At 38.7% G+C, this 144,179-nt stretch overlaps 1 protein-coding gene and 1 pseudogene across 1 annotated transcript; one reads left to right on the top strand and one right to left on the bottom strand.

Annotated features, from left to right (window-relative positions):
* The first annotated feature begins 14,107 nt into the window (after window positions 1-14,107).
* On the top strand, window positions 14,108-71,338 carry LOC130027607 (hyaluronidase-4-like; annotated as a pseudogene).
* A 21,658-nt stretch (window positions 71,339-92,996) lies between these two features.
* On the bottom strand, window positions 92,997-109,730 carry LOC130027608 (hyaluronidase PH-20-like). Its single transcript, XM_056118452.1, has 3 exons — window positions 108,774-109,730; window positions 107,810-107,899; window positions 92,997-93,416 (listed from the first exon to the last, which is right to left on the bottom strand). Exons 1-3 carry the CDS (start codon window positions 109,728-109,730, stop codon window positions 92,997-92,999), a joined length of 1,467 nt encoding a protein of 488 aa, XP_055974427.1.
* Between the last annotated feature and the right edge of the window lie 34,449 nt (window positions 109,731-144,179).

Below are 144,179 nucleotides of genomic sequence, written 5' to 3' on the forward strand. Positions count from 1 at the left end.
TTTAAGGAGGACATCACTACCAACACAATAGTACTTGGAGACTTCAACATCGCCTTATCACCTCTGGATGGATCAACAAGAACAAAACCCAGCAAGAAATTATTGGCTTTGAAAAAAGAAATAGAAGAGAAAGGGCTTATGGACCTATACAGGGCTTTACACCCCCAAAAAGAAAGAATACACATTCTTCTCCAGTGTGCACGGAACATTTTCCAAAATAGACCATGTGCTTTGACACAAAACATACCTCAAAAGAATCAGGAAGATAGAAATAGGATCAGTCATCTTTTCAGAACATGATGCACTTAGGATAGAAGTGAATCACACAAAGACACGGAGAACCAAATCAAACACCTGGAAATTAAACAACTCGATGCTGAACATCGAGTGCGTCAGGAACGAAGTCAAGGACGAAATCAAAAGTTACCTGGAAACAAATGAGAATGAAGACACAAAGTACCAGAACTTATGGGATGCAGCAAAAGCTGTATTAAGGGAAAAATATATAGCTCTGCAAGCATATCTTAGGTCGGTAGAAACGATGCACATAAACAACTTGACCTCACAGCTCATGACCTTAGAAAAGGATCAATAGAAAGAGCCTAAATCAGGCAGAAGGAAAGAGATCATAAAACTTAGAGCAGAAATCAACGACATGGAAACCAAAGAAACAATCCGAAAGATCAATGAAACCAAGAGCTGGTTCTTCGAGAAAATAAATAAGATAGATAAACCACTAGCAACACTCACAAAGAAAGAGAGAGAGAGAGAGCCCTAATAAATTGAATCAGAAATAAGAATGGGGATATCACAACAAAAACTAAAGAAATTCAAGAGATCATCAGAGACTACTTTGAAAGTCTATATGCCATGAAACATGAGAACCTAGAAGAAAAGGATAAATTCCTGGATTCCTATCATCTCCCAAAGCTGAATCAAGAAGATATAGAGTACCTGAATAGACCTATTCACATCAAGGAAATTGAAACTGTAATCAAAAATCTTCCCCAAAACAAAAGCCCAGGCCCAGATGGATTTACTAGCAAATTTTTCCAAACATTTAAATAGTTTGCCAGTTCTTCTCAAGGAAATTGAAAAATCAGAAACTCTCCCAAACAGTTTCGATGAAGCCCATATCTCTCTAATACCAAAAGGAAAGAAAGACACCACAAGAAAAGAAAACTACAGGCCGATATCCCTGATGAACACGGATGAGAAGATTCTCAACCAAATACTAGCCAATAGAATTCAACAACTCATCAAAAAGATCATACATCATGACCAAGTGGGATTCATCTCAGGGATGCAACGATGGTTCAACATTCAGAAATCAATCAACATAATTCATCATATCAACAAGAGAAAAGATAAAAATCATATGATCATATCAATAGATGCAGAGAAAGCATTTGACAAGATCCAGCATCCATTCATGATGAAAACACTTGCGAAAATGGGGATAGAGGGGACTTTCCTCAATATAATTAAAGCCATCTACCACAAACCTACAGCAAACATCATCCTCAATGGGGAAAAACTGAGACCCTTACCCCCAAGGTCAGGGATGAGACAAAGATGCCCACTCTCTCCACTACTGTTCAATATAGTATTGGAAGTACTTGCAATAGCAATTAGGCAAGAAAAAGATATTAAGGGCATCCAGCTAGGGAAAGAAGAAATTAAGCTCTCACTATTCACAGATGATATGATACTATATTTAGAGCACCCTAAAACCTCTACCAAGAAACTCCTAGAAACAATAGGCTTGTATAGTAAAGTGGCAGGCTATAAAATCAATACCCGAAAATCCATGGCTTTCTAGACGCAATTAGTGAAAGAGAAGAAAGTGACATGAAGAAAACAATCCCATTCACAATTATGCCCCAGAAAATCAAGTACCTAGGAATCAGCTTAATTAAGGAAGTAAAGGACATGTACAAAGAAAACTACAAAACGCTACTTCAGGAAATAAAAGAGGACACGAGGAAATGGAAAAATATCCCCTGTTCATGGATAGGGAGAATCAACATTATCAAAATGGCAATACTTCTCAAAACGTTGTACAAATTCAATGCAATCCCTATAAGGATACCCATGACATTCTTCAAAGAAATGGAGCAAACACTCCTGAAATTTATAAGGAACAATAAGCCCCCACAAATAGCTAAAGCAATTCTTGGGGAAAAAAATGGGAGGAATCAAACTCCTTAACTTCAAACTCTACTACAAGGCAGTAATTATCAAAACAGCATGGTGCTGTAACAAAGGCAGAGCTGCAGACCAATGGAACGGAGTTGAATATACTGACATTTCCTCCCAAACATATAATCATCTAATCTTTGATAAGGGGGCAAGAAAAGTGATATGGAGCAGGGAAAGCCTCTTTAATAAACTGTGCTGGCAAAACTGGATGGCTACATGCAAAAAAGTGGTCTGAGATCTCTGCCTAACACCATGCAGAAAAGTAAGATCGAAATGAATTTATGACCTCAATATCCGACCGGAATCCATAATGTTTATTGAAGACAAAGTCGGCAAAACTCTCCATGACATTGAATCTAATGGTATCATCAAAGATGTCACGCCATTGGCCGAGCAAGTGAAAACAGAGATAGACAAATGGGACTTTCTTAAACTAAGAAGCTTCTGCACCTCAAAAGAAACAGTGACCAAAATACAAAGACAGCCTACAGAATGGGAAAGGATATTCACCAAGTACACATCAGACAAGGGGTTGATATCAAGGATATACAAGGTACTGGTTAAACTCCACAAGAAGAAATCACCCAACCCCATCAAAAATGGGGTGAAGAAATGAACAGAAACTTTCGCAATGAAGAAATCTGAATGACAAAAAGGCACATGAGAAAAAGCTCTACATCTCTAATCATCAAAGAGATGCAGATTAAAACAACAATGAGATATCATTTCACACTACAGAGACTGACCCACATCCACGAGAACAAAAGCAACCAATACTGGTGCGGATGTGGCAAGAAAGGGACCCTCCTTCACTGTTGATGGGAATGCCGGCTGCTCCAACCCTTTTGGAAAACAGTATCGACGATTCTCAAAAAATTAGAAATTGATCTCCCATTTTACCTAGCTATAGCACTCCTGGTAACATATCCCAGAGAGGCAAAAATGTATAGTCGAAGTGAGATCTACAATTGTTTGTTCATTGCAGCACTCTTCATAATAGACAGAATCTGGAAAAAACCTGAGTGCCCAAGAACAGATGACTGGTTAAAGAAACTTTGGTACATTTACAAAATGGAGTACTATGTAGCTGTTAGAAAATATGAAGTTATGAAATTTACATACAAGTGGTACTACCTGGAAAGTATCATATTAAGCAAAATGACTCAGAAAGAGCGGGATAGACACAGAAAGATTGCATTCATCTGGGGAACATAAAGCAACAAAAAGGGAGACTAACACCCAGGAATGACTGAGATTAGTGCCAGGAATTTTGCTCCATGACTTGAAGGCCAGCCACACGTGCTAGGTGAAAAGGAAGCTCAAATAGATAAGAGAGTAACAAATAAATGGTGTTGTGAGGACCCTCCCAGGGTGGGAGAAGCACGCTAAAAGTAGTCTCTAGACCAAACATGATTGCCACTCAATGCCTCTCTTGCAAAATACAGTACCTAAAAGAAGAGAGAAAGAACAAGGGGGAATGCTATGCCACAGAGGCAGGGTGGGACGGGGGGGATGGGGGTTGGGGGGGCATGTTGGGACCCGTGGTGGTGGAGGATGGGCACTGGTGGAGGGATGGGTACTTGATCATTGTATAACTGAAACCCAAGCACAAAAGTTTATAAGTCTATAAATGTACCTCATGGTGTTTCACTAATAAAAAAATAAAAAATAAAAAAGGAAGTTAACATTTTAAAAGTTCCCATATTTCAATAGTAAATAAAGGAGGATCAGAATAGTAGAGTATTGCAAGAAATGAAATTAGTTAATGATTCTAATCACTCTCAGAAAGCATACTCTAAAAATGGTTCTTAAAATTTTTTTTCAAAGAAATCAAAGTGTGTTTTTTGCCTTTGCTCTTGTTTTCTGCTTGTCCCTTACTCATCTGGTTTGCAAAGCCGAGGTTGAGTAGCAAAGATATCCAGCTGTGGTTCAGAGAAACTTGTCATTTCAGGAGTGACTCAGGCCATAGCGTTAAACCAAAGGCTTGCAGTAACCTTCTTTATAAGCAAAAATTACACTTTTTTAAAGCACCTTGATATAAGTGACCATTACTGTATTAAAATGCACATTTAAAAATTGCTGGATTATGAATAAGAAAAGAAAGCATTGCCTGAGATTGAAGTTAAAAAGAGGGAGGAAAAGAAAATGTTGCCTTTAAATTTTCAAATGAACAAAATAGGAGACTAACACCCAAGAATGGCCGAGATTAGTACCAGGAATTTTACTCCATGGCTTGGAGGCCAGAATCACATGCTAGGGGAAAAGGGAGCCTAGATAGAGAAGGGAGCACCAAATAAAGGGTGTTGGGAGGATCCTCCCTGGATGGGAGAAGCATGCTGAAAGTAGACTGTAGACCAAACATGATTTTCACTCATTGCCTCTTTTTCAAATCACAACACTCAAAATGAGAGAGAGAACAAAAGGGAATGCCCTTTCACAGAGGCAGGGTGGGATGGGGGCGATGGAGGGTGGAAGGAATACTGGGATCCATGGTGGTGGGAAATGGGCACTGGTGGAGGGATGGGTATTTGATCATTATATAATTGAAACCCAAGCACAGAAATTTGTAAGTCTACAACTGTAAAAACCTGAGATAAAATAGATAAAATCTGCATCCTAAATTATTCAACGTTGGGTTGGATAAATCAACAAAACAAATATAGAGCATAAAGAAACTAGAAAGAAGAAAGGGATCTTTATTCATATCTAATTCTTCAACACACTGGTATCTTTAGGACTAGAGTTCATCATTGTTTAGTTAGTTAGGCCCTCCCGTTGATCGTCGATTTGCTCGAGCGGGCCCAGTAACGTCTCCATTGGAGACTTTGTTGTTACTGTGTCTGGCATATCGAATACTCTCGGTAGCTTGCCGGGCTCTCCGAGAGGGGCGGAGGAATCGAACTCGGGTCGGCCATGTTGGCCACTTGTAAGGCGAACGCCCTACCCGCTGTGCTATCGCTCCAGTCAGATGCAGAGCATTTGACTGCATCATTGTTTATCATCAGATAATATATTATTCTTCAAAATATTTTCTATTTTTTAAGTATCAGTGCTCCAGTATTGTATAGTGAATTTTATTTTGCATAATAATACGAATCAGTTTCTTTAAACCCTTCTCCTGTGTTCCTATTAAATATCCACCAAGTCTTTAATCCCTGTTAATCTTCCATTACTCCTCCCCCCCACACACACAATAAGTGAACCCAAATTAGAACTGGGGTCAACTGCCAACAAACACGTGCTTAAACTGCTGCAATAACTCACTGGTCCTGACATTTCATTTCATAAACTGCAAAATATCCTTGCTTTATGAACAATGTCATCTTTACACTGAAGAGTGAATTTTCCATTAGCAGAAGTGACATAGAAATGGTAATTTTTAGCTTTAAACAAAACTTTAGCATTTGTTTAAGGAAACTAGAAAGGAATTATGTATTTTAAATGTATCATTATTGTAGTATAAAATTTGCTGAGAGGTATTAGAGAGATAGTAAAGGGGTTAAGACATTTATCTTGCATATTGGTGGCACCAATTCAAGATTCAGCACTTCATATGATTCTATGAACACCCCTAATAGTGCCCCCTAGCACAAATCCAGGAGCCTAAGCAACACTGGGTTTGCACCACACCTCAAGATAACACCCCAGATGCTGGAGTGATACCTCAGCGGGTAGGACATTTGCCTTGCACATGGCTGACCCAGGTTCTATTTACAGTATCTCATATGGTCCCCTGAGCACCGCCAGGAGTAATTCCTTGAGTGCATGGACCAGGAGTAACCCCTGTGCATCTCCAGGTGTGCCCCCCCCAAAAAAGGATAACACCACAAATGAAAAGAAAACATGATATCTACTGAGAAACCAATCTAAAATCGGTCTATTTTCTGTGTTTGAAAAGTAAAGGAAATAGAATTAGAGTAAAATTCAGTATCTGATGATGAGTTGCATGCTTTAAACAGATACTCTCATAGAGGAGACTGACACACTCACTAAAGGGCCCTGAATTTTCATTTTCCTTCAAAGCGCACTCAGGTGACTCAGGGAATCCACCAGTGAATACAATTGATCAGGTCAGTGGTTTACAATCTAGGGCAAGGTCCAAGAATGTGAGGCTGCTGGACATAACCTGGGATATGCTGGAAGTATCAGGGGCTTCCAGGGATGCACCCAGAGATATCAGGGGAACCATATCATGCTGAGAAGTCAACCAGGGATGGGCGTGCATTCTAACTGTGTGTGCTAACTACTGTACCATCTCCTGGATCTGGCACTAAGTTCTTAATAATACTGTAAGAGGAAAGTTAATAGCCAGGTCTCTGTCCACTCAACTCTACTTTTTCTTCAGCCTTAGGATTTACAGATGATGTGAGAAAATTGTAAGCTTCACAAGGATAGGACTTGATTAAATCAGACTAAAACATATATGGTTCAGGGGGAAAAATAACTGAAATAAAACCAGTGGATCTTTAATTAACTTTCACTCTAATAGCTTGTATTAGAAAGCCAGTAAATAATTTTGCAGAACGGACCAAACAGTTTTGTACCTAGTGGATCTATTTTGATAAATGTTTTGCACATATGTTTACTACCAGCAATGAACTATCTCTTTAGTTAGAACTTCCCTTAGTTACTTAGAAATAAACCATTGCACTTAAAATTCTAACAAGAATGTAGATTTGGGGGTATGGTGGGCATCCAATATAGGGTTTATGGCCTGTACAATATCTTTCCAAACACTTTTGGTTTTTGGACAAGGATTGGGTGAAGTCTTATACAATGGAATACTATGCAGTTGTTAGAAAAAATGTAGTCATGAAATTCATTTATAAATGGATGAACATGAAATTTATCCTATTAAGTGAAATGAATTAGAGGGAGAGGGACAGACAGAATGATTTTAATCATTTGTGGGATATAATAAAATATAGCATGAGACCCACGGACAGTAGAAACAACAGTCAAGAGTATTGTTTTTTGGTTGGAATCCTGCCTCAAGCGCTATGGAGAAGGCTGTTGGGATACAGAAGGGACCACTATGAAAATGATGGCTATACTTGATCACTCTTGAATTGGAGCTGGGTACTGAAGGGGGGTAAAGGAGTAAACAGTATGTCCTCTCAATATCTGTGTTGCAAAGGAGAGAGAGAGAAAGAGAAAGAGAGAGAGAGTGAGTGAGTGAGAATAATGCCTGTGAGAGACACATGCTGGGATATTGGGGAGTGACAGAGTGATGTCGTAGGAGGGATACTGGGTACATTGGTGGTAGAAAATGTACACTGATGGAGGGATGGGTGTTGGGATATTGAATCACTGAAACCTGATCATGAATATCTTTATAACTGTGTATTTCATGGTGATTCAATTTAAAAACAAAAATTCTTTGATAATCGCGGTTTCACCCCTGATCTGCGCGGAACGGGCACCGAGGCCCAGCTCTGGGCAACCAAGCTGAACGGCTCCTATTCCAACCAGGTACAGCCCGCCCCCAAGGGCCTGGGACCCTCTGTGCGCATGCACAGCTAGCCCCACCTCCTAGAAAGCCGGTTTCACCCCTGATCTGCGCGGGACGGGCACAGAGGCCCAGCTCTGGGCAACTAAGCTGAACGGCTCCTATTCTAAGCAGGTCCTGGGACCATCTCTGCGCATGCACAGCTAGATCCATCAACGTTCCCAACTCCTCGCTCAGTGCCAGGGACTCTTTCCGGAGTGCTAAGCAAAATGAGTCAGAAAGAGAGGGATAGACATAAAAAGATTGCATTCATCTGGGGGATATAAAGTAACAAAATATGAGATTAATACCTAAGAATAGCTGAGATCAGCACCAGGAGGATTACTCCATAGCTTAGTGGCCAGTCGGGCATTCTAGAGGAAAGGGCAGCTCAGATAGAGAAGGGAACACCAAATAAAGGGTGTTTGGAGGATCCTCCCAGGAGGAGAGATGCATGTCGAAAGTGGACTATGGACTGAACATGTTTGCCACTCAATGCCTCTTTTGCAGACCACAACACCCAAAAGGAGCGAGAGAACACAGGGGATTGCCCTGCCACAGAGGCAGGGGGGATGGGGGGATGGGGGTGGGGGGGATATTATCCATGGTGGTGGAAAATGGGCACTGGTGGAGGGATGGGTATCTGATCATTGTATAATCAAACCCAAGCACAAAAAATTGTAAATCTACAACTGTACCTCATGGTGTTTCACTAATAAAAAAAAAATTAAAAAAAATTCCTTAATAATCAATAAATGTTTTTGTTGAAGTGTAAAATATACTATGAATAAAATTTCTATTATTTTTCCAATATTGAAATATAATGTCTATAGATTTGGGAAAGTACTTCTTCCCACTACTATATTAGTATTAAGATACATATATATATATTTATATATATATACACATTGGCTTTTTGGGTACTACCTGGCAATGCACAGGGGTTACTCCTGGCTCTGTACTCAGTAATTCCTCCTTGCAGTGCTCAGGGGACCATATGGGATGCTGGGAATTTAATCCAGGTCAGCCAGTTGCAAGGCAAACGCCCTACCCATTGTACTATCACTCCAGCCCCAGAGTCATATATTTTTTAAGGTGTTCCCAGAAGTTTTTCTCTCTAATATCAAAGACCAATATGAATTATATTGATTTATGAAAGAAAAGGGCTGGAGCGATAGCACAGCGGTAGGGCGTTTGCCTTACAAGCGGCCAACATGGCCGACCCGAGTTCGATTCCTCCGCCACTCTCAGAGAGCCCGGCAAGCTACCAAGTGTATCTCGCCCGCACGGCAGAGCCTGGCAAGCTAACCGTGACGCATTCGATATGCCAAAACACAGTAACAGCAAGTCTCATGATGGAGACGTTACTGGGCCCGCTCGAGCAAATTGATGAACAATAGGAGGACCATGACCATGAAAGAAAAAGAATGCTGAGTGTAGAAATAAGGCTAGAGTTTTCATCAATATTGGAACAAAATGATGTGTAGGTTTCACGGAGACCATTTTCCTCTATACTGAGTGAAAAATGATAAAAATGGCCTTTTAAGCATCACCAGTGGAAAGGGAGAAAGGACTACGTAAATTGGGAAAAACAGAACTTATGTCTGGTGGAGGATAGATGTGGATTTTTATACAAAATTTCATGTACAATTTCAATACAGCCATGTTCATTTTCAATGGTGAACACCTGAAACTTATGTAACATTATAAGAATTTTTCAATCAATTTTTAAATACAAAAGTTAGGATTGAGAAATAAATTTTTTTGTGTGTGTATTGTTAATAAAAGCACAATTCCCAGGGAGAGTTGGAGAAAGCATTCTATATTACATTACTTTATCTTGGAATTGAAGTGTTAATTAATTTTTTAGGGGCCACTAGGGCCACCAGGATGCTTTGGGTGGAGGGTACAATAGGTGGTGCTGGGGATCAAACTCAGGGCTTCGCAACATGCTTGGCAAGTGCTCTTATAATTTGAGCTACTTCCTTGCCCTGGAAGCAATATTTGAATTAAAAATTGAGGATTTTGCATAAAACCAAGTGTTCTAATTTGCTTTATTTTATTGTGAATTTGGAGTGAGATTATTTGAATTTATTCATCTCTGATATAGCTTATGTGTAAAGGGAGACAAAAGGAGCTTAACTCTGAGTCTGCTAACTTATGAAATCTGGAAATTGTGTTTTCAATATTCCATCCCTTAACTTTCTCCTTTTCTCCCCCTCTTCCTTCCCTCTCCTCCCAACTCCCCTCTCCTTGATAATCTTGGTTTGGGCGTCATACCCACTGTGTTCAGCTGCTCAGGGATCACTCTGGCAGCCTCCAGAGGTCTATATGGGATTCCAGGGATGGAACCTGGGTAAATGCCTGCAAGGCAAGTGCCAAACCTTCTGTAGTATCACTCTAGCTGCTGCTGCTCTTCTCCTCCTCCTCCTCCTCCTCCTCCTCCTCCTCCTCCTCCTCCTCCTCCTCCTCTTTCTCCTCCTTCTCCTTTCTCCTCCTCCTCCTCCTCTTTCTCCTCCTCCTCCTCCTTCTCCTCCTCCTCTCTCTCCTCCTCCTGTTTCTCCTCCTCCTGCTCCTTCTCCTCCTCCTCTTTCTCCTCCTCCTCCTCCTTCTCCTCCTCCTCTTTCTCCTCCTCCTCTTTCTCCTCCTCTTGCTCCTTCTCCTCCTCCTCTTTCTCCTCCTCCTCTTTCTCCTCCTCCTCCTCCTTCTCCTCCTCCTCTTTCTCCTCCTCCTATTTCTCCTCCTCCTCCTCCTCCTCCTCCTTCTTTTTCTCCTCCTCCTCCTCCTCCTCCTCCTCCTTCTCCTTCTCCTATATTACAGGCAACTCAATTTTCTGGGGGAAAAATGGGGGGAATGAAAATTGACAGAGTCACAGTTTTCCTACAGACTCTCATACCTGTATGTGAAAGGCATGAATTTCCCAGAGGGACCCTCCTTGTACTTCAACCTGCTCTCTCGAGTGAGCTCAGGTCCTGGAGTCTGCTTGATATAAGACAATCTCCAAATTTCCATGTTTTGTTTGTCACATTCCCCTCTCTGAGAGTCAGAACTGCAAAGCTAAACTTCTGCTGTGCCTTCATGTTCCATGCAGTGTGGAGAAGAATGAGTGTGGGGTGGGTGGGATTGACAGGCCTCTAAGCAGAAAACTATTTCTCTTTACTCACTGATTTTCAAAGATGCAACACTTTGCTGAAAATTATTTGCTTGAGGCCTTTTAAACCTCTTCAGTGAAAAAAGTTACTTGTTGAGGAAAAGGGTTTAGCCTTTTTCATATGTTCCCAGAACAAGTCTTATTCTTAAGAAGAGAACACTGCTTGATATGTTTAGAGGAGAAATCTGAAATGAACTCCTCACTTATCTCTCACCTCTAGAACCCACCATATGTTCCCACCTATCAGCCTATCCCTTAGAGATTTGGTAAAAGGACTAAACAGTCCTGGGGAGAGTCTGAGGAGAGATGGGGAAGGAGAAAGAGAAGGAAGGCTGCCATAATAATTCATAACCCAGTATGGGTGAGTGTACTGATTCTATACCAAAACAGTACAGGTAGAGCACATCAGTGGGCACGGGAAGGCCTGAATTGGGTGAGGAAAGGACCTGGAGGAATTCTGAAGTCAAGGGCAATGTTGCAAGGCAGGCCTGGGAGGTGCCGGGTGAAGTCAGGAGGGTCTAGAGGCAGACAACTATACATCCTTGGTGAGGTAGGGATTGAAGAAAGAGTCTGGGCAGTGCCCAGAAGTCTTCTCCTCATAACAAGCCATGTTTAATTAGGAGATTGAAGGGGGGTTGTCCCCATACTGTGACCTGTCTGAATGGGAGGTAGAAGCCCAAAAGCAGGCCAGGCAATAGCACAGCATCAGAGTCTACTCATTTTCTGTATATACTTTCATTATTGTAGGACATTTTATCACCAGTCCGGCCTGCTACCATGGCAGGAATGTGCACCTTCCCTCAACCCAAACTAAAAGAATTTGTATGGCCCTGCATAGAAGAAAAGAATCACTTGGTAACATGGTAGTGAATGGAGGCAATCTTTAACAGGGTGAGGGACACTGACCTAAGAGGACACATTAAGTGTTGAAAACTGTTTTGAAAAAAGTCAAAAGAGAATATGTTCTAATAGATTTAGTTTTGAATACATATACATCGTTCTCTATCATGAGCTAACGTTTATGTTAATGAAAATGTCTACAAATCCATTTTTTCTTATCCTGAAGCAAAATAATAAAAGTCAGGATAAAAAGAAATTTTTATAACAAATTATGATTTCACTCATAAAATGAGACTCCTTGTAAATCATGTCTTCTTTAAATCATAATTTATGTTCTAGCAAACTCCATATGATGATGATGAGTGTTTTATCATTGTTGTTCTTATTGTTGTTATTATTTTGTTTATCTTGGGGGAGGGCTACAACCAGCGGTGCTCAGGACTTATCCCTCCTGGTAGGGCTCAGGTTATCATGCTGGGAGGCTGGGAATTGAGTCCTGGTCGGTGGCTCATGCCCAATGCAGGGACCCTCCTGCTGTCCCTTAGATCCCCAGTATACTTCATATTAACAAGTGAGTTTTAATATGAAACTCACTCCCCACCCCAATGTACCCAAACCCAGCAGCAGAAATCCTCCAGAATGCAACCACTGCCAAGCTCATGGAGACTCAGAAGAGCCAAGCCTCTTTCATGAGTCAACCTATTCCTGGACTGCACGGAATTTCATACCACACACCCTACCCATATTGCAAGAGTACCACGCCATATGTGATGGGGTTCAAAGTAGGAGACAACTAATATTAGAGGGAAATATTTTTTTACAGATGTATGTACATATTTGTGAGTATATTGATATATAAATATGTGCACACAAGACTCAACCTTCAACAACATGTTAGTGGTCTCTTATAGAAGGGCTTAAAGGCCCCTCAGTGAAATACAATAATCTTCACACTATCCTCTAAGGAACTTTTTTGGAGCATTTTCAGCAGTTTTTCATAACAAACGATACAAAATACATAATTCCAGTTCTGCTTTGGGGCAAAGGTTCGGGTTCAGGATGGAAACATCTGAAATATGGTGGGGGGAAGTTGTAATGGTAATGGGATTGGTGTTCGAATATTAAATGTAATCAAATATTATAAACTACTTTATAAAATAAAAATAATATAAAAAGTGATTATCTGAGTCTAATAATCTGATTCTGTGTGCTGTGGAGAGCAGATCCTTATTTAATGAATGAATAAAGATTTATCTCATGTTCATAAATTGGTATTCTGTATATATCCACTTATTACATTTGTCTTTCAATAAAATTATATACATTATTTAACTGTATACATCATAGAATGTTAGACCTCAGAATTGTTTTCATTTGTCTGGTGACACTTGATGGTGCAAAATGATAATTTCATGGAATATTTAGCGCCAACTTGAAGGGGGAATTCACATCAAATAGTAAGAGATTTCATAGGAAGAACCTCTGGGTTCTTTGTTAGAAGTAACTCCAACAAAGCTTGGCTAACTTGAGAAAAAAACTTTCTTGTTCTTGAGAAAAATGTCGCAACTTGCCACAAGCACCAGCAATTCAAAGTTCTGGATGCCACACCAGTTAATACTAACCCCTCGGCACTGAAATTTCTGTCTCTATTGGAATTACTCTCTCTCAAACTCATTACTCTAAGAGCTCAACTCAGAATTAGATGAGTGAAGTACATCTAATTATCAGGGGGATGAGGGACTTTTTTTAGGTCAAATTGGGGATGCTCAGAGATTACTCCTGACTCTGCATTCAGATTAAAACTGGTGGTGTTCAGGGGACTTTATGTGATGGTGGGGATACAACCTTGGATGGCATGCTCAAGTAAAATGCCCTACCACCTGTACTATTGCTATGGCTCTTAAAAACATCCAGTTGAATCATACCAGGATCCTAGCAAAAGAAAGCTGTGAGACTTCACACATTTTGCTTGAGTTGATAGAATAATTTGAAAAGATGAAATCTATTACAAGGTTAAATGACAATAATTTAATAAAATATTTTAGCATGGTGCACAGAGCTTGATGACTTTTTCTAAAATGATATCAAATATTATTTTTATATCTCAGCTTAATTATAAGTTTCATTGAGGACCTAGGTCCATGTCTTCATTTTTTATTCAAAATTGGGGTCAACTGATCTGTGAAGGTTGGTTGAACTGAATAAGAGTTACGTGACTATTTTTGCTTCTAGATCGTAATTATCTCTTTAAAACCACTAAAGAAGTTATATTTATATATATATTTTTTAAAAAAATCAAAGCACTGAGAATCTTAAAGCAGTATCAAGGCTATTTTTCTCAAAACAATCACTAACAGAAAATTAATCTTTCCACAGGTCTTCTGGAGCGCAATATAGCAAAAGAAACATAACCTCCCTATCTTACCATGAGACGATTATCTGAAGGACAATTGAGATTTTGTGTTATTCAGCATATCATGGTTGATCATATTTTTCATTCTAAAATCTATCTTTCCTCTAAAACCTTCCCATCTTCCAATTTACCAAAGGAAACCCTTTATAGCAGTTTGGAATGCTCCAACGGACCAGTGTTTAAAAAAATATAAGACTAAATTTGAAAACGTTCCAGGTAATTGGAAGCCCATTGGCTAAGGCAAGGGGACAAAATGTCATTATATTTTATGTCAACAGATTAGGATACTAATCCATGGTATACCTCAAAGGGTGTTCCTGTTAATGGGGGTCTTCCCCAGAACATAAGTTTACAAGTACATCTGGGAAAAGTTGACCAGGATATTAATTATTACAGCCCTGCTAAAGATTTCAGTGGACTTGCTGTTATAGACTGGGAATACTGGCGGCCTCAGTGGGCCCGGAACTGGAACACCAAAAATGTCTACAGAGAGAAATCAAGATAGCTTATTTTCAACATGCAAGAAAATGTAACCGGAATTGATATTGAATACTTGGCCAAAGCAACATTTGAAAAAAGCGCAAAAGCTTTCATGAAGGAAATCATTGAACTGGGAATTAAAAGTCAAAAGGAGAGAGAGAACAAAAGGTATTGCCCTGCCACAGAGGCAGGGTGGGATGCGGGGGGATGGGGGTGGGAGGGATATTATTCATGCTGGTGGAAAATGGGCACTGGTGGAGGGATGGGTGTTTGATCATTGTATAATCGAAACCCAAGCACAAAAAATTCTACAACTGTACCTCATGGTGTTTCACTAATAAAAAAAATGAAAAAAAAAAGCCGACCCAAGGGCCTTTGGGGCTGTTATTTATATCTTGATTGCCACAATTAGAATTTGGATGGCTACAATTATACTGTGTCATTCCCTGAAAAGGAAGTTTTGAGGAACAATGAGCTTTCTTGGCTGTGGAATAGCAGTGCATCTTTATATCCTTCCATTGGGGTGAGGAAATCCCTTGGAGACAGCAAAAACATCTTGTTCTTCTCACAGTTTCGGTTACATGAATCCATGAAGATCTCTACCATGGCATCTCACAATTATGCATTGCCTGTTTTTGTCTATACAAGGCTAGGTTATAGAGATGAACCTTTGTTTTTCCTATCTGAGGTAAGATACTCCTTGACAAAGATAAAAGGTAAAGGGTTTTTTCCCTGTATCCATAAGAGATTTCTTTGTAATCGTACTCTTAAGGAATTCCAATTAATTGATGGTCTGTTTAATTAGAAACATATTTCTTCCTTCCACCATAATCCGAATTTATGAAAAGTACGCTTTTTTGTATCTTTTTATTCTTTTTAGAAAAAAAAGTATGAATATTTTAGGTGTTATATTAAGAAATACTACCCCTTTCTACTTCCCAGCTTAGATTTGTTCTACTTTTCAATTGATCTTTTGGAAAAATTTTAGAAATGATTGATGGTGAAGTTTGAAAAATCAAAGAATTGCTTATGTATACATATTGGAATATAAATTGAAAATATTTCTCCCTCTGGCATAACCATTTTAAATGTCAAGTTAAAGAAAACATGTTTTTCAGTTTTCGGAAAGGTATCAAGTATTAGGAACTCACAACAGTTTGAAAACACTTAATTTTATTGAATTATGTACTTAGAAAAAGACAGGACCTTATGATTTTAATGACAATTAATTTTTTTATTAAAAGCATAATAAAGGAACTGGAAAACATTTTAAAGGTATGTGAGTCTACAGATTAATGATCTATGTTACTCTTGAATCCACTACTAATGAAAGGTTGGCAAATGTGGCACACATTTCTAAATTCAATATTTAAGTGACTAGTAGATGTTTTATAATCCTTGGTTATAACTTGCAAGCCAAAGTTGAATTTTTGTTTTTTTATATTAAGTCACATTTGCAGATACATATCTGCACATATATGCATATATATATGTACTCATGCACTTCACACAATGAGGGGGATTTTAGTAAACTTTCAGTCTTGTTTTCTCTCTCTTCTCCATGTTACTATAGTCATAAAGGAAATTTCTAGAGGAAATAAAAAAACTCAATCTTAATACTATACTCTTTAGACTTGTATACTATGTGCAAACTTGTTGTTAACGTTACAAGAAGACTAAGGCCTTTGCAATACGTCTCATTTATGATATAGAAATCTTGTTGTCATAGAAATATGCTGCTGGATATTTATCATTTATCAATTTTTTCTCATAAAGGCATATCCTGTGGTTCCACCATTGCAAACTTTAATTTACCAGATTGTTTGAAATATAAAGATGTTTTGAGCATTAGGTTTCCAAAGAAGGGTTTAGAAGTAATTGAGGTGAAGTTTCCATGCAGACTCATAAGTCTATGTGGAACATAGAGAGAGCAGAACTTACTTATTCTCCCCAAGGTCACATAGATGTTACTTTTTATACCTATCACAGAATTATTGAGATGAGCAGAGAAAATGTCTCCACTGGGAAATGATATTTTAGCCAGAAAAGTTTTAGCTGAGAACTGAAAACACTTAAGAAATCAGGGCTAGATAATACTGAGGAAAAGGTAATACCAACATTGGTGCAAATTTCACTTGTTTAAACTACTTTCTCTATCTTCCCAGGAACTTACTCTTATCAGAGACTTCAGCACCTTTCTAGAAAACAAATTTTAGAGTAAGAGTTCAAAACTAGAAACTAGTTTTGAAAAAAACAGGTTCTTATCCTGATATGTAGAGGAAATTTAATGAACCTCACCAATGCTGCAGACAGTAGTCGTAATACTGACACCTGTTGAATAAATGCAATGGACTCGGATTATGCTGCTTTTGATCTTGGGTTTGCTCACTTACTCATAAGCAGGAAAGACTATTGTCATTTCTTGCAAGAGGTCAGAATAAAAACCCTAACTGGGTTGGTGTGCTGATGGTGGTAGTGTTTACATAAAACACAGAAGTCCCAGAAGCTCAAGGACTTAGCGCAGAAAACCAGCCGCTTGGAGAAGAAAAGCGAATGGACTATGTGTTAAACCGTGCCATCATGCCTGCCCGGAGGGGAAAGAGTGTTGCCCCATTCGCCATCTCCTCTCTGGAAAGAAAGATGGCGGCCGCAAGGGAGCCTTGTGGACAGCAGGTTTGAGACGGGGGTCGGGGGCAGCAGGGACCTCATGGGAAGGGGGGCGTTCCGGTCCGTCCTTCACGCCCGACAGAGGTCACCAGTTGCCCCCCACGAGCGGCTCTCCGGCACAGCCACGATTCCAGAGCACAGAAACCAATCTCTTAACTATCTAACTTTTAATAGAAATACTTCCAGGGTTAATAAGTAAAATAGCAGAAATCCAAAAACATCATTTAACATCATTTAACTCTTAAACCCAACTGTAGAAAGCAAATCATTTCACAACGCTTTTTCAGCATGTCTGATTTGGGGGTGGGGGGTTGTAAACTCTAAATAATAATGCTTCATCCTTTATCGAAACAATGAATCTAGTCAAAGTAGATAGAGTGTTAACTAGAACTCATCTGCCTCACAGGAATTGGGAGGGGTGGGAGGTGGGGTTCTATTGGGGTCACGGTTAAAAATAAGTATTGATAAAGGGAAATGTGTTTGATATTTACATGACTGAGACCTAAACCTGAAAGCTCTGTAACTTTTCCCACAGTGATTCAATAAATAAATAAATTAAAAAAAAAACACAGAAGTCTTGCCCGTAACTACTACATTGTGGTGTATCCTATTTTGAGAAATAGAAGCAGATGATACAGTTTGACTCTCTACATTAAACTTATTTTTCCATAATGGGTAAATTATCTGAGAATTTATTAATTTAAGATTTAGATGCATATTCAAATTTCTCACAGTTTAGATATTAATTGTCCCACAAATTCTTCTCTTTCTAATTTCCTCACTTATATACTAAAAATGGGGACTGGAGTGATAGCAAAGCGGTAGGGCGTTTGCCTTGCACGCAGCCAACATGGCCGACCTGAGTTCGATTCCTCTGCCCCTCTCGGAGAGCCCGGCAAGCTACCGAGAGTATCTTGCCCGCAGGGCAGAGCCTGGCAAGCTCCCTGTGACGTATTTGATATGCCAAACACAGTAACAACAAAGTCTCCAATGGAGACATTACTGGGCCCGCTCGAGCAAATCGATGATCAATGGGAGGGCCTTTACTTTATACTAAAAATATGGGGGGAGGTTGATTGTTTTGTTTTTGATTTTTGGCCCACACTTGGAGTTGTTCAGGGTTTACTCCTAACTCTGCACTAAGCAGTAACTCCCAGCATTGTTTGGAGGACCATACATAATGTCTGGGATTGAATCTGGTCAGTTACATGCAAGGTAAATGTCCTGCCAACTGTGCTCTCATTTGGCACCAGTAATAACATGTTTGTTAATAACATAGTAACTGATAATATTTTGATTTACTATGGTGTATCTTCAGTAAATATGTTCAATCAATTTTTTTGTTGCTATTTGAAGGACACATCCAATGGTTCTGAGGTCTTATGCCTGGCTGTGTGTTCAGGAATAACTCCTAGTGGTGCTTGGAGAGTCATATGCATACTCATTGCCAGGGTTCTAACTGGCTTCAACGGCATGCTCATGATATTATATTATTAGAACTTCACCGGTGAAGATATTATTCTGGAACAATGAAATAGAAAATTTAAAGTCTCTTTGCCCCTATATGAGAATTGAGAACTGACAGGACTAATTGCTCTCCAACTGGGATATTTATTTCCTCTCTAGTTCATGTCATTCATGTGTTAATTTTTATCAAGAAGCAAACCAGTTGACTCTTGTTAAAAGTACATGATAGAGAAAATACAAAACTGACCTTACTAGCTCTTCAGGACTTCCAGTGTGTATATTATATTCAGAAGGCGAGAACACAGGCAACCTATATCTGTATGTTATTTAAAGAAAAATCAAAAAGGTCACAGGTTGACAGCCAAAAATAAATTCATAGAATAGAATAATTGAAATTTGTTCTGACAGTCATTAAAGATGACATTTGCCTGAAAACTGACCATTAGACAGTAGTTCTTGTATGAATCTAACTTAGATTTGTTCCCCTTTTTTACACCTGTTAACTTGTAGAGTAGAAAAACAGAACAAGTTATACTGTAAGCCCATATATGATTTCAGTTCTTTCATCCACCTCTAATATATTTTCCATATCCTATTTGTTCCCTTACCCTTTTTGATCTGGCACCACTTATACAATGTTTTATTAACAAAAATCAAAAATTTTGTTATTTTTTGTTGTTATTTTGAGGGACTTACCGAGTGGTTCTCAGATCTTATTATTGGTTGTGTGTCCAAGAAACACTCCTTCTGGTGGTGGTCTCCTAATAACCTCTGATCCCAAGAAATTATCAACTGAAATCAAGCCATTAGATTTTAAGAACATCTACAGAGCTACATTCCATCACTAATATTAAAAAAATAGCAGTAAAACTAAACTCTTTTTTTCCTTCTACATGCGCCCACACACGCATGTACACATGCACACACACAAAATCAAGTATCTGACATTTGTGCCATATATGTTTTGATTAGTAACTTTAGGAACAGTTTGAATCCAATTTGAATCATAGTTTCATTACTCATTCATTGCAATCAATTTAGTGAATTATTCTGAGGAAAAAAATTGAGGTAAAATATCCCATGTGTACTTTAGTTCTTAGGACAGGCTGATCATTTTGCATTCTTTTTTTTAAAGCAGGGTATATTTTATTTTATTTATTTATTAAATCGCCAAAACTTGTTCATGATTACAAAGTTATTCATGATGGATTTTCAGGCATACAATATTCCAATACCCATCCCTTCACCATTTAACACCAGCAATGGCCTCAGCTTTTCTCCTTCTTCTGTCCTTTAGAGTAATGGAAATATTTTTATAAGTTTCAGTCAATTTTTTTTCTAATATTATGTTCTTTTGATAACATTTATACTTTGTGTTTTCTTGAGACTCATGTCCACTTAATACTGGAAACAATTACTGAAATTATCTAGGTTAAGTCAATATAAGATATGCTACCATAACGAGTAGTTGATGCAATCACCTTGTTTACCTCTTGTCTTTCTAAGAAAGATTTCAAGTCCAGGTGTACTCCTTTGAATTATGGTACCCTACTTATGAGAAATAACTATTGAAAAGAAAATACAATGGAAGAAACTAACAATTGTTATAAAATTTACTGTTGGTGTCTTTCTGTTTTTCATTTAACCGACATCGCATTATATAATGTTGCATGACACACAATAACATAACAGAGTAATTCAATATATATTTTCTCATACATATAAATGTGTTTCAGGTTGCATAGTTAAAAATTTGTATGGATTTGTATGCATAATTTCATCATTAGAATTCCAATCTACTCAATATTCTCAAATGACTGGGATCAGTGATTGCTCTATCTGACTTATTTTCTAAGCATAATACCACCTAAGGGCTGGAGCGATAGCACAGCGGGTAGGGCATTCGCCTTACAAGCGGCCAACATGGTCGACCCGAGTTTGATTCCTCTGCCCCTCTCGGAGTGCCCAGCAAGCTACCGAGAGTATTCAATATGCCAGACACAGTAACAACAAAGTCTCCAATGGAGACGTTACTGGGCCCGCTCGAGCAAATCGACGATCAACGGGAGGGCCTTTACCTTTTACCTCGAGCAATACCACCTAACTACATAATCTACTCATGTTATTGCAAATTCCAGGACTTAGTCTTTTTTATAGGTGAATATATTATATATATATACATATTCTTTCTTTCATTTTTTAGTATTTTTTCCCAATTTATTGACCATAATTATATACATGGAGGTTCTAAATGGGAAGATGCCATTGTTGACAACATTGACGAGGAATACGATCAACTGGTTCAGCACCTCCATGAATGTGCGAGGAACGCCAAGAGAGAGATAGCCACAAAAAATCGCCTATCTTTGAAAATTCTTGAGCTAATTCACCAGCGTGGTTTGGTCCATGCCTCAGGCAACTGCAAGCTAACGTCAGAGCTCGCAAAGCAGTGCAGAGATGTGATCAAGGAAGACCTCAAAGAGAGAAGAGCAGAAGTACTGGTAGATGCGGCAGAAGCTGGGAAAAGTATTTGTAACGCCCGCCTATCCTTCGCTAACTACAAGACCAAGATGACTGCCCTCCAACGTCCTGATGGATCCATCACATCCTCCAGAATGGCAATGGAGAAGATTATCCATGACTTCTACTCAAATCTCTTTGATAGCCATGTCCACTTGCCGACATACCAAACTCCACAGGATGGATATGTCGTTCCCAACGTTCTCCCTTCCAAAATCTGACATGACATTTCGTCGGTAAAGAAACAGCACCCGGCCCAGACAAGGTTAGACCTGAACACCTGAAGAACCTGCCATCAGTACTCATCAATACACTGGCTCGGCTCTTCACTCGCTACCTGTCTGAATGCAAGGTTCTGTCCCAATGGAAAACCAGCAGGACCGTACTACTGTTCAAGAAGGGAGACATCCATGACATTGGCAACTATCGCCTGATCTGCCTATTGTCTGTCATCTACAAGTTGTTCACTCGAGTCATCCTCGATAGGATTGTCAGAACACTAGATGAAGGACAACCATGTGAGCAAGCAGGGTTCTACAAAGGATTCAGCACCATCGACCATATCCACACGACAACCAATCTCATTGAGATTTCTCGGGAGCTCAAGATGCCGCTCTGTTTAACGTTCATTGATTTAAAGAAGGCCTTTGATTCTGTTGAGATGGAAGCGGTCATTGAAGCCCAAGCCAATCAGGGCATTCAAGCCCAATACATCAGGATCCTCCGTGAGCTGTATTGCTGATTCACTACCAGGATCTCACCATTCTACAAAGAAGTGATCGTTGATGTCAAGAGAGGGGTGCGGCAGGGTGATACCATTTCTCCGAAACTCTTCAGTGCCACCCTCGAGAACATCATGCGACAACTGTAATGGGAAGGAATGGGAGTGAAGATAGATGGTCGGCAACTACACCACCTCCGCTTTGCTGATGACATTGTTTTAATAACACCAAACATCAGCCAAGGGGAACAAATGCTGGCCGACTTTGACCGTGAATGTGGAAAGGTCGGACTACAGCTGAATTTTATGAAGACAATGTTTATGAGAAATAGCCTCTTTCCTGATGCCCCATTCGCTCTCAATGGAATGACCATCTCCGAATGCAAAAGCTATGTGTACCTAGGTCGAGAGGTCAACATGACAAATGACCTGGCACCCGAGCTGCGCAGGAGGAAGAGAGCAGCTTGGAATGCCTTCAAGAATGTCGAAGAAATAGCTAAGAGGACGAAGAACCTCCGGCTCTGGGCACATCTCTTTGATTCCACTGTTCTTCCTACATTAACATATGCCTCAGAGACCTGGGCCCTACGCAAAGTAGATGAGAACGCTTTTTAGGTCTCCCAAAGAAGAATAGATAGAGCTATGCTTGGAATATCACGTTTCACTCAAATGAGAGAAAGAATCCAGAGTTCTGACATCCGTCGATGATCAAGAATCAGGGACGCTGTCTCATTTGCCAAGGTGTCGAAAATCAGATGGGCTGGTCACCTAATGAGATTTAAAGACGACCACTGGACTAGAGCTGTTATGGCCTGGATTCCACGGGATGTCAAAAGACCGAGTGGCCGCCCACCTACCAGATGGTCAGACTTCTTCATCAAGATCATGAACGATCGGTTTGAGGCTCTTCATGTTTCTGGAGCGAACAGATGCCATTGGGCTACAGTAGCATGCGACAGGGACAAATGGAGACATTACTGGCGTCCGCTCGAGCAAATCGACGACTAATGGGAAGTTAAGTGATTAAGTGATTAATTATATACATTACAATTATGAGTAAAATATTTTGTTAATTGTCTTTCAATTCCTTACTTATTTCCTTTTAATTACTTAACATAATCACATATTTTTAAAAAAATTTTATTAGTGAAACACCATGGGGTACAGTTGTAGACTTACAAATTTTTGTTCTTTGGTTTCAGTGATACAATGATTGAGTACTCATCCCTCCACCAGTGCCCATTCCCCACCTCCAATGCTCCCAGCATCCCTCCCACGCCCTCACGTACCCCCCATCCCAACCCAACCCTGTGGCAGGGCATTCCCTTTTGTTATATCTCTTCTTTTGGGTGCTGTAATTTGCAAAAGAGGCATTGAGCGGCTATCATGGTTGGTCTATAGTCTATTTTCCACATGCATCTCTCATCCTGGGAGGGTCCTTCCAACACCCTTTACTTGGCACTCCCCTCTCTATCTGAGCTGACTTTTCCCTTAGCATGTGTGGCTGACCTCCAAGCCATGGAATGAACCTCCTGGTACTTATCTCGGCTAATCTTGGTTGATAAGTCTCCCAATTTGTTACTTTGTATACCCCAGATTAATGTAATCTTTCTATGTCTGTCCCTCTCTTTCTGACTCATTTGCCTTAGCATGATACTTTCCATGTAGTAATACTTGTATGTAAGTTTCATGACTTCATCTTTTCTAACAGCTGCATAGCACTGCATTGTGTAGATGTACCAAAGTTTCTTTAACCAGTCATCTGTTCTCGGGCACTAGCTTTTTTTTCCCAGATTTTGGCTATTGTGAATAGTGCAGCAATGAACATAGAAGTGCAGATGTCTTTTCGACTGTACTTTTTTTGCCTCGCCAGGATATATTCCCAGAAGTGGTATTGCTGGGTCAAATGGGAGCTCAATTTCTAATTTTTTGAGAATCATCCATACTCTTTTTCAAAAGGGCTGAACCAGTTGGCATTCTGACCAGCAGTGAAGGAGAGTCCCTTTCTCGCCACATCCACACCAACGCCAGTTGCTTTTGTTCTTTTGGATGTGGGCCAGTTTCTGTGGTGTGAGATGATATCTCATTGTTGTTTTGATCTGCATCTTCATGATAATTAATGATGTAGAAGCATTTTTTTCAAGTGCCTTTTAGCCATTTGGATTTCTTCTTTGGGAAAGTTTCTGTTCATTTCATCACTCCACTTTTTGATGGGGTTAGATGTTTTCTTCTTGTAGAGTTCAATCAGTGTGTTGTATGTCCTTGATATCAACCCTTTAACACATGGGTATTGGGTACATATCCTTTCCCATTCTGTATATTGGCTTTGTATTCTGGTTATTGTATCTTTTGAGGTACAGAAACTTCTTAATTTAAGATAGTCCCATTTGTTTATCTCTGTTTCCACTTGGTTGGTCAGTGGAGTGTCATTTTTGAAGATACCGTTAGCCTCAATATCTTGGAGGGGTTTGCCGACCTTGTCTTCAATGTATCTTATGGATTTTGGCCTGATGTCGAGATCTTCAATCCAGTTTGATCTGACTTTTGTGCATGGTGTTAGGTCGAGGTCTAAGCCCACATTTTTGCATTTGGTTGTCCAGTTATGCCAGCACCATTTGCTAAAGAGGCTTTCTTTGTTCCACTTCACATTTCTTACTTCCTTATCAAAGATTAGATGTTCATACATTTGGGGTTGTGTGTACAGATAGTCCAACCAGTTCCACTGGTCTGTGGCCATGACTTTGTTCCACTACCATGCTTTTTTAATTATTGCCGCTTTGTAGTAGAGTTTGAGGTTGGGGAGGGTAATGCCGCCCCATGTCTTTTTCCCAAGAATTGCTTTGGCTATTCATGGGCGTTTGTTGTTCCATATGAATTTCAGGAGTGCTTGATCTATTTCTTTGAAGAATTTAATGGGTATCCTTATAGGGATCGCATTGAGTCTGTATAATGTTTTCGGGAGTATTGCCATTTTGATGATGTTGATTCTTCCTACCCATGAGCAGGGGATGTGTTTCCATTTCCTCGTGTCCTCTTTTATTTCATGGAGTAGCATTTTGTAGTTTTCATTGTAGAGATCCTTTGCTTCTTTAATTAGGCTGATTCCGAAGTATTTGATTTTCTGGGGCACAATTGTGAAAGGGATATCTTTTCATGTCACTTTCTTCTCTCTCATCATTTGCATATAGGAAGGCCATGGACTTTTGGGCATTGATTTTATACCCTGCAACTTTACTGTACAGGGCTATTGTTTCCAGGAGTCTCTTGGTAAAGGATTTAGGATTCTCGAGACATAGTATCATATCATCTGTGAATAGTGAGAGCTTGATTTCTTCCTTTCCTATCTGGATACCTTTAATGTCTTTTTCTTGCCTAATCGCTGTGTGGTTATCTATGTAGGCCCTTTCTTCTTTCCTAAGGAATGCTTGCAACGCTATAAATTTTCTTCTTAGCAGGCTTTAGCTGTGTCCCATAGGTTCTGGTAGCTCGTTCTTCATTCTCGTTTGTTTCAAGGTATCTTTTGATTTCGTCTTTGACTTCCTTTCTGATTCCCTCGTTGTTCAACATTGAGGTGTTTAATTTCCAGGTGGTTGATTTTTTTTCGATGTCTTCATGTGACTCGCTTCTATCTTGAGCACATCCTTGTATGAAAAGATTGTTGATACTACTTCTATCTTCCTGATTCTATTGAGGTATGTTTTGTGGCCTAGCACATGGTCTATTATTATTATTTTTTTTGCTTTTTGTGTCACACCTGGAAATTCTCAGGGGTTAATCCTGGCTTTGCACTCAGGAATAACTACTGGCAGTGCTCAGGGGACCATATGAAATGCTGGGAATCAAACCCGGGTTGGCACATGCAAGGCAAACGCCCTACCTGCTGTGCTATCACTCCAGCCTCGTACAAGATCTATTTTGGAGAATGTTCCTTGTGCATGGAGAAGAATGTGTATTCTTTCTTTTTGGGGTGTAAAGCCCTGTATAGGTCTATTAGCCCTCTCTTTTATTGTTCTTCCATCAAAGCCAATGTTACCTTGTTGAGTTTTGTTCTTGTTGATCTATCCAAAGGTGATAAGGCGATGTTGAAGTCTCCAACTACTATTGTGTTGCTAGCAATGTCCTCTTTAAAGTCTGTTAGCAGTTCTTTTAAGTACTTATCAGGTCCCTCATTAGGCGTGTATACATTTAAGAGTGTCATTTCTTCCTTTTGTACATATCCCTTGATAAATAGAAAATGGCCTTGGCTTGGAGGGTTTCCTCTGATAGTTCTGCTGTGAATCTAAGGGATGCTCCTCTGTATGTGATTTCCTTCTTTGACCTTGCTGCTTTTCATATGTGTCTCTGTCCACAGCATCCATCATTCTGACTATGATATGCCTTGGCATGTTTTTATTAGGGTCTCTTTTAGCTGGCACCCTTCTGGCTCCTTGGATCTGGATGTCTGCATTCTTTAACTCTGGGAACTTTTCAACAATGATTTCTTTTACTGTGGCTTTTTCATTAGGGTTGCCTCCCTGTCCTTCTGTCACTCCAATGATTCTAATGTTTTTTCTTTTGGCATCATCCCCTAGGTCTCTGATTCTCCTTAGAGCCATTTTGACGTCGTTTCCCATTTCTTATTGGTCTCTATGGGATTTCTGTTGCTCATCTTCAAGCTCACTGATCCTATCTGCAGCTGTATTCATCCTACTTCTAAGGACACTTATTGAGTTTTTAACTTCGTCTACTGAATCCTTTATTTGTTACACTTATTTTTGTAGCTTTTTTTTATTTCTGCTGTCATTTCTTCCTGTATTTTCTGTGTTTTCTTGACTATCTTTTGTGTTGTTTCTTTCATTTCTTCCTTTAGTTTTCTGGATATCTCCTCCATTGATTCTTTGAGTAGATCCTTGAACATCCTCTGCATTTTGTCTCAGAATTTTTTATTGGAGAGATCATATTTGTGGATAACACCCATTGAGGATTCAGGACTCTTTTCTTCATATTCTCCTTTTAGTGGAGATTTTTGCTGTTTCTTCTTGTTTTGGTTGTCTAGTGGTAAAACCCTAAAATTCAGTAATACTGTTCCCTCTTATTGTGGGAAAGGATTCTGGATAAGGCCGGTCAGTGGTGGCCACCCTTCTCCCTTTCTAGAGTCTGACCATCCTCTCAGGCATTTTTCTTTGGCTTATGACGGGCATCTAGTGAAGCTTTGGAGGAGGTGCTCTTTTAATATTGGGCTTGTACAGCTTCTTTGCATACTGGTCTTTTGTTACAATTGGAGTAGACTAGTGGATTATTGTTGTATTGTAGTTGAGGTTGCCAGAATTTTTGCCACAGATTTAGGTGATAAAGGCTGAGATGCAAGTCCAGAGTCCTTGGAGTGGGGAACATAACTGCGGCCGCAGGGGTGTTTGCCTGCCTGAAAAAGGCCACATCCACTTTTGAGGAAGCTACACCCACATTCGAGGAGGCCACACCCCTACAGTCATCGCCATGCCCCCAGTCAGTCCAGATGCTAGTCCACAGACCTGTTGGGGAAGCTCGGGGACTAGTTGGGCTGGCACTTGCTGCAGAAGCGGAGATATATGCCCCAGGCCGGGGTCCTGGATGTGGCTGACTTTCAGGGTTTTGAGTTGGGGTGGGGAGTGGGTACTAGGTGGGTACCTGTTGGGGAGGGGTGGCCTTTAAGTTCATCTTTTTAAAATGACGGAATAGCATTCCACTGAAGATGAATCCTACTTGATTGTGGTATATGATCTTTTCAATTTATTGGTGAATTTGGTTCACTATGGTTGTTTTGAGCATATTTTATTCAATATTGATCAGGATAAAAGTCTTTAATTTTATTTTTGGTGAAATGTTAGTATTCTTTTAGTATTAGAGTAATGTTGACTTCTGAAAAGCTGTAAGAAAGGATTTCTGTGTATTCAATTTTTGGAATAAATTGAGTATGAATACTAAGGTTTTCAAGGATTTTACTTACAAGTGAACCAACTTGAACCAGTTTTTTTTTGTTTGTTTGTTTTGGGGGGAGATTTTAAATCAAAGCACCAATTTCCTTGCTCATAACTTTTCTTTTCTTTTCAGGATTTCTGTTTCATCCTTATTCAGCATTGGGAGATTTTATAATTCTTAGTTTCTCCACCTTAGTGGCATAGCATTGACCAGTTACCTCTCACAATTTGCATTTCCTAGGTATCTGTGTTTTCTATCATTTTCTTTCATTTTTTACAGTTTTTCTTTAAAAAACATTTTATTTCTTTATTTATTTTCAAATGTGATATTCCAAGGATAAAAATCTAAATAATAAAGTACAGGTTTGATTTTTTAAAAATTAATTTATTTATTTACTGAATCACTGTGGGAAAACACTGCATTTTTTTTTTACAAAGCTTTCAGGTTTAAGTCTCGGTCATGCAATCATCAAACACATTTCCCTTCACCAGTACTTATTTTTCACCACCAAGAAATCCAATATACACCACCTCCCAACCCTCCCAATGCCTGTGAGGTAGATGAATTCTAGTTATCACTATATCTACTTTGGTTAGATTTATTGTTTCAAAAAGAGATGCATCATTATTATTTAGAGTTTACAACCCCAAATCAGACCTGCTGAAAAGGCATTGTGAAATAATTTGTTTTCTACAACTGGTTACAAGAACCAAATGATGTTGCGTGGCCACAATAGTGGCTGCACAATTTTGGATTTCTGATGTTTTACTTATTAAGCCTGGAAGTATTTCTGCAGAGAGTCAGATTATTATGATTGGTTTCTGTGGCTCTGGAGCCATGGCAGTGCCAGAGAGCTGCTGGTGGGGGGCAACCCGTGACCTCAGTAGGGCGTGAAGGACAAGCCGGAAATGCCCCCCTTCCCATGAGGTTTCAGTCGCCTCAACACGACCAGCTCATGCCTGGCTTTCCAAAAAGCTCTGAAGGAGCCACCATCTTGCTTTCCAGAGAAAAAAGGTGCAAGGGAGCAACACCCTTTCCCTTCCAGGCAGCCATGTTGGCATGGATTAACGCACAGTCCATTCACTTTTCTACCACAAGCTGCCGGGCTCAGCTTAAAGTCCTTGTGCTTCTGGAGCCATGGCTGTGCCAGAGAGCCACTCCTTTGGGGCAACTCGTGACCTCGGTAGGCGTGAAGGAAGAGCTGGGAACGCAGGTTTGATTTTTTTTAATTTTTTTTTTAATTAGTGAAACGCCATGAGGTGCAATTGTAGACTTACTAGTTTTTGTGCTTGGGTTTCAGTTTACAATGATCAAGTACCCATCCCACCACCAGTGCCCATTCTCCACCCCCACAAATCCCAGTATCTCTCCCACAACCCATATCCCATTCCGCCCTTGATTTTTTTTATTTTTTTCAGAAGTAACATAAATGACACTTTTTATTTTCTTTGAAAAATTCCTCCTGATTTATTACAATAGACGACTGGTTAAAGAAACTTTGGTACATCTATATAATGAAATACTATTGTTTTATTTTCCATTCTCTTTTCCTTTCTATTCTTTTCTTCTCTTTTCTTGTTTTTTCTTTGGGGGTGGAGAGCTGGAATGATAGCACAACGGGTAGGGCATTTGCCTTGGACTTGGCCGACCTGGCCAACCAGGGTTCGATTCCTCTGCCCTATTCGGAGAGCCCAGCAAGCTACTGAGAGTATATTGCTTGCACGGCAAAGCCTGGCAAGCTAACCGTGACATATTAGATATGGCAAACACAGTAACAACAACTCTCACAATGGAGACATTACTGGGCCCACTCAAGCAAATCGATGAACAATGGGAGGACAGTGCTACAGCGCTTGTTTTTTAGACCACACCCAGCAGTGTCCAGGGTTTACTCCTGTACCTGTGCTCAGAGTTCACTCCTGAAGTCCTCAAGGGACATAGTGGGATGTTGGGCATGGAAACTGGGTCAACCATGTTTAAGGCAACTGCCTTACCTTCTGTAAGGCCCACTGTCTGGCCCCAAGGCATCTATTACAATTTCTTCTCCTTCTATCTACTATATTATTTATTTGAATTTTCTCACCCTTGAAATGTGAGTCTATTAGGTGTCAATATTGTTCGCTCCATTAAAAAAAAGAAAAAACTCCTCATCACACTGAGCCTTTGTATAGTTTCCTTGATTTCTATGTCAGTTAGTCTCAGTTCCTCCAATTCCTTACACAGGTCTATTGTTCATTGTTTTTTTTTTTTTTCTGGTTTACTTGTCTGATGATAAGAATGGGCTCTATGTCTCCCAGTACTATTTTGCTACCACCGTCATGTCTCCTCAGCTTTATTAGTAGTTGCTTTATAATCTTTGCAGCCCTTTTGTTCATGTGCATAGAGATGAGACTTACATATACGTTATCTATGGATTCATTAAGCAGTGAGTAATCTCCATTCCTCTAATTATTTTTACCTTAAATACCGTTTTGTCTGATGCAAGTATGGTGGTTAGTTTTTTGTTGTCTACCATTAGCCTGTTTGATAATTTTGCACCATATCACTTTGAGCCTGTGCTAATGTGAGTAGGATTATTTTCCAATATATCACCCCATCATTCTGAGTCTGCTAATGTGAGCCTGTGTTACAAATGTGTCTCTTCTATGCAACAGGAGATTGTATTTTGTTTCTTGATCCATCCAACCACCTTTTGCCATTTTGGTGAGAGTTCAGTTCATTGATATTTTGAGAAATTATTGATTTGGATCTTTTTGGATCCATTCATCATGATCACGATCACGATCATCCTGTTGTTCGCAAATGCGCCCACGCGCTTCCGGGAGCTGGGTTTTATAGTCTCTGGGTCTTGGCCGTTGATGGGATTACACAGAGCCAGGGGGGCAGTTGGTGGGTGTGAACCCTGCCTACTGGAAGATAGAGGATCTGGGTGGAGGATGCTCAGCCCTGATCTGAGCAGGCTTGGAGATCTCAGCCCTGGGAACCGCATGCCTTTGTTCTTCTGCCGGTACCTTCAGGCCTTTGGAGAGTGGTCTCAGCATGGTTGTGGCTGCCGGAGCTCTGCTCGTGGTGGGGAGGGAAACTCAACCTGCCCCCTGCAAGGGGCCCCGGTGAGGACAGCCAGGCGCAGGGGTCCATTCACATGGATTTTTTTGCCATGTGTGCATGAGGAATTTGCTTCCTTATTATGCAATCTATCCTTTGCCTTTTACACTTTATGTAAGTAAAGTAAAGGTTTTATGTATAAATATAAATATATGCATAAACACAAATATATATGAATATAGATATATACATAAGATATGCATCTATATTTATATCCACACACATTCAAATAGTTATTGTGCATAATACATATGTTGCGCACAGGGCTTATTCCTAGGTCAGTGCTAAGAGATCACTCCTGGTGGTATTTGGCCGTTCATGTTATGGTGCCAGGGATCAAACCAGGTTGACCACATGCAAAGCAAGTTCCCTAGTTGCTTTGAGATTCCCTTTTTTTATAGAAGGGCATTAAGTATCTGTCAGAATTTGCTTAAGTGTTATAAATGTTCTCGGTGATTATTTTTCTAAGAGTCCTTTGAGCCTCTCTCCAACTTGAGTGATAACCTTGCTGGATAAAGAATTTTTCTTGGTTTGTGATTCTTTTCATCTAATACTATATATATATATATATATATATATATATATATATAATTCTTCCATGTAGAAATTATAGAAATCTGATTTGAATCTTATGTTATTTTCCCCATGTATATGAGGTTCTACTTCTTTAAGGAGTCTGTCTTGGGGCTGGAGTGATAGCACAGCAGGTAGGGCATTTGCCTTGCATGAAGCCAACTCAGGTTCAATTCCCAGCATTCCATATAGTCTCCCGAGCACCACCAGGAGTAATTCCTGAATGCAGAGCCAGGAGTAACCCCTGTGCATCGCCAGGTGTTACCCAAAGAGCAAATAAATAAATTAATAAATAAAAGACTTTCTTTTTTAAAAAAACAGGAGTCTCTCTTTCTCTGGGTCTTGCTATTTTGATCACAATCTGTCTGGATTTATGTTTTTTGCGTTTAATTTTGATTATTTTTTAATTCTTTCACCATGAACACAATTACCATGCTATTCATGATTGGATTTCATTCATACAATATTCCATCACCAGTCCTTTTACCAGTTACATTTCCCACCATGAATGTCCCCGGGTTTCCTCCCGCCTTCCTCCCCATCTGACTCTGGCCGACAATTTTCTACTTTTCTTACTTTTCTGCTCTCTCTCTGTCTCTCTATCTCTGTCTCTGTCTGTCTCTCTGTCTGTCTCTCTCTGACTGCCCCCTTCCCCTTCTGGCCACTATGGTCTTCAGCACAGGTACTGAGAGGTTGTCTGTTCCTTTATCTACTTTCAGTATGCAGTTCTTATCCACAGTGATCTTTTTCGTAATGGTCCCTTCTTTATATTATATATATATATATATATATGTATGTTTATCTGTATTATATTCTGCATCTATGTCACTGTCACTGTCCCATTGTTCATCGATTTGCTTGAGCAGGCACCAGTAACATCTCCATTGTGAGACTTGTTGTTACTGCTTTTGGAATATCGAATACATCACAAGTAGCTTGCCAGGTTTTGCCCTGTGGGCGAGATACTCTAGGTAGCTTGCCTGGCTCTCTGAATGGGGTGGAGGAATCGAACCCGGGTCGACTGCGTGCAAGGCAAACGCCCTACCCGCTGTGCTATTGCTCCAGTCATCTGCATATATGTATACTTTTTGTATGTTTAAGCTTTATAGCATTCCTCAAATATGTTCCTCCTGATCATGAAGTTTCCTTGAATATATTAAAGGAAATATTGAATTTTGCTTGATAGTATTTTTGTAGGTTATGTACATGTGTGTTTAAGAAATTTATTGTCCAACAATTTTTGTTTTTTTAGATGACCTTGCTTCGTTTGTGAATCTGTATGATGGTGAATTTATAGAACTTTCCAAACTTTTGTTTGGAACTTCCTCCCTTAATTTCAATTTGAAAGAGCAGGATGAGAATCGCATGGCTAAGATTTTTTATTAAAACTTTTGTAGACATCATGGGTAAACCTATATGGCATCAGTTTTTTTTTTGTTTCTGGAAAGAATTTTTTTTAATTTGAATTATTTTCATTACTCACTCTGGACTGTTCAGGTTTTCTATTTCTTCCATTTAGTCACAGAATGCATATTTCTAAGACTTGTTTAATTTTAATAGGTTGTCCAATTAATTGTTATATAATTTTTATAACAGTTACTTATTATATTTGTTATATTATATCTTTTATAGCTTCTCTTTAAATTATTTTAATCAGGATTATTTTAATATAATATCTTTAAATTTACTTACTATTTTCTTTTTATTCTTTACAAGTCTTCCATAAAACCTTTCAAACTGACAATCTTTGCAAAGAACCAATTCTTCGTTAGCTGATTTAAATAAAAATGTCTTTTTGATATCTACTTAATAATTTTTGCTGTAATTTAAATTTTCTTCTATTCATGAATACTTCAAAACTTCTCTATTTAGTTGTGACTTTAACTTTTCTGTGTGATTATTATGATTTCCTAAGGAAAAAATGTCTTGCTCAAAATGTCTTCTTAATACTGCTTTTGCTGTTACATAGATGCTGTTAAGTAGCATCTTTAATTTTATTTCACCTACCATGATTGTCTTTTTATTTTTTGACCTTTACTTCCTTAGTGGCCCAAGGGCTGTTCCATAGTGTGCTTTTCTTTCTTCAGAAATTTGTGATTCTTCTATTACCTCTTTTGGTTGATTCTGTTACTGTCATCCCGTTGTCCATTGATTTACTTGAGCGGGCGCCAGTAATGTCCCTATTCCTTCTAGTATGAGATTTTAGCAGCCTCTCTTTACTCATCTTTCCTAACAATTGGAGGCTCTTCCAAGGTCAGGGAAATGAGACCTGTTATCCTTATCGTTTTTGGCATAACGAATACACCAGAGAGTTTGCCAGGCTCAGCCTGTGCTGGCAGGATACTCTCGGTAGCTTGCCGAGCTCTCCTAGAAGCATAAGTTGATTCTGTCATACTATATTAATCTAGAAAATTCTTAATTGGATTTTCGGTTTATTAAATTTTTGAAATTTGTACTATGTCCCCATACTGGTCTATTTCACAGATGTTCTGTGAGTACTAGAAAGGATTTTATATTAAGATGACTTGCATGGAATATTTCATAAACTTCTTTTAAGTCTATATCACCTACTTGGTTACTTAAGTTCAGTATTTCATTTAAGTTTTTGTGCTTATTGCTGTTAGCGGGGTATTAAAATACTTTATTTCTATTTGTGGTTAATACCTCCATTTTTATCAACTTATATTTGCTCTATTATTTTGCTGATGTTGCATTCATACACAAATGTTAATAATTGCTGAGATTTCTTGTATTGATTCATTATGTATTTATGATTTTCAGTCTTGTCTCTCGCTGTCTTACATTTTGGAGGGAATTTTATATCATCTGATATAAGTATGTTGGCTTCAGCTTTTAAAAATTTTCCATTGTAATGGGTATCAGATTTCTTGTTTGTTTTAAGTTTGGCTTTATGTGAATTTTCTTTTATATAGTTTATAGTTGTTTAAAATAAATATAAATTTTTTATCAATAATTTTACACTATTTTATTCATTTCATGTATTCATTATTATAAAGCAACATCTGTATAAAGAAAGAAAAATACCCTCTTTTAGGATATAAACTCTAACCGTAGAAATGTCCTTTTTTCTATTTGTATTGAGATTAAAGTGTCTATAATACTTCATATATTGTTATATACTTGCATTGCTACTTCTCTGCACCATCTCTAGAGTCAATGATTTCCCAGCACCATCCCATTATTTCTCTCCACCTCCTGAGTTTTCTTTTAGTAGTTAAACATTTTGAGTTTAATATGTTTGGATAACTAATTTAAAATGTTTTAAAAGTATGAGAAGTGCTTTCTATAGCTTTTATATTTTACTTCACATGTGGAATAAGCCATTTCCTCATTAAAGCTTTCATTGTCTCTAGAAATAGTCTGAGTTGTTATTGGAATTAACCTCCAAAACATTTTTTTTCTTTTTGGGTCACACCAGCATGCAGAGGTTACTCCTTGCTCTGCACTCAGGAATTACTCCTGGCAGTGCTTGGGGGACCATATGGGATGCTGGGAATTGAACCTGGGTAGGCCGTGTGCAAGGCAAATGCCCTACCAGCTGTGCTATTTCTCCAGCCCAGCCGCCAAAACTATTTTTAAGATGATACAGAAATATAGCACTATGATCTCTATTAATGATGGTGAAAGACTGAATTTTATGCTCCTGTGCCAAAACAAAATGTCCCCTTTTCAGGCCATTACCTCTTTTGATAGTCTTCCAGGGTGTTCATTTGAATCACTAGTTTTTTAAAACTTGTTGAAATAAGTTGAAAGATTATTAAAAACTGATTTTTCCAGTATCTTTGATACTCATCTGGCTTCAATACAAATCTCAAGAAAAAGATAAAAGTAGAAACTAAATTTCTCACCAGTAATTTATAGTGATTCAACCACAGTAGACTCAAGTTTAAATACTAGGTGGACTCCTGTTACCTAGTTTAATAATTAATAACAGGGAAAAATATAAAAGACTTCAATGCAAACAAATGTTGGTTGTGACCTTCTATATTGTTTCCTCTCATTAACCCTTGACACATAAAAATTTAGAGTATAAGTGAACACACATTTCCCCAATATCTCTGTATTGGCTGCTATATAGTTCTTTCCTTAATATATACATATACATGTATATGTATATATTAAGAAATACATACATATACATATATAGGTATATACATGTATATACCTATATAGGTATATATGTATATGTGTATATATATACTGATCTGTATATATATACACATATATATTGGTGAAAAATACCCAAATAAGGGAAGAATTGTGTAGAAGTTGTCAAACCAAATAAAACAAAAAATAGGCAAATGGATCAGGGGATAAAGCACTCTGCTGGGTCTAATTAAACACGTTTTCAAAAATATTTAAACTTAAACTAATGCTTCCTTGGTTGGAGCGATAGCACAGCAGTAGGGCATTTGCCTTGAGTGCAGCCAGCCAGCCAAGCCGGGTTCAATTCCTCTGACCCTCTAGGAAAGTCTGGCAAGCTACTGAGAGTATATCGCATGCAAGAGAAAGCCTGGCAAGCTACCCACGACGTATTCAATATACCAAACACTGTAACAACAAGTCTCACGATGGAGACGTTACTGGGCCCGCTTGAGCAAATCAATGAACAACAAGAGGACAGTGCTGCATTGCCACTTTGATATTATTATTTACAATGCTGTTAACTTTAATGTTTTAGGAATAAAGTGTCAAAATAAGATTATTCCTGACACTGTATTGCTAAAACATTAAAATTCTCCACCACCAGAGTGGAGTCTTTACTGGCACCCACTCAAGCAAATCGATGATCAACAAAATGACAAGTGACAAATGACCACCAGAGAATCATTTTTCCTCTACCATTATTTCTAGATCCCTCTCATATTGAACCCTACTCATAACAAATGCATATCTACATGCAAACGCTTAGACTCTGTTCACACTTGCTATTGTTATTCACTGCATCTGTGCCCTTGTACTTCATATGTGATCTACATCATTTGGTATTTGACATTGTCACTTTACCCTGTTTTGCAGCATTAGGCCTTCAAGTACAACACAAATTAAGCTAACTACAAAATCTCATCTTTTCTTATAGCTGAGTAGTATTTCATTGTGTATAAATACACCACAATTATTTTTTCTGCTTCCCTGTTCTTGGCCAACTGTATTGTTGTATGATCTTGGCTACTGTGGATATGAACTGCAATGAACATAAGAGTGCAAACATGTTTTTGAATTGGCTTTCTGACTTGTGTTTTTTGTTTGTTTGCTTGTTTGTCTTTTGTCATTCCAAGGAGTGTTTTTTCAGAGTCATAAGAATGTCAACACTTGATTTTTTGAGAAGTCTCTCACTGTTCTCACAGAGACCAAATCAAGCAACAGTAATATAAAGAAGTGGATTAGGGTTTTTTTTTATGCCACACTCTCCTATCATGAGATGTTTCTGGACTTCTGGAAGTGTGACATTGGAATTTTTGTGAAGTGATGTCTTCTTGACATTTTGACTTCAAATTTTCTGATAACCAGTGTTGCTGAACACTTTTTCTGCCAACTTTGTCAACTATCTGTATGTCTTCTTTGTAGTGCATCTTTTCACCTACTCTCAAGATTTTTAATTGATTTCTTTTTATCCTTGAGTATTTTGAGTGCTTAATGTGCCTTGGATTTTGGTCACTTCTGAGAAATATGGTGAGAAAATAATTTTTTCCACACAATGAAAGCTTTTTAATTAATTGTTTATTTACAGTGCAGAAACTTGAGTTGAATTGTAAAAATTTGTTTATATTTTACTTCGGTTTCCGTGACAAGAGCTTTAAATCTATGAAGATGCTGTATCTCAAACCAGAATTTCCAAAATGAGAGAGAGAGGAGACTGAGAAGAGAAAAATCAGAGAGAAAAGAGGTACCTGCCATAGATGGTGACTCAGGTGGGGGTTGGCTTGAAGGGGTGGGAGGGAAACTGGGGACACTGGTGCTGGAAAATTACACTGGTGGAGAAATGGGTCTTGGAACATTGTATAACTGAAAGTTTATCATGAACAATTTTTTAATGTTGTATATCACAGTGTTTCCATTAAAATGACATTTAAAACATTGCAATGAAAAATGAATGAATTATAAAAAAATATATCTATGATGATGCCTCTTTTGCCATATGAAGGAGAGTTCTTCCTATGTTTTCCAGTAGTACTTTATGGATTTGTGTTGAGTATTGCTGTTTTCGACTGCTTTTTAGTTCTTTTTTTGTGTTAGAAATGAACTAGGTATACAGTTCCATCTTATTTTTTATGTGGCTAATGAACTTTACCAGGAACAACTGTTGAAGAGTTTTTATTTTGTTAATATATGCACTTAAATCAATTAACTGTTCATGTATTGTACCTTGTATTTTTAATTCTATCTGCATGTCTTTCTATACCTTTGTCCCCAAACCACAGAGATTTGATTACTATAGACTTATAGCTTAAAGTTTAGGTGAGAAATGCCACCTTCATTTTACCTCCAAAATTTTCAATTGCTATTATTTTTTTTACTTTATATAAAATTTAGCAATATTTGTTCCATTTCCCTTTAAAAACCATGGATATTTTATGGAGGTTGATTTAAACGGTATATTGTTTCTGGTAGTATGGTCAGTTTAATGATGTTAATGAATCTAATGAATTAACAACAATATGTAAACAATTCTGTGTGCTTCTATTTAAGAGTGATTTATAGTTTTCTTTGTATAACAGTTTCCACTTCTTTGCTAGGATGATTTACAGACATTTGGCTTATGAAGGCACAATTGAGGAAGGAATTCGATTTTTGAAAAAATTCTCTCTCTTCTACCACATTATGTGCCTATGGAACTTCAGTATATAGATGGTATGGCTATTGGACATTTTTATTTTTTCTAGATTTTTATTATTGTAGTATGTCTCCCGTGAATAGTGATAACTTGACCTCTTTTCCAATTATAATCCCTATAATATCTTTTTAATTTTCTAATTGTACTGGCAAAATATTCCAATATTATGCTGATATTATTATAGAGGTGAGGCTGTACATTCTTATATTGTATATTTGTCCACGAGCTGTATTTTGGATTCACTATCAGGATCTCATCATTCTACAAAGAAGTAATCATTGATGTCAAGAGAGGGGTTCGACAGGGTGATACCATTTCACTGAAACTCTTCAGTGCCACCCTCGAGAACATCATGCAACGACTGGAATGGGAAGGAATGGGAGTGAAGATAGATGGTCGGCAACTACACCGTCTCCGCTTTGCTGATGACATTCTTTTAATAAAACCAAACATTAGCCAAGAGCCACAAATGCTGGCCGACTTAGACAGTGAGTGTGGAAAGGTTGAACTACAGCTGAATCTTATGAAGACAATGGTTATGAGAAACAACCTCATTTCTGATGCCCCATTCGCTCTAAACGGAATGACCATCTCCGAATGCAACAGCTATGTGTATCTAGGTCGAGAAGTCAACATGACAAATGACCTTGCACCCAAGCTGCGCAGGACGAAGAGAACGGCTTGGAATGCCTTCAAGAGCGTCGAAGAAATAGCTAAGAGGCCGAAGAACCTCCAGCTCCAGGCACATCTCTTTGATTCCACTGGTCGTCCTGCATTAACATATGCCTCAGAGGCCTGGGCCCTACGCAAACAGGATGCGAATGCTATCCAGGTCTTCCAAAGAGGAATTGAAAGAGCTATGCTTTGAATATCACTTTTCACTCAAATGAGAGAAAGAATCCTGAGTTCTGACCTCCGTCGATAATCAAGACTAAGGGACGCTGTCTCGTTTGCCAAGGTGTCAAAAATCAGATGGGCTGGTCACGTAATGAGATTTAGAGACAACCACTGGACTAGAGCTGTTACCCACTGAATTCCACAGGCTGTCAAAAGACCGCATGGCCGCCCACCTACCGGATGGTCAGACTTCTTCATCAAGATCATGAATGATCGGTTTGAGGCTCTTCATGTTCCTAGAGTGAACAGATGCCATTGGGCTACACTAGCAAGTGACAGGAATAAATGGAGATGTTACTGGCGCCCCCTCGAGCAAATCGACGATTAACGGGAAGTCAAGTGATCAAGTGATATTTGTCTTAGAACAAAGCCTTTCAGTTTTTCACCATTGACTATGATGTCAACTGTGGGTTTGTGATTATATATATATATGCACTTTGCAATATTGAGAAACACCCCACTATTTCCAGTTTTCAGTGTATTTTAATCATAAAATGATGTTGATATTGTCAAATGATTTCTATACATTTATTAGCTTGTTCACATGATTTTTATCCTTTCTTATATTCATGGAATATGCCATATTATTTGGGCTGTAGCGATAGCACAGGGGGTAGGGCGTTTGCCTTATAAGAAGCCAACATGGCTGATCCAAGTTCGATTCCTCCGCAACTCTCGGAGAGCCCGACAAGCTAGCGAGAGTATCTTGCCCGCATGACAAAGCCTGTCAAGCTACCCGTGACGTATACAATATGCCAAACACAGTAACAAGTCTCTCAATGTTACTGGGCCCGCTCGAGCCATATTATTTGACTTGCCTATCTTGAACTATCCTTGCATCCCTGGTATGAATCTCGTCAAATCATGGTCTATGATTCTCTTAATGTTATGCTGAACTCAGTTCATTAAGATTTTGTGTTGGACCTTTGTGTTTTTGTGTTTTTGTGTGTTTATCAGGGCCAAACAATTTTTTTTCAGTCATGTATTTGTCTACTTTTACTATCAGGATAATGTGAGAATCTGAGAACTCTGAGGACTGCTATTCTTTATCTTTCTGGGAAGGAGGAGGATGGGAAGAACATTTTTTTGACAGTTGGGGAATATTCACCAGAGAACCCTTCTGGGCCTAGGCTTATGTACTTGGGAAGAATCACGATCACGATCAAGACCATCCTGTTGTTCGTCGATTGCCTTGAACACGCCCCAGTAATGTCTCCTTCGTCCTAACACTGAGATTTTTTTTTTAAAGTGCCATATTCAAGGCTCTTTCAGGGTTAGGAGAATGAGACTCATCATTGTTACTGGTATTTGGCATATTGGGTATACCAGGGGGAGTTTGCCAGAATCTGCCGTGTGGGCAGGTTACATTTGGTAGCCTGCAAGTTTGTCCAAAGTAGGAATGAGATGATAAGATGTCATAATAAGATGTTGCGGCCGCGCGCTTCCGGGAGCTGAGTGTGATAATCTCTGGATCCTGGCCGTTGTTGGGGTTACACGGCAGTTGGTGGGTTTAACTGTCTAGCTATTGGCAGGTCCAGTCCCAAACCGTTCAGGCTTGGAGATCTCAGCCCCAGGTCCCATACACCTGGGTTCCTCTGGCAGTTCTTTTATGCATGAGGCTCATCCAAGTGTGTGGAGAGTGGTCCCAGCGTGACCTTGGCTGGGGCCCGGAGGTCTTCAGCTGTTGGGCCCTGGTGGAGACAGTCAGGCACAGGGTAGAAGACTCTGCCTTGGGAAGAATACAGATTATTATTTTAATTTATGTGTTAAAATGGTACTGTTCTGCAGTTCCGCTACCTCTTCATTCAGTCTTAGAATTCCAAAATATAGCCATTTCTAACTTTGTGGTATAAAATTGTTCTAATGATCTTTCGAATATTTTTGTTTTCTGTTGCAATTTCTACTTTCATTGCTAATATTATTTATTTGTGTTTTCTCTCTTCTTTTGTTCATGAACCTAGTTAATGATTGACTATTTTATTCATAAAAATTAACTACTCTTTGTTTCCTTGATTTTGTGGGGTACATTTTTTGGCTTTTATATCTATGTTTAAACTGTATCTCATATTTCCTTTCTTTTACTTAATTTGGTCTGGCTTTGACTGAATCTTACTACCATCATAATTTTTGTATTTAGGTATTTTGAAGGGCATTTTCTTCTTTTAATTAATATGTGCATTGCTATGAGCTTTCTTCACAGAATAACTTTTGGCTGTCTCCCATATGGTCCAGTAACTCATGTCTTCATTCTCATTTGTATCCAGGAATCTTCTGGTTTCTTCCTAAATTTTCTCTTTGACAACTCATTGTTCAGGAGTTAGTTGTTTGGTTTATAAGTATCTGAGATTTTCACCAGTTAAATATAACAGGTAATTATTTAATTTTTTGTCACAGTTAATTTTTACTTCCAAAACAACATGGACTGTAATGAGACCCCAAGTCAACGGCCTTTCTGGTTCTTGATCAAGCTGCTAAAGGGTCATGATCCCAGAGACTCAGGAGCAAATCTCCGAACCCAGCAGGTTTGGGCAGAAATTCCTCCAGATTTAAGTGTTAAAATTTCAAAATTTCAAAATTGCGCGGCCACTACTGCAGCCACAGGACATCATATGTTATTCATAACCAGCAATAGATAGCAAATTGTCTACTGTTGCCTTTTCAGCAGATCTGAGTGTTGGGGTAAAATCTCAAATAATAATGGTGGGTCTGGTGTCAAAATATTGAATGTGATCAAAGTAGAGGGAGAGAGTAATGTGGAAATCATCTGCCCCACAGTTAGGGGGAGGGTGCAGGATGGGGGTATACTGGGTTGTTGGGGGTGGAAATGGGCACTGGTGAAGGTATGGGTGTTTTTTTGTATGACCGGGACTTAAACCCAAAAACTTTGTAACTGCTCTCACAGTGATTCAATAAATAAAATTTAAAAAATGGAAAAAAAAGTAAGGTGGAGTTCATGCATAATACAATCAGCTAATCAGTGGTTGAATAAATAGCAGTACTTCTACATTAAAAGAAAACAACATGGACTGTAAAGATATTTGACATGATTTCTATTCTTTTGATTTTGTGCAAAATCCTGTTTTGAGTACACAAATGAAGGTTATTCTGTTGAACATTTCATGTGTATTAGAAAAGCATATGCACTTGAATTTATGGATAAATCTGTCCATTTGTATTAAATTCATGTCTTCTATTTATTTCCTTATAGTCAATATTTCGCTGTTGTTCATTTTTTGTTCTCCAAATTATTCTATCCATTGGTAAAATGGTAGGCGTTAAAATCACTTTAATACAATTGATGACCAATGACTGTCAAATTTTGACATGTTCTCATCTGTCACTCACATATTCTCCAAGTTACGAACACTACTTTCCTCTTCATTTATTCTTAAATTCTCTATAGTGTGATAGTAATGATCATTCTGAAACAAATTTGATGATGTTCCTATACTACCAAAAGTCTCCTTGAGCTCAATGATCCTTGACTCAAAATCCCAAACTCCTGTCACAAATATTTCTTGTAATTTTCACTTTCTTCAAAATGTTTCAATGTTGCTGATATTTCAATGTGTAGAAATACTGCCATATTTGTATTTTGATATTTTCACCTTTATAAATTGATATAAAAATTTTGACATGTATGTGTGAGTTCCTGGATTTGAACCTTTGCACCACACACACAAAAGAAAGGTGGGGGGTGCAGCTTAACTGCACTTTATATATAAGCCCTTCTGGTGAGTGTGCAGGGTCAACTTTGACTAACGACTAAAACAAGTAAGTTTAAACTTGATCACATGATCACTTTACTTCCCGTTAATCATCGATTTGCTTGAGCGGGTGCCAGTAATGTCTCCATTTGTCCCTGTCGTGTGCTAGTGTAGCCCAATGGTGTCTGTTTGCTCTAGGAACATGAAGAGCCTCAAACCGATCGCTCAAGATATTGATGAAGAAGTCTGACCATCTGGTAGGTGGGCAGCCACACGGTCTTTTCACATCCCGTGGAATCTAGTACGTAACAGCTCTAGTCCAGCGATTGTCTTTAAATCTCATTACGTGACCAGCCCATCTGATTTTTGACAACTTGGCAAACGAGACAGCGTCCTTGATTCTTGATCATTGAAGGATGTCAGAACTCAGGATTCTTTCTCTCGTTTGAGTGAAACATGATATTCCAAGCATAATTCTTTCAGTTCCTCTTTGGGAGACCCGAATAGCGTTCTCATCCTGTTTGCATAGGGCCCAGGTCTCTGAGGCATATGTTAATGCAGGAAGAACAGTGGAATCAAAGAGATGTGCCCGGAGCCAGAGGTTCTTCGTCCTCTTAGCTATTTCTTCGACACTCTTGAAGGCGTTCCAAGCTGCTCTCTTCCTCCTGCGCAGCCTGGGTGCCAGGTCATTTGTCCTGTTGACTTCTCGACCTAGGTACACATAGCTGTTGCATTCGGAGATGGTCGTTCCGTTGAGAGCAAATGGGGTGTCAGGAACGAGGCTGTTTGTCATTAACATTGTCTTTGTAAGATTCAGCTGTAGTCCGACCTTTCCACACTCACGGTCTAATTCGGCCAGCATTTGTGCTGCTTGGCTGATGTTTGGTGTTACTAAAACAATGTCATCAGCAAAGCGGAGGTAGTGTAGTTGACGACCATCTATCTTCACTCCCATTCCTTCCCATTCCAGTCGTTGCATGATGCTCTCAAGGGTGGCACTGAAGAGTTTCGGTGAAATGGTATCACCGTGCTGAACCCCTCTCTTGACATCGATGATTACCTCTTTGTAGAATGGTAAGATCCTGGTAGTGAATGCGCAATTCAGCTCACAGTGGATCTTGATGTATTGAGCTTGAATGCCCTGATTGGCTAGGGTTTCAATGACCGCTTCCATCTCAACAGAATCAAAGACCTTCTTTAAATCAATGAACGTTAAACAGAGCGGCATCTTGAACTCCAGAGAAACCTCAATGAGTTCAGTTATCGTGTGGATATGGTCGATGGTGCTGAATCCTTTGTGGAACCCGGTTTTCTCGCATGGTTGTCCTTCATCTAGTGTTTTGCCAATTCTATTTAGTATGACTCGAGTGAACAACTTGCAGATGACAGACAATAGGCAGATCTGGCGATAGTTGCCAATGTCATGGATGTCTCCCTTCTTGAACAGTAGTACAGTCCTGCTGGTTTTCCATTGGGACGGAACCATGCATTCAGACAGGTAGTGTGTGAAGAGCCGAGCCATTGTATTGATGAGTACTGATGGTAGGTTCTTCAGGTGTTCCGGTCTGACCTTGTCTGGGCCGGGTGCTGTTCGTTTCTTTACTGACGAAATGGCATGTCACATTTCAGAAGGGAGAACATTGGGAATGACATATTCATCCTGTGGAATTTGGTATGTCGGTAAGTGGACATGGCTATCGAAGAGATTTGAGTACAAGTCATGGATAACCTTCTCCATTGACATTCTGGAGGATGTGATAGATCCATCAGGATGTCGGAGGGCAGTCATCTCGGTCTTGTAGTTGGCGAACGACAGGCAGGCGTTACGAATACTTTTCCCGGCTTCTGCCGCATCTACCAGTACTTCTGCTCTTCTCTCTTTGAGGTCTTCCTTGATCTCATCTCTGCACTGCTTTGCAAGCTCGGACGTTAGTTTGTGGTTGCCTGAGGCATGCGCCAAACCACGTTGGTCTATAAGGTCAAGGGTTTTCGAAGACAGGCGTCTTTTTGTGGCTATCTCTCTCTTGGCATTACTCGCACAATCATGGAGGTGCTGAACCAGTTGATCGTATTCCTCGTCAATGTTGTCAACAATGGCATCTTCCGATTTTGCCACAATGGTGCCAAAAAGCTCCCAGTTGGTGTTCATTCTGGGAGTTTTCTTTTTTAAACCTTGCAGCCCTTTCTCCCCGCTATGTGAAGTAGAATTTTGCACTAAGGAGATGGTGGTCTGATCCCGCTTGAAATTTTGGAATAACAGCAACATCGGTCAGGCAAAACCCTCGATTGAATATGATGTGGTCTATTTCATTGTGGAATCATCCACCGGGAGACTCCCATGTCCAACGGTTAGATTCGGCCTTCTGGAACTCTGAGTTACCATAGATGGTCTTGGTCGACATGATGAAGTCAGAGAGTCTCTCACCCTGTTTGTTCCATTCTAGGCCATGGGTCCCAATGTGAAGTTCTTCAGCTGATCTTCCTGGTCATATCATGGCATTAAAATCACCTACAATGATCTTGTAGAAGGTGTGTTCTTCTTTGTAGAACTTCTTCAGCTCCATGTAGAACTTCTCAATTTCTCCTTCATCATAATTAGATGTTGATGTGTAGACAACGAAGATAGAAACTGCCGGCAGTGAGCCACATCTATTCATATATAAACGTCAAATTCAGGTTGTTAGGCATTCGAATGAATCAATGTTCATGGTCAAGTTTGTATTGACAAGGACATCGATGCCTCCGACACTTCTTTTACCGCAGGTTCTGAGGATTAATTCTTCAGTGTCGAAAAAATGGCATGATGAGAATGGTGCCTTCTTGTCTGGGTCAGACCAATGATAAATAAGTTTAAAAGCACTCTGAAATTTTCAAAAACTTTTTTTATTATAAATTTTTTATTGACTCGCCATGAGATATAGTGACAAGCTTTCATGTTTGAGTTACAATCACACAATGATCAAACACACATCCCTCCACCAGTGCACATTCCCCACCACCAATATTCCCAGTATACCCCCACTTTCCCACCCTCCCACTGCCTCTATGGCAGACAATATTCTCCATAGTCTCTCTCTACTTTGGGGTATTATGGTTTACAATGCAGATACTGAAGGTTGTCATGCTTGCTCCTTTATCTACTTTCAGCACACACTTCCCATCCCGACTGATTCCTCCAACCCTCATTTTCTTAGTGATCCTGCCTCTATTCCGCCTGCCTTCTCACAACTGCTCCCACCTGCTTATGAGGCAGGCTTCCTACTATGGAGCCATCTTCCTGGTTCTTGTATCTACTGTTCTTGTGTGTCGGTCTCATGTTATGTTATGGTATACTCCACAAATGACTGCAGTCCTTCACTATCTGTCCCTCTTTATGACTCACTTAGCATGATACTCGCCATGTCTATCCACTTATAAGCAAATTACTTCATCTTTCCTAATAGCTGCATAATATTTCATTGTGTAGATGTACCAAAGTTTCTTTAACCAGTCATTTGTTCTTGCGAAGTTGGGCTGTTTCCAGGTTTTGTCTATTGTGAACAGTGAACAGTGAAAGTGCTGCAATGAACATATAGGTACAGGTGTCATTTCTACTGTGCTTCAAAAATACTTTGTTTCATAAAATCAGCCTGCAAGTGAATTATCTAAACCTCTTTTAAAACATAAATTTTATTGCAATCAAGATCTTAATTTTTTATTTAAAATTTTATTTTTATTTTTGCATCACACCTGGATAACTGTGGACTGCTCACTCTGGACTCTGGCTAAGGGAGTTATCCAAGTATGGTCTCCAATGTGTAAGGCAAGTGCCTTTACCCCTGTGGTATCTCTCTTATTGCTCAAGGTCTTATTTTTCGAAGGAGAGACTCAAAGGTGGTACTCTGGATCCTTGATCCTAGAGATCCCTTTTAGTGATTCAAGGTGAGGGTTCGAAGATGCAGGGCTGCTCTGGCCCTGAGTTAATTATGGCCCTCATAATGCCTGGGATGCCTACAGTGCTTGGGGACCTACATGTCACATCTGACAGTTCTCAAGGTCCTCTTGGGTTCCACAGAGCAATGATCAGGGAAACATGTGGTGTCTGGAATTGGACAGGGTCTATAAAACATATAAGACATGCATGTTAACCCATTAACTATCTCTACATACTCTCTATTTCTTATGCTATCTCTAGTTTTATGTTTTCAGGTCACTTTGAGAAAAAGAATGACCTTATGATATATATATATATATATATATATATACACACAATACATATAGATATATAAAGGTCACAGTCCTCCCGTTGTTTATTGATTTTCTTGAGAGGGCCCAGTAATGTCTCCATCATGAGACTAGTTACTGTGTTTGGCATATTGAATACATCACGGGTAGCTTGCCATGCTTGCCGTGAGGGCGAAATACTCTCGGTAGCTTGTCGGGCTCTCTGAGAGGGGCGGAGGAATCTAACTACTACTGCATCTCTGGATGTTAAAACTGAGTCAAGGTATCATAAAAATACTTTCCTAGAATAGAATAGCAGATTGGGAAATATAAAGTAACAAATTGGGAGACTAACACACAAGAGATAAGTACCAGGAGGTTCACTCCACGGCTTGGAGGCCAGCCTCACACGCTGAGGGAGAAGGCTGCTCAGATAATGTGTGGAGCACCAAGTAAAGGGTATTTGGAGGACCCTCCCAGGATGAGAGATCCATGCTGAAAATAGAATATAGACCGAACATGATAGCCACTGTATGCCTCTTTTGCAATCTACAGCACCCAAAAGGAGAGAGAGAACAAAAGGGAATGCCCTGCCACAGGGGTGGGGTGGGGTAGGGGGATGGGGTGTGGGAGGGACGCTGGGAGCATTGGAGGTGGGGAATGGGCACTGGTGGAGGGATGGGTACTCAATCATTGTATCACTGAAACCCAAGTTCAAAAATTTGTAAGTTGACAACTGTACCTCATGGTGTTTCACTAATAAAAATTTTTAAAAAATCAGTATTGAAGAAATAGTAAAGCATAATACAATGCCTTGCATGTTGTGACATTGGTTGTATTCCTCTAGGTATCCAGTAACTATGGGATCCCCAGGAATTTGGAGATCCTCCATTGGTCTAGGGCAAGGGTTCTGAAAGACTTGAGTGACAAGCATGGCTAAGATAAAGGCTCCCAAATGGACCTAGACTCATAGTTATTTGCCAACATTTACTAAGAAAGGCAAAGGTTAGAGACTGGAGGAATGTGCCTATGTGCACTAAAGAATAGGAGGCAGAGGGTTGTTATGGTTAGGAAGAAAACTTAGGGCCATTGTCCTTGATGCTGTAAAGTAGAGCATTGTAAAGCTTGTAAAGCATGTAAAGATTGAAGTATTGCTGACACCCAAAGATGTCTGTTTCCCACATCTCAAGCTATCAGTCACTGGCAATCAAGATCAATTAATCTATTATTTATAAAAATGTCATTTCCCTGGCAAAAGCCTAGTTCCCAGAAAAGTCAGATCCCAGTCATTCCCTAGAGACCAAGTATTCTCTAGTGGTTAGGAGTTTTGCAGAGAGATTTCCAACAGTTTCCCTACTTTTTTTTTATTATTATTTTTTAATCAAGGTGGCCATAATGGGTTAGAGACTGGACTTCCTCTGCTAGTCTATTCTTCATTGCAAGATGCAGAATCCTAAAAACAATGTCACAAATACAATTATAAATATCACTCCAGCACTTTCCACAGCATGAATCATGCTTTGCCACCAATATTGGGAATCCATTCTGCAAGGCATCAACTGCTCCCTGGATCAGTCCCTAATAGTGCACATTAGGCAGTTTCTTGTTGAAAAATTATCAATTTATTTCTAGGAGGATTGAACACCAAGATAAAGGTTCTCTTTTAGGTCTAACAAATAGCATATGATTTTTTTCCATTCATGACAGGATTTGTCATAAAAATCAGGGGTAGTACAAATGGGATAATTGTTCCAATCACGTAAAACTCCAAATTGTTCCAAAATATCAAGTCTCCTCAGAATTCAAATCAACACTTGTTGCAAGGTGTCAAGTCATTGCTCCATGGTCCTTAATAATGTAGCTTAAAACACCCCACCCAGAAACCAGAATATCAAGCAGCTCTGCAACACCTACCTGAATTTTCCTTATAAGAAAATTTGTAATATGTAAGGAATGAGTACAAACAGCAGATTCTGGTTTTTGTAACAGGACATATAATATTTCTCATTTATATCAACATTGGATATAATGTAATGAACATGATATATTGATGAATTACAAAATTGAATTATCATATTATATTATTATTAGATATGATATGATGTGATAGTATATGATACATAATAGGATATCATACAACATCTCAAAACCTTAGTCAAATCTTTTTCATGAGTAGAGTATTGTCTCCTTTGTTGGCAAACTGCAAACTGCAGTAACAGTTACTGTTCACTCTGGACTCAGGGTTAACACTTGGAGGAGTTCACAGATGCACATATGCTGCTGAGAATCAAACCAGGGTCAGATACATGCAAGCCAAGAACCTAAACCCCTGTACTAGTGTCAGATTTCTGTAATTCATATTGACTTGACTTGTGCATGGAGTAATATAGAAAGACCAAATTCTTTCTTTCTTTCTTTCTTTCTTTCTTTCTTTCTTTCTTTCTTTCTTTTTTTCTCTCTCTCTCTCTCTTTCTTTCTTTCTTTCTTTTCTCCCCTTCCTTCCTTCCTTCCTTCCTTCCTTCCTTCCTTCCTTCCTCCCTTCCTTTTTTCCTTTCTTTCCTTCCTTTCTTCCCTTCTTTCCTCAGAAATATCTGATTTTGAATTTTAAAGTGAAATATTGCTTTTATCCTTCCCTTATGACCTTTTGCATAGTTCACTTCAGAGCAACGTCATTTTTGTATAGACACAGGAAGACAGTTAATGCCATTTGTAACTTGGCAGTTAATTGACTCTGACTAATATTCACCTCTGGGTATTTGTTTTCTTGACTTAAGCCTCAGTTGCCCTTAGTTCCTATCACTCCAGACTCAGGGTCCCAAAGAGGGACTGGATGGACGCAGGGCAAGCTGTAAGCTACCCTGGCATCAAAACAGGCCAAGACAAGAGCCATAATACTTAACTATAAGTTAAGAGTACAGTAATGAGGAAAAAAATAGTACAGTAATGGATAAATTTTGTCATGAGAAACAACTGGATTAGTACCCTGCTAGGGTTAGGAAAGACTAACCTGGCCTGAGCACTTTAGTCTGAAATCTATAGTGAGATGTCCCCAGGAGAGCCACCCTACAAGCTTAATGTATATATTACTATGTCCATTCACTTATCACTTTTCACTTAACTTCCCATTAGTCGTCGATTTGCTCGAGCGGGCGCCAGTAACGTCTCCATTTGTCCCTGTCGCGTGCTAGTGTAGCCCAATGGCATCTGTTTGCTCCGGGAACATGAAGGGCCTCAAACCGATCGTTCATGATCTTGACGAAGAAGTCTGACCATCTGGTAGGTGGGCGGCCATGCGGTCTTTTGACATCCCGTGGGATCCAGTCGGTAACAGGTCTAGTCCAGCGGTCATCTTTAAATCTCATTACGTGACCAGCCCATCTGATTTTCGACACCTTGGCAAATGAGACAGCGTCCCTGATCCTTGATCATCGACGGATGTCAGAACTCCGGATTCTTTCTCTCATTTGAGTGAAATGTGATATTCCAAGCATAGCTCTTTCTATTCTTCTTTGGGAGACCTGAATAGCATTCTCATCTTGTTTGCATAGGGCCCAGGTCTCTGAGGCATATGTTAATGCAGGAAGAACAGTGGAATCAAAGAGATGTGCCCAGAGCCGGAGGTTCTTCGTCCTCTTAGCTATTTCTTCGACGTTCTTGAAGGCATTCCAAGCCGCTCTCTTCCTCCTGCACAGCTCGGGTGCCAGGTCATTTGTCATGTTGACCTCTCGACCTAGGTACACATAGCTGTTGCATTCGGAGATGGTTGTTCCATTGAGAGCGAATGGGGCATCAGGAACAAGGCTGTTTCTCATAAATATTGTCTTCGTAAGATTCAGCTGTAGTCCTACCTTTCCACACTCACGGTCAAAGTTGGCTAGCATTTGTGCCGCTTGGCTGATGTTTGGTGTTATTAAAACAATGTCATCAGCAAAGCGGAGGTGGTGTAGTTGCCGACCATCTATCTGCACTCCCATTCCTTCCCATTCCAGTCGTCGCATGATGTTCTCGAGGGTGGCACTGAAGAGTTTTGGTGAAATGGTATCACCCTGCCGCACCCCTCTCTTGACATCAACGATCACTTCTTTGTAGAATGGTGAGATCCTGGTAGTGAATCCACAATACAGCTCACGGAGGATCCTGATGTATTGGGCTTGAATGCCCTGATTGGCTAGGGCTTCAATGACTGCTTCCGTCTCAACAGAATCAAAGGCCTTCTTTAAATCAATGAACGTTAAACAGAGTGGCATCTTGAACTCCCGAGAAACCTCAATGAAGTACGACATCATTGGTCTGACCGAGACAAGAAGGCACGAATCTTACCATGCCGTTTTCGACACTGGAGAAGAATTGTTCCTCGGAACATGCGATAAAAGAGGTGTTGGAGGCGTAGGTGTAATTGTCAACACAAACTTGGCCAAGAGCATTGATTCATTCGAAAGCCTAACAACCCGAATCGGACGTTTACATTTCAATAGATGTGGCTCACTGCCTGCAGTTTCTATCTTCGTTGTCTACGCACCAACATCTCATTATGATGAAAGAGAAATCGAGAAGTTCTACATGAAGCTAGAGAAGTTCTATAAAGATGACCACACCTTCTACAAGATCATTGTGGGTGATTTTAATGCCAAGATAGGACCGAGAAGATCAGCTGAAGAACTTCACATCGGGACCCATGGCCTAGAATGGAACGAACGGGGTGAGAGACTGTCTGAGTTCATCATGTCGACCAAGACCATTCATGGTAACTCACAGTTCCAGAAGGCAGAATCTAAACGATGGACATGGGAGTCTCCCGGTGGACGATTCCACAACGAAATAGACCACATCATATTCAATCGACGGTTTTGCCTGACTGATGTCGCTGTTGTCCCAAAATTTCGAACGGAATCGGACCACCGTCTACTTCGTGCAAAATTCTACTTCACAGAGCAGGGAGAAAGGGCTGCAAAGTTAAAAAGAGAACTCACAGAATGACCACCAACTGGGAACTCTTTGGTACTATTGCGTCAACATGGGAAGATGCCATTGTTGACAACATTGACAAGGAATATGATTGACTGATTCAGCACCTCCATGAATGTGCAAGGAATGCCAAGAGAGAGATAGCCACAAAAAATCGCCTATCTTCGAAAACTCTTGAGCTAATTCACCAGTGTGGTTTGGCGCATGCCTCAGGCAACCGCAAGCTAACGTCCGAGCTCGCAAAGCAGTGCAGAGATGCGATCAAGGAAGACCTCAAAGAGAGAAGAGCAGAAGTACTGGTAGATGCGGCAGAAGCCGGGAAAAGTATTCGTAACGCCTGCCTGTCCTTCGCCAACTATAAGACCAAGATGACTGCCCTCCGACATCCTGATGGATCCATCACATCCTCCAGAACAGCAATGGAGAAGATTATCCATGACTTCTACTCAAATCTCTTCGATAGCCATGTCCACTTGCCGACATACCAAATTCCACAGGATGGATATGTCTTTCCCAAAGTTCTCCCTTCCAAAATCCGACACGCCATTTCATCGGTAAAAAACAAATAGCACCCGGCCCAGACAAGGTCAGACCTGAACACCTGAAGAACCTGCCGTCAGTACTCATCAATACACTGGCTCGGCTCTTCACTCGCTACCTGTCTGAATGCAAGGTTCCGTCCCAGTGTAAAACCAGCAGGACCGTACTACTGTTCAAGAAGGGAGACATCCATGACATTGGCAACTATCGCCCGATCTGCCTATTGTCTCTCATCTACAAGTTGTTCACTCGAGTCATCCTAAATAGGATTGGCAGAACACTAGATGAAGGACAACCATGCGAGCAAGCAGTGTTCCGCAAAGGATTCAGCACCATCGACCATATCCACACGATAACCATGTCCATTCAAAATGACTAATATTATGAAGAAGTAGAATTAAGGTAAATGTTTAAATGGTTGTTGGTTTAAGGAAAGGAGAAACACACCCCAGATGTTATTTCGCCCTTTAACAGATCTCCTGGCTGCAGGAGATTTTGTCTTATTTTAGAGGAGCTTCCCTCTTGGAAAGAAGGGTTCTCGTATGTTGATTGTGCTATCTGACCTAGGTGTAGCTGTTCCCCCCGTGCTTGGAAGATGGCCAGTCGAGCAAAGCTGCCAGATGGAGTGGTGGACACTAGCATGGGGGACAGGAGGAGAATCAAGACTAGATTGGAATAAACTGCAACTGATCACCAACTAGTCTGGCCCTCATTTCTTAATTTGTTCACCAATTGCTATTGGGGTGGGGGAAGTGGCCTGAGACCACCGAATGCAGGCAGCAAGAGAGCCATGTGGCTTTATATTCATTTTTGAATACACAAAAGGTGTCAATTTTATTGCAGTGAAATAAAACCTATATAAACTAGCATTGAGACAAGTTCTGTATTTTGACCAAATGCAAATAGGTACAACCATGGAGGAAAAGAAGCAGTAGTTCAAGCACTGTACATTGGGATTAAATGTCACTGGAAATAAGAAAAATGATGAATTGACTGGGATAGGATAGAATGAGTTGCCTAGACCAGAATAGATTGAGATTATTGCTTTTGGCATTCTGATTTATAAATTCTTGCAAAACCTTTGAAAAGAGTCACTGTCACTGTCCTCTCGTTGTTCATCGATTTGCTAAAGCTGGCCCAGTAACGTCTCCATTATGACAATTGTTACTGTGTTTGGCATATCAAATACATCACGGGTAGCTTGCTAGGCTTTGCTGTTCAGGTGAGATACTTTTTGTAGCTTGCCAGGCTCTCTGAGAGGGGTGGAGGAATCAAACTCGGGACGGCCATGTTGGCTGTGTGCAAGGCAAACGCCCTAAATGCTGTGTTATATTTTAAATAATGTTTATATTATGGTACATATATAAAGATCTTTGAATTAGGTATTGATCACTCTCACTGGCACTGTCCTCCCATTGTTCATCGATTTGCTCAAGCAGGCCCCACAACGTCTCCATTGTGATAATTGTTAATGTGTTTGGCATTTCAAATACGTTATGGGTAGCTTGCCAGGCTTTGCCGTCCTGGCGAGATACTCTTGCTAGCTTGCCTGGATGTTTAAAATAATTTTTGAAAGATATTTCAATTTACTACTAATGAACATTACAGGATAACTTGAGAAAAAGTTTTTGATTAGGATTCAGGGAGAATTTCACTGCATTGTTGTTTTGCTAAACTAAAATAATGTTTCAAATATGAATAAGGACAAAGTCAGATTTAAGGTTGTGAGAAAATGGTAGCTACATCAATGGGGCATGGATATTTGATATTTGAAAAACAAAAATTATCTTTATTGTTTTAGATTTGTTGACATGAGATTGTTTACAACAGTGTTAATGTTCATGCTTTGTGGTGATTACCAGTTAACTTTGCAAGAAGTTCAAAGTAAGCATCTGAGGATGGTACAGTGATACACTCCTGTAGTGCATGGGGGGTGGGGGGGCTTATCTACGATACTAGAGCAGTGCTGCAGACCCCAGAACCACAGCTGGTAGTGCTCAGTGGCCTCCAAGGCTATATTCACTGATTTTCAGGGACAATGTGGTGCCAGGAATTTAACCCGGTTTGGCTATACTGTATGAGCGTACCAACCCTTATACTATTGCTCAGTCCCATACTCAACAGTTTTGACAATAGTCTTGTTTTGAGAATATTCTTGTCAATATAACTAAAAATTACTTCTTTTGGTTCTCATGTACACTTTCATCAATGAAGTCATAACTCTAAATTTATTCTCTTTTCTCAGATTTTATTCTCGTTTCAATTTCAGAGCTCTCAATTTTTTTATATTTTGAAACTTGATTATATTTATGGTGGCTATGGTATTTTATCCACATGCCTATTTATTTATCCACATGCCCCATGCCACAATTCTCACAGTGCTCCAAATTGTCCTTCCATTCTTTCCCACCAGATGGTGGTAATTCCATACCTTTTCTAAAGACCTCAAGTTCAGAAGTAACATAGAGTAGTTTTTTTTTTTCCCCCAGTGGGTTGAAATTCAAAAAACCAAACATCAACCCCTTGTCACTGAAGAATATACTGAAACAGGGAGTTTTCTGGATGGAAATACTTGAGTTGTAATAAAAATATCATTCACAATGCTTTAAAAGGTTTAACTTTAAACCTCTGTTGTATATATGACAGAAAAACAGTGCTTTAGGTCATGTGGAGTTAAAAATTATGTAGCGCTAGGGGTAAAGTCAGCTCAGATAGAGAAGGGAGCACTAATTAAAGGGTGTTGGGAAGATCCCCCCAGGATGGGAGATGAATGCTGAAAGTAGACAATAGACCAAACATGATTGCCACTCAATTCCTCTTTTGCAAACCACAGCTTCCAAAAGGAGAGAGAGAACAGAAAGGAATACCCTGCCACAGAGGCAGGGTGGGATAAGGGGATGTGAGGTGGGAGGGATACTGAGATTAGTGGTGGTGGAAAAGGGGCATTCGTGGAGGGATAGGTACTCGATCATTGTATCCCTGAAACCCAAGCACAAAAAAAACTGTAAGTCTACGACTGTACCTCATGGTGTTTCACGAATAAAAATTTAAAACAAAATTATGTAGCATTATCAACATAATGCTTGTTTGATGCCTTATTCCTGAATGGCGTAATATTTGGTGTGTTAACCCATAACCAATGCTTGACTAAATGAGAGAGAGAGAGAGAGAGAGAGAGAGAGAGAGAGATTGAGAGAGAGAAAGAGAGAAGAGGAGCTACTATAATATCAGAACTTTAATCTTTAACAAAGATTTTTTAACCTTCCAATATTGTTATGAATACCTAAAGTATCTCTAAAGTAAAAATAATATCCATCAAGATTCCAACAAAAAGTCCTTGCTAAAATTGAAAAAGCTTAAATCTGTGTTGGTTGACTGTGTGAATCATACTCAAGGAGACACATCAAAAATTGTCATTGCTGTTCTGGAACATTTGTGACTTCATCGGTCTAAAGAACTAGCTTTGATTAGTGAAATGGATATAATTTTCAGACTGAGGTGATCAAAAACTCATGCAAGTTTCTCATGTATCTCTTTCTTTCCTGATAGAGTACATGAGTAATCTCATGCTTAGTATCAGGCAGTATAAGATGGTGGCAACAACACCAGCCTGACTATGGAACAACTTGCCAACTCATACAGGAGTATAACTGTTTGTAATTTAGATATTTATAGGCACTTAAACATTATTTTATAGTTTTATGTATATATTAAATATTAATATATTAATGTATTAATATATATTCCTTTTTCTAGACATTATTTCAATATGTCTTATAAATCCAGGTATATCAAGTATTCATAATTCATTTGTTTATGCAGTGACTACCAATGCAACTAGTACATACTAATGCTTTTGGAGCATAACAAAAAACAAAATAAGCAATAACATCTACCACTAAGGATTATGCATTCCAGAGTTGTAGAGATAGATGATAAATACATGTTTAAGCAAATCATTTGGTTAATCAGAAGCCACTAAGTTCCTAGAAAAGTTAAGTGTAGAGCAGGTAAAGGTAAATCAAATCTTTGGTTCGGAAGAGGTGGTCACTGGGAGAGTGAAATACAGGTAAATGTGCCTAGAAGGTATCTGAGGGATGATCACTGCAAACTGAAGTGGATTCTCAAGAGGAATGATATTTAAACATTTGAGTTTTATGAGTATTCTATACACTTAAGTTTTATTTATGTTTCTAAAAGGAAGTTGTTTATTTTTTTTGATTTGTTGCTTACTGGAAAAGGTACTGGTGTGTTTTAGGACTTTGGGGCAATCAAGGTGAGAAACTGAACTAGAATACAGAAGGACTCTGAAGACGCACATGCCTCTGTTTGGATGATGGATCAACTGAAAATGGCCTAGGGGAGAGAGAAAGAGGAAAGGAAGTCAAAGAAGTAAATGTGACCAAACCACTGAAGAATGCTGTCATTACGCTTTCCAGGGAGATCTAAGGAATAATTTCAGAGCTTTGAACTGAGGACAGAACAATCTAATCTAGTTTATAAGAGCATACTGTGGTTGCCTTATTGCAACTAGCCTGGAGTTAGAAAAAGCATAAGCCAAGACAAAGATAATACACTGCTTGCCTTGCATGCAACCATGGGGATCTGGCACTAAATATAGTCCCTCTCAAGCCCAAACAGAAGTGCTCCCCATGCAGAGCCAAAAGCAAGCCTGAGCACTGCCAGATCTGGCCCCAAAAACAAAAAAAAGAAAGAGAGAGAGACTTGATAGAGACTATTGCAAATGGGACGTTAATATTTACCAGTTTCATCAGTAGACTCATTACAAACTCCTTTTTTAATAGTAAACTTATGTAATTTCCCTTGAACTGCTTCACATTGTTTCTTTTCCTCAAAGTCTAATTCAAAGACATTGTTATTTCTTAATTGTATTTTTCTTTTAATTTTGTTAAAAGGCAAAGCTACCAAAAGTATTTAGTCTGCATGGCAAAGCCTTGCAAGCTCCCCGTGATGTATTTCATTTGCCAAACACAGTAAAAACAAGTCTCACAATGGAGACATTACTAGGCCCACTCGAGCAAAAGATGAACAACAAGGAGGACAGTGTTAACAATGTTAAAAGGCAATGCAGGAGAAGTATTCATTTCTGTCAATTATTTTAGCCAATATTTAAAATTCCAGAATTTTTTTTTAGTAAACTCATTTTTCTGGAGTTTTACATACTTTGATATGCCACTGTGAATCTGTCTTGTTAACATCTTTTAATCATCTTTCAATTACTCAATAAACTTCTTTGTTTTTCATTTTTTCCATTAGCCATATTTTTCTATAAATTGATACATTTCTTTAGACTAGGTCTTTCTTTGACTTCAATCTCAGGAAACACTATTTCAAAATTCATTTATTGGTCTATGAATTCTTTTTTCCCATAAATTTTATTTTATTACAGAATTGTGAACTACAAAGTTATACTCAGTTGGGTTTTAGACGCACAATGCTCCATCCCATCCCATCCCACCAACAGTGTTAACTGTCTGCCATCGGTGTTTCCAAGTTTCCTCTCCACATTCCACCCTCAGCCTACTATCTAGACAGACACCTTTAAAAATTTTGATTACTGAAATTTTAAGTCATTATAAAGCAGAAACAGAATTTTCCATTAATTTGGTTTAAAAATGATCTTATTATATGTTATAAGTTAAATTAGCAATGCCCTTAAACTGTATTTTAAAATATTTCATTTGAAGTACATATCAATTTAAAATACCAATGCTGCTTTAAAAATAAAATTTATTATGCAACACTGATCTGTATTTCTATTTTATATGTTAAATTAGTAGCATATTGTAAATAATTTATGTCAGTTTTCTATTGTTTTGATTGGAATTACAGCTTTATGCATGATTGCCTTTGGGAGCGATAGCACAGCCGGGGGTAGGGGGACGTTAGCTTTGCACGTAGCCGACCCGAGTAGACTTCGATTTGATTTCTCAGCCGCTCTTGGAGAGCCCGGCAAGCTACCGAGAGTATTGCACCAGCACAGCTGAGCCTGGCAAGCTACCTGTGACGTATTCCATATGCCAAAAACAATAACAAGAAGTCTCCCAAATAGAGATGTTACTCGTGTCTGCTCGAGCAAATCGATGAAAAATGGGAGGACAGTGCTATAGTGCAACATATTAACTTTAAAATGTTATGTCCAATACCTCTTAAGAATGTGACTACAAAAGGATGCCCACTCTCACCACTCCTGTTCAATATAGTGCTGGAAGAACTTGCAATAGCAGTTAGGCAAGAAAAAGATATTAAGGGCATCCAGATATGAAAGGAAAAAATCAAGCTCTCACTATTTGCAGATGATATGATACTATATTTAGAGAACCCTAAAGACTACCAAGAAATTCCTAGAAACTATAGAAACTATAGACTCGTATAGTAAAGTCGCAGTCTATAAAATCAATACCCAAAAGGCCATGGCTTTCCAATATGCAAATAATGAAAGAGAGGAAAGCTACACGAAAAAAAAAACAAACCCATTCACAGTCATGCCTCAGAAAATCAAGTACCTCGGAATCAGCTTAACTAAGGAGTTAAAGGAAGAACATGTACAAAGAAAACTACAAAATGCTACCTCACAAAATAAAAGAGTACATTAGGAAATGAAAACATGCCCCCTGCTCATGGATTGGGAAAATTAACATTGTCAAAATGGCAATACTTCCCAAACCATTATACAGATTCAATGCAATCCCTATAAGGATACCCATGACATTCTTCAAATGGATCAAACACTCCTGAAATTCATATGAAACAACAAACCCACACGAATAGCTAAAGCAATTCTTGGTGAAAAGAAGGTGGGGAACATCACGTTATCCAAACTCATACCCTACTACAAAGAGGTGATAATTAAAACATCATGATGCTGGAATAAGGCTGAGTTGCAGATCAATGGAGCAGTGTGGAATATCCTTACACACACCCTGAAATATATGATCATCTAATCTTTCAAGTGGAGTAAGGAAAACCTCTTTAAGAAATGGTGCTGGCAAAACTGGACAGTTACATAAAAAAAAAAAAGGGCTCACAGCCCGCCCCCAAGGGCCGGGGTCCCTCTCTGGGCACGCGCAGCTAGAAACAGCCCCTAGACAGCCGGTTTTCAACCCCTGATCTGCGTGGGACGGGCACAGAGGCCCAGCTCTGGGCAACAAAGCTGAACGGCTCCAATTCCGAACAGGAGACGTTCCCAACTCCTCGCCAGTGCCAGGGACTCTTTCTGGAGCCGCGGCCGCGGGCGCGGCCGCGAAATATTTTCCCACTACATATGCCATAGGAACCGTAAGCTAACTTCTTAGATGGAAACTTCTCTATTTTAGCTAAGCCACTAGAAACACAGTTGCCAATAACTCATAAGCCTATCTTAACTCACACTGCATATCAATCAGAATAGTAACAGTGAACGTGAAGGACTAAACCACACCTCTCACAATGGTAAAGCAACGCAAAAGCCCACCAAACTTTCATATTGAAGAGTCTAGCCCAGATGACACCAACAGTACTGTAGTGTTAGACAACCTCTCTGACAAGGAATTCAGAAGGGAGCTACTTAGGATACTTAGGGATTTAAAAGAAACAATGGAAACCAATGCCAATAGAAGACAAGAGGATCTGAAGGCAGAAATGAGGAAAATGCAGTCAGAAATGTCAGACCTGAAAAATCTCGTAGGCGAATTGAAAAGCTCAGTGGAAGGCCTCAGCAGCAGAGTAAGAGCGGCTGAGAACAGAATCAGTGAGCTCGAAGATGAAGTTCAGAGACTCTCCAGAAAAGAGCAGAAAATGGAAAAGAGACTCACAATTCGGGAACAGATGGCAAGAGAAGATCATGATGAAGCCAAGAGGGGTAACATAAGAATTATTGGAGTCCCAGAGGGACAGGAAGAAAACCTCGATGAAGACGAAACTGTCAAAGAAATCATTGCTACAACATTTCCAGAGCTGAAGAAAACTTGTGACCACATTCAGGAGGCCCGAAGGGTACCAGCTAGAAGAAATCCGAATAAAAATACCCCAAGACACATTCTGATCAAAATGACCAAAACCTTAGACAGAGACAAAATTCTGAAAGCAGCAAGATCGAAGAAAGAAATCTCTTACAAAGGAGCATCCTTAAAATTCACAGCTGATTTTTCTGATGAAACCCTCATGGCCCGAAAACAGTGGTGGGACATAGTAAAAAAACTCAATGAAATAAATGCCTCCCCCAAAATACTTTTCCCAGCAAGACTCTCATTCATAATAGAAGGAACAACACACAGTTTCACAGACAAACAACAGCTCAGGAACTTCATAGACTGAAAACCATGGTTACAAGAACAACTAAATGGGCTACTTTAAGGCAAGAAAGGCCCCTCAAATACACCAAATTTTAACAGAACAATGGGACAAAATCCCATAACAATAATCTCGCTCAATGTCAATGGGCTGAACGCACCAATTAAAAGACATAGAGTGGCAGGATGGATTAGAAAATTGAACCCAACATTCTGTTGCCTGCAAGAAACGCATCTCAATAGTCAAAGCAAACACAGACTCAGAGTCAAAGGCTGGAAAACAATCCTACAGGCAAACAGCTCCCATAAAAAAGCTGGGGTAGCCATCCTTATATCAGACCACATCGATTTCAGAGTGAGGAAGGTCATAAGAGACAGTGAAGGCCATTTCTTATTGATCAAAGGATCTGTACAACAGGAAGAACTTACAATAATAAATGTATATGCACCTAATGAGAGACCAGCAAAGTACTTAAAACAACTACTCATAGATTTGGAAAAAGACATCAATAGCAGCACAATACTAGTGGGAGACTTCAACACTGCTTTGTCACCTCTTGATAGATCAACCAGACTCAAGCTTAGCAAGGACATACTTCATTTGAGGGAAACAATGGAAGAAAGGGACTTAGTATATATATACAGGACACTTCATCCACAAAAAGCTGAATACACATTCTTCTCAAGCGTACATGGAACATTCTCCAAGATAGACCACATGCTGAGCCACAAAACATGCCTCCATGAAATTAAGAAGGTAGAGATTGTATCAACAATCTTCTCAGACCATAATGCGCTGAAATTAGAAGTAAATCACACACAAAAACAGAAAACTAAATCAAACACCTGGAAATTAAACAGTGCACTATTGAACAACGAGTGGATTAGACAGGAAATCAAAGAGGAAATCAAAAGATTCCTAGAAACGAATGAAAATGAGAACACGAGTTACCAAAACTTATGGGACAGAGCAAAGGCTGTGTTAAGAGGAAAGTTTATAGCTCTACAAGCATTCCTCAGGAAGGAGGAGCGAGCACACATAAGTAACCTAACCTCACAGCTTAAGAGCTTGGAGAAGGACTAAAAAAAGGAGCACAACCCGAACAGGAGAAAGGAAATAATAAAACTCAGAGCAGAGATTAACGAGATGGAAACCCAAAAAACAATCCGAAAGATCAATGAAACCAAAAGCTGGTTCTTCGAGAAAATTAACAAGATCGATAAGCCTCTAGCAAAACTCACAAAGAAAGGGAGAGAGAAAACCCTAATAAACCGAATCAGAAACGAAAAGGGGGTCATTACAACAGAAACCACAGAAATTCAGAGGATCCTCAGGGAGTACTTTGAAAAGCTTTATGCCAAGGAACATCAAAACCTCGAGGAAATGGATAAATTCCTAGACTCCTACAGACTCCCAAGGCTGAACCAAGAAGACCTGCAATACCTGAACAGACCTATCACCATCAAGGAAATTGAAATGCTAATAAAAAGTCTCCCCAAGCACAAAAGTCCTGGCCCGGATGGATTCACTAGTGAATTCTTCCAAATCTTTAAAGAGGACTTACTCCCGATACTCTTTAAGCTTTTCCACGAAATTGAAATATCAAAAACACTTCCGAACAGTTTCTACGAAGCAAATATCACACTGATACCAAAAGCAGACAGAGATACCACAAAGAAAGAGAATTACAGACCGATATCCCTGATGAACACAGATGCAAAGATCCTCAACAAACTACTAGCAAATAGAATCCAACTAATCATCAAAAAGATCATACACCATGACCAAGTAGGATTCATCCCAGGGATGCAAGGATGGTTTAACATTCGGAAATCAATCAACATAATCCACCATATCAACAAAAGAAAAGATAAAAAGCATATGATCATATCAATAGATGCAGAGAAAGCATTTGATAAGATCCAGCACCCCTTTATGATGAAAACCCTTGCCAAAATGGGTATAGAGGGGACCTTCCTCAACATAATTAAAGCCATCTACCACAAGCCTACAGCAAGCATCATCCTCAATGGGGAAAAACTGAGAGCCTTCCCTCTAAGATCAGGGACGAGACAGGGATGCCCACACTCTCCACTTCTGTTCAATATAGTACTGGAAGTACTTGCAATAGCGATTAGGCAGGAAAAAGATATTAAGGGCATTCAGGTAGGAAAGTAAGAAATCAAGCTCTCACTATTCGCAGATGATATGATACTCTACTTAGAGAACCCAATAACTTCCACCAAAAAACTCCTAGAAACAATAGACTCGTATAGTAAAGTTGCAGGTTATAAAATCAATACCCAAAAGTCCATGGCTTTCCTATACGCAAACAGTGAGAGAGAAGAAAGCAACATGAAAAAAACAATCCCGTTCACAATTGTGCCCCAGAAAATCAAGTACCTAGGAATCAGCTTAACTAAGGAAGTAAAGGACCTGTACAAAGAAAACTACAAAACGCTACTTCAGGAAATAAAAGAGGACATGAGGAAATGGAAAGATATTCCCTGCTCATGGGTCAGGAGACTTAACATTGTCAAAATGGCAATACTACCAAAAGCATTGTATAAATTCAATGCAATCCCTATAATGATACCCATGACATTCTTCAAAGAAATGGAGCAAACACTCCTGAAATTTATATGGAACAATAAGCCCCCACGAATAGCTAAAGCAATTCTTGGGAAAAAGAAAATGGGAGGAATCAACCTCCCGAACTTCAAACTGCACTACAAAGCAGTAATAATTAAAACAGCATGGTACTGGAACAAAGGCAGAACTGCAGACCAATGGAACAGGGTTGAATACACTGACATCTCTCCTCAATCATATGCTCATCTAATCTTTGATAAAGGTGCAAGTAACGTGAAGTGGAGTAAGGAAAGCCTCTTTAATAAATTGTGTTGGCATCACTGGACGGCTACATGCAAAAAAATAGGCTCAGAACTCTGCCTAACACCATGTACAAAAGTAAGATCAAAATGGATTAAAGACCTCAACATCAGACCAGAAACCATAAGGTACATTGAAGATAAAGTTGGCAAAACCCTCCATGACATTGAAGCTAATGGTATCTTCAAAGATGCCACGCCACTGGCCGAGCAAGTGAAAACAGAGATAGATAAATGGGACTATCTTAAACTAAGAAGCTTCTGCACCTCCAAAGAAACAGTGACCAAAATACAAAGACAGTCTACAGAATGGGAAAGGATATTCACCGAATACACATCTGACAAGGGGTTGATATCCAGGATATACAAAATACTGGTTAAACTCCACAAGAAGAAAACATCCAACCCCATCCAAAAATGGGGCAATGAAATGAACAGAAACTTTCTCAAAGAAGAAATCCGAATGGCAAAAAAGCACATGAGAAAATGCTCTACATCATTAATCATCAGGGAGATGCAGATCAAAACCACAATGAGATACCATCTCACACCTCAGAGACTGGCCCACATTCAAAAGAACAAAAGCAACCGATGCTGGCGTGGATGTGGCGAGAAAGGGACACTCCTTCACTGTTGGTGGGAATGTCCACTGGTTCAGCCCTTCTGGAAAACAGTATGGACGATTCTCAAAAAATTAGAAATTGAGCTCCCATTTGACCCAGCAATACCACTCCTGGGAATATATCCCAGAGAGGCAAAAATGTATAGTCAAAGTGACATCTGCACTTGTTTGTTCATTGCAGCACTCTTTACAATAGCCAGAAACTGGAAGAAACCTGAATGCCCAAGAACAGATGACTGGTTAAAGAAACTTTGGTACATCTACACAATGGAGTACTATGTAGCTCTTAGAAAAGATGAAGTCATGAAATTTACAAACAAGTGGTACAATATGGAAAGTATCATGCTAAGCGAAATGAGTCAGAAAGAGAGGGATAGACATAGAAAGATTGCATTCATCTGGGGGATATAAAGTAACAAAGTATGAGATTAATACCCAAGAATAGCTGAGATCAGCACCAGGAGGATTACTCCATAACTTAGAGGCCAGCCGGGTATCCTAGAGGAAAGGGCTATTCAGATAGAGAAGGGAGCACCAAATAAAGGATGTTTGGAAGATCCTCCCAGGAGGGGAGATGCATGTCGAAAGTAGACTATGGACTGAACATGTTTGCCACTCAATGCCTCTTTTGCAGACCACAACACCCAAAAGGAGAGAGAGAACACAGGGGATTGCCCTGCCACAGAGACAGGGGGGATGGGGGGATGGGGGTGGTAGGGATATTATCCATGGTGGTGGAAAATGGGCACTGGTGGAGGGATGGGTATCTGATCATTGTATAATTGAAACCAAAGCACAAAAAATTGTAAATCTACAACTTTTAAAAAAAATAAAATACAATAAAGGGAAAAAAAAACAAAAAAAAAAGGGCTCAGACCTCTACCTAACTCCATGCACAAAACTCAGGTCAAAATATATTAAAGACCTCAACATCAGACAATAACCCAAAAGGTACATTGAAGACAAGGTCAGCAAAACCATTCATGGCATTAAAGCCAAGGGTATCTTCGAAGATGACATGCCACTTACCAAACAAGTGGACACATAGACAAACAACTGGGACTACCTTAAACTAAGAATCTTCTGCACCTGAAAAGATGGACAGAATACAAAAACAATCTACAGAATGGGAAAGGATATTCACCCAATACCCATCTGTCATGGGGCTGATTTCAAGGATATACAGGATATACAAGGCACTGGTTTAACTCTACAAGAAGAAAACATCCAACCCCATCAGACAATGTGGTGATGAAATCAACAGAAACTTTGTCAAAGAAGAAATCTGAATGGCCAAAAGACACAAGAGAAAATGCTCTTTATCACTAATCATCAGGGAGATGAAGATCAAAACAACAATGTGCTATTATCTCACACCATAGAGACTGGTCCACATCCAAAGGAACAAAAGCAACCCGTGTTAGAGAGGACGTGGGGAGAAAGAGTCTTCTTCACTGCTGGTTGGAATGACAACTGGTTCAACCCTTTTGGAAAACCATATTGAAGCTTCTCAAAAAATTAGAAATTGAGTTCTCATTTGACCCAGCAATAACACTTCTGGGAATATATCCCGGAGATGCAAAAAAGTATATTCGGAATGACATCTGCACTTATATGTTCATTACAATAGCCAGAATCTGGGAAAAACCTAGTACCCGAGAATAGATGACTGGTTAAAGAAACTTTAGTACATCTACGCAATGGAATTCTATGGAGCTGTTAGGAAAAAATGAAGTAATGAAATTTGCATAGAAGTCGATCAACATGGAGAGTATCATTTTACGTGAAATGAATCAGAAAGAGAGAACAGACATAGAAAGATTGCACTCATCTGTGGAATATAAAGTAACAATGCAAGACTTACACCCATGAGTAGTAGAGATATGTACCAGGAGGATTGTTCCATGGATTAGAAATTGGCTTCACATGCGGGGGAAAATGGTAGCTCAGATAAAGCAAGGACCACCAAGTAAAGAGTTCTCAGAGGGTCAGTTCAGGATGGGCGATGTGAGCTGAAAGTAAACTATAGACCGAACATGATGGCCACTCAATTCCTATATTGCAAACCATAACACCCAAAAGGAGAAAGAGTGCAAAAGGGAATGCCCTGCTATAGAGGTGGTTTGGGCTGGGGGGATGGGGACGGGGTGGTGGGAAGGCTACTGTGATCATTGGTAGTGGAGAATGGGCGCTAGTAGTGGGATGGGTGCCCGATCATTGTATGACTGAAACATAAGCCAAAGTTTTTAAGTCTGTAACTATACCTCACAGTGATTTATTTAAAAATAAAAATAGCACTTGATCATTTTGATCACTTGACACTCTGTTACTCATCGATTTGCTTGAGCGGGCAGCAGAGATATACGTCCACATTCGTCCCTGTTGAATGCTAGTATAGCCCAAAAATATATTTAAAAAAATAAAAATAAGTATGTGTCTACAAAATAACTTGCCAATCGTAAGTTGAGCACTGGCAGTCTTAAAAGAATGGTGCAGGACATGGTGTTGAAATGTTGTAGGCATAAAACCATGTCATCAATCGTCTTGTAAACCATAGTGTTTCAAGTAAAAAAATTAAAGATTAAGAAGTAAAATAATATGTTATTTCTGAATTAGTGGCTCTAGTTTTCATTCAATATTAGTAGGCATACTTTTTGTCTTATCCTACTTATTTTTTTAAATTAATGAATTTCTTTTTTTATTAGTGAAACACCATGAGGTACAGTTGTAGACTTACACACTTTCATGCTTGGGTTTCACCTATACAATGATTGAGAACCTATCCCTCCATCAGTGCCCATTCTCAACCACCAATGATCGAGTAGTCCTCCAACCCCCACACCCCATCCCCTTCACCCCACCCTGCCTCTGTGAAAGGGCATTCCCTTTTGCTCACTCTTTCCTTCAGGGTCTTGTAGTTTGCAATAGAGGTATTGAATGGCCATAGTGTTCAGCACGCATCTCGCATTCTGAGCAAGTCCTCCAAACATCCTTCACTTGATGTTCCCTTTATCTGAGCTGCATTTCCCTCCAGCATATGTTGCCTGCTTCCAAATCCTGGAGCAGACCTCTTGTTACTTATCTCAACTATTCTTGGGTGTTCGACTCCCATTTTATTACTTATATTCTCAAGATGAGTGCAGTCTTTCTATGTCTGTCCCTCTCTTTCTGGATCATTTCACTTAGCACGAAACTTTCCAGGTAGAACCACTTGTATGTAAATTTCATGACTTCATCTTTTCTAACATCCGCATAGTATTCCATTGCATAGATATACCAAAGTTTCTTGAACCATTCATCTGTTCTTGTTACCCTACTTATTTTTGACTGTTTTTTTACTTACAGATCTTCAATATTTGAGGCCAGGGGCTGGAGCGATAGCACAGGAGGTAGGGTGTTTGCCTTGCATGCAGCTGACCCGGGTTCATCCCATATGATCCCCTGAGCACCGACAGGGGTAATTCCTGAGTGGAGAGCCAGGAATAACCCCTGTGCATCACTGGGTATTACCCCAAAAGCAAAATAAATAAATAAATAAATCAAAATTTGGGGCCAGAAAGATAGTACAATGGATAGGGCATTTTCCTTGCATATGGTTGACCTGGGTTCAATCCCTGGCATTACATATGGTTCCTGAAGTAACGGCAGGAGTAATTTCTGAGTGCAAAACTATGAGTAACCCCTGAGCATCACTCTTTTAATAGATATTACTATTTGAAGACATTTAGTCTGCAAAGAACCAACAAATTATGTCCAATTTAAGATAACTAGGTATAACATTTACTATGCACAACAAAATATCAATTATGTATCTTTATCTCAGAGAGAGAAAGCAAGAGTTTTCCACCTACAAATATCAGCAATTCTTCATCTAACATTCTTAGATAAATTCCCCTTTTTTAGTGTTTAATACTATCTCAAACGAGAACTTTGCCTTTGTCATAATGTCACAGATTTTCTGTTATTTGTTTCTGAATTCCAGCAATGAAACACTGCATAAAGTATCTGCAGTTTCTTATTTTGTACGCTCTTATATTTGGATCTTGCAACTATTTGTGTTTAATTTCTAATGTACCAAACATATTAGACCTCATTTTTAACTCACCTTTACATGGAAGGCTGTGGAAATATCTCTCCTAAATACAGTTAAGAAGCCACATTATTTAAGAAAGCCATGGCCAACAATGATTCTGAAATCAGTGTTTCAGAGTGGTAATTTTTAATTGTAATCCTAAAGGAATATTGTTTATTTATTTATTTATTTATTTATTTATTTTTGGCTTTTTGGGTCACACCCGGCAATGCTCAAATGCTCAGGGGATGTTCCTGGTTCTTTACCTAGTACTTTCTCCTGACAGTGTTTTTGAACCATATGGGATGCTGGGGCTTGAACTCTGGAAAGCTGCACGCAAGGCAAACAGACAACCCACTGTACTATTGTTAAGACTTCTTGTCATCATTTTTAAGAGTCATATAGATGTAGGTGATTTTAGACTAAAATTAAGAGTTGGGTGATGTTATAATTGTTATCCTAGATAATTTTGTTGATTATAGACATACCCTGTTTTTTTGTGAACACTAACCATTCACCATTTACTTTTTTTTCCCTTTATTTTATTTTATTTTTTTTTAATGTTGTAGATTTACAATTTTTTGTGCTTTGGTTTCAATTATACAATGATCAGATACCCATCCCTCCACCAGTGTCCATTTTCCACCACCATGGATAATATCCCTACCACCCCCATCCCCCCATCCCCCCTGTCTCTGTGGCAGGGCAATCCCCTGTGTTCTCTCTCTTCTTCTGGGTGTTGTGGTCTGCAAAAGAGGCATTGAGTGGCAAACATGTTCAGTCCATAGTCTACTTTCGACATGCATCTCCCCTCCTGGGAGGATCCTCCAAACATCCTTTATTTGGTGCTCCCTTCTCTATCTGAACTGCCCTTTCCTCTAGGATACCCGGCTGGCCTCTAAGTTATGGAGTAATCCTCCTGGTGCTGATCTCAGCTATTCTTGGGTATTAATCTCATACTTTGTTACTTTATATCCCCCAGATGAATGCAATATTTCTATGTCTATCCCTCTCTTTCTGACTCATTTCGCTTAGCATGATACTTTCCATATTGTACCACTTGTATGTAAATTTCATGACTTCATCTTTTCTAAGAGCTACATAGTACTCCATTGTGTAGATGTACCAAAGTTTCTTTAACCAGTCATCTGTTCTTGGGCATTCTGGTTTCTTCCAGTTTCTGGCTATTGTAAAGAGTGCTGCAAAAGAGTCCCTCGCACTGGGCGAGGAGTTGGGAAGGTCTACTGTTTGGAATTGGAGCCGTTCAGCTTTGTTGCCCAGAGCTGGGCCTCTGTGCCCGTCCCACGGAGATCAGGGGTTGAAAACCGGCTGTCTAGGGGGCTGTTTCTAGCTGCGCGTGCCCAGAGAGGGACCCAGGCCCTTGGGGGCGGGCTGTACCTGTTGGAATTGGAGCCGTTCAGCTTTGTTGCCCAGAGCTGGGCCTCTGTGCCCGTCCCACGCAGATCAGGGGTTCACACCATTTACTTTAAGGATTGCTTTCCACCATTCATATGCTGGAGAAAGGTAATTAATGGGAAATAAAAAAGTTTTTGAATGTATTTTATTTTGCTGTTTTGTATTAACATAAATTATTGAGTAATAATTCTTGTTATTTGACACTTTCTTTGGGGAGAAAGCAGAGTGTAAAGGGGATTGGTTTTAGGGCTACACTAAACAGTGTTCAGGGCTTATTCCTGCCTCTGTGCTTAGGGATCACACCTGGTGGTGGTCAAGCCACCATATGTGGTACGAGGGATCAAATGAGAGTTTATATGATCCTTTTAGTGTACTTCTTTCTTTTTTTTTTTTGCTTTCTGGGTCACACCCGGCGATGCACAGAGGTTATTCCAGGTTCTGTACTCTGGAACCTTATGGGATGCTGTGATCGAACCTGGGTCGGCCAGGTGGAATGCAAACACCATACCTGCTGTGCTATCGCTCCACCAGCCCCCCTAGTGTATTTCAATTAAAGGTTATATTATTGGTTATATAACATAATTTATTCTCTCTGAAAAAATTATGGTATTTTTCAAAAAGAGAAGAGGTTTAATTTACACTAATTTTACTTTTCGGATGGCACCACTTTCATTTTCTATGGCCATGGACTCTACTGAACAGATCAGCGATGACATAACTAGAACAAGAGAGGTTTTTAGAGGCTCAAATGAAATAGTGAAAGTGAAAATGTATTGAAAATTATCCATTATATCCACAAGTAAAAATCCAAGAAGATCTGGTTGGTCAGTGTCCAGATGGAATCTGATATGCCCGGTCCCATTGCCTCTTGTTTTGGCAAAGATATTAGGAACAGAGTTCCTGTCTGTGGTCATTTTGAAACTTCCCTTCTGGTGTGTAGAGATGATGCCATAATCAGAGAGCCTGAAACTCTTTAAAGCCCTTCCCTGAATTCCTATTACATGCACGCTGTACCATTTTTAGGTGCCTTGCAGGTCTTGAATAATTTTTTCGGCTTTTTTTTCTGTTAGTTTATGTGTTTTTTTTATATGATCTTTTTTCAATTTTAGAGGTTTGGGCGTGGTTTGTTTCCAAATAGTACACTGGAGGCCCCAGGGACCCCTCCTGGAGATTCTCAGAAAACTGATCTGCAGCTCAATGAAGGCAAAGTAAGCTGTGCTGCAAGGGCCCTTGTAGTACCAAAGACTCCGCTGGTCACTTGGGACTTGCAGGACTTCACCCTGCCATATGTGGGATGGAAGAGGACTATGTAGTGCTGGAATCTAACTGATGTTGACCATGTGTCAGGCTTGTCATTCAATGCCAGTATTACCTCTCCAAGGTGGATTTTAGAGGTTTCTACTGAGATAACCTCAAATTTAGTTCTTAATCTTTAGTTACATCCAGTCCTTAAAAATCATTAAAGATCCTCTTGAATTCTCTTACAGTACAATTTTGAGCTGTCCCACATCTTTGGAGTTCTTAGAATTTCTATATCTCTACTTATACTATCCACATATTCTTTTTTAAAAAATTATTTATTTATTTATTTTGAATACCCATCCCTCCACCAGTGACCATTTCCCACCACCACGGATCCCAGTATCCCTCCCACCCCCCATCCCCCCCATCCCACCCTTCCTCACAGAGGGCATTCCCTTTTGTTCTCTCTCTCCTATTGGGTGTTGTGGTTTGTATAAGAGTTAAGCCAGCTTTTAAGGGTGAAACGTTGGATGATTTACTTTCCATTGATCACTTTGTATATAGGGAGATATTGCGCGACTGCGTAAGCCACGTAAATTATTCATAGTTCCTTTCCTGAAAATTCCAAATTCCTACCACATCCTTGCTCTGTATTAACAGGCCTTGTTTTTCTTTTCTTTTTTTGGGGGGGGGATGTGTTGCCCTTTGGTTTGTCTTAAAATTGCTTGCAACTTCTAGTTTCTCATAAAATTATTTTGTCTCTGATGTACTACTTTCCTAATAGCCAGATAATTCATGTTTTATAGGAAGAATTGGGATAAATAAGAATTTAAGGTACAAGTAAGCAATAAAGGGCAGAGAGGAATGATAAGAGTCTTTGATTAGGTGACTTAACCTTAGCCACTGGAGTGTGACCTTCCTAAGAGGTTTTTGGTTATTGCTTTGTAACCTCCTCTTAGGTGGAGAAGGCAGTTTGGAAAGAGTCTGCAATGAAAAAATACACTTTCTTTTCCTTAGGATATTATGTTCTAATAAGACTACAGTAGTTTGGCTTTGTTAAAAAACTTCACGTTAGGCCAGACCTTTTCAAGAACAAAATTTTTTTGGCATTCACAAGGTTACTTTTCTTTTTCTCCTGAAGAATACAGAGGTGGCTATTCACTGTGGATAACCAGGAGGTAAAACTCACAGATTGTGTCTTCTCTCCTTTTCTATGATTGATTCTCCTGAATATTTTGCCTTTCAAATTACTCTATAGTGAGCAATTTGTCAATCAAGTTTCATGTTCTTACCTTCCACAGTAGGTCCTGCAGAGGTTTGTTTGTTTGTTTTGTTCTGGTTTGGTTTAAGGATCACTTCCAATGGAGTTGTTAAGGGTTTACTTCTATCTCTATTTTCAGGGGTCATTCTTTCCTGGTGGTTCTCAGGAGATCATAATTTGTGTTGGAATTGAATCAGGGTTGACTGCATTCGAAGCAAGTTCTTTTAGTATCTCTCCAGGACCTCTGCAGAGGTGTTTGCTATGGTTAGTTGTGACTTAATACCTATGATTCTTTCTGACTTTGAGGACAGTAGTTTCCCCTGATTACTCTTCTCTTCCATTAACTTAAACAAATTCATATTTTCTTCAATGTGTTCCACATTTTACTTGTTAGCACGATGTGGTGCTTAACTTCTTTGAGTCCAGCTTGGAAACATGAAGTCCCCTATGACTTCCTTTGAAATGGCATGTTGTCATCAGAAGGATATGGGAACCCGTCCAAGGAGTAGTGAAGCTTCCAATGCTCTTGATGGAACTACATATCCTGAGTTTGCTCTCGGGATGAAGTGATAGTTTCTTCGCAATGTGTCATTAGCACTATAATCAGAGAGAGCTTCCTTGAACTGACTTAAAATTAAAAGACTTCAAGTGCAGGTGGACCAGAGAGGAAAAGGCAGTACCAATTCTTGATGTAAAATCCTCTGCCACTTTTGCTCACTGTCTCCCAAATGAGAACTGGGTGCTAAAAGAATCACAAAACAACACTGGGAAACAATTAAAAAGCACTACTGAGAGAAGTAGGTTACAGGTGAGATACCACTGAGCATTGAAACCATATAAAAACCTGAGCCACAACAGTGATGTCATGTAAATGAAGAATAAAGGCACACCATAGCTGCCATTTCCACAAGCTCCCTGCCCAGACATGCTGGAGGGCTATCAGAACCTTCAGTTCAAATCAAGTTTTTGCAGCAGAGGTCAAGACATGCAGACATCACATTCTACACATTGAGATTCAGCCTCTGAAGCTTCCTACAGAGCATATATATACTGTGTCAGCTGTGAGGAGCTGAAGCATCACTAAGGAGTTCCCTTTCTTCTCAGAGAGAATATTTATAGCTTAGAGAAAAATATCATAATTAAATCTACAATAAGAAAAGCTTCAATTATTTTTGAAATTTGCGTATATATGTAGATAGTGTAAACAATTTTCTATGAGAAATGAAGTATTGCAGTTTCCATATTCCTCAGGCTATGGCAACTGAGTTTTTTTGATATTCAAACACAGTAACAAGTGTCACAATGGAATTGTTACTGGGCCTGCTAGAGCAAATTGATGAACAACGTGAGGACTGTGACAGTGATTAACTTTTTAATATCAAGGCCTTGATAATTGTTTTAAAAAGTAACATATAAACCTCGTATTTCTTTAGAGTTTTGCATTTTTGTACATATTTTGTACTTGCTTTTCACTAAACAGGTAGGTCACGATCACGGTCTTTCCCATTATTTATCAATTTGTTCGAGTGGGCCCAGTAACGTCTCCATCATGAGACTTGTTGTTACTGTGTTTGGCATATTGAATATGTCACAGGTAGCTTGCCAGGCTTTGCCGTATGGGTGAAATACTCTCGGTAGCTTGCCTGGCTCTCAGAATGGGGTTGAGAAATCGAACCCGGCTCGGCCAGGCTGGCTGTGCACAAGGCAAATGCCTTACCGATCTGCTATTGCTCCAGCACAAACAGGTAAGGCAAGTAATTTACTAACAATCCTTTTATAAAATGAAATATACATGGGCACTGAGGCCCACAGAGCTTATAGTTATTGTAAGTAGTTTTGCCAATACTAACTTTTTTGTACACACACACACACACACAGAGAGAATAATATGCAAATACTTTTAGCAAAATCAGACAGATTTCATGATCATTCATTTCGGTTTGGTGTAAATTATCAAGAGGTTTTACTTTTATTAATTCTGCATTAGGTATAAAATGTATCATCTATGTGATCTTTGGGAGGATACGTAAGTTCTGCTCTCTGTATGTTCCACATAGATCTATGAGTCCGCATGGAAACTTCACATGAATTACTTCTAACCCCTTCTTTGGAAACCTAATGCTCAAAACATCTTTATATTTTAAACAATCTGGTGAATTGAAACTTGCAATCGTGGAACCACAGGATATGCCTTCATGAGAAAAATTTAATAAATGATTAATATCCAGCAGTATATTTCTATGACAACAAGATTTTTACATCCCAAATGTGAAATATTGCATAGGCCTCAGTCTTCTTGCTGTAACATTAACATGTTTGCACATAATTATCCAAGTTAAAGAGTAAAGGGTTAAGACTGAGTTTACTTCCTCTAGAAATTTCCTTTATGACTATAGTAACATGGAGAAAAAGAGAGAGAAAACAAGGCTGAAAGTTTACTAAAGTCACCCTCATTCTGTGCAGTGCATGAGTACATAAAATATATACATATATATTCATATATGTGCAGATATTTATCTGCCAATGTGACTTCATATATCACTGTCACTGTCACTGTACTCCCATTGTTCATCGATTTGCTCGAGCAGGCCCAGTAACATCTCCATTGTGACACTTGTTACTGTGTTTGGCATATTGAAAAGTCACAGGTAGCTTGCCATTCTTTGGCGTGCTAGCGAGATACACTTGGTAGGTTGCTGTGCTCTCCAAGAGGGGCTGACTAATTGAACTCAGGTTAGCCATGTTGGCTCCATGCAAGGCAAACACCCTATCTGCTGTGCTATCGCTCCAGCCCAACTTAACATAAAATAAATAAAATAAAACTTCAACTTACAAGTTCTAACCAAGGGTTACAAAACATCTACTAGTCACTTAAATATTGAATTTAGAAATGTGTACCACATTTGCCAACCTTTCATTAGTAGTAGATTCAAGAGTAACATAGTTCAAAATATCTGTAGACTCACATACCTCTAAAATGTTTTCCAGTTACTTTATTATACTTTTAATAAATAATTTAATTGTCATTAAAAATCATAAGGTCCTGACTTTTTCTAAGTGCATAATTCAGTAAAATTGTTTTCAAACTGTTGTGAGTTCCTAATAATTAAAACCTTTCCCAAAGCTGGAAAAAATGTTTTCTTTAACTTGACATTTTAAATGGTGAGACCAGAAGCAGAAATATTTTCAATTTATATTCCAATCTGTATAAATAAGCAATTATTTGATTTTCCAAACTTCACCATGAAACATTCCTAAAATTTTTCCAAAAGATCAATTGAAAAGTAGAATGAATCTAAGCTGGGAAGTAGAAAGGGGTAGTACTTCTTAATATAATGTCTAAAATATTCATACTTTTTTTCTGAAAATAAAAAGATACAAAAACCATGCTTTGCATAAATTCAGATTATAAATTACTAACTGGTAGAAGGAAGAAATGTGTTCCTATTGAACAGACCATCAATTATTTGGAATTCCTTAAGAGTACAATTACAAAGAAATCTCTTATAGATACAGGGAAGAAAAACCTTCACCTTTTATCTTTGGCAAGGAGTATCTTACCTCAGAGAGAAAAGACAAAGGTTCATCTCTGTAACCTAGCCTTGTATAGATAAAAACAGGGAATGCAGAACCGTGAGATGTCATGGTAGATATCCTCATGGACTCGTGTACCCGAAACTGAGAAGAGCAAAATGTTTTTGCTGTCCCCAAGGGACTTCCTGACCCCAGTTGAAGGATATAAAACTACACTGCTATTCCAGAGCCAAGAAAGCTCATTGTTGGGGTTGGAGTGATAGCACAGCGGGTAAGGCATTTGCCTTGCACGCAGCCAACATGGCCAACACAGATTCGATTCCCAGCATCCTATATGATCCCCTGGGCACCGCCAGGAGCAATTCCTGAATGCATGAGCCAGTAGTAACCCCTGAGCATCGCTGAGTGTGGTGACCCAAAAAGCAAAAAAAAAAAAAAAAGCTTATTGTACCTCAAAACTTCTTCTTCAGGACATGACCCAGTATAATTCTGGCCATCCACATTGTAACTGTGGCAATCGAGAGATAAATAATAGTCCCAAAGGCCCTTAGTTCGACTTTTAATTCCCAGTTCAATGGTTTCCTTCATGAAAGTTTTTGCGCTTTTTTCAAATGTTGCTTTGGCTAAGTATTTGATATCAAAGGTCCCCTGAGCACCACCAGGACTCAATTCCCAGAATCCCAGCATCACATCTGATACCCTGAGCCCTACCAGGAGGGATACGTCCTGAGCACCACTGGTTGTAGCCCTCCTCCCCAAATAAACAAAACAATAATGATAGCAACAACAATAAGAATAGTGATAATAATAATTATAATAATAATAATAATTATATGGTGTATACTAGAACATAAATTATGCTTTAATGAGGACATTGTTTACAAGGAATCTCATTTAATGAGTGAAATAATAATTTGTTATAAAAATTTTTTTTATCCTTGATTTTTAGTACTTTCCTTCAAGATAAGGAAAAATGGATTTGTAGACCATTTGGAAATCAATCAGCATAAACCATAATACCAACAAAGGTAAAAATAAAAACAATATGATCATATCAATAGACACAGAGAAAGATTTTGAAAAGATCCAGCACCCATTTATGATGAACACTCTCACCAAAATGGGTTTTGAAGAAACTTTCCTAAAGATATCAAAGCCATCTACGACAAACATATGGCAAGTATTATCCTCAATAGCAAAAAACTAAGGGCCTTACCTCTAAGATCAGGGACAAGACAAGCGTGCCCACTATCACCACTTCTGTTCAATATAGTATTGGAAGTACTTGCAATAGTGATTACACAAGAAAAAGACATTAAACACATCCAGATAAGAAAGGAAGAAATTAAGCTCTCACTATTCACAGATGATATACTATACCTCGAGAATCCTAAATCCTCTACCAAGAAACTCCTAAAAACAATAGACTTGTACAGTAAAGTCGCAGACTATAAAATTAATGCCCAAAAATTCAACGCTTTCTTATATGCAAATAATGGGACAGAGGAAAGTGACACGAAAAAACAATCCCATTCAAAACCATGCTCCAGAAAATCGAATACCTCAGAATCAGTCTAACTAAAGAGGTAAAAGACCTCTACAATAAAAGATGTTAAACATTACTCTATGAAATGAAAGAGGAGATGAGGAAATGGAAACATAACCCCTGCTCATGGATAGGAAGAATTAACTTTGTCACAATGGCAATACTCCCCAAAGCATTAGACAGATTCAATGCAATCCCTATAAGGATACCCATAAAATTCTTCAAAGAAATAGATTAAGCACTCCCAAAATTCATGTCTAACAACAAACACCCACGAATAGCTGAAGCAATTCTTGGGAAAAAGACGTGGTGAGGCAACACCCTCCACAACCTCAAGCTCTACTATAATTTGTTAATAATTAAAACACCATGGTACTGGGGAAAATGCAGGGCCACAGACCAATAGAACAGGGTAGAATACACATACACACGATCCCAAATGTATGTTCTAATCTTTGATAAGGGAGCAAGAAATGTGAATTGGAACAAGGAAAGCCTCTTCAACAAATGGTGCTGGCATAATTGGATAACCACATGCAAAAAGTGGACTCAGAATTCGACCTAACACCATATTCAAAAGTCAGATCAAAATAGATTAAAGATCTCAACATCAAGCCAAAATCCAAAAGGTACATTGAAGAAAAGGTTGGCAAAACCCTCCACAATATTGAGGCTAATGGTATCTTCAAAGACGACACTCGACTGACCAACCAAGTGGAAACAGAGATAAATAAATGGGACTATCTTAAATTAAGAAGCCTCTGCACCTCAAAAGATACAGTGACCAGAATGCAAAGACAATCTACAGAATGGGAAAGGATATTCACCCAATACCCATTCAATAAACAGTTGATATCAAGGATATACAAAGCACAGTTTGAACTCTACAAGATGAAAACATCCAACCCCATAAAAAATGGGGTGATGAAATGAACAAAAACTTTCTCAAAGAAATCCGAGTGGCTAAAAGGCACATGAGAAAATGCTCTACATTACTAATCATAAGGGAGATGCAGATCAAAACAAAAATGAGATATCATCTCACACCAAAGAAACTGGGCCACATCCAAAAGAACAAAAGCAGCCAATGTTGGCATGGATGTGACCAGATGGGACTCTCCTTCAATGCTGCTGGGAAAGCCAACTGGTTCAGCCCTTTTGGAAGACCATATGGAAATTCTCAAAAAATTTGAAATTGAGCTTTCATTTGACCCAGCAATACCACTCCTGGGAATATATCTCGGAGAGGCAAAAAAAAGTACAGTAAAATGACATCCACACTTCTATTTTCATTGCAGCACTGTTCACAATAGCCAGAAATTGGAAAAACCCGAGTGCCCAAGAACAGATGATTGGGTAAAGAAACTTCAGTACATCTACACATACAACAATCTATGCAGTTGTTAGAAAAGATGAAGTCATGAAATTTACATACAAGTGGTACTACGTGGAAAGTATCATGTTAAGTGAAATGAGTCAGAAAGAGACGGACAGACGTAGAAAGATTACATTCATCTGGGTAAAATAAGGTAACAAAATAGGAAACTAACATCCAAGAATAGTTGAGATAAGTACCAGGATTTTTAATCCATGACTTGGAGGTCAGCTGCACATGTTCGAGGAAAAGGCAGCTCAGATATAGAAGGGAACACCAAGTAAAGGGTGTTGGGAGGATCCTCCCAGGATGGGACATGCATGCTAAAAGTAGACTAATAGACAGAATATGATTGCCACTCAATGCCTTTTTTGCAAACCATAGCACCCAAAAGGAAATAGAGAACAAAAGGGAATGCCCTGCCACAGAAGTGAGATGGGATGGGGGGGGATGGGCATGTGGGAGGGATACTGGGATCACTGGTGGTGGAAAATGGGCATTGGTGGAGGGATGGGTACTCGATCATTTTATAACTGAAACCCAAGCACAAAAATTTGTAATTCTGAAACTGTACCTTATGGTGTTTCACTAATAAAATGTAAAAAATATATAAAAAAATAAAATTTTATTGAAAAATTCTTTATAATGTTACATAAGTTTCAGGTGTTCACCTTTGAAAATTAACATGGCTGTATTGAAATTGTACATGAAATTTTGTATAAAAATCAAAATCTATTCTCTACCATACATAAGTTCTGTAGTCCTTTCTCCCTTCCCTCTGGTGATGCTTAAAAGGCCATTTTTTCATTTTTCACTCAATATAGAGGAACATGGTTTCCGTGAAACCTACACAAGAGCAAACATTCTTCCTCTATCTTGCTGAGTGCAATATAGAGGAACATGGTTTCCGTGAAACCTACACAAGAGCAAACATTCTTCCTCTATCTTGCTGAGTGATTGGTATTGTTTGACAGTCACAAAGTGTCGCTTTTTTCTGACAACGTTTAGTCTAGAGCAAATCTTAGTTTTCTCAGATCTTATAAAATCACCAGTCCAAAGCTAAAGATCTACAGTCTGTGTTTTCTGACACTATCATATAGAGACATAATTTCCTATGGTGTGTGCTTTCCTTAATGCAACAGGTAAAGCAACTAACTCATTCAACCACAGGTATTGTCCTTTTGGTCTTGACAACTGCATTAAGACAGAGGAACATAGTGCTAAGGATAATTTTACAAACCATTTACCATATTCCAGAAATATTGAAACAACAACAGTTATCCCCCCAAAAAAGAAAACAAATATGTTTCCTCAAAGAATGTAAATTCTTTTAGAAGTTAGATAGTAAATAAGTAAAAAAATGCATAATAATCCATCAAAGGTGGTAATTGAGCAGTGACAAAGTGCCAAGGCAGGATCATGCCTGCCATGTTTGAGGAAATCTGAAAGGTTCATGACTAGAGAAAATAAAAAATTGTAGAGAAGGCCTATAAGATGTACCCTAAGCTCTGGATTTCAGTATAAAGGAGAAGAGAAGGAATTAGTGAATATTGGGTAGAAAATGGATAATCTCACTTGGGTCTAACTGAATTTCTCTAGATGCTTGGTTGAGACAAGTCTGAAAGATAAAGGACATTAGAGGAAGGAAACAGAGGTGGTAGGGTGTCCTGGAGAGGGATGAGCAATGTGAGACATTTCTTGAGATAAGAATAGGATCATTGTACCCAAAAAGTGAAGAATACTACAAATCAGTAAGGTAAAATTGCAGATTTTGTTTCAATATTCGTGAAAACTCTAAGCCTTATTTTTAAACTCGGATTTTTTTCCACAAAGCAATATGATTCATATTGGTCTTTGAGATTGAGAGTAAAACTTCTGGGAACTGAAAAGCAGTTCTGAGTATCTGCCTTCCCCTCTTCACTCCTCATGCTGCTCTGATCTCCTCCCAAATTCAGGTTTCTGTGGTGGGCGTGGTCTCTTCACAAGTGGACGTGACTTTTGTAGAAGTGGGCATGGCCCATTTTTCAGGTGGGCAATGCTCACACGGCCGCAGGTAGTTTAGCCATACTAAGGAACTTAGTCCCCAAGGAACCTACTCCCCAACCTACACAGCAATATGAAGAAACAACGCAAATCCCCACCACAAGGGAAGGACGATGAAAAGAATCCAGAAGACTCTGTGGATACTGCACACCTAAGGGACCTCTCTGACAAAGAATTCAGATAGAAAGTCATGAAGATGTTCAATTAACTCAATGAAACAGTCAGACAGACATCCAGTAACATGACAGAAAAAATCGACAAATGACACGAAGAAATGAGAGCAGAAATGTCACGAATAAAAGATTCTGTAGATGAAATAAAAAACTCAGTCTCTTCTCTCAACAATAGAATGACCGCAGCTGAAGAGAGAATCAGTGAGCTGGAAGATCAGCTGCACCAAACCAACAGGCAAGAACAAGCAGTGGCAAGGGACCTCAAAATATCTCTACAGAGAATCAGAGTCCCAGCAGATGATTCCAAGAGGAGCAACATTAGAATCACTGGACTACCAGAAGGGAAACAATCCCAACCAAAAAAACACGGTCAAACAAATCATTGCTGAAAATTCCCAGACCTCGACAATGCAGCCATTCAGGTTCAAGGAGCCAGAAGGGTACCAGCTAAAAAAGACCCTAACAAAAACACTCCAAGACATATCATAGTTAGAATGATTGATGCTGCTGATAAAGACACAATACTGCAAGCAGCAAGAGCAAAGAAGGAAATCACATACAAAGGAGCACCCCTTAGATTCACAGCAGATCTATCAGAGGAAAACCCTCCAAGCCGGAAGGCAGTGGCGAGATATAGTGAAAAAAACTCACTGAAATGAATGCTTCACCAAGAATACTCTTTCCGGCTAAACGCTCACTCAAAATCGAAGGGATAGTACACTATTTTCTAGACAAACAGTAGCTCAGGAACTTCATAGACTTAAAACCAAATCTAAAAGAAGGGCTAAAGGGGCTACTATAAGACAAGACAAACCCTACAACCACAACACACCCTTACAGAAAGATGACACAAAATCCCACGATAATAATCTCTCTCAGCGTCAACAGTCTAAATTCACCACTTAAGAGACAGAGAGTGGCAAAATGGATTCAGACACAGAACCCCACATTCGCTGCCTAAAAAAGCACTCATCTCAACAGTCAGAGAAAACACAGACTCAAAGTAAAAGCATGGAAAACAATCCTGCAAGCAAACAGCTCTCCCCAAAAAGCTGGGGTGGCCATACTCGTATCCGACAACATTAATTTCACGTTGAAAAAGTTTAGAAGGGACAGTGAAGGCTATTTTTCTTCATCAAGAGATACATACAACAGGAAGAAATCACACTCTTAAATGTATAACACTTGATGAGGGAACAGGTAAATACTTAAAACAACTACTAACATATTTTAGGGAGGACATTATAGCAACACAATAGTAGCTGGAGATTTTCAACATTGCCTTATCACCTCTGAATAGATGAACAAGAACAAAATTCAGCAAGGAAACATTGGCTTTGAAAGAAGAAATAGAAGAGAAAAGGGCTTATAGACCTATACAAGGCTTTACACCGCAAAAAGAAAGAATACACATTCTTCTCCAGTGCTCACGGAACATTTTCCAAAATAGACCATGTGCTAGGCTACAAAACATACCTCAGTAGAATCAGGAAGATAGAAATACTACCAACAATCTTTGCAGACCACGATGCACTGAGGATAGAAGTGAATCACACACAGACACGGAGAACCATATCAAACGCCTGGAAACTCAACAGTTCAGCGCTGAACAATGAGTGGATGTGGAAGGAAGTCAAGGACGAAATCAAAAGATACTTGGAAACAAATGAGAATAAAGACACAAGATACCAGAACTTATAGGATGCAGCGAAAGCCGTTTTAAGGGGAAAATTTATAGCTCTGCAAGCATATCTCAGGAAGAAGAAAGGATGCACAGAAACAACTTGACTTCACAGCTCAAGATCTTAGAAAAGGATAAACAGAAAGAGCCCAAAATTCGCAGAAGGATAGAGATCATAAAACTTAGAGCAGAAATCAATGACATGGAAACCAAAGAAACAATCCGAAAGATAATTGAAACCAAGAGCTGGTTCATCGAGAAAATTAATAAGATAGATAAACCACTAGCAATATTCACAAAGAAACAGAGAGAGAAACCTAATAAATCGAGTCAGAAATAAGAATGGGGATATCACAACAGAAACCAACGAAATTCAAAAGATCATCAGAGACTACTTTGAAAGTCTGTATGCCACAAATCAAGAGAACCTAGAAGAAATGGATAAATTCCTGGATTCCTATCATCTCCCAATGCTGAATCAAGAAGATATAGAGTACCTGAATAAACCTACTCACATCAAGGAAATTGAAACTGTAATCAAAGTCTTCCCAAAAAGAAAAGCCCAGGTACAGATGGATTCACTAGGAATTTTTCCAAACATTTAAACAGGACCAATTGCCAGTTCTTCTCAAGCTTTTCCAGGAAATTGAAATAACAGAAACTCTCACAAACAGTTTCTATGAAGCCCATATCTCTTTTACAACAAAAGAAAACAAAGATACCACAAGAAAAGAAAACTACAGGCCAATATCCCTGATGAACACGGATGAGAAGATTCTCAACAAAATACTAGCAAATAGAATTCAACAACTCATCAAAAATACCATACATCATGACCAAGTGTGATTCTACCCGAGGATGCAAGGATGGTTCAACATTCGGAAATCAATCAACATAATCCATCATATCAACAAGAGAAAAGATAAAAATCATATGATCATATCAATAAATGCAGAGAAAGCATTTGACAAGATCCAGCACCCATTCATGATGAAAACACTTGCCAGAATGGGAATAGAGGGGACTTTCCTCAATAAAGTTAAAGCCATCTACCACAAACATACAACAAACGTCATCCTCAATGGGGAAAAACTGAGAGAATTTCCCCTAAAATCAGAGACAAGACAAGGATGCCCACTCTCTCCACTGCTGTTCAATATAGTACTGGAGGTACTTGCAATAGTGATTAGGCAAGAGAAAGATATTAAGGGCATTCAGATAGGGAAGGAATAAATCAAGCTCTCATTATTCGCAGATGATATGATACTATACTTAGAGAACCCAAAAACCTCTACCAAGAAATTCCTAGAAAAAATGGACTTGTATAGTAACGTGGCAGTCTATAAAATCAATACCCAAAAATCCATGGCTTTCCTAGACGCAAATTGTGAAAGATAAGAAAGTAACATGAAGAAAACAATCCCATTCACAATTGTGGCCCAGAAAATCAAGTACCTGGGAATCAGCTTAACTAAGGAAGTAAAGGACTTGTACAAAGAAAACTACAAAACGCTTCTTCAGGAAATAATAGAGGACACGAGGAAATAAAAAAAAACATATCCCCTGCAGAGTTCACTTTCTCCACCCCTCTCCGAAAGCCTAGCAAGCTACCTAGAGTATCTCACCCGCACAGCAAAACCTGGCAAGCTACCGGTGACTTAATTAATATGCCAGACACAGTAACAGCAAGTCTCAAAATGTAGACGTTACTGGGCCCACTCGAGTAAATTTATGAACAATGGGATGACAGTGTTTTTTGTGTACCCCCTGCTCATGGATGGGGAGAATTAATATTGTCAAAATGGCAATACTTCCCAAAGCACTGTACAAATTCATGTGATCCCTGTAAGAGTACCCATGACATTCTTCAAAGAAATGGAGCAAACACTCCTGAAATTTATATGGAAAAATAAGCACCCACGAATAGCTAAAGCAATTCTTGGGAAAAAGAAAATGGGAGGAATCAACCTCCCTAACTTCAATCTCTACTACAAAGCAGTAATAATTAAAACAGCATGGTACTGGAACAAAGGCAGAGCTGCAGACCAATGGAACAGAGTTGAATATACTGACATCTCCTCCCAAGCATATAATCATCTAATCTTCAATAAGGGGGCAGGAAAAGTGCAGGGAAAGCCTCTTTAATAAATTGTGCTGGCAAAACTGCATTGCTACATGCAAAAAAGTGAGCTCAGATCTCTGTCTAATGCCATGCACAAAAGTAAGATAAAAATGAATTTATTACCTCAACATCAGACCAGAATCCACAAAGTTCATTGAATAAAAAGTTGGCAAAACCCTCCATGATATTGAAGCTAATGGTATCTTCAAAGATGTCATGCCACTGGCCAAGCAAGTGAAAACAGATAGACAAATGGGACTATCTTAAATTAAGAAGCTTCTGCACCTGAAAAGAAACAGTGACCAAAATACAAAGACAGTCTACAGAATGGGAAAGGATATTTGCAAAATACACATCCATCAAGGGGTTGATATCAAGTATATACAAGGTACTGGTTGAACTCCACAAGAAGAAAACACTCAACCCCATCAAAAAATGGGGTGAGGAAATGAACAGAAACTTTCGCAAAGAAGAAATCCTAATGGCTAAAAGGCACATGAGAAAATGCTCTACATCACTCATCATCATGGAGATGCAGATCAAAACAACAATGAGATATCATTTCACACCACAGGACTGGCTCAGATCCAAAAGAACAAAAGCAACTGGTGCTGGAGCGGATGTGGCGAGAAAGGGACACTCCTTCACTGCTGGTGGGAATGCCGACTTGTCCAATCCTTTTGGAAAAGAGTATGGACGATTCTCAAAAAATTAGAATTTGATTTCCTATTTGACCCAGCAACACCACTCCTGGGAATACATCCTAGAGAGGCAAAAAGTATAGTTGGAGTGACATATGCACTTGTTTGTTCATTGCAGCACTCTTTACAATAGCCAGAATCTGGAAAAAACCTGAGTGCCTGAGAACAGATGACTGGTTAAAGAACCTTTGGTACATCTACACAATGGAGTACTATGTAGCTGTTACAAAAGATGAAGTCATGAAATTTACATACAAGTGGTACTACATCGAAAGTATCATGAAGCGAATATTAAAGTATTAAAGTATCATTAAGCGAAATGAGTTGGAAAGAGTGGGATAGACACAGAAAGATTGCATTCATCTGGAGAACATAAAGCAACAGAATGGGAGACTAACACCTAGGAGTGGCCGAGATTAGTACCACGAATTTTGCTCCATGACTTGGAGGCCAGCCACAGTGCTAGGTGAAAAGGAAGTTCAAATAGAGAAGAGAGTACAAAATAAAGGGTGTTGGGAGGATCCCCCCAGGGTGGGAGAAGCATGCTGAAAGTAGACTATAGACCACACATGATTGCCACTCCATGCCTCTCTTTCAAACCACAGGATTCAAAAGGAGAGAGAGAGAGAGAGAGAGAGAGAGAGAGAGAGAGAGAGAGAGAGAACTAAAAGGAATGCCCTGCCAGAGAGACAGGGTGGGATGGGAGGGATGGGTGTGGGAGGAGTGCTGGGACCCGTGGTGGTGGAGGATGGGCGCTGGTCGAGGGATGGGTACTTGATCATTGTATAAATGAAACCCAAGCACAAAACTTTGTAAGTCTATAACTGTACCTTATGGTGTTTCACTAATAAAAAAAAAAGCTTCTGGGATCACCTTAAAAATATATGACTCAGTACCAATATGATAGTAGAAGAATTAGTTTCCCATATCTATAACTTTATATTTCATTTTTGAATACCACTAGAATTTTTATTCATAGTATTTCTTATACTTCAACAAAAGCATTTATTGATTATTAAGAAATTTTTATTTTTAAATTGAATATCCATGAGATACACAGTTTCAAAGCTGTTCATTATTCGACTTCAGTCATTCAATATCCCAACACCCATTTCTCCATCAGTGTACATTTTCCACCACCTATGTCCCCAGTGTACCTCCTACCACATCACTTTGTTACTCACCAATACCCCAGCCTGCCTTACTCACAGGCATTCTTCTCTCTCTCTTTATCTCTCTCTCTGTTTCTCTTTCTCTCTCTCTCAACACAGATATTGAAAGGCAACACAGATATTGTTTGGTCCTTTACAACCTTTTAGTACCCAGCTCCAATTCAAGAGTGATCAATTCTAACCATCATTTTCAGAGTGGTCGCTCTGTGTCCCAACAGACTTCTCCACAGCTCTTGAGGCAGGCTTCCAACCAAAAAACAATCCACAGACAGTTTCTACTCTCTGTGGATCTAATACTATGTTTTATTATATCCAACAGATAAGTAAAATCATTCTGTCTTTCGCTCTCCCTCTGATTAATTTCACTTAACATGTTAAACTCCATGTTCATCCATTTATAAGTGAATTTCATGACTACGTATCTTCCTAACAGCTGATAGTATTCTATTGTATAAGACTCCAAATCCTTGTCCAAAAACCAAAAGTGTTTGGGAAGACATTGTACAGGCCATAAACCCTACATGGGATGCCCACCCCACCAGATCTACATTCTTGATAGAATTTTAAGTACAATGGTTTATTTCTAAGAAACTAAGAGAAGTTCTAACTAAAGAGATAGCTTTTTGCCGGTAGTAAATATATGTGCAAAACAATTATCATAATAGATCCTCTAGGTACAAAACTGTTTCCTCCATTCTGTAGAATTATTTACTGTCTTTCTAATACAAGCTATTAGAGTGAAAGTTAATTTAAGATCCACTGGTTTTATTTCTATTATTCCCACCCTGAACCATATATGTTTTAGTCTGATTGTAATGAAGTCCTGTTCTAGTGAAGCTTGCAATTTTCTCACATTATCTGTAAGTCCTGAAGCTGAATAAAAAGCAGAGTTGAGTGGACAGAGACTTGGCTATTAACCTTGCTCTTACATTTTTCTTAAGAACTTAGTGCCAGATCCAGGAGATGGTACAGTGGTTAGCACACACAGTTAGAATGCATCCATCCATGGTTGACTTCTCAGCATGACATGGTTCCCCTGATATCTCTGGATGCATCCCTGAAAGCCCCTGCTACTGCCAGCATATCCCAGGTTGTTTCCAGCAGCCTCACATTCTTGGATCTTGCCTAGGATTGTAAACCACTGACCTGATCAATTGTATTCACTGGTGGTTTCCTTGAGTCATCTGAGTGCGCTTTGAAGGAAAGTGAAAATTCAGGGCCCTTTAGTGAGAGTGTCAGTCTCCTCTATGAGAGTATCTGTTTAAAGCATGCAACTCATCATCAGATACTGAATTTTACTCTAATTCTATTTCCTTTCATTTTCAAAGACAGAAAATAGACCATTTTTAGATTGGTTTCTCAGCAGATATTCATGTTTTATTTTCATGTGTGGTATTATCTTTTTTGGGGGGGGCACACCTGGAGATGCACCTAAAGTATTTGAGAAACCTTAGAACCATGAGATGAAATTGAAGGACTTAATCTTGTTTGTAGCTTGCTTATTGAAATGGGGAATATAGATGTTGCAGCAGGGAATTCACTTAATCTTCTCTATTTGGACCACTTTCCCCCAAGCATGAGTGTGTTATGGCAAGAAAAATCTGAGGCTAAGTGTCTGTTTCTATTTTGTGACAAAATTTAAAAGACAAATATTTTAAGAATGAAGACATTGCCGTGTAATCCCTTCAACGGCCAAGACTCGGAGACTATAAAAACCAGCTCCTGGAACCACGTGGCCGCATTTGCAGCCATGTGATATCTTATTATGACATCTTATTATCTCATTCCTACTTTGGATAAACTGGCAGGCTACAGAATGTAACCTGCCCACACGGCAGAGTCTGGCAAACTCCTTGTTTCATACCCAATATGCCAAATACCAGTTACAATGATGGGTCTCATTCTCATAAAGAGCCTTGAATATAGCATTTTCTTAAAAATCTCAGGGCTAGGATGAAGAAGACGTTACTGGGGCCTGCTCGAGGCAATCGACGAATAACAGGATGGTCGTGATTCGTGAAGACATTTATTTGTCCTTAGAAGAGAGAAAGAAAAGCTTGGTAGTCTTTCAGGGAGAATACATCAGGAAGCTTTGCCAGCTAAAGTAGAATTTTCTATTTATCCAGTGTATGTGAATTTAAAGCCCAGATATCTATCTATCTATCTATCTATCTATCTATCTATCTATCTATCTATCTATCTATATTTTAAATAATGTAGGAGTACTGCTATTTGTTCAGTCATTGATTAAGCTGATTTAATGGGGCCTGAACTCTGCATCTCTATTTATATTTTGTTTTATTATATCACTTGAGATAGAGTTACAAAGTTTTCATGTTTGAGATTCAGCCATGTAATGATGAAACATCCATCCCTCCACCAGTGCACATTTTCCACCACCAATGTCCTCAGTATTCCCAGCCACCCCCACCCCACCCCACCGCATCCCAGTACTCTGCCTCTATGACAGACAATTTCCCCAATACTTTCTCTCTTATTTGGGGCATTATGCTTTGGTCAAATTTTCCCACCACCATTCAAGCCTACCTACCAGGGGCAGATGTTAGATAATTTATTTTCCACTGCTCATTTTGAATATCATGAGAGCTTGCATGGACGTGATTTTAAATGTAAATTTCTAGATTGTAAATGGTTAGGATTCTAGAGACATCTCTTTATGGCACTAATCCATTTTGGGATTCAGTTGAGAGTCTCTAGGCCAGGGCTGTTGGTGAGCTAAGATGGCACCACCATGTGGCCTGGGGATTTAGTCCTGGAACCTGCAGGCGTGCAGGGATGGGGGCAAGGGAGGGAGGTGAGGGCTTGCTTGTGGAATATATTGGTCACTGGAATTCCATCTGGAGTAGGTCGGGGACTGCGTTTGCTCCATCTGGGGTGCCCTGGTGAAATTAAAGCCAGATATTTGGAATATTATATTTATGTGGCATACACTTTTTTTTTATTTTTGGGTCACACCGGGTGATGCACAGGGGTTACTCCTGGCTTTGCACTCAAGAATTACTCCCAGTGGTTCTCAGGGGACTATATGGGATGCTGGTGATTGAACCCGTATTGTCTGCATGCAAGGCAAATGCACTAACCGATGCACTATTGCTCCAGCTCCTGTGGCATATTTATAGTTAAAAGTTGGGGAAAGAAAAGCCTCGTATCTTTTTTTTACCTAAAGTAGCTTTGACTATTCTGGAATCTTATTACCCTATATAAATTTTAACAGTACCTTATATAAATTTTGACAGCATTTGGTCTATGTCTGTTAAATAATGTCATGGATATTTTTATAGGGTCCACATTGAATCTGCTATATAGAAAGGATGGCCATTTAGACAGTATCAATCCTTCTGATACAGAACAGGGAATATATTTACTTTTCCTTCTGTATTCTTATATTTTAATTGTGGTATGGTTTTTATTATGGTAATTTCAAGGCACTTGATTGTTGTGAAAGACATATGTGAATGGAATATTTTTTTACATTTTCCCTTCAACTTCATTGTTTGCATACAAACATATCATAGATTTCTGTGCAATGATGTTTTTCAGACTGCCACTACTGTACAAATTCATTATTTCTAGGGTATTTTACAGAGTCTTTAGGGTTTTTAAAATGTCAAATAGAGAGCTATTAGTCAAAGAAATGATATCTAAGAACTTTTCAGAGCTCAGGATTGAATGCACTTGGGTTTAAGAAACTCAAAGTGTCCAGCCATAATAAATCCAGGTCACTCTAATTTGTTAGAGTCACAAAGGATATTATAATTATAAGTTGAATAATAACATATACCATTCAACAAACAAAAAACCTCACTTGAGATTTAATCTTTCAAAAGTTCCTTTCTTGTTGTTCCTTTATACCACCTGCCATTAAGTATTGAATTTGTTAAACATATTGCTTCTTTCATAACATTCCGATTATTTTATGAGACTTCTAATTTGTATTGCCTATCATTCGGAGTCACAAACTGTTGTGTGATTTTTAACACTCAATATCTGTTTTGAGTATGCAACAAACTCACTAATGTCAGGAAGCATGCTAATTCCGCTTGAATGGTTTTTTACCATACTTCGTATAGTAGGGAAAAAAAGTTAATTCTTTATAGATTATGTGAAAGTTTACCTGGTGAAAATGAGGTGTTTTAATACACTGGGTTGTCAAATTTGCTAATAAAGAATTGAAAGGATTAGAATATTGTGTATATAATAGAAATACATACTCTACCATGTTCATAGTGCAAATACTTTTTTTTACCTTTTTATTTATTTATAATTTTTAATTGAATCACTGTAATATAGACCATTACAAGGCTATTCATGATTAGGTTTTAGTTATAAAATTTTCAAACACCCATCGCTCCACCAGTGTACATTTCCCAGCACCACTGTTCTCAGTTTTCTTCTTATCATCCAACATACCCTCCCGACCTGCCTCTATGATAAGCACGGTTCTTCTCTCTGTGTGTGTGCATGTGTCTGTGTGTGTGCATGCATGTCTTTGTTTCTCTGTCTTGCTGTCTTTTTTCTCTCTGTGTCTCTCTTTCTTGTCTCTGTCTCTCTCTCCTTTTAGGCATTGTGGTTTGTAATACAGAGACTGAAAGTTCATCGTGTATAGCTCTTTACCTAATTTTAACACTTAGTTTTTGTCTAGCATGATCATTTCCAAAAATTACTGTCATAGTGGTCCCTTATCTATCTTTCCTATCCATTATCCCCCTACATTTATGGTAGATTTAACCATTGACGTGTTTGGGCTGTTTTTTTCAAGATTAGTTGTGTGCTTTTCAGATTAGTTGTAGAGCAGTGTCTTTTCTATATTAGAAGGTGTGTGGAGAGCTGAGGTCAATGTGCCTTCAGAAAAAGAGTGGATTCTCATGGTTACACTCAGAGAAAGCCTCAGAGATTCCACTGATAGACTGTGAAGATTCAGCTACTCCTTGTTCTTGGTGAGATTTCTTGTGGAGCTGTGGCTTCCATATGTTGGAAACTATCAGAGTGACAGGCTGTTGAGCATTGCGGCAGAAAGAGGAATCAGCCTGCCCTCATTCTGAGAAGACCCCAGAGAGCTTAGCCTGGACAAATATACCTGTGAAGATTAGGATGAATATTGTCCTCTTGGAGATAAACTGTGGAACTAGGCCTTTCTGCAGAAGCAAGATGACAGATATGGGTGGGGCTGCAGGGTTTCTTATTCTTGAAGAGATTAGTTGGGGCACCGGGACATTTCCATGTCTGGTGTCCAGTGAGCTGTGGGCCCCTCTGCCTTCAGATTCAGAAAGGGGGAAACTTTCCACACCATTCACTGAATACCAGTTTTCAACTAGTAGAATGGTCCAAACCGGGAATGTTCACTATTAGATATTCTTTGTGAAATTATTTATAGAGCTGGGCCATTTATATGTAGAGAGGTGTAGTTTGTGTTTGTATATGCCTCAGATTTCAGGCAGAGAGAGGAATCTGCCTGTTCCCATTCCAAGAAGGCCCACAAATCTTCAGACCAGATAATTCTACCTTGGAATATTTGGAGGCATCATGTTCTTTTTGCAATTGGTTGTGCAGTTTGGTGATTTCTGTTCTGGAAAGATCGTGGTATGGGAAGGGAATACTGGTTGTCCTGTGCACGGAGTCGGTATGGAGAATCAGAAGGCCCTCATTCTGAGAATGCCCTACAGTTTTTAGCCATAGACTGGTCCAACATGAATAATTCACCGGTTTCTGAGATTCGTTGTAAATTTGGGCTGATTATATGCTGACAAGACGATTGGTGTGAGTGGATCTGCTGCGTATTCTGGTTGCTGGTGGTATCTGTTCTTTTGGAGATTGGTTGTGGAACTGGGCCATTTTTCTGCTTGCAAGGCGGTGAGAGTGAGCAAGAGCTGCTGGATTTTCCAGTGGTGGGAGTTACAGAGACAGAACCATTTTTCCAGTTAACACTCAGACAGCTTTCCTTGTTTATTCATGAAAATGTCTTCTCCATAATTCCTAATATCATTGTGCACACAAATATGATTTCCCAGAATGCTGGTTGTCTATGTGAACAAGTGGGTGTCTATGTGGTCTCTAAGGTCACCATTATGGAGGGTGTTGTGGTTTGTGGAGTGCGAGTGGATTATGGGTTTAGTTCTTGTCTGTGTTTTCTGGAAGGTAGAACTCTTCTTCCCGGATTTACAAGGGCTGATATGCAAACTTCCTCATTAATACATACCCTAACATTTTTAACACTTGTTATATTCTCATTCTTCATACAAGTGGTATTGCCAAAACAGCTACAATTAAATTTGTTAGAAAATTGCATTAGATCTTCAACCGAGGGTTGCCCAAACACTATGAATTTGTCACAGTGTTCAAACTTAATAACAAAATTCTCTGGGTTCAGGTGAAGGTAGTCTGATGAATTCCAGGATTTCCTGGTACAGAATCCTTGATCTTGACAAAGTGCCTGGCTGCATATTTTAGCTGCTAGAGTGACATTGATTAAGTAAGGATGCAATATCTTCTCCATATAAGCATTCAGCTTCAAGCAACGATCCTGTAGATTTTAAAGTTGTCCAGAATATTAAGAAACAAGTTAATTTATATCTAAATTAATTTATTATTATTAGCTATATACAGCAATCAAGAAAGAGGAAAACCAGATCAGACAAAGGATTGAAAATTCATCATTTTTACTGTAACTAGAAATAATATTTCAAATGTACTTTGTAGACATTTTAAAGTGAATTTTACATGCCATTTCAGGGCATGTAATAATTGGTTGAGACTTAACCAACTTCAACCTTGGTTTTTCTTAATAATGATAAATTTGTGAGTCTGAGGGCAGAATAGTATATGAGTTTCAGCATTGGGGATCTTAGCCTATCTATTGAGGGTGGAGATCTAGTTCACTGACTTTCTAAGTCAATTTAGGAATCTGTAATTTTTTTTTTTTTTGGAGGGGAAGTATTCTCAAGAGGCTTGCAGGAAGAGTCCATGCACTTAGGATTCTCAGTCAACTAGGCTACTGGTGCAATGAAAGAGCCTGCAGATGAATCCAGTTCAGATCCTGCAATGCTCAGGCACTTCCAGGGCCACACTTTATAGTCTGTGGAGACCAGATCAGACCTGAATTTAGTGCATGGAAAGTATGTATCTTAGTCATAATATCTCCCCAATCCACTTACTTTTTTTAAGTTTTTATTGTTAGCCAAATGATTTGGGATAAATTAATTTACCAGATTTTTCCCACCATATTATATGTGAAAGATAAATATAGAACTGCCCCATAAAGGTAAAATGTACTAGCTACATTAACACATGCACTTCATTTAGAAATATACTTATTTGTCAGAATTTGAGTCTTCAATATGTAAAATTATTCAAACTGATTTCAGGGCTTTATAATAATGGAAATCTTTCCTTAGATAGTTACTTTTCTTCACTTCCCTCTCTTTTTTTTTGGACAGGGGTGGGTTGGGACACACCTGGATGTGCCCTGGGCTTACACCAGGCTCTATACTCAGGTTGCATTCCTGTCAGTACTTGATGACATATGGAGTGCTGGGGATCAAACCTGGATCACAATGTGCAAGGCAGTTACTTGAACTGTGCTATCACTCCAGTCACTGATGTATTTTTTTAAAATTTTTTAAAATTGATCACCATGGGATACACTTACAGACTTAAAAAAAAATTGTGCTTACATTTCAGTCATACAATGATCGAGTGCCCATCCCTCCACCAGTGCCCTTCTCCACCACCAATGTTCCCAGCAGCCCTCCCACCCATCCCCATCACCCCCTGACCTCCCCCCTCTGTCTCTGTGATAGGCACATTCCCTTATACTCTTTCACTCCTTTAGGGTGTTGTGGTCTGCAATGCAAAGATATCCATGCAATTCTTCAAAGAAATAGATCAAACACTCCTGAAATTCATATGGAACAACAAACCCCCACAAATTTCTAAAGCAGTTCTTGGGGAAAGAAGATGAGAGGCATCATCTTTCCCAACCTCAAACTCTACTACAAAGTGGTAATAAAACAGCATGGTACTGGAACAAATGCAGAGTCACACACCAAAGAAACAGGGAGGAATATCCTGACACATATCCTCAAATATATAATCATATAATCTTTGATAAGGGAGCAAGAAATCTGAAGTGGAGCATGGAAAGTGCTGCTTTAACAAATGATCCTGGAAAAACTGGACAACTACATGCAAAAAAAATGGGCTCAGACCTCTACCTAACACCATGCACAAAAGTCAGATCAAAATGGATTAAAGACCTCAACATCAGACCAGAATACATCAAGTACATTGAAGACAAGTTAGGCAAAACCCTCCATGACATTGAGCTAAAGGTAACTTCAAAGATGACATGCCACTGACCAAGTAAGTGGAAACAGAGATAAACAAATGGGACTATATTAAATTAAGATTCTGTAGCTCAAAAGAAACAGTGACCAAAATACAAAGAGAATCTACAGAGTGGGAAAGAATATTCACCCAATACCCATCTGATAAGGGGTTGATATCTAGGATATTCAAGGCACTGGTTGAACTCTCTAAGAAGAACCCCATCAGAAAATGGGGCAATGAAATGAACAGAAACTTTCTCAAAGAAGAAATCCAAATGGCCAAAAAGCACATGAAAAAATGCCTTTCATAATAATCGTCAGGAGGATGCAGATCAAAGCAACAATGAAATATCATCTCACACCACAGAGACTGACCCACATTCAAAAGAACATAAGCAACTGGTGTGGCATGAATGTGGGGAGAAAGGGACACCCCTTCACAGCTAGTGGGAATGCCGACTGACTCAGGCCTTTCTGAAAACACTACATACAGGTAGAGTTTCATAAAGGATTTCGTTATCTGGTTGTTTTTTACTATTCATTCTAAAAACTATCTTTTGAAAACTTCCATTTGTGCCTCCACTCCGAATACGATTCAACACTGAAGGCATCAGACACTTTGTTTTTTAATAGCCCTCATGAAACCATTCTCTGACATTCACAAATTCTCAAGTACATGTTGGAATATGCTGAAAATCCATTATATTTTTCACACACTGATATAATTTTCCATTTTTCAAGTCTTCTGTGAAAATAAAGCTCACATATGTAACACAACAAAGGTGGTACTTCATCTTGCATGATCTGTGATTATAATAAACCTATCAGAGAATAAATCCTCAAATCATTTTAGAAGGATGTGGTTTGATACCTGAAGAAAATAAGGAACTTTAGGTACATAGAAGTCTCAAATTTGACAATCAAGAAACAAAGAAATGTGTATTTCATATATATGTTTATATTTACTTGGATATATGAATATATAAGAATATATATGAATTATAAATACATACTATATAAAGAGTAAAAGTCATTGGTATAATCATTTAATGAATAATTTAGTGAGGAGAAATATTTTTATTCAAGTGAAATGGGCTTATTAAAAATTAATCTGACAAAACTAAGTATTAAATATTATAATGTAGAATGTATCAATACATAGAGTGTGCATACATTTTGACAACTTTCCTTGGTTTCTGTTGAAGATAGGTCTCCTGACCTCAATTGATATTTTGATAGAAATTTCAGGAAAAGTAGGGCGTCTATGTGATTGATTAGTGGGGAATTTTTTTTGGTCTTAAAAGGTCACTGAGTGGATTTGTAAGGTTCTGTTATGACTTGTGTAGTGACTGATATACTGTTTCCTTGTATATTTTAGAATGAAAGACATTGATTCTTGGGTATACAATGATTGGTTTACAAACTTTCTCATGAAAGCATACCCTAATATTGGGGAACCTGAAGGTTTCAAAAGTATTATAATCTTGTGAAAGTACCCAAACATAATACTAAAACACTTAAGGTTCAAGTGAGAATAGTCACTTGGATTCCAGGTTTTTCTGGTACAGAATCCTTGATCTTGACAAAATTTTTGGTGACATGTTTCAGCTTCTAGAATGATATTGATTAGGTAAGGACTGTGTCTTCCTTTCAAAAGTTTGTAGATTTCTGCAAGCACCCTGTAAACTTTTAGGAAATTCAAAGTATTGAGGAACAAATTAGTTTATCACGATCACGATCATCCCGTTGTTCGTCGATTGCCTCAAGCAGGCACCAGTAATGTCTCCTTCTTCCTAGTCCTGAGATTTTAAAAGAGCCATATTCAATGCTCTTTCTGGGCTAGGAGAATGAGAACCTATCATTGTCACTGGTATTTGGCATATTGAGTAGGACACTGGAAGTTTGCCAGAGTCTGCCATGCCGACAGGATACTTTCAGTAGCCTGCCAGGTTCTCCAAAGTAAAAACGAGATTTTTTTCATTGTGTTTGGAGGGGAAGATTCTCAAGTGTTTTTCAGGAGTGGAGGGATGGTCCATAGACTACTCAAGATTCTCGGTCAACTAGGCTACTGGTGCACTGGAAGAACCTGTATATGTAATATATTTCAGGTCTTGCAATGCTAAGACACTTCCAGTGGGGTGGGGGTGCATGTAAAGGTTTGTAGCTTAATCCTTCTACTATCTCCCATTGCACACATATTTAAGTCTTCATTGTTTAGTCAGATAGTTTTGGGGAAATTAATTAACCAGCTTATGATAAGACAATTTATATGTTAAGGATAAATATTGAATTGCCTCATAAAATTGGAATGTACTAGGTACATAAAAGTGTTCAGCACAGCGTTTACATATCAACCATAAGAGCTACAATAACTATAATAGGTATCAAATATTTACTAAAGTTTAAGCAGCATTGAAATGTATGACTTCTAAAATTAAACCTGGGTCCAGGACATTATATTCATAGTACACTATATATAGATTTCTTTTCTTTTCTTTTCTTTTCTTTTCTTTTCTTTTCTTTTCTTTTCTTTTCTTTTCTTTTCTTTCCTTTCCTTTTCTTTTCTTTTTTGTCTTCTTCTCTTTTCTTTATTGTGTTTTGTGATGGTTGAGACACATCTATAGATGCTCAGGGCTTGCTCCTGGCTTTGTGCTCAGAAATCACTTCTGTTGCTGTTCATGAAAACTTATGGGATTCTAGGATGGAACTCAGGTTAGCAATAAGCAAGGCAAATGCCCTAAATTGACTATACTATTTTTGTAACCCCAGATTGTTACTTTTATTTTGGAGGATTAAAAACAGCTCCATGAAGCAAGATAACTAGGTTCATCCATCAGGTGACTAAAGTATGTGATGGAGGAAGATCAAAAATAGGTCAAGATATGTCTTGTCAGATCCTTTTGAATTTACTCTTCATATGCCAATTGATAAAATTTCATATATGGTAATAAATAATAGTTTTATGAAATAATTCCTAACATGTTTCTTTGGAAGCATTGACTGTGGTAAACTATAGATATGAATAAGGTTAAAAGATAGTGAGATCATTATAATTTATCTATATGGCTTTATAGTATTGACATGAGACATAAAGAATACAAAAAGTATTTACTTGGGAAAATATACATGAGATGTGTCATAGGGGATAATACAAAAATCAAAGAACATACTCAAATTATTTCTGGCTCTGAGGATAGGAGAAGACTCATTTAAAAAAGTGTAGTGATTTCTAAAAGCCAGTGAAAAATAAATGCTTTTATTGTTATAACTTGAAGAAAGTGATTTCACCAAACAACCTAAATAACTGAGTAGAATCCTCTGTAGAAAAAAAACCTTGCTTATTATTTGATTTTCAGTCCTTGAAATTAATATTTAACTTACTTACAAAACTATAGGTTAGTGATAATTTTTTGTTGATTAAATCACTAACTTTTTAAAAACTTTTACTGAAGGATGAGGAAACTCTTTACTAGTCCTTTAATAGTTTTACATGGTGCTTAGTATGAAATTCAAATTTCATAACTAGTATACAGCTAGATGTAATTTATCTGTTTACTATTTTAGAATTAGTCAGGAGTTTTCCCATCCTTCAATAAAAGTTTTACTGCTTCTGCATTATTGTGTTTGTGCCTCTGTCTGTCTTGCTGCTTTGGAACACAGAATCCTGGGTTTAACAATATAAACCTCTCTAATCATTAGACATACTAATTATTTCATAGCATGATAAGTTAATGTCAAGATACTATTACTGCTCCCTCTGCTTTGAATACTTTGTTCAATAATTTTAACAAACTACACACTATGCTGGAATGATAGCACAGTGGTAGGGTGTTTGCCTTGCACACAGCCAGTCTGGCTGAGCTGGATTCGATTCATCCACCCCTCTCCAAGAGGCCTGCAGTCTACTGAGATTATCTTGCCCGCACTGCAAAAACTGGCAAGCTACCCATGATGTACTCAATATGCCAAACACATAACAACAAGTCTCACAATGGAGATGTTACTAGGCCCACTCGAGCAAATCGATGAACAATGGGAAGACAGTGCTACAGGACAGTGCTACAGTGCTATAGACTATATTCTAATTCAGATTCAAACTTAAGATAATATACTTCTCAGGCAGCATTATTTGTCTGTTGTCTCACATCTCTCCCAATAGTCTTCACAGACTTTCCACATAGAACATTTTTCACATTTAGTATTATTTCTACCACATTAACATTAATATAAATTTTATGAATATGATGTATTTAACCCTGAGTTCCCCATGCATAGAATATATGAGAATTTATATCCTGTGCAGATGGCACTGTAGTTTTCCATTGAGACTGGGGTTAGGAAAATGGAAAAGAGAAGGGATGAGAATTATTTGACAAATAATTATCTTACACAGTATAGAGTATTTGAAAAGATCTGAAATTGAATCTTGAGTGCTAGAAAGATAGTAAAGTGAGTAGAATACATATGTGACATGCAGCTAATCTGGTTTAGATTCCTGATATTCTATATTGTTTCTGAGCACACTCAGGGTAATTTCTGAGTGCAGAGCTGAGAATAAGTCGTGAGAATTGCCAGGTGTGGACCAAAAACAAAATAAAAGAAATTTAAAACTTTGAGCTTGAAAAGGTAAGTTCTTATTCTTATAAAACATAAGACTAGATTTATTGATATTGTGGTGTACATACTTTAAACACACCTAATTTAGCAACTAATTTGATAAAAATGTGTAAAAAATTGGAAAAAAATTTGCCCTCTATTACACAATGTGAAATTATATTGTGGGCACACTAAAAATGACTTCTGCACTTGTATGTTTATTATAGCACTGTTCAAAATAGATAGAATCTGGAAAAAAACCGAGTGCCAGAGAACTGACGACTATTTAAAGAAACTGGTACATTGACACAGTGAAATACTATGCAGCTGTTAGAAAAGATGAAATCATGAAATTCGCATATAAGTGAATAGACATGGAGATTATCATGGTAAGTGGAATTAGTCAGAAAAAGAGGGATAGACATAGAATGACTGCACTCATTTCTGGAATAGAAAGTAGCATAATATGGATTAACACTTAAGGACAGAAGAGATAAGGGCCATGAGGGTCACACCATAGTATGGAAGCTCCCCATGTGCTGGGGATAAAGGCATTTGGGATGGAGAAGGAACCACTATGTAAATGATGATTGGAGGGATCACCCAGGATGGGAGATGTGTGGTGTAAGTAGACCAAGGACCAAACATGATGGCCTCTGAGTACCTGTATTAAAAACTATAATGCTCAAAATTAGGGAGAGAGTAAGGAAGAACGGGTTTGGAGGGGTGGCGGCTGGGACACTGGGAACAATGGTGGTGGAAAATGTGCAATGGTGGAGGAATGGGTGCTTGAGAATTGTGTGACCTAAACATAATCATAAAGTTTGTAACTGTATCTCACGGTGATCAAATAAAACTTCTTAAAAACAAAGATGAAGTTTGTTGTGGAATGGTATGTATATTTCCAGTCATACAGATACAATATTTCCAAATAACCTCAAGAATATGAATCATAGTAAATTAGTGTAAGTTATTCATATAATTTCAATTTTAACTATTATTTATCATTTAAGAACTAATAGTGGAAGTGTTTAAAGCCAGGTCACAAAATTTCTGAATTTTTAGTAATCACATCTCATGAGCCTGAAAAACTAGAAAGTCAATGATTTTCTAATTTCTAATAGATCTGTCAATTACTGATTCTACTAAATTAAATTAAGAGGCTATAGAGAGAATGAGATTAATGAATGTATCTTACACGTGACCAACCAGGTTAGATCTCCTTCATTACATGGTCCCTCGAGTATCACTGGGTGCAACCTTGGAGGCAACAAGCATCACTCAGCATGATGGTGAATGCTCCTGAACCCTGTAGTAGTGACCCAAGTCTCTAGGACACCTCTATAATTTATGTCACCAGAAGGCACAACAGCACTGCCTCCTCAGGATTAGTATTAAACCTAGTGACTAAAATCATAGAGTAGAGACCCCAACGCCTTCTGAGGCCCACTTGCGAGGCCCAAAATCAAACAAAATAAAATAGAATTAAGTGATTTACTTACATTTTATAACCATTGTTTTACCATTTGTATTTGTCCATTTGTCATGGTTTTCTAAAATTGCCAATGGATCAAAGGAAACATGACAAAATATTGATGACACAGGACAGAAAAAGTATTTGTTCAATCATAGAAATAACATAAAATAAATATAAATTGGGAAATGTTGTAGGAATATATGTAATGGAGCACCAGGGCAGCAATATGAGACAGTGTCACTGATAGAAAACAGACTTGTTGAAAATAAAGTATGGGGCAAAGAGATAGTACAGTGTATCGGGCACTTGCCTTTCATGTGGATAAATCAGATTCAATCCTTGGCACCTCATATGGTCCTGAAAATTATACCCCCAGGAGTGATCTCTAAGCACAGAGTCAGGAGTAAGCCCTGAAAACAAAGGGGTATGCCCCAGAACAATTAAAAATATTTTGAAAAATTAAAGAGCTACTTCTCCATGGATGATTTTACTGATGACCTGAAAAATTAAGATTAAAGTAAAAATTTTAACAGTGAAAAATTAAATTCTTTATCATTACATTATCATTGGAAAATGTCTAATTTATCCATCCTTAGGCATAGATTTCACAGTACTTTTAAAATAAGGGAAATAGCGTGGGTAATTTGTAATGGTTACACATAAAATAACAGACCGTAAAAAGTAGAGAATACATATTTGGAGAGACAGAAGGGAAAATTAGAAACTCATATAAAATTAAATTTTTTAAAATTGAGACCAAAGTAGTAGTAGCAGCAGGCAAGATGCTTACCTCCCCTGCAGTCACAATGGGTTCAATCCCAGGCACCCCATATTTTCCCCTTAGACCCACCAGGAGTAATCCCCAAGTACAGAGACAGAAGTAAATCCTGAGCACCATCAGATGTAACACAGACAGCAAAAGAAATATAATTGTTTTCTAACATCTGAAAGCTTTTGCTAAAGAATTTATTTTAGTCAGGTTCTAAAGGTTCACTCTCTCTGTATTTATTTTCCTGTCATTTCTTTTATTTGGTGATCAAAAACAGAGAATAAAAGAATTTCAAATAAAAAGAATGACTGGCATTATCATAAAAGAATTTCAGAGGCTCTTGTTATTTAAATGTTTTCATAAATGAAGTACAAACATAAGCATTCTATCTGATGCAATAAAACACAGAATATCTTGAGGTCTTAGAGAGTAGTCTTTAATCTACAGTTTGTAGAGAAAAACCCCTAGCCATGACATCATTAGACTTTCCTCATCCCACATAGAACACTATTGTTTCCACATCCAACAGAGATGGAAAATTTCAACTCCAAGTCAAGAGAATCCAGGTGACAGCTTTACTCATGCTTTGAGCCAACGATTGGGAATAGTTGGAGGCTATATTTGGAGACCTAATTTCGAAGGTTAGACAAAGATGAAAATAAAGAGAGAAAAAATTAGGTCCTGGTAGGGAAAGATATGTGGATCTGAAGAAAAAGCATTGGGAGAAAATCAATAAATCAGTACTATATAAAACAAATGAGGAATTTTAAATGCGGTAAGGCATTTTAAATGAGAATATTTGTTTTTAAAATAAAGCATCAAATTTTATTTCAAATAATCACTGCTCAAAATGGTCATTACTCAAAAAGCTAGCAATTGAGCTTTCGTATGATCCAGCAATTCCACTCCTTGGAATATACCTCAAGTTTCCAAAAGCACAAAGCAGAAAAGACACCAATACTCCTATGTTCTTTGCCGTACTATTTACAATAACCAAAATATGGAGGCAGCACAAGTGCCCAAGAACAGATTGGTGACTAAAGAAACTACCTTAATGGGATAACAAAGGTGCAAAAGCAAAAGAAGAGCAGAATTGTTCTTCAATAGGAAGCTTGGCACTGAGCTGGGGTGGGGGCTAACTTAGGCTCCAGAATACCAGGGCAGTGGGCATTGAGAAAGTGCCTGCTCTAGAGGAAGGCTAGGGACTGTGGAAAAAATGGGGATATTAGTGGAGAAAGGTGGACAGTGGCAATGGGATTGCTGTTGGAAAACTTTATGCCTGGCACTTAACTATGAAGCATTTTATAGCCTTGTACTTCACATTGGTTAAAAATTAAAAATGAAGAAATAAATAAAACAAACACAACTAAATTTAACCTTTAAAAGTTAAAGAAAAAGTGTTTCTAATCTCTCTTTATATTGTTTTGAACAATTTAATATTGTTTTCAAAACTAACTCCTGATTGTCTATATATTTCTCTTTTCGAATCCAATTGCATCCCTTTACTTTTCCAACTAAACTGTACCTCTGATTTTTTAATCTCAGAGGCATCATTTCAACTGAGTTGAAAAGCATGGAAGTATCTTTACCACATTGCTTAAAATTTAGAAATTTCTAAAAATATTTTAAAATTTTTTTTTAAACTCGGGTCGGCCATGTTGGCCGCGTGTAAGGCGAACGCCCTACCCGCTGTGCTATCGCTCCAGCCCTGCTATCGCTCCAGCCAGACACAGTAACAACAAAGTCTCCAATGGAGACGTTACTGGGCCCGCTCGAGCAAATCGATGATCAACGGGAGGGCCTTTACTTTTTACTTTACCTTTACTTTTTTAAACTAAAATTTTTAATCTTATTTTTGAAATGTTTACTGACTCTAAGATTAGGGATAAGACAAGAATGCCCACAATCACCACTTCTGTTTAACATAGTACTGAGGTACTTGCAATTGCAATTAGGCAAGAAAAAGATAAGTTAGGCATCCAGATAGGTAAGGAAGAAATCAACCTCTCTCTGTTTGCAGGTGATATGATACTATATCTCGAGAATCCTGAATTCTCTACCAAGAAACTCCTAGAAACAATAGACTTGTACAGAAAAGTCGCAGGCTATAAAATCAATGCCCAAAAATCCATGGCGTTTCTATATGCAAATAATGAGAGAGACGAAAGTGACATGAAAAAAATAATCCCATTTACAGTCATGCCCCACAAAATTAAATACCTTGGAATCAGCCTAACTAAAGAGGTAAAGGACCTCTACAATGAGAACTACAAAACGCTATTCCATGATATAAAGGAGGACAGAAGGAAATAGAAACATATCCCCTGCTCATAGATAGGAAGAAATAATATAGTCAAAATGGCAATACTCCAGAAAGAATTATATAGATTCAACGTGATCCCTATAAGGATACCCACAAAATTCTTCAAAAAAATAGATCAAGCACTCCTGAAGTTCATATGGAACCTCAAATGCCCATGAATAGCTAAAGCAATTCCTGAAAAAAAGACGTGAGTAGCCAATACCCTCCCCAAAGTCAAACTCTACTACAAAGCTGTAATAATTAGAACAGCATCGTACTGGAAAAAAGGCAGGGCTGAAGACTAATGGAACAGGGTGAAATATCCCTACACACAACCCCAATATATGAACATCTTATATTTGATAAGGGAGCAAGAAATGTGAAATGGAGCAAGGAAAGCCTCTTTAACAAATGGTGCTGGCATAACTGGACAACCACATGCAAAATAAATGTGCTTAAACCTCGACTTAACCCCATGAACAAAAGTCAGATCAGAATGGACTAAAGATCTCAACATCAAGCCAAAATCCATAATGTACATTGAAGACAAGGTCGGCAAAACCCTCCATAAGATTGAGGCTAATGGTATGTTCAAAGATGACACTCCACTGATGAACCAAGAGGAAACAGAGATAAACAAACGGGGCTCTTAAATTTAGAAGCTTCTGCCCTCAAAATATACAGTGACCAAAATACAAAGACAACCTACAGAATGTGAAAGGATACTTATCCAATGCCCATCTAAGAGGTTGGTAAGGATATACAAAGTACTGATTGAACGCTACAGGAAGAAAACATCTAACCCCTTCAAAAATGGGGTGATGAAATGAACAGAAAATTTTCCAAAGAAGAAATCTGAATGGCTAAAATGCAAATGAGAAAATGCTCTACATCACTAATCATCAGCGAGATGCAGATGAAAACCACAATGAGCTATCATCTCCCACCACAGAGACTGGCCCACATCTAAAAGAACAACAGCAACCGGTGTTGGTGTGGATGTGACGAGAAAGGGACCCTCCTTCACTGCTGGTGAGAATGCCAACTGGTTCAGCCATTTTTGGAAAACAGTATGGACGATTCTCAAAGTAGTGGAAATTGAGCTCCCAATTGAACCAGCGATACCTTTCCTGGGAATATATTCCGGAGAGGCAAAAAAGTACAGTCGAAATGACATTTGCACTTCTATGTTTAATGCTGCACTATTCACAATAGCCAAAATCTGGAAAAAACTCGAGTGCCCAAGAACAGATGACTGGTTGAAGAAACTTTGTTCATCTACACAATGGAGTACTATGCAGCTGTTAGAAAAGATGAAGTCATGAAATTTACATACAAGTGGTACTACATGGAAAGTATCATGCTAAGCAAAATGAGTCAGAAAGAGAGGGACAGACATAGAAAGATTGCAGTCATTTGGGGAATATAAAGTAACAAAATAACAGACTAACTAACAAGAACCGTCGAGATAAGTACCAGGAGTTACACTCCATGGCTTGGAGGCTAGCCGCAAATGCTCAAGGAAAAGGCAGCTCAGATAGAGAAGAGAGCTCCAAATAAAGGGTGTTGGGAGGATCCTCCCAGGATGAGAGATGCATTCTCAAAGTAGACTATAGAGAGAACATGATTGCCACTCAATGTCTCTTGCAAACCACAGCATCCAAAAGGAGAGAGGAAAAAAAAAGGTAATGCCCTGCCATAGGGGTGGAGTGGGATGGGGGGATATGGGGTGGAAGGTATATTGGAAGCATTGGAAGTGGAGACTGGGCACAGGTGGAGGGATGGTTACGTAATCATTGTATAACTGAAACCCAAGGACAAAAATTTATGTCTACAACTGTACCTCATGGTGTTTCACTAACAAAAATTCTTAAAAAATTAACTAAAATTTTAATAAATTAATGTTTTATTTTTGTTTTTGAAACCTTTACTGATAGACATGGAGATTTTTATTTTACATTGTAAAATATTTCATGAGATATTCTTTTGATATAAACCGATATTTTTAAAAATACAAGTTATTGTTAGTCCTGAAGTATTAATTTGTTGTACAAAGAAAGAAGTCAGCCAGATTTGACCCATGGCTATTTTTGCATATCTCTATAATACACTATTCTTATGCAGTAATTAAATGAATAAATAGTGTCCAAACATTACTGAATGAATGAAAAACTAAGCAATTATATACTGAATAATTAAATTTCTTCCAGAGTACTAATAATGATAGAGCAGAGACAGAGGTGTGGAGCACCAGATCACTTTAAATCTCAAATATCCGCACACAGAACAGTTAGACAATCAGAATTGATAGTGAAATCACTGGGGGTGGGATTTGGCAGCTGCTAAACGGAAGCCCTTATTTCCCTCTACATACACTGTAGACTCTCTCCTCTCCCCCCTGGCTTCCAGGTTCAGGTACAGCATTGCCTAGGAAAGGGGACGAGTACAGGCAGGCCACACATGGCCAGATAGGGACAGAATACAGTAGGGCTCAGATAGATGCCCAGGAAAGCTCCTGTTCAGGTAGTACTTGAACACCCAGGTAGTGACAATGTATTGATCACAGGGGTCTCGCCCATTTGCATGTAGCCATGGGTGGCTGGAGACTGAGGAAAGCATACACAGGATACAGAGAGTACATAGGGACACCTGGCTATTCTTCACAGAAGGCGAATAGATGGTATGGAACAGGACTGGTGACATTATTCATGGGTAAAGGAGAGGCCTGGATATCTGGGGATACCCAGATCTATCAACTTCTCAAGAACCCTAGTGCAAGAAAATCCATTTTCTTGCTAACACTATTGCCAAGCAATGTAGCAGAAAAATACTCTGTCAATACATTGAGATTAGAATCTTACTTTTGCTTCTTTGAAACAATCTAGTGAATTTCAACCAATTTCACTTTTTTATTTTCATTTAATATCATTAATTTATTTTATCACTGATACTTTTACTGACAAAACAAAGAATATATTTCTCATTTATTAAGTAAAATTTGTTAAATAAAATTTATTAAATAAAATTTCTCATTTATTAAATAAAATTTATTAAATAAAATTTATTAAATAAAATTTGGGCTGGAGTGATAGCACAGCAGGTAGGGCGTTCGCCTTACAAGCGGCCAACATGGCCGACCCGAGTTCGATTCCTCCGCCCCTCTCGGAGAGACCGGCAAGCTACCGAGAGTATTCGATATGCCAAACACAGTAACAACAAAGTCTCCAACGGAGACGTTACTGGGCCCGCTAGAGCAAATCGACGATCAACGGGAGGGCCTTTTTAAAATAAAATTACAAAAGCAAGAATGCTTGATTCAGTAATTATCACTGATCATCTACTACTATCTGGCAAGCATAGCACTTATTTCATTATTCAATAGCACAGTATCAAAATACATTAAATAATGAAAAAATTTCCTCTATTTACTATTAATTCAACTTACGCTTGTTTGGGTTAAAGTGAAGCTTCCCCAAATTACAACTCCAGAGGCCCCAAGAGCATATGTTTCACCAATTGTATTCACAAGGTCAATCTGGCAAATGTAATAGAAAGAGTTAGCAGAAATAATATGAAAATGTTATTCATTGGAAGTGATACAAAAAGGAAGCATACTGAGAAAAAAATAATTTAATTCTCTTCGCATCCCTTATGACCCATTTATACAGTCATTATCCACCTGTATCTAAAATTCTTATTATTATGTTATTTATTTTTATTGTCATGAAAGCAAACACTTCAAAGTAAAATAAACTGAGTTATTAGCTTATATTTAGTTTACCTATTACCTTATTAGTTTATACTATCAGTTTATACTTAGTTATTTTATACATATAGTTCATTATATTTATTAGTTTATACAGTACTGACTGTAGTACCTTATCTTGTTTAATTATAAACAAGTTAGAGTCTTATTTTGTATGTGTTGGTATAAAATTATGTACGCTTGTTCCTAAAAGCTATTAAGGATGAATTTTAGGAGCTGAGATATTGTATTTTAGGTAGGGTGCTCCCTTACAGCCAGACTACACAAGTTCAAACCTACTCATCCCATATAGACCTCAAAGTCTGCCACGAGTGATCCCTGAAAGCAGAGCCAGGAACGAGCCCTCAGCACTGCCAGATGTAGCTCAAGAAGAGAAATAAAACCAGATTAATTTTAGGGCTGGACAGATCATACAAATAACAGGGCACCTGTTTTGTACACAATATAGCCAGGTTTGATTCCTGTCCCCAAATCTTCTCCAAGAGTGATCCCTGAGCACAGAGCTGGGAGTTAACGCTGGGTAGATCCAAGCCAAATAAATAAAAGTCAAAGATAAATTTTATTCCCTTCAAAAATATAGTCAAATTCTACTAAATAGCATTATGGACACTGTTTTGTAGTTATCCTACCTTGATTTACTTACCTCAGAAAGAAATTCTGTGATATTATCAGTAAAAACAGGACGGGTATATACAAAAACTGGAAGTGGATTATTTCTGTCCTGTAGTTTAGAAAGCCGAATGGCTTCATTAATGCGATTACGGGAAAAGAGTGCAGCCTTTGGAGTTTTCTTTAGTTTTGTATTCAAATAAATGGATGGGAAAAGGGCAGTGCTTGTGTTCCACAACCAGCGGAGATCATCATTTCTTTGCTTTTCTAATTCTGAACAAATTCCAGTGTAGGGACTAACTCTTACATAATTATGATTGTAACAATCAGGAAAAAGGTAAAAACCCCAATAATTGTTTGGTCGAAGTTTCAGTCCTAATTGCAAAGTCTTCAGCATGAATTCCTTTCCTGCAGCTTCAAATTCTTTTTGTGCCTGAATCTCAGCATTCTTACCTATAAGCTTTGACCTATTTTTTACCAACTCAATTGATTCAGTTCTATAAATTGTTTTTTTTAACCAATTTCTTCTCCAGGTAGGTCTCCATTCTTCCCAGTCAATTACAGCCAAGCCTAACTCATCTTTTGGTAAGTAATGTAAAATGTCTTTCTCAGCTTGTTTCAAATGTTCTGATATATTTCCCAGCTGAGGAATCCCTCCATGTTTATGCTCTCCAGTATCTTCATCTATGTGTGGATAGAGGCCAAGTTTTTCAACATAAAATAAGCTAACAGTTTGACTTATGGCAGTGTCTTGAGGGTTTCCTTTTAATGCATATAAGCTCAGATCCACAGAAATATGAAATAGTTTTTTACAGTTGTCACTTGGAGCATTCCAGGCTGGGACATATGTTGTATTTGAGATGATAGGACGTGCTCTGTAATCCGCAGTCAAGAGAATTGGAAACAGATGGAAAATGAACTTTACCTTGAAGACTCCACTGAACCCAATAAATTTCCTAGAGAAGATATCCTTGATCCACAGCAATTCCATGATATGAGTAGTGACTATTAAAATAAAGTCTTTCTACACACTTTTATTTATTCAATAATTAATGTGAGCAATATGCGTAGAGCATAATTAAGTAACATTTAAAAGTTATTCTTCATGCATTGTTTCAGATATGATTTGAAAGCTGATCCTCTATAACTGAAAGCAAAAAGAAATATAAAATACATAATTACATCAGGGATGGTAAATTCTTCTACTTTTCAAACCTATGTGCTAGAGTTGATTTAATTTTTGAATTTAGAATACCTAATCTTGTGTACAAATACTCAGGTTATTCAATCAAAAATTCCTTCCTAATGCTGTTAGGACAGTACAGCCTCAGACCGGGTCAAGGACAATGAAGATAGTAAAATTTCTACTCAGCTCTCTACTATCTGCTTGTTCCGGGAGGAACTATCTGCTTGTTCCAGGAGAAATGTATGGGTCCCTGAGCTGTGAAAGAGATGGCTGGGCTCAGCCCTCAGACCCGGATATTGCGTGAAGCCCGGTGCGGGCCCTTGTGTAAATTGTGACCTTTAAATTTGCTCTAATGGCCAACTTGGGCCTATATAAGTAACCCCTGTACATTGAGTCAGGGTCTGCCTCTCACACGGGATCTGGTTGTCACTGTGTACATGTGCACGACCCTGGCGAGCCAGCTTAGTAAACTGCCTGCTAGCTGACTGCATTCCTGTGTGGTCCTTTTCTGTGGTTGGAGATCAAGAATCGAGCCCTAACAATTGGAGGCCCCAGCAAGATCTCCCTCCACGGCAACAGGCCCAAGGAACAGGTAGGAGAGGGAGGTTAGGGGGTTAGAGTCCTCCTAGGGGGTTAGAGTCCCCCAGGAAACCTGCAGGTGGAGGTTAGAATCCTCCCAGGAGGTTAGAGACCTCCCAGGGGTTTAGAGTCCTCCCAGGGGGTTACAGTCCCCCAGGAAACCTGCAGGTGCAAATTAGAGTCCTTCTAGGGGGTTAGAGTTCTCCAGGAAACCTGCAGGTGGAGATTAGAGTCCCCCAGAGCCCTTGGCGTGGAGGTCAGAATCCTCCCAAGGGAAAAAGAAGTCTGGCACCTGAAGATATCATGCCACTCAATCCTGTCTTCCTGAAGACCACATGGACCCCATTTGGACAAGGTTGCACTACTTGTGTGAGTCTGAGAGTGGTGAGTGAGAGATCACCTTGAATGAAGAGAAAACCGGTCAAAGCGAGTGTGGCCGATTGGTGTGTGTGGTTATTTTAAGCTTTGAGATACTGGGATTGGTGGGGATTGTTGTTGCCATTGGTGCTAAATTGTTCTGAGCTATGGAGCAGACCCAGTCAACCCTGAATTCCTTGCTTCTAGGTCACTTAATGAAGGTTCAAAGGAAGGCCCAGAACGTGGGCCTGGTGGTGAAGAAGGTTAAGTTGGATACCTTCTGCTATGTTGAGTGGCCCTCTTTTGGGAATTCAGATGACGACCACGAAGGAAATGATGCAGGGAAGAAATCCATGAGGAAGGAGGTAATCTGTGGAAAATCTGCTGTGAAGGTATGCTCCCTTGGAAATCTCTAGGGGGCCTGGGAGACGAATGTGATAACCTCTGTGTGAATGTGTGCATGCATGAGCACCCTGATAGGTCCTCCTATCTGGCATGATTTTGTAGATCCAAGAGCTGGAACTCTTGAAGTCCCTTTAAAGTCACAGCGCTTGAGTGGGCTGCCTACGATTCCACAGAGAACGTACGGTCAAGGGTTGCATTGGCATATCTGCCAGTCTCAAGTCACAATGCTGAACCACTAAGGCCAAATGCTCCACCAGCCAGGCAAGTATCTGAATGGTCTCTGGAAAGAGGCACCCCTCCTTTGTCTGTTTTGAATCACCATCACTGTGAGGGACAGGAGGAAAGCGACTAATGAGAAGACTCTGGGAAACTAAGGTAGATCAATTTCTAGGAAGAAAATCCTTTTCCCCACACAGTCTCAGTCTAACCAGAAGTTCAGCTAGAGGTTAACTGAAATGCTAATGAAGGCAGTCCAGATGTAAGGTAGAAAGGGAAAAAAAAGGTAAAAGGCAGGTAAGAGGCCTGAAAAAAGCAGCAAGCCAGCAAAAAGTAGGGAAGAGGTAGCAAGCTAAGAAAGGCAGAACTGTTTTTTAAGGAGCAGAGTTTTTAAGACCACAGCACTAGGTTCACCTCAGGCACACAGCTGTGTGTCTGCCCGATGCCAGACCAGCCCAGGGACGCCTGCAGTGAAAGCAGAGGTCATTGGTGGAGAGAGTCCAAATCCAATGAGCCAATGAATCTAGGCCAACTTACGGGGGGTTAGAGTCCCCTCGGGAGAGACCAGAGGGGTTTGAGTCCCCTTGGGAGAGGCCAAAGTGACAGACCTGGAGAAAATTCTTGCCAAGGAACCATCCTTATTCATAGACTATTGTTTACAATTAGGAAATATGGGAAATTCCATATCGATATCTAAAGATTCTTCATTGGGTTGCTTATGAAAACATCTGAGGAGCTTCCAACTAGGTAGTTTAGATAAGGAGTATCTCTGTAACACCACATGGCCTAAGTATAAGCTAGAGTGTGGGGAAGGATTGCCAGTGAGTGGAGGTTTGCAGTGCCAGATCATTTTTCAATCAGATCTTTGGAGGTAACAAAAGAAATAGGATTATCAAAACAGAGGAGGCAGGAAAATGCAAGATCATACAATCAACTGTTTGATATCGGAAACAAAGAAGTGTGTCACTAAGACAGCCTATCTCCATGTCTGATGGGAGGATGTTGGCTCCCTGCCTCGGAGCTAGCCTTGACCAAAGTATGGTAGCTGGCCAGTCAGGCTGGGAAACAGGGAGCAGTGTTCCCAATCAGCCGATAAGGCTTCTTTGCCCTGGGGACTGTCCCTTCCTTTCTCAGTCCATCAGTTTTCTCCCTGCCATTTTTGAAGGGACAGATCGATCAATCAACTGCAGATGTGTGCACATGTATGTGTGGTGTTCTTAGTCAGTTCATTGTCTGCCTGTTTGTCTCTCTATGTGAAACACTCGAGCGTTGGAACCAGGCTGAAATCAGAAGTAGAAATTCTAGAGAAGTCAGTGATATGCAACCCAGTGATTTAAGAAATGCAATTGTGCAGACCACAACACCCAAAATGAGAGAAAGAACAAAAGGAAATGCCCTGCTACAGAGGCAGCGTGGGATGGGGGGGGATGGTTGTGGGAGGGACACTGGGATCCATGGTGGTGGAAAATGGGCACTGGTGGAGGGATGGGTATTTGGTCATTGTATAATTGAAACCCAAGGACAAAAATTTGTAAATCTACAACTGTACCTCATGGTGTTTCACTAATAAAAAAAATCAAAAAAAAAAAAAAAGAAATGCAGTTGTTAGACAAGGGTTAAACGAAGATTTCTAATCAGAAGTTTGAGCCTACAGAGAAAGCAGAATCATCAATCTAAAGATTGATTCTCTTTCTTGTTAGAAGTACATTAATGATTATATAATTATTAACAGTTGAAATCCTTTTGAACTTAAGAATCTGTACTATCTAGAAGAGCTGTAGAGCTAGAGCCTGAAACTAAAGTGAAATAAAGTTCAGAGAATGCAAGGGTCTATCTTACAAGCCTCAGCCAATTATAATGAGAAATTTAGCTGTTTTACAAACAACAGATGTACAGAAGGCATCAAAATAAACAAAGTTTTTTTTTTGTGTTTCCATAAACATTGACAGTTCAAGTGTTATTTTCAATGATAATATCAAAGTTTGGTAAAAACCCACAGGGCTTTTTCTGTGTCTGAAAGCATTGTTTGTATTCTTATGGAATTGTTAAAATATCTGGTGTAGAAAGCTCATGATTTCAAATAACTAAGGTATAAGAACTATTGAAATTAAGCCAAGGAATATTTTGTCATGTTTTATAAAAATTGGTGGTTCAAAGGTTTTATGCTGTTCTATCAATATACATATTTGTATCTGCATTGGATTATTAGAATATTTGACCTAGAAAATCTTGTGAGTTGATATAAAAACAGGTTCAAAGAGTACTGGGTTAGTTTAAAACATGAGTCTCTAGAGTTATAAAATTGGTTGCAAAGCTTATCCTTCCAGTGTTTTATATGATCTGAGACTTTATATAACTAAAACTTCTAGAGCTACTTAGCAATAAGTTATAATGAATTAGTCTCAGATGTCAGCCTGACAGTTTGAAGCCATAGCACTGCACTTTGGTAAAATTATGAGATAAGAATGGAGAATTGCATGTAAAATGTGAGAAATTTTACTTACTATATCAGCCTATCCAGTGCTTGAAAGTGCATGCTATTATTTTGATAACTTTATTTCATGCAAAGCCTTGACAGCAGGTATCAAGCTAACCCTGATCTTCAGAGAGCTTTGTACACAAGCGTGAAATCCTTAATGTTTCATGATGATCTATGAGAGTTTCAATCTTTGTATCTGTGTTTTCCTGGAAATCAGGATTCTAAGATGTCTCCTAGTTAATTTCTAACATGAAGCGAACTTTTGCCTAGTGAATATATGTTGTAAGAACTTTAGTTATGAGCATCTCTAAAACCTTTTTACCGTTGATCCCTCCCCTCCAGGTGGGTAGGGGGCGCCCAGCCGGGAAGTGCTCCTGCCCCCCCAGCCGTGCCTCAGATTCCCGCCTGAAGCCCAGTGGGGAAAGTGCCTGTCCAGCTCCGCGGACCGCCCACCAGTCTGTCGGCCCCTCCCCTCCAGGTGGGTAGGGGTCGCCCAGCCAAGAAGTGCTCCTGCCCCACCAGCCGCGCCTCAGATTCCCGCCTGAAGCCCAGTGGTGAGACTGTTGACCACCCTTCTTCCATTCCAGGATCCTGGGTGGGAGTCACCTGGGACAGGCTAGGGGTGTGGCCACCAGGAAAGGGGCGTGGCCTCTTAAAGTGGGCGTGGCCTTCTCCTCCAAGGGTGGCCCCTAGCACGGCCTCAGTTACATCACTCACATCAAGCACTCAGGACTCTCATCCCACAACATGCCGCCTAATACCAACCAAAATTTTTCCCACCTCTTCTACTACAATCCAACAACAGCCCACTCGCCTACTCAATTTCCAACAAAGACCTGCTTGAAATTAGCTGTATAAGCTCAGTACCAAATTGGACCTCCTCCAAAAGTTTCACTCAATGTCGGTTATAAAACAAAGAATAACGCCTGACTGAGAAGAAGGTCAAACTCAGAAACGTAGAAGGGTGCCTACCATCGACAAAACCTTATCCAAAATCCTTTCCCACTATAAGAGGGGATAGTATAATCTGTGCTGGGCGGGAACCGAGGCCCCTTGTTCAGCAACAAAACTGAATGACTCCTGGCAGTCTCTCCTCATTCAACCAGGTACAGCCGGCCACCACGGCTTGGGACTCCCCCAAGGAATGCGCAGCTAGCTCGATCCCATAGAATTGCCGGTTTTCTCCCTTGACCTGCGCGTGTCGGGAACTGAGGCAACATCACATCCCGAGGCAACAAAGCATAAAGGATCCGGGAACTCTCTCCTCACTCAACCAGAATAGTAACAGTGAACGTGAAGGACTAAAGCACACTGGTCACAATGGTAAAGCAACGCAAAAGTCCACCAAACTTTCTTATTGAAGAGGCTAGCCCAGAAGACACCAACAGTATTGTAGTGTTAGACAACCTCTCTGACAAGGAATTCAGAAGGGAGCTACTTAGGATGCTTCGGGAACTAAAAGAAACAATGGAAAGCAATGCCAATAAAAGGCAAGAGCATTTGAAGGCAGAAATGAGAAAAATGCAATCGGAAATGTCGGACCTGAAAACCCTGGTAGGCGAATTGAAAACCTCAGTGGAAAGCCTCAGAAGCAGAGTAACAGCTGCTGAGAACAGAATCAGTGAGCTCGAAGATGAAGTTCAGAGACTCGCCAGAAAAGAGCAGAAAATGGAAAAGAGACCCACAGTTCGGGAACAGATGGCAAGAGAAGATCGTGATGAAGCCAAGAGGGGTAACATAAGAAATATTGGAGTCCAAGAGGGACAGGAAGAAAACCCTGATGAAGAAGAAACTGTCAAATACATCATTGCTACAACATTTCCAGAGCTAAAGAAAACGTGCAAACACATTCAGGAGACCTGAAGGGTACCAGCTAGAAGAAATCCGAACAAAAATACCCCAAGACACGTCCTGATCAAAATGACCAAAACTTTAGACAAAGACAAAATTCTGAAATCAGCAAGATCCAAGAAAGAAATCTCTTACAAGGGAGCATTCTTAAAATTCACAGCTGATTTTTCTGATGAAACCCTCAGGGCCCGAAAACAGTGGTGGGACATAGTGAAAAAACTCAATGAAATAAATGCCTCTCCAAAAATACTTTACCCAGCGAGACTCTCATTCATAATAGAATGAACAACACACAGTTTCACAGGCAAACAACAGCTCAGGAACTTCATAGACTCAAGAACATGGTTACAAGTACAACTAAATGGGCTACTTTAAGACAGGACAGGCCCCTCAAATACACCTAATTTCAACAGAACAATGGGACAAAATCCCATAACAATAATCTCTCTCAATGTCAATGGGCTAAACGCACCAATTAAAAGACACAGAGTGGCAGGATGGATTAGAAAATTGAAACCAACATTCTGCTGCCTACAAGAAACACACCTTAATAGTCAAAGCAAACACAGACTCAGAGTCAAAGGCTGGAAAACAATCCTACAGGCAAACAGCTCCCATAAAAAGCTGGGGTAGTCACCTTAATATCAGACCACATCGATTTCAGAGTGAAGAAGGTCATAAGAGACAGTGAAGGCCATTTCTTAGTGATCAAAGGATCTGTAGAACAGGAAGAACTTACAATAATAAATGTATATGCACCTAATGAGAGACCAGCAAAGTACTTAAAACAACTACTCATAGATTTGGAAAAAGACATCAATAGAAACACAATACTAGTGGAAGACTTCAACACCGCTTTGTCACCTCTGGATAGATCAACCAGACTCAAGCTTAGCAAGGACATACTTCATCTGAGGGAAACAATGGAAGAAAGGGACTTAGTAGATATATAAAGGACACTTCATCCTCAAACGGCTGAATACACATTCTTCTCAAGCGTACATGGAACATTCTCCAAGATAGACCACATCCTGAGCAACAAAACATACCTCCATAAAATTAAGAAGATAGAGATTGTGTCAACAATCTTCTCAGACCACAGTGCGCTTAAATTAGAAGAAAATCACAAACAAAGACAGAAAACTAAATCAAACACCTGGAAATTAAACAGTGCGCTATTGAACAATGAGTGGCTTAGACAGGAAATCAAAAGATTCCTAAATACGAATGAAAATGAGGACACGAGTTACCAAAACTTATGGGACACAGCAAAAGCTGTCTTAAGAGGAAAGTTTATAGCTCTACAAGCATTCCTCAGAAAAGAGGAGCGAGCCCACATAAATAAACTAACCTCACAGCTTAAGAGCTTGGAGAAGGACCAACAAAAGGAGCACAACCCAAAGAGGAGGAAGGAAATAATAAAACTCAGAGCAGAGATTAAAGAGATGGAAACCCCAAAAACAATCTGAAAGATCAATGAAACCAAGAGCTGGTTCTTTGAGAAAATTAACAAGATCGATAAGCCTCTAGCAAAACTCACAAAGAAGGGGAGAGCGAAAGCCCTAATAAACCGAATCAGAAATGAAAAGGGGGTCATCACAACAGAAACTACAGAAATTCAAAGATCCTCAGGGAGTATTTTGAGAAGCTTTATGCCATGGAACATCAAAACCTCGAGGAAATGGATAGATTTCTAGACTCCTACAGACTCCCAAGACTGAACCAAGAAGACCTGGAATACCTGAACAGACATATAACCACCAAGGAAATTGAAATGGCAATAAAAAGTCTCCCCAAGCACAAAAGCCCTGGCCTAGATGGATTCAGTAGTGAATTCTTCCAAATCTTTAAAGAAGACTTACTCCCAATCCTCTTTAAGCTTTTCCACGAAATTGAAATACCAAACACACTTCCGAATAGTTTCTACGAAGCGAATATCACACTGATACCAAAAGCAGACAGAGATACCACAAAGAAAGAGCATTACAGGCCCATATCCCTGATGAACACAGAGGCAAAGATCCTCAACAAACTAGTAGCAAATAGAATCCAACTACTCATCAAAAAGATCATACACCATGACCAAGTAGGATTCATCCCAGGGATGCAAGGATGGTTTAACATTCGGAAATCAATCAACATAATCCATCATATCAACAAAAGAAAAGATAAAAAGCATATGATCATATCAATAGATGCAGAGAAAGCATTCGGCAAGAACCAGCACCCCTTTTGATGAAAACCCTAGCCAAAATGGTTATAGAAGGGACTTTCCTCAACATAGTTAAAGCCATCTACCACAAGCCTACAGCAAGCATCATCCTCAATGGGGAAAAACTGAGAGCCGTCCCTCTAAGATCAGGGACGAGACAAGGATGTCCACTCTGTCCACTTCTGTTCAATATAGTACTGGAAGTACTTGCTATAGCGATTAGGCAAGAAAAAGATATTCAGGTAGGAAAGGAAGAAATTAAGCTCTCACTATTCGCAGATGATATGATACTATACTTAGAGAACCCAATAACCTCCACCAAAAAACTCCTAGAAATATTAGACTCGTATAGTAAAGTTGCAGGTTATAAAATCAATACCCAAAAGTCCATGGCTTTCCTATACTCAAACAGTGAGAGAGAAGAAAGCGACATGAAAACACAATCCCGTTCACAATTTTGCCCCAGAAAATCAAGTACCTAAGCTTGATTGAATCAGCTTAACTAAGGAAGTAAAGGACCTGTACAAAGAAAACTACAAAACGCTACTTCAGGAAATAAAAGAGGACATGAGGAAATGGAAAGATATCCCCTGCTCATGGGTCGGGAGACTTAACATTGTCAAAATGGCAAAACTACCGAAAACATTGTATAAATTCAATGCAATTCCTATAAGGATACCCATGACATTCTTCAAAGAAATGGAGCAAACACTCCTGAAATTTATATGGAACAATAAGCCCCCACGAATAGCTAAAGCATTTCTTGGGAAAAAGAAAATGGGAGGAATCAAACTCCCTAACTTCAAACTCTACTACAAAGCAGTAATAATTAAAACAGCGTGGTACTGGAACAAAAGCAGAACTGCAGACCAATGGAACAGGGTTGAAAACACTGACATCTCCCCTCAATCATATGATCATCTAATCTTTGATAAAGGTGCAAGAAATGTGAAGTGGAGTAAGGAAATTCTCTTTAACAAATTGTGCTGGCATCACTGGATGGCTACATGCAAAAAAATGGGCGCAGAACTCTGCCTAACACCATGTACAAAAGTAAGATCAAAATGGATTAAAGACCTCAACATCAGACCAGACACCATAAGGTACATTAAAGACAAAGTTGGCAAAACCCTCCATGACATTGAGGCTAATGGTACTTTCAAAGATGCCACGCCACTGGTCGAGCAAGTAAAAACAGAGATAGATAAATGGGACTATCTTAAACTAAGAAGCTTCTGCACCTCCATAGAAACAGTGACCAAAATACAAAGACAGTCTACAGAATGGGAAAGGATATTCACCGAATACACATCTGACAAGGGGTTGATATCAAGGATATACAAAGTACTGGTTGAACTCCACAGGAAGAAAACATCTAACCCCATCAAAAAATGGGGCAATGAAATGAACAGAAACTTTCTCAAAGAAGAAATCCGAATGGCAAAAAAGCACATGAGAAAATGCTCTACATCATTAATCATCAGGGAGATGCAGATCAAAACCACAATGAGATACCATCTCACACCTCAGAGACTGGCCCACATTCAAAAGAACAAAAGGAACCGATGCTGGCACGGATGTGGAGAAAAAGGGACACTCCTTCACTGTTGGTGGGAATGCCGACTAGTTTAGCCCTTTTGGAAAACAGTATGGACGTTCCTCAAAAAATTAGAAATTGAGCTCCCATTTGACCCAGTGATACAACTCCTGGGAATATACACCAGAGAGGCAAAAATGTGTAGTCGAAGTGACATCTGCACTTGTTTGTTCATTGCAGCACTCTTTACAATAGCCAGAAACTGGAAGAAACCTGATTGCTCAAGAGCAGATGACTGGTAAAAGAAACTTTGGTACATCTACACAATAGAGTACTACGTAGCTCTTAGAAAAGATGAAGTCATGAAATTTTCATACAAGTGGTACAATATGGAAAGTATCATGCTAAGTGAAATGAGTCAGAAAGAGAGGGATAGACATAGAAAGATTGCATTCATCTGGGGGATATAAAGCAACAAAATATGAGATTAATACCCAAGAATAGCTGAGATCAACACCAGGAGGATTACTCCATAGCTTAGAGGCCAGCCGGGTATTCTAGGGGAAAGGGAAGTTCAGATAGAGAAGGGAGCACCAAATAAAGGGTGTTTGGAGGATCCTCCCAGGAGAGGAAATACATGTTGAAAGTAGACTATGGACTGAACATGTTTGCCACTCAATGCCATTTTTGCATACCACAACACCCAAAAGGAGAGAGTGAACAAAAGGATATGCCCTGCCTCAGGGGCGGGGTGGGAGGGGGGTTGGGGCGGGTATTATCCATGGTGGTGGAAAATGGGCACTGGTGGAGGGATGGGTATTTGATCATTGTATATTCGAAACCCACACACAGAAAATTGTAAATCTATAACTGTGCCTCATTGTGCTTCACTAAAATAAAAAAAAACCTTTTTAAACATCTATAGAACTGATGTAATGCTTTTGAAATTGTACTGCTGAGCAGTTTTGAGCAGTTTTGTGATGTTAAATGAGATGATTGTTAACTAGTGTCCAAACTTGGGAGATCATGTTGTACTAAGGTCAGTAAAATAAGAGTTTAAACTTGTGGGACGATTAATAGGAATATAGATGTATGTCTTAAGTCAGAAAGAAAATAGATGGAGATATCAATGGAAAAAAGGAAAGGAATTCTGTTAAAGTGAAGTTGATTTTTAAATGAATAGAAGTTACATAATGAATGTATAGGAATGTGTAGAAGGTTTGAGGTTGTGTTTTAAGAAAAGGAACTGATCAACTTGTTTTGTTATAAGAAACTCTTTAAATTACATGCAGAATTGTTCTAGTACCTTTTTGGTAAGATCTATGAAAAAGATACTGGATGGATTGTCCTGTTACACTGCATTAACTCCTGTTACAGTACTCTTAGATAATAGAATTTTTCAAAAGTTGCAGGAAATCAAGGGTTTTTCTACATGTGATTAAATAAATTGGACACTTTAAACTGTACACTGGACTCCTGGTACAGTCCTCTTATTGATGGGAAGTCAAGGTTTTCAACATGGGATTGAATGAATTAAACATGATGTATGCTTTATCTCTACAGATTTAAGCTTCCTTTGACTAGGACCCACAGCAAATGGGTGTATTACACCTCACTGTGAGTAAGGTGAAGTGCTTGCTTTTCTCTTCTTTTGTACCTTCGGTATGTTTTTAATTCTTCATGGCACTATGTTGGTTTGCATAAATCCAGATAAGTCTTTCCTCTCTGTAGTAGGGTCTATCCCTCATGCAGACAGGAGAAACCAGACATGGGACCCCAAGGCCCTCTTCCAGGGAAACAGTCAGGGGATCTGTCTAAATGACAGGAGCAGGGACTTAACAGGTACTATTTCAAGTACCCTACAAACCTCAGGGCAACCCTAGAGGCAGGCCAGTTCAAGGAAAGACTGGAAATCATCATTGCTATGGAGGAATCTAAGACTCTGCAATGACTAACTCCGTCTGGCCTACTTTAAAATGAGGACCAAAGCCACATTCAGTTCAACCTGAAGGCTCGAGGCCATCCAGTTCACCGCAGGACATCTTATGGCCAGGCCTGAGTAACTCCGACATGCCAGATAAGATTAATGCTATTATTGGTGTGTCTCCTGTCTTTAGCTGACCCCCAAGACTTCGCAGTAAATAATGGGGTATCCCAAATGGAGAGTTCTCTAATCTTGCTGTGTTTATGCAAAAGGACAAGCCAGGCTTGGTAAGCTATCGGGCAAAGTTTTAAAATGAAGGTGCAGAGAAAACCATGTTTCTGTAACTTGTTTCTTGTAAGACTCAGATTTTAATTCTACAGAGGTGATCGAAAAATGTATTCTAATCTTGATCTAAAAGGTACCCCCTTTGGGAATTTAAGATAAAACTTGGTTTACTGGCTGTAGGTAAACAGCCTGATCTATAAAGGAACTCAATGTTGCACATGCTGTCACTAGTCTGATCAGAGAACTGGAAGCCAGAGCTTTACTATGGGGAACCTCAGCTCAAAGTGCAGAATTAACTGCTTTCCCCCAGTCTGTGAATTGGCCAATGTTGCTCTGGTTTCTGTTGCTTTAACTCTTTTTTAAGACAGCAAACAACTCTGTATTTACGGGGTCAAAAAGGATTTTCTACTCCTCCAGGGTCTAACCATTTCAAAGTGATATCCCTCAGTCTACTTAGACCTTATCGAGGAATCAATCAGTCATCTGGAAAAGTCTTTGACTTCTCTCTCAGAGGTAGTCTTCCAGAACCGTAGGAGACTGGACCTGCTCTTCCTCCGGGTTGGGGAACAATGCATGGCTCTTGGAGAAGAGTGCTGCTTCTATGCGGACCACAATGGAGTTGTCCAAGACTCCATGACCAAGCTCAGAGAGGGGCTAGAACACCGGAAAAAGGAGCGGGAAGCCAAGGAAAATTGGTTCGAGTCCTGGTTCAACCAGTCCTCTTGGCTGGCCACCCTCATGTCTGTACTTGTGTGACTGCTAATTCTCTTCTTTCTTTCGCTTACTGTCAGACCATGCATTGTAAACAAGCTAGTAACATTTGTTAGGGACTATATTAATGCAGCTCAACTGCTGGTTCTAAGACAGCAATACCAGAGTATCCCCCGCAGCTCCTAAGGAAGGATATTCTTCAGTCTAGAGGCTGGGCATAGAGAAAGATTCCTCTATGACAAAGAAAAAGTGGGGAATGTTAGGACAGTACAGCCTCGAACTGGGCCAAGGGCAATGAAGATAGTAAAGTTTCCACTCAGGTCTCTACTATCTGCTTGTTCCATGAGGAATGTACGGGTCCCTGAGCTATGAAACAGATGGCTGTCACGGGTCCGGGCTCAGCCCTTCGGACCCGGTCACGTGAAGCCCAGAGCGGGCCCTTATGTAAATTGTGACCTTCAAATCTGCTGTAAGGGCCGACCTGGGCCTATATAAGTAACCCCTGTACCTTGGGTCAAGTCGGCCTCTCAAACAGGACCTGGGTGTCGCTGTGTGGGTGTGCACGACTGGGGCTAGCGAGCTTAAGAAACTGCCTGCTTGCTGATTGCATTCCTGTGTGGTCCTTTTCTGTGGTCGGGGATTAAGATCCGTGCCTTAACAATGCAAATTCTATAGTGGATAACATTATTCTCATTTCAAATCATTACTGAGTTCACAGAAATGTGAATAGAGATATTTATATTTTAACCTCTTAAGCTGTGCAGAGTATTTTACCAAGCAAAACCATGGAAAAATCCTTGCAAACCATAATACCCAGAATGGGAAAGAAAATTACCCAATAACCATCTGATAAACGGTTAATATCAAGGATATACAAGGCACTGTTTGAACTCTGCAAGAAGAAAACATCCAATCTCATCGGAAAATGGGACAATGAAATGAACAGAAAATTTATCAAAGAAGAAATCCAAATGGCCAACAGGCACATGGAAAAAAATACTCTTCATCACTAATCATCAGGGAGATGTAGACCAAAACAACAATGAGGTATCATCTCACATCACAGACACTGGCACACATCCAAAATAACAACAGCAACTGGTGTTGGAGCTGATGTGGGGAGAAAAGGACTCTCCTTCACTGCTGATGGGAATGCTGACTGGTTCAGTCCTATTTTAAAACAATATGGGTGTTTCTCAGAAAATTAGAAATTGAGCTCCCATTTGACCCAGCGATACCACTTCTGGGAATATATCTCAGAGATGCAAAAGAGTACAGTAGAAATGATATCTGCACTTGTATGTTTACTGTAGCACTGTTTACAATATCTAGAATCTGGGGGGAAAAAAACAGAGTGCCTGAGAACAGATGACTGTTTAAAGAAACTCTGGAGCATCTACACAATGGAATACGATGCAGCTGTTAGGAAAGATGAAGTCTTGAAATTTGCATATGAGTGGATTGACATGGAGATAATTAATGCTTAGTGAAATGAGTCAGAGAGAGAGGGACAGAGAATGACTGCACTCATTTGTGGAATATAAAGTAACATAATGGGAGACAAATACTCAAGGATAGTAAAGTTAAGGGCCTGGAGAATTGCTTCATGGCTTGGAAGCTGGCCTCACATGCTGGAGAAAAAGGCAGGTGAGATAGAGAAGGGACCACCAAGTAAATGATGCTTGAAGGGCTTGCTCAGGATGGGAGTGTGTGCTGAAAGTAGACTATGGAGCACTTAGTACCTGTATTGCAAACCATAATACCCAAAAGGAGAGAGAGAGTAATAGAGAATGTGTCTGTCACAGAAGTGGGCGGGGGGATTGGGGGATGGGGGATGCCAGGAGGAATAATGGGATATTGGTGATGGAGAATGGGCACTGGTGGAGGGAGGAATACTTGATCATTGAATGACTGGAACGTAATCATGAAAGTTTGTAAGTCTGTAACTGTGCCTCACAGTTATTCACAAATCTCAGCACCCAAAAGGAGAGAGACATCAAAAGGGAATGCCTTGCCACAGAAGCTGCAATGGGATGGGGAGACATGGGGCGTGGGAGGGATACTGGGTTCATTGGTGTTGGAGAATGGGCACTGGTGGAGGGACCGATTATTGTATAAGCACAAAATCTTGTAGGTCTACAACTGTACCTCAGGGTGTTTCACTAATACAATTTAAAAAAAAATTTAAATGTTTAAACATTTAAAAGAAGGAAAAAAAGAAAAATCCTCTTGAATTTAAATAAATCGTTGAAATACTTATTCTGATTGTTATTTATGAAAGACCACTTTAGAATTATCTGTCATCCTTAAAACAAATTCTCAGAATTGTGAGAAAGTACCATTTTCATGAAATGAGGGCAAAAAGAGGACCATAAAAAACCTTCAGAGGTAAAAAGTAAAAAATTTGCTTAATTTTTAAATCAACCAAAATCTATCACTGAGAGGCAAGTTCAAGTGCTATTTAGAACACTGCTGCACCATACCTAAAAAAAATGTGTTCTCATTGTTAAAATTAACAATATATTTTATGTATCTATATTCCACTAAAAGGAAGGGTTCTGTCTTAGCTTCATTGCATTATATGATTTTGATCTCATAATCTTTCTTAAGCAAGATTTGCTGTCACTCTGATTTCCAACACGTGAAGTAATTATGGGAGAAAATAAAATGGTTAATTGAATGATAAAAAGTTACATATCATTTAACTTCGACATTTGCATTGACTACCGATTAGAAGACATATTAAAAATTTTCTATGATTTTAGAAAAAAACTAAAAACTTTCTTCCTAAACTAGTAATATATAGCAATTTGAAGGTATGATAATTTCACATTTCCATTGGATCATGTGTATTTACCATAGTAACATCCATTCATTATTACTAATAAAAGATACAATTCTAAATTAGACAAATAGACAAAATAGAATGAGATTATAGTTCTATTGTAGTCTCTTGTTTTAAAGGACATGGATCAATTTTCCCTAATATTTCAATCTTATAAAATATGTTTTATAAAAATTACTTGTGATATAGATGCATAGTTTCTTGATTCAAATGCAGAGTTGCATGTACTGCTCTCAGCACCTATACTGGGATTCACCTTTATAACCGTACACTTTCTTATGTACTGTTCATAATCCGCTATTCTAAGAAATATTTTTATGACTACTTGAGTCAGTATTAACTTCCAGAGAAGTTGTGGTAAATTACATGTATTAAAATATCACTCTGAAAACATAAAACTGGAAACATAAAACTAGAGTTAGAACAAGAAATTAAGGGTGTGGAGAGATAATAATGTTTAGATCCATATCTTGTATATTTTATAGACCCTGGTATAATTCTAAACACCAAATGGTTACTCATCATTGGTCCAAGAGTCTTGAGCACAGTCAGATATGACCTTGTAGTTCCCTGAGCACTGTAGTGGCAGCCCAGTTTATCTCTGACACCTCAGGGCCAGAGTAGTACTGCATCCTCAGACAGTCACCTTAAATTAAATTAAGGGAATCTCCTTAATTTCAATTATAAGAATCAATTAAAGAGACCTCCAAATTCAGGAGTCCCTAAGTACTACTTTTGAGACCTTACTTTAAAAATAAGACCTTGAGCAATCAGAGAGATAGTGCAGGAATAAAGCCACTCGTCTTGCACACGAGTGACCCCTATTGCTATCCAATCCCACCCTACATATCCCCCTGCACCAGAGCTTGAGGTGAGCCCTGATTTCAGCCAGATGTGATCCAAAAATAAAAGTAAAAATTAAAAATTAAAATCTTGATCACAGTCATCATGGTTACCTTAAAATATTTAGCGTCTCCAACTTCCATTTAATGAAACAAGGACATTTAGAAAATTTCAGAGGTTTTGTTTTTGGTTTCTAAAATTTATTTGCTTTAGTTATTAGTCAAAGTTTACTTTGCACATTGCACCAAAAGGATTTGTGGGAAAAAAATCATTCAAACCTGCATCCCCCCACCATTTTTATGTGTGTGTGGAGCCACCAATCAAATCCAGGATGTCACACATGCATGTCAAAAATTTTATATCAGTTAAGGAAAGGTAGAAATAATAAAATCCAAACACAGGAGTATTGCTATACTAGAACAAAGAGACAAAACAGGCCTTTACTTTATTGACGTTATTTGCTTAAGCTTTCTCCTGTTATGCAAGAATTAACTAGAACTAATATATCTAAGTTTATTAAACAGATTTGGTTCTTTTGATTAGCTACAATTGAATTTATAAAATGTTTGCCATTCACAAAATATTTGAACTTCTGTCAGGATAGATTCACTAAAACAGATATTTACTACCTGAAACTATTTTAAAGATGACATTTTTTGACTCCTTGCTTTACAACTTCTGTTTTACAAAACATATAGTCTTAATGGTGCAGTTTGCATGGCCAGCAGAAACCATATTTTGAACTCCTACCTTTTTTTTTTAATATAGCAGGAAAAACATGGCTGACGAAACATATGTAAACAACCTGAGGAAAACAAAGGTGTTTGTTGCCTGAGAGAAACAAGAAAATAGATGACACCACGTAAGTTCATTCAGAAGAGCCCCTCATCCACAGACAGGTTATGGACTCCTGTGAAAGTTCACAGTCCAAGGACTTCTCATCACTAGATTACACCTCTGCGCTGGCTTCAATCTCAAAACTGATAACAAACAAATCTTCTCAACTCTATTTCTGTGATCATAAGTACCTTCCTAATAGTATTTTAACCTTTTACTATTCTAATTATCTATTGACTTACCGCTGTAATATTGATTCTGTAGACCTACTTATTAGCCTTTTAGAAAGAATCTGTAATTCATCTAAGTAGCAATAGCCTATGTCTAAGGACAAATGCTAACATTAATGAAATGATGTTTGTTTATTGTGTTCTAACAAAGCTGACTGTGCAGAGACACTAATCTTAGTGTGATAATCATTATGCATCAAAACACTTTAATAGTAGTCCACTAAAAGTATGGAGGTTAGAACATAGTCTGATTTTAATGTAAACTCTAATTTTTCTGTTTTAAACAAAAGATATTTATATATTATAAAGTATTTTAATAGCTTAATTTTAATTAAAATGTATGAGATATTGATATCAGTGTTCTATTAAAAATAAAAATTTAGGGGCTGGAGCGATAGCAAAGCCGGTAGGGCATTTGCCTTGTACGCAGCCGACCCAGGTTTGATTCCCAGCATCCCATATGGTCCCCAGAGCACCGCCAGGAGTGATTTCTGAGTGCAGAGCCAGGAGTAACCCCTATGAATCGCCGGGTGTGACCCAAAAAAGCAATAATAATAGTAATAATAATAATAATAATAATAAATATGCTCTTTAAAAAAAATAAAAATTTAATTTGGTCCAGAAATACACTCAGTGGTGGAACAAATGCCTTATACACGTAAGATCTCAGGTTAGATATCCAGCACCAAAGAGAAAAAAAAAAGATAATTCATTGCTATCATGACAGAAAATTCCTTTGGGAAGAATGTGAATAAGCTTATTATAAAATTATGAAAATCTCTGTTCAGAACATCTTTTATAAATTATTAAATTTTATTCAACTGGATCATTATCATCAAAAATTTTAAGACAAAACATTTGTCTGAGGCTCGCACTGTGGTGGTGGAGGTGATAGAGCTGCACTGCAAGTATAAATAATATCATGGAAAGTGTTGTAATTAATGTTATCAAATCAATTAATCAATTAACAAATAGCACTTGTGATGTAGAGAAACACTAGAAACATTTACTGCCTTCTTTCTATCCAAGTCTATATTCTCTTTACTTTTATCTATTATCTTTCTCATGACTCTCACTCATGGTAGGAGAAATCAAGGAACCTAGATCTGGAAGAGTGTAGGCCTTATTTTCATTTTTAACTTGGCAGGATCAAAAATATTCAGTCTTTAAATATTGCTTAAATTTTATAAATTCTCTACTTATAGATTGTTAATTTACAAACAAGGGGCTATGAACATAAAGAGAAAAAGATTTCTGCAATAAGTGTTGCTGAAAACTGGATACCACATGCTGGAAAAAAAAATTAGACCCCCACCTCACCCCATTCACAGGGAATTAATTCAAAATGTGTTAGAGATGTTGATATAAAAACTGTTTCTAAAAATACATTGAGAAAATCACAGAACTTTACAAGATCTTGACCTGAGAGGTTTCTTCACTGATGCATTCCCCACATGCTTTCATTGCTACAAATCTGAAGAGAACCCTGATGCCTAATCACAGATAAGTAGTTAAAAAATTGTGGCATATAAACATTATAGAATATTAGTCAACTTGAGAAAAGATAAAATCATTTAGTTTACTGCAAATTGGATGAAATTGGAGGGAGTCACATAAGTGAATGAGTCAGAAAGAAAAAGATTCATACTAAATGATCTCACTCATCTGTGCAATAAAGGAAATAAAGCAAGACTTTAGATAGTTTCCAGGGGAATAACTCTGATATAAGGTCACCATAAGTATTCCTAGTGCCCCTCAAAAGCAGGGTCCCTAAGAGGGATCGGATGGAACCAGGGCAAGCGGTAAGCAATGTGCTAACCTGGCATCGAGATGGGCCTGGCCAAAAGTGCCACTATTTTTAACTAGAGATTAAGAGTTTGGTCATGGACAAATGCTGTCATGATCCAAAAGAAATTGTGAGACTAGAACCCTGCTAGGGATAGGAAAGACTAATCTGGCCTGAGCAATGTAAAGATCGAGATGACCCCAGGAGAGAATTCTATAAACCTTATGTATTTCTTACTGTGTCCATACAAAATGATTAATATTGTGAATGCTTATATGTTTATTGGACAAGGAGAGGAAAAAAAAGACACCCATGGGCTTCCGCTCTTGGGTGAGTTGTCGTGCTGAAAGATAATTTGTCCTAGAAGCAGCATCCCCTGAGGGAAAGAACTTTAACCCTATTGATTGTGACCATACCTATGTATAAATCAAGCCCCTCATGGTTTGAGGATTTAACTACACGGGTAAGAGTGGGCTGGGGGATAAGGATCCAGAGCCAGAGCCAGAAGGAGAAAGGGGTTCCAGATCGGGGGCCCGGAGAGAAAGAGAGAGAGACAGGAGTGAACGGGAATGAGATTGGAATAAACAGCAACTGATCAATCAATCGCTTGGCCCTTGCTTCCTCCATCATCTGCCCCATGGCCCAGGCCACCTTGGCTGGGGGATTGGCCCAGGCCCCCCAAAACCTGGGTGCCCAGAGGAAGAGCCGTCAGGGCCACCCCCTAGCTGCTCTCTGAGATTTTATACATCTATCCATCACCAAAATTAGATACCAAAAAATCTAAGTTCATCCAGAAATGAGACCATTTTGACTTAATTTTTTGCCATTCACAACTATCACAAATCACAAATCATCCTGTTATTTGTCGATTGCCTCGAGCAGGCCCCAGTAACGTCTCTTTTATCCTAGCCCTGAGATTATATTCAAGGCTCTTTAGGAGAATGAGAACCATCATTGTTTCTGGTATTTGGCATATTCGGTATGCCACGGGGAGTTTACCAGACTCTGCCGCGTGGGCAGGCTACATTCGGTAGCATGCCAGTTTGTCCAAAGTACGAATGAGATAATGAGATGTCATAATAAGATGTCGCGCGGCCGCGTGGTTCCGGGAGCTGGTTTTTATAGTCTCTGGGTCTTGGTCATTGATGGGATTACAAAATGTATTTGCATTAAATAAACCAGATTCAGGGCCGACATCTTTCTTTGTAAATATTTCTTTTATCCTGAGAACTCAAATACTTCTAATATTTCTTGGCCTGTGGCTTGTGGAGTTCAGCACAGCTCTAAAGCTTTGCAATAATATACATTTGAAGCACTGAAGCTATTCTATCCCCAGCACTGAATAAATCCTGAACAAATAAAACTCAAAGCCAGGAGTAAGCACTTCTTATTGTGGTCAAAAACAAACAAGCAAAATGAGCACTCAAAGTAGATGGTGGAGCAACAACTGCAATGTTATATTATGTTTAATAAAATGATATCTATAAACCCCTTCACACAAAGCCTGTAGAGAGGTATTCAACATGGCAGGAACCTCAAATCAGCCAGTTTAGCCTACTAGTAATTTTGAGTTAAAGGTGATTGAGCAACAGCAAACGCAGTTAAGGCCTCTCTGTACTCTCCCTTCTTGACTATGGGGGGCCAGATTTCTCATAAAAAGGTGCATTCTCCCTGTCAGGAAAGGAAAAACATCTAAGTACAAGAGACTAGCAATTTATGTCCCTGTGGTTAAGAAGAAATTAACCTACTCAGATAGCCCTCAGCTTCTCATTCATTTTTATGTGTTTGTTCTGTTTCTGCCATGCTCAGGGCTTCCTCTTGGCTATGTGCTAAGGGATCATTTCTAGTAGGTTCAGGTGACAATATTGGGTGCTAGGGATTGAAACTAGTGCTTCCCTATGCAAGACAAACACCTGTCTTGCTGGGCCATTGCTCAGATCCCTTCATTAGTTTTCTTTGTAAAGTTCCTGGTCAGTTTTGTTCAATGTGTTATTCCTAGAAGCCTCAATTTTGCTTTATAGCATAATAAATTAGTATTGTTTCCTTAATACCTATGTAAATTCATTGTACAAAGTGTTGATTTAAGTCTGTTTTTTGGTTTTCTGAAGCCTCATTGAAAAATGTATGCATTTTCCTTCTGGTAATCTGTTCTTCTGTGAATTCATAGTCCTCAAAGTACCTAAGAGTGAGGGAAGATTCTTTTCTCTTATTTTTCAAAGATGGTAAATACCATGTATGAAAAAAGGAGGCAACCCCCCAAATCATTATTGGTTTATGGATCTGCTACAATGAACTATTCTTTATTTTCTATAAAATGTTTTTAATCTATAGGAAGCACTAAAGAATCATTTTGGTGGAAATTAAATACTAGAAAATTTAAACTTCAGCTGAATCAGATATGAAACTGGAATGATGTCTTAGCAATGCATTCATGACCATACTGGAAACTCTGCGAGGTAATCTACCTCAGAAAGACTTCATGGATCATAAATGTATCAGTAGATCAGGCAAACTCAGGCTTCAGTGGTCACTGGATTCATTTTGCTGCCCATTTATCTTTCAGAAGGAGTCCACTTAGAAAATAGCCATTGAAGCTCAGATTTCAAACTGTCTTCTCCCAATCTCGTCTAACCTAAATTATGCTGACTACCCAAATATACTTACTTGTAGTATGAATCATTGAATTCAGATAAGTAGTATAAATAAATGGGAAGCAAACATATGGGTTTTTAAATCAATTATTGCAAACAACTTATTAATCTATAAGTCTGATAGTTGTTGCATTGTAAGCTAACTTTGGCCAAACCATTTGACTGCTTTGCTTTTATTTCACATAAGAAGAGTGCTTACTAAAGATCACAGAATCTTTGGCTACCAAGGGAATTTCTTAACTACCAGTACATTCTACCCACAAGAAGAGAGCAATCACTAATAGCTTTTACTTTTAAGAATAAACTATCTAGTGAGTACTTTACATATGATAAAATTTGTGACTGATATTAACCAAAAAGAAAATTAATCTATAACATAAACTTTCTCATAGCATTAGAAAGAAACATTAGTATTTATAGTTTTGTTTGCCCCTTCATACATTAATAAAGACTGGAATACATTTACCCTTACAGATGAGAAGAGTAGGCAGTTTCTTTGTCTCCTCACCAAGAACAGAGGAAACCAAGTTTTAGTTTTCTAATTTAACAATCACCTGAGAGGTGAACAACAGTATGTCGGTGTTTGGGTACTAACCAGCTAAGAACCTGGCCGGGTGATGACAAAATGGGAGTGTCACTGAGATTCACCAATTGGGAAAAGACAGCAAATTAAAGTAACCTGATAGGATGAGAAAATCAGCTGTGAAAACATCCAACAATATTTAAGATGGCAGTGTTGTTTACCTCAGCTCATTTGTAAAGGACTTAGACCACATCCATATGAAGTTGGGAATGGAACAAATATGAGGTTGACAGATGAGATGATGATCTTGATAAAACTTACTCTTCTGTTCAAAATCTAATTAAAATTCTTTAAAATCAAGTAATTTTAAGTTCCCATGCTCAACTGTCAGAATAATTGGGCAATAGTGAGTCTGCAAATGTTGAATGGATTTACTTAGCTGTTTAATGAGTGGTTTGGAATATACTGTCCTGCAGTTGTTGGTAATATATGTTGATTGCTCAAACTAATTGACTATGTTCAACTGTATATTTCTTATTTGCTCTAAATTTTTAGGAGGCAAAATCAAAAGGTTTATTTATTTATTTACTTATTTTTTATTAGTGAAACACCAAAAGGTACAGTTATAGACATAAATTTTTGTGCTTGGGTTTCAGTTATACAATGATCAAGTTCCCATCCCTCCACCAGTGCCCATCCTCCACCACCACGGGTCCCTGAGGGGAAGAAAGGGAGGCACGTACAACAGAGCTCTACACTCAAGTTATAGTCAATACTACTCAGTTCAGTGATGCCTGAAATCAAATTCAAGGCCTCATATGTATCTTCTCTTACTTGAGCTACATTCCTGATCCAATTCTTACAGTCTCATATATCTTAAGTTGTCACTGTCACTGTCCTCCCATTGTTCATCGATTTGCTCAAGCGGGCCCAGTAACGTCTCCATTGAGAGACTTTGTTGTTACTGTGTTTGGCATATCAAATACATCACGGGTAGCTTGCTGGGCTCTCCGAGAGGGGTGGAGGAATCGAACTCTGGTCAGCCATGTTGGATGCTTGCAAGGCAAACGCCCTACCCGCTGTGCTATCGCTCCAGTCCCTAATCTAAGTTGTAAATAACATATATTAATTGCTCAAACATATTTAATCAAGGGTAAGGCTTTTTATTTATTTCAAATATAAGAATTTTTTTCTTTTCTTTCTTTTTATTTTTATTTTTTTTGGTCACACCTGGCATTCCTCAGGGGTTACTCATGGCTCATGCGCTCAGGAATTTCGCCTGGTGTGCTCGGAGGACCATGTGGGATACTCGGAATTGAACCCAGGTTGATCGCTTGCAAGGCAAATGCCCTATCCGCTGTGCTATCCCTCCAGGCCTGAGTATAAAATTCTTAAAGTTTTATTACATGTGCTTTTCTAACTGTAGGGACAGAGCAAAAATTTCTCTTATACCTTTAGTTACTTCTCTAGATAATTCTTTCCTGGCTAATCAAGCAAATTGACAAGGCAGAGAATAAATGTGACAAAGAACAAATGTTTTTCCTTATACATGGAGAATTTAAATGAAAAATTCTAGAGGAAATAAGATGGACTGGGGGGGTTATTCTTGGATTAACAAATGAAGAGGGGTGTGTAATAAGAAGTGAGCAAGATGACTTAACTGACAAGGAGAGGATAACGCATAAATTTTAGATTCATTACAAGAAGATTGATACTATGAAATATTTATTTTTATTGAATTTATCTCTATATGTAACAGCTAATTATATTCTCAAACTTTTTCCTTTGAATTAAAAATTATAATGGAATCTTCCGACCTTAATTGACCTTATTTCAACATGTTCCAGTTGAACTTATTGGTAAATGCTTGATGTGGACATCTTGAAAATTCTGGGAAGAAGCCTATCCTTATAGAAAGTTTACAAAATCTCCAAACATCAAACAATAAGCAATTAGTTTGGAGATCATCTTAGTATGTTTTCATAGAATAAAAATTCAAATCAGTACATTCAATTGTCTTAATAAGACTCTGGATTAAGGATTATTATCCTCATTTTCTAGATGTGAAAATACACAATAGAGAAAAAAAATTTTTTAAAAAAGACTCATTACTTACCCTAAGGTTAAAAGCCCTATTTAAGTTAACTCTGATATATTCACTTTGTACAGTGCCCTGTAGTGAATGGGATAGTTGAATTGAAAATAACATTGAAATAGAAGACATTTTCTGAGAACGAAAAATGACAGCTTTTCTTGTAATGATACATGATGAATACCTTTTTATTTGTATCATTAATCTCATACAATGCAGATTAATGCAGTCAGAATTACGATTCTTGGGTTGGGGAGCATTAACATGCATCTAAATATTATTGGAAAAAATGTGTTTAATTAGACCCAGAGCAGTTTTTCTTCTCCTGACCACGTTGCTTATTTTTTTATTTCCTTTGGTTTTATAGCTTCCACAAAAGTTTTTCCTAGTTTTAGTAATTTTTCACCCATTTATATCACAGTAGCACTGTCCTCCCATTGTTCATCAATTTGCTCGAGTGGGCACCAGTAACCTCTCCATTGTGAGATTTCTTGTTACTGTTTTTGGCATACAAATATGCCACAGGGACTTGCCAGGCTCTGCCATGCAGGCGGGATCCTCTTGGTAGCTTTCTGGGCTGTCCAAGAGGGATGGAGGAATCCAATCCAGGTCTGCCACATGCAAGGCAAATACCTACCCATTGTGCTATTGTTCCACACACCCATCTATACTTCCATAATATATACATATATGCATATACATATGTGTATATATATATATATATATTATTGTCACTATCACTGTCCTCCCATCGTTCATCGATTTTGCTCGAGTGGGCCCCATAACATTCTGAGACTTATTACTGTGCTTGACATATTGAATACCTCAGAGGTAGCTTTCCAGTTTTGGCCATGCAGGTCAGATACTCCCAGTAGCTTGCCGGGCTATCCAAGAGGGGTGGAGGAATCGAACTCGGGCCGTCCATGTCGGCCACATGCAAGGCAAATACCCTATTTAAATCCTATCCCAGCAGTCTTTAAAAGAGTCTACAATTTTACCACTAGTCTATATATAAAAATAATATCCATGTAGGGAATAAAGGTAAAAATACAACGATCTGAAGCAAGGGCGATGCAATAGACAATACAAGGGATATTTGGGAAATAGAGTGGTCACATAAACTACTATGCTTGTGTGTCATGGGTTAACAAGAGAAAAGAATAGAGAATATAGTAAACAATTTTTGTTGCAATAAAGAAATCTTTTATATTCTTTCTTGTGATTAGTTATTAAATTAGTTAACAGAAAGGAGTTCATTCAGTAAGGACTATTTAATTTACTATGGTCTATTCACTGTTGCTTCTTACTGATGCAAAATTTGGTTCTACTTCCTTTTATGTTTTTCTTGATTTTTGTAGTTAAGCTTGATAGTATCAAAGTTACTGGAAAAATAAGTTTCTAATAATCCTTCAACTTATTTCAATAAGTTTTTAAACAAGTAGTAACATCAAATGAATATTTTGGAGACTATAAAAAGGTAATGAGCTGAAAGGGGACATTTTGTTTTGGTGAAGGAACATAAAATTCAGTCTTGCACCATCACTAATAGAGTACATACTGCTATGTTTCTGTATTAACTTGAAAAAAGCTTTGAGTATATTCCATTAACAATTAAGTCTATTTCTGGTGGTAACAAATCCTTTACTAAGGAAATGGTTTAATCCTCTTGTGAAGTATAATATACAAGATTTATTAGCACTTCTCATACTAATAGGGTTTTCTTTATTTTTTATTCTTAGTTACCGAACACCTTATGTAAAAAAATCAATAGATTTTTACATATTTGAAAGAAAACTCATAAATTGGAGAAAAAATATTGGAAAAGTGTACGAAGATCATTGACTCTAAGGATGGAATAGTAATGGACAAGTATAAAAAATAATATTTTAGCTATTGTAAAACATTTGATCTCAACACAAATAGAAAAATAACTGCTAACCTTTATATTCTAAAAGAAAATGATTTTTGCCTGTATATATAGATGGCAATAAATAAAAATGAATGCATTAAATAGATAATACTTTAATAAAATATTTATTAACGATTTTTATTTTTATTTTATTTTTTTATTAGTGAAACACCATGAGGTATAGTTGTAGACTTACAAGTTTTGTGTTTGGGTTTCAGTTATACAATGATCAAGTACCCATCCCACCACCAGTGTCCATTCTCCACCTTCACCAATCCCAGTACCCCTTCTACCTCCCCATGCCCCCTCCCACCACGCTCTGTGACAGGGCACTCCCTTTCGTTGTTTCTCTCCTTTTGGGTGCTACGGTTTGCAGGAGAGGCATTGGGTGGCAATTATATTCTACTTTCAGCATGCATCTCCGATCCTGGGCAGAACTTCCTAGCACCCTTTATTTGGTGCTCCCTTCTCTATCTTAACTGCCTTTACCCCTAGAGTGTGCCGCTAGCATAGAAGCTATGGAGTGAACCTCCTGGTATTTATCACAGTTATTCTTGGGTGTTAGTCTCTTATTTTGCTACTTTATGCTACCCAGATGAATGCAATCTTTTTATGTCTATCCCTCTCTTACTGACTCGTTTCACTTAGCATGATATTTTCCATGTAGTACCACTTGTATGTAAATTTCATGACTTCATTTTTCTAACAGCTACATAGTACTCCATTGTGTAGTTGTTCCAAAGTTCCTTCAACCAGTTATCTGTTCTAAGGCACTCAGGCTTCTTCCATATTCTAGCTATTGTAAACAGTGCTGCAATGAACAAACAATTGCAGATGTCACTTCGACTATACTTTTTTGCCTCTCCAGGCTATATTCCCAGGAGTGGTATTGCTAGGTCAAATGGGAGCTCCATTTCTAATATTTTGAGAATTGTCCATACTGTTTTCAAAAAGGGTTGTCAGTAACAGTCCTTTCTCTCCCCTTACAGCACAATCTTAGTTTTGGTCGTAGTCCCAGCCATCATAGTTCCATCATCCTAGTCTCCTCGAAGACCTCAAAGTCCTCTCTTTCATTATCTCCTTCCTCGTCTCCTGCTCCCGTGCCTGGCTGTCCTCGCTGAGGTCCCTTGGAAAGGAGAAGGTTGAGTTTCCCTCCCCGCCCCTCCACCCAGATCCTGCATCTTCCAGTAGGCGGGGGGTCATACTCACCAACTGCCCCCCAGTCCCGTGTAATCCTATCAACAACCAAGACCCAAAGACTATAAAACCCAGCTCCTGGAATCACGTGGCCGCTCAACATCTTATTATGTCATTTTTACTTTGGACAACCTGGCAGGCTACCAAATGTAACCTGCCCACATGGCAGAGTCTAGCAAACTCCCCGTGGTGTACCCAATATACCAATGATGGGTATCATTCTTCTAACCCTGAAAGAGCCTTGAATGTGGTACCTTTTAGAATCTCAGGGCTAGGACAAAGGAGAAGTTACTGGTGCCTGCTCGAGGCAATCGACGAACAACAGGATGATTGTGATTGTGATCGTCTTGTCATAGTCTCAGAGTCCTCTACCTCCAGTCATCATTGTCATCTAGTCTTCCTTCTAGTCCCCACAGACCCTTTACTTCTCTTCCTTTTTCTAGTCCTCATAGATTCCTTACATAGTAGTTATATAGAAATCATGAAGTTTGGTGGTACACATAGTTGGGGTTGAACATTGTCATAACAACAAACAAAGAGAAAGCCACTCCTTAAGAGGAAGTTAGTGGAGATTAACTCAAAGACAAAATCTCATCTGAGGGTTCAACACTCCAGATTACTAGAATATCCGCTAAAGGGCAGGATTCCATCAATCCAGGGTGTATTACTTTCTTCTTTCCTCAGCTAGCAATCCATTTCACCAATCACAGTAAATTTACTTCTTATAGTAATTCTAGTCATTTTGTATAAACACAATAAGAGATATATTAAGCTTAAAGGTTGGCCCTTCCTGGGGAATATCTCACTATATATTGCAGACCACAGTCCTCAAGCCAGATTAGTCTTTCCTAACCCAAGCAGGGTCCTTATTCAGTTACGACTTTTTGGGTCATGACAGACTTTGTTCCATGACCGGGATCTTAACTTATCATATTTATGGCACTCAGTTTGTCTCTTTTTGATGCCAAAGTAGATTACAGCTTGTTCTGGGTCCATTCAGTCCCTTTGTTAGATCCCAGCTTTTGTAGTACTAGGAACTAAGGACAACTGAGGCTTAAGTAAAGTAAATATGGATGCCCAGAAGTAAATTTAATTTGAAGTCAATTAAATCCCATGTTGCAAAGCATAGCATGAACTGTCTTCCTGTGTGTATACAGAAAAGACATTACTATGCCATGCAAATGACATAAATGAAAGAGAAAAGCAATATAGAATTATCAGTGCTTGATGGAATTGGGTGTGCCTCAGGGGTACTGTTATGGGATTAACTCAATCAATCTAAACTTCTTGCGGGAGAGGAGAGGGGGAAAGAACAACCTTATGTCATCCAACAATTAGGGGGCTGGAATGATAGTGCAGCAATAGGGCATTTCTCTTGCACACAGCCAAATGGTCCCAGGTATCCTGTATAGTCACCCAAGCAATACCATGAGTAATTTCTGAGTGCAGAATCAGAAGTGGTCCCTGAGTATCTTAGCATATGGCCCCAAAACCAAAAACCAAAACAATTTAAAACGGAACAAACCATTTTATGGGTATGCATGTAATTGAGAAAACTAGGAAAATATTGTGGGATAATTACTATCTGAACTAAGAGGAATTTGAAGATACATCTAAATCCAAAATGTATGAATTCTCAGATAATTTCTCCATAGTGGAAAAATAAGTTTTATGTAGAGAGTCAAACTTTACCATCTGTTGCTCATTTACTAAATTAGATACAACACAATTTACTTAGTAGTAATACGAAAGAGTTCTGAAGTTTATGTGAATTCTAACACCATTACATACTATCTAGACCCCAGTTACTTTTTTACTTCTGACTTTTCTCTAAATATGAGAATAGTCTCTCCTGTCTCACTTTAACACTCTTATGAGTAAGTGAGCAAATTCAAGAAGACCATTTTGGAGCGTAATCTGAGTCCATTGCATCTATCCAAGAGATGGTTTATATTACTATTACTATCTAAAACATTGGTGACATTCATTGACTTTTTTCTACATATCAGGGTAAGAACCCGGGTCTTCAAAACTACTTTCTAGTATTGAGCTCTAAATCTAAAGCTTGTTTTCTGTGAAAGTCCTGAAGATTCTGATTAGAATAAATTTTATAGCAAAACAGAGAAAATAATTTAAACAAGACTAACTATACCTTCAACGTATTTACTTAACTCAGATGATGTTCGATTCATATCTTCCCAAACAACATGACATGCAGTTCCCAAGGCTCTCCAATGATGCTGATTAATTCTTGCTAGATTGAAAATCATTGAGTTCCTTATACATTTCAATATAAAACTGTACCATAGAGTATGAGTGAGACTATATTTAATAAAATAACTTTGAAATTATTTTGTATTTTCTTAAGAATAATACAGATTTTGAATGAATCAAGACCCCCCAAATTATACTCAATATATACTCATTAAGGCTGGAGCGATAGCACAGCGGTTAGGGCGTTCGCCTTACAAGTGGCCAACATGGCCGACCCGAGTTCGATTCCTCCGCCCCTTGTGGAGAGCCCGGCAAGCTACCGAGAGTATCCGATATGCCAAACACAGTAACAACAGTCTCCAATGGAGACTTTACTGGGCCCGCTCGAGCAAATCCACGATCAATGGGAGGGCCTTTACCTTACCTTACCTTACATATTTAAAAGAAAATGTTTCTAAGAGAATGTTACTTTGAAGACATTTAGTTTGGAAAAAGTTAACAAATAGTGGTCAACTTAAGGTGACTAGGTATAACACTTACTCTGCACAAAAACAGTGATGTATTATTTAAATTTTCAATACTGCCCCACTTTGCTACTGTCAACTCAAGAGTGATTGTATCATTTTGTTAACATGGTCCAACAAAGAAAGACAGCATTAAATAAGTGCAGTTTTTTGATACACCCTTATATTTGGATCTTGAAAAATTTTTGTTTAATTTCCAAAGTAACAGATTTAATAGACCCTATTTATAACTAATTCAGTCTTGGGAAACCTGTTGGAATTTTACCAATACAGTTAAGAAGCCATACTCTTTAAAAAATCATGATCAAACAATGATTCTGCAAACAATTTTTCAGCATGGGTAATTTTGGCTTGTAATCCTAAAGGTTTATTGTCTTTCTTTTTTCAGAGTCATGTGGATCTAATCATCTTAGAATAAAACTAAGAGTTAAATGTATGTATTTATTGTCATAAATAATTTTGTTGAATTATAGTACACTCTCTTTAAAACATGAAACATTCACCTTTTACTCCAAGGATTTATTTGCATATTATATGATGAAAAAAGGTAACTTGATGGAAATAAAAGAACTTTTGACTATATTTTATGATGCTGTTTTATATTAATGTAAATTTTCAGAAATAACTCTCCTTTTCTGAGAACTTTTGAGGTTCGTTTCATTGAAGGTTCTATGAACTAAGTTTATTTTTCCCCTCTAAGAAAACTTCTCAAGCTTTTCAAAATGAGAAATGGTTTAATTTAAAACTAATTTTAATTTTAGGATAATACCTGCTCTTATATCCTATGACCATGCAGTCTACTAAGCAAGTCATAGTGGAAGTGGAAGTGTTTTCAAAATTAGCTACAAAGTCTAAAAGTAACAGAACAAGAAAATTAGGCTGAGCAATGTCCAATCTGAGATCTTTCTAGGTCATTGCCACTGCCTTTTGCTTTGACAAAGACAGTGAGAAAAGAATTGTCCCTGTTATGACTTTGAAACTTCTTTTCCAGTGTGTAGGATGAGCTATCCAAGTGCCACAGTCAGAGGGGCTGAAACTCTCTAATGCCCTTCCATAAATTTCTATCACACGCTTGTTGGATCTTTTTTTAGGTACTTCGCAGTTTTTGATTTTTTGTTTGTTTGTTTTGCTTGATTTTTGTTTGCTAATATGCGTTTTTGGCATTTGTTCTCTTTTCTCTTCAGTGTTAGAGGTTTCTTTAGGGAAGGGGGATTTCTCTATGGAGGTCCCAGGAACACCTTCTGGTAATTCTCAGCAACTTGACCTACAGCTCAATCAAGGACAAGTATGCTATGCTGCCCAAGGCCCTTGCAGTACCAAATATTCTCCTGGTCACTTGGGACTTCCGAAACTTGACCCAGCATTTTGTGAGGTGGGGGAGGACTATATAGTGCTGAAATCTAACTGATGTCGATTATGTGCAGGCTTGTACCTTAATGCCTGTACTATCTTTCCAGCCTGGGTTTTGAAGGTTTCTTTTGAGATAGTTTCAAGTTCAATGTTCAGTCTTTACTCATATCCAGCGTAAAAATAAGCTCCTCAAAGATACTCTTTAGTTTCTATTACAGAGCTTTATTTTTTAGCTGTAGCACATTCTAAGTATTTCCATCTCTCTGTTTACATTATCCAACTGTTCTTGTATGATATTTATCTGATCATTATGTCATTCAGAATTATGTTATCTGCCTGATAAATCCAATACACCTACCACATGTTTGCTCTGTATTAATAGTGAGTTTCGTTTGTTTGTTTTAGAATTTTGGGGGGTTGGGCCCTTTAGTTTGTCTTGCAATTATTTTCACCTTTTAGTTTCTCATAAAATTATTTTGTAAAGATGTAGTACATTCCTGAGAGCCAGATAGTTCATATTCATTAAGAAGGTCTGGTATAATTAAAAATTTAAGGTACAAGTAAGCTATAAAGGGTAGAATGTCTAGTCCTTTGATCAGGTTTAAACATTTTAGTGATTTAACCTTTGCCCCATGAGCATGAACTTCCCAAGTACTTTTCAGATATTGCTTTGTAACCTTTTCTTTGGTGAAGTCTGTTTGGAAGAGATCAGGAGTGAAAACATACCCTTCCTTTTCCTCAGGCTATTATGCTCCAATAAAACTTCTCTAGTTCGGCTTTGTTATAGAACTTTTCCTTAGGCCAGATCTTTTCAAGAACAAAACTTTGTTGTTATTCACCAAGGTTCTTTTACCTATTTCTCTGGAAGAATGCAGAAGTGGATATTTGCTGTGGTATATCAGTGGATAAGCAGGATTTAAAGCTCACAAATTGTGCCCTTCACCCTTTCCAAGACATGTTCTCCTGAATTATTTGTCTTTTTAATTTTCCATACTGAACCTGTAGCAATTTGTAAATCAAGTTTCAGGTTCTCACCTTCCCCAGATGATTTCTTTTCCATATGTTTGTTTGGTCTGGTTTGGTTTGAGAGGCACATCTAGTGGAGGTCAGGGCTTATTCCTGTCTCTGTTCTCAGGGGTCAGTTCCTTACTGAAAGTTCTCAGGAGATTATATGTTGCACTGGCAATTGAATCAGGGTTGGCTATAGGCAATGTATAGGTACATTCCCCTTTACTATCTCTCCAATACTTATGCAGAGTGATTAATTGAGACTTTTTATCTACTACTCTTCTGAGTTTGATGGTAGTGGTTTCTCTGATTACTATGATATTTCTTTAATCTAAAAGAGCTTGATTTTTTATTCTGTTTGATCCACTTTTTATTGATAGGATGAAGTGTTGCTTAACTTCTTTGAATCCAGTTTGGAAAGAAGTTCTCTACAACATACTTTGAATTAGCATGTTGTCATCAGAAGGATGTGGGAACATGTACAATAAGTAATGAAGCTACAAATGTTTTTTGACAAGACCACATCTTCTGAATGTGTTCTCAGGATGAAGTAACAATTCCTTTACAATGTGTCTTTAGCATTATAATGAGAGAGAGAGTTTCCCTAGCCTGATTTAAAATTGCAAGATTTCAAGTACAGGTGGACTGGAAAGGAAAAGACAGTACCAAATATTGGTGCAAATTACTCTGCCAAATTTGCTCCTTACCTTCCAGTTGAGATCTTGGAGTTAAAGGCGTCACAAAGCAACATTGGGTAACATTTTAAAAGGACTACTGAGAGAGAGAGCTTACAGGTGAGATGCCACTGAGCATTGAACCATGTAAGAACAGGAGTAAAAAGGTTATACCATGTAAAAAAGAGAATAATGCACATGGTAGCTGTCATCACCACTATCTCCCAGGATACAGCATTCAGGAGGGCTGCCTTCTCTAGCATGACTATCAGCTTAAATCAAGGTTTTGTTAGCAAATATTAAGGCATTCAGAGAACACATTCTCCATATTGAGATTCAGTCTCTGGTACTACCTGTAAAGCATGTAACTACTATGTCCATTGTGAGGAGCTGAAGCATCACTAATGAGTTCCCTTTGTTGTCACAGTCAATATAAATTGCTTACAGAAAAAATTATATTTAAATACATGAAAAAGAAAACTTCAATATTTTTTTAATTAGGGGAACACCATGAGGTACACTTCTAGATTTACAAATTTTTGTGCTTGGGTTTCAATTATACAATGATCAAGTACCCATCCCTCCACCAGTGCCCATTTTCCACCACCATGGATCCCAGTATCCCACATTCACCCCCCATCCCACCCTGCCTCTGTGGCGGGGCATTTCCTTTGGTTCTCTTTCTCCTTTTGGGTGTTGTGGTCTGCAAAGAGGCATTGAGTGGCAATCATGTTCAGTCCATAGTATACTTTCAACATGTATCTCCCCTCCTGGGAGGATCCTCCAAACATCCTTTATTTGGTGCTCCGTACTCTATCTGAGCTGCCCTTACCACCAGACTGCCAAGCTGGCCTCTAAGCCATGGAGTAATCCTCCTGGTACTGATCATGGCTATTCTTGGGTGTTAATCTCCTATATTGTTACTTTATGTCCCCCGGATGAATTCAATCTTTTTATGTCTATCCCTCTCTTTCTGACTCATTTCGCTTAGCATGGTACTTTCCATGTGGTACCA

This window comes from Sorex fumeus, unplaced genomic scaffold (assembly GCF_029834395.1).
Source record: "Sorex fumeus unplaced genomic scaffold, SorFum_2.1 ptg000037l, whole genome shotgun sequence".
NCBI lineage: Eukaryota > Metazoa > Chordata > Mammalia > Eulipotyphla > Soricidae > Sorex > Sorex fumeus.

Excerpts from the sequence above, each read along its gene's own strand:
- LOC130027608 (XM_056118452.1), bottom strand. The coding sequence starts at position 109,730 with ATGGAATTGCTGTGGATCAAGGATATCTTCTCTAGGAAATTTATTGGG. Across the intron at positions 107,900-108,773 it reads TCACAGAATTTCTTTCTGAG|ATTGACCTTGTGAATACAAT; the intron begins GTAAGTAAATCA and ends TACATTTGCCAG. Across the intron at positions 93,417-107,809 it reads TCACTTTAACCCAAACAAGC|GATCGTTGCTTGAAGCTGAA; the intron begins GTAAGTTGAATT and ends TAAAATCTACAG.